Source organism: Aplidium turbinatum, chromosome 2, assembly GCF_918807975.1.
Source record: "Aplidium turbinatum chromosome 2, kaAplTurb1.1, whole genome shotgun sequence".
Lineage (NCBI taxonomy): Eukaryota > Metazoa > Chordata > Ascidiacea > Aplousobranchia > Polyclinidae > Aplidium > Aplidium turbinatum.
Window position 1 is genome coordinate 22,507,611 of NC_137473.1, and position 103,961 is coordinate 22,611,571.

The 103,961-nt window shown below is 37.7% G+C and overlaps 1 protein-coding gene across 1 annotated transcript; it reads right to left on the minus strand.

Annotated features, from left to right (window-relative positions):
• Positions 1-21,963: 21,963 nt before the first annotated feature.
• On the minus strand, positions 21,964-86,621 carry LOC145788431 (voltage-dependent calcium channel subunit alpha-2/delta-4-like). Its single transcript, XM_082600198.1, has 26 exons — positions 86,532-86,621; positions 83,682-83,804; positions 82,158-82,269; positions 81,341-81,457; positions 78,849-79,047; positions 70,519-70,669; positions 69,427-69,501; positions 66,171-66,260; positions 58,665-58,781; positions 56,529-56,657; positions 53,752-53,847; positions 51,890-52,020; positions 51,694-51,816; positions 51,231-51,348; positions 46,603-46,773; positions 44,983-45,187; positions 42,351-42,441; positions 36,748-36,855; positions 34,250-34,410; positions 30,369-30,457; positions 26,728-26,805; positions 24,976-25,137; positions 24,591-24,649; positions 24,194-24,286; positions 23,771-23,860; positions 21,964-23,185 (listed from the first exon to the last, which is right to left on the minus strand). Exons 1-26 carry the CDS (start codon positions 86,619-86,621, stop codon positions 23,005-23,007), a joined length of 3,159 nt encoding a protein of 1,052 aa, XP_082456324.1. The 3' UTR covers positions 21,964-23,004.
• Positions 86,622-103,961: the final 17,340 nt, after the last annotated feature.

Genomic DNA, 103,961 nt, shown 5'->3' on the forward strand with positions numbered 1-103,961 from the left:
CGGCGGGGGGTCTGGGGGGCCTCCCCCAGAAAATTTTTTACAATTACATTTAATTTGGTGCATTTTGAGAGCATTTTCAAAAGAAATTTGGGAGTGGAATAACAGTCAAAAATGCTGCTGTAGAGCTTGAAAAATACTAATATTTCAAATTTTTATATTCAAAATCAGTGCTAAATACAAATCAAACTATGTTCTATGCACTTCGTCGTTTTCTCAATAGTTCGCTCAGTTTGTTGTCTGCAAATATTTATTGTCGATCGCCGGCATCGGACACGATTGTCCACATACGATCCACACAAAAAAATACACAGAAACAAAAGACAAACAGAAGTACATTCACAGGAATGACGCTGAAGTAAGCAATAAATTTATTAATCAATCGTCCATTTCAGATCATGCGATCCATATCACACAAATTAAACATGCGAAACAAAAATCAATATTCAAAATGAAATATCATACTTAATCTGTTCAAACACCCAACTATAAAAAGAAATTTAAACTTTATCAATCGATGAATGTTGATATCACTGCTGTGCCATAGCAGCCATCAAGGCTAGGTAACGGCATAGCCTACATAGTGGTATTATAATGAAGGAGGTAGTTTGAGTTACGATAGCAGTCATACCTTATCAGGGAATCAACAATAGAGTTTGACGATGATTCACATTACCCAACATAAAAAGGTCCTTTTCCGTTGTAATGCATCAAATGTTATATGACATACAATGTTACACAAGACTTGATGTTCACGTAGCCTACGCTATAATGTTTGGGCAAATGGTGAATAATTCTAAATGCATTATTGAATGCAACACGCAAGCGATTAATTCACGTTGGTGATAATTTTCCCATGGTGACATGCATACATTGGGGTACAATATGAACGGAAGAGAACATTTTTAACTTCACTGGAGCTCTTGTAAAATTTTAATTTATTGGTAAAACAGTATAATGATCGTACTTGTCGGTTTATATCCTTGTCATCACACATTGCCGTGTCAAGAAATACACCCAAGTATCTGACGCTATCTACAGATTTGATTTGACTTCCGTTGAGCCGTGAAATTGGATTTAAATTTAACTTTAAGTGATTAGTTAGAAAATACATAGCAAACGACTTTTTGCAGTTAAAAACGATCTCATTACAAAGTACATAATCTTCGCACACACACAGTATATTGCAGTATACATGTAGTATAACCGTAGCTACATCTTTTTTGGAGCACCCTGCATGTATGCACCCACTGCTCCAGAACTAAAAATGCTTGGAAGTTAACATTTTTTATTCTTTCCTACAAAAATTATCTTTTGCCAGCTGAAGCCAGCTAGCAACCCTGCATGTATCACAATACAGAAGGACAAAGACAAAATCTCAATTCTATCACAAGTATAAATGCCCACTGGATGGCAAGTATAATTCAGTTCAATTCAAATTATTTTTCTTTGACAGAATGCAAAAGAAATGATATTGTAAAAAAGAAATACAGTAACAAAACCAACAAAAGGAAAAGGTGGCAAAACCTTAATGGTTTAAGACGTGCATGAAAGGATCTAATATTGCGGTATATGCATCGATAAATATAGTTAAGCACGGCCACCAAACCTGACACTTTAAAACAAGTAGATGAATTAGTTAAGAATCAGTCGCCTCCTCATTCCAGAAACAATTGGAGCGCCAATTCTTAAAGCAATGAGAACACGACTGAACCTAACATTACAAAAACAAACAAATACACACACACATATTGTAATTATAACCATTGATCTCGCTCAAGCCATAGGTGCCACATTTACTCTTTGCTACACATTACTGAGCATCACATAGAAAGGACAGCGGACCTTTATTTATAGATGAATTCCATTCGGCGACTTTTTGCCATGGCAAAATGGTCAATTACCCTCTCGTTGAAATCTTTGGTTTCAGTTATTAAGCGATTTTCTATTGACACCATGGCTAATGCAGAAAGTCTTTCAGTACACATGGTGCTGCGGGAAAAGGTTTTAATCCTTTTCAGTGATGAAAAGCAACGTTCTGGTTCTGCTGTTGACATTGGAGTGGTAAGTAGAATTTTAGCTAGCTTTATTACTTCAGAAAAAGTTGATTGCATTCCTTCCAGGTTTAGCAACGAAAGCAGCTGCACAAGTCCACTCACTGAATGCATGTCATTTCTAGAATAGAGAACAGACAGCTCCGGTTTGAGCTTGTCTTTGATTAACATAGGGTATGCTTCACAACATTTTTCTAAAGCTTTTTCTGGAAACTGTCTTGCATATTGTGAAGCATTTTTCAAATTAAATAAAGTGCTTGCTTCAAGATGATTGGTGAACTTGAACCTTTCTTGACACTGCATTAAGACAACATCACATACTTCTTTAGCATCAATGATTTGGGATTCAGGCATTCTCCGTGTGGGTGAAGGTGACTCATTGTCTGCAGCAATGCCTTCCCTTATTCTTTGTATTGCTGACAGAAAATTATCCAGAGAGCACTGCACTTTGAATGACTCAAGCTCCACAGACTGCAGCTGAGCAAACAGTATGTCAACATGAGGCATGATTTTCGAAAAGAAATCTAACCAAAACACAAATTTTGGATCTATGAGCATTCGTTTTATACCAGCAGCAGCAAAGCCAGTCACCGAAGAGTTGCTTTGTTCCAAAGTTGAGCAGCATTCTATAAGTGCGTCTTTTACCTCCGATACAGCATTCACCGTCCTGCTTTTAAAATTCCATCGTGTTGCTGATGGGCGAGGAATACGCCTTTGAGCAACTTGGTCCAAAGCAGCCATTCTTTGAGGAGATTTGGAGAAAAAACTTGGGATTCCCGAAAGACTGTTAAAAAAGACTCTGACACTGGTATTCTGCGAAGTGGCTTTTTGTATAACCAAGTTTAGCTGGTGTGCATAACAATGGACAAAGTGTGCATTGCTATATACTTGCTTGATTCTTGATTGCACACCATTTCTTGCACCACTCATAGCAGCAGCACCATCATAAGTTTGTGCTACAAGTTTGGATGTATTGCTCCCAAGCAAAACTTTAAGTTCCTGAAATAGGATTGAAGACAGAGCTTCTGCTGTCTGGTTAGCAGGATTAAAAAAACCCCAAAATCTTTCAACAGGCTTCCCATGACTTTCATACCGTAGTACAATCACCATCTGTGTCTTCTCTGAGATGTCAGTAGTTTCATCACACATGATTGCTACAAATTCAGACTGTGATATTTCTTCTTTAATTTTGCTTTTGCAAAGCTCAAGAATCGTTTCCAAAAGCTCATTTTGAATAGTTTTGGATGTACCTTTGAATACCTTTGCAGAATTAAAATGATTTTGGAAGCGTGAGTCAAGATTGGAAGCAAAATCAATTAACCCCATGAACACACCAGGATTTTTTGAGCCTTGACTTTCATCATGTCCCCTTAATGGCAATTCAAATCTGCCACAAAATTTTATACAATCTATAATCTTTGACAATACTGTTCTGTTCTTCGTTACTTCTTCATTATGTTTAGTAATGGAGAGTTGATATCCAGAATCTATAAGTGTAGCAATATTAACTCTGCCAAGCACTGAAAGACTCAAAGTATTGTTCATGTGGAAAGTTGATCTACTATGCTTCTCTGTCTTTCTACTGAGATGTTTCAGGTCTTTCACACCTACTTTGGTCCAGGAATGTTCTTGATCTCCACCAAACAGTAAACAGGGAAAGCAAAAGAAAGCATTTTCACTGTTGCAGCCACACAGCCAGTCATGATCATCATACACATTTCTGTTAAACTTCCTTCCTCTACTGGTGGATGATTGGGAAATGTCAAGGTTTGGAGTGGGTCTTCCTTGTGCTTTGATGCTAAGTTTTTCTTGCAGAGATAACTGGGAAAACCTAATTTTTTTCAATGACATTACAGAATTATCCATTGTATATAAATTGCAAAATGTTCCAATTAAAGTGTAAATTATTATAGCATAAACCTGTTAAGACAAATGAAATCATTGTCAATTTTTTTAAATGAAGGTAGATTCAGAGTCAAAATAAGAGTATCCATATATATATGATATTTTTTTTTTATTTATTTGCATCAGACTCAAGATGAAAGTAGAAACAAAGCAGATACTCAACTCCGAAGAGCTGAGTCGTAATGTACCAAATACAAAGATTGAGTGTAACAGTCTGTTCGCATTAGTTCATATATCCATTGGTTGGAAGACAAGTTACAGCGGGTTACAAACTGATATAATTTTTTACAAATGAAAGCTTGAAAAATGGTGATATTGTTATCAACGAATGCAGAGGTGATGCTGCATCGTCTCTGCAGATTAAACAACATTCTGTAACAATTATTGTATCCAACACGTAAGCGATTACTACTGGATAGAAGATAGTTACACCATAGTTGACAGGCATATAAAGGCATACAATAGGAACGAAACAACACATTTTTAACAGCAATCAAACGTTTGGAAAACCTTGCTTTTAACATGTTTTCAGAACAATACAATGACCGTAATTGTCGTTTCATGTCTTTATCATCAGGTAGAAGCGTTAATTATTACTCCAATATATTTCAAGGGTCTCAAAGCAGATACGATTTTTATTTAAATACCGTATTATATATGATCGGATTATAGCCAAATTTCAACATCTAGGCTTTATATAAAACACCAACAGTTTTGTTGCAATTAAATATAATGTCATGAGAAACTACATACATTTGACAAACATTGATGAGTTTCTGGAGTCCCTTGACACTTGATGCAAAACAACACAAGCCTTCAGCATACATTAAATGATTGAAGACAGGAGTTGCCAATGCAGCAGCCAACAGAAAGACCGTTTAATTCAGAAGATAAATCATTCATGTAGATGCACTTCTGCAGCATACCGGTACTAGACCTAGAGGGCAGACACTAGTGAAGCACCTAACTTAACTATCTATCACTCCTGACGGATCACTGAGTGGAAACAATTATCGTTCCTTGCCCTAGAAAATACTATACCAACCCTCAGCAGCATGGAGTCACATGCAAAGATCAAAACTGGGCAAAGATCAAAACCCTAACCTTATTCCTAACTCTAACCCTTACCTTAATTAACCCTACCTAACTTTAATCCTAACTCTGGCAACACCTGATTGTAACTATGGCAACAAGTGTGTAAAAATAGCCACTTTGTAATAACAATAATAGGATGGATAAAGAAAACCGGACATAAAAGAAACCCATCCTCAGGCAAAAGCAGGTTTCGATGTGGCCCAGGAGAGCAGGTGTTGAGCTCTTTTTATGGTCAGACTGCACATCACAGTCACACAGTAGCCTAAGACGATTGAGGTTCGAGATCCAGTGTAAGTTATTGTTTCTTGTCCTAGCACTATTGTTTCTTGTCCTAGCACTGTTGTTTTCTTGCCCTAGTACCGGTACATCCTATAACCTGTTGAATACCCTAATCCTACAGCTATCACATTTACAGTCATGTCTCATCGCTACTCTGCGAAACAAAACTTAACTTTAAAAAGTCTGTAGAATTATTCGGTTAGGGGGGGGGGGGGCTGTTTTCCATGCAGCCCCAACAGATTCAAAAATTGCTGTTATGTATTCTGTAAAATACCAAAAGAGGTGGAGCTTCAAGGATATTTTTTAGCCAATCAGAGCACTTGAAATCCAAAATCTGGGGCTGCAAAGAATGTTGTCCCAAAGCCATGTTTCCAAACAAATTTTTAAATATTTTAATTTTCAATCCGCAATCCATAAGTGAAAAAAGTAATCGGGTCGGACAAACACAGAGGAAAACATATCTTCCCTTTTTTCTCTTTCTTTCAGGGGGGGCTGCAGCCCTGCAGCCCCATGGCACGAGCCGCCACTGGTATTCATTAAAGTAAATTTGGAAAAAGCCGTCGGGAAAAGAAGCCAGCTGCAAACTTCTCACTGAGCTCGTTTAAAGACGGTGTGACAATAAATTTGAATAGCAGTTTTCTTCAGAAATGTATGCGTCCTAACTTATTATTTCTGGAAGGAGATAACCCTTAATATAAGAATAATATGAATAACAAAAAAAATACTCTTTTGTGCCTGCAACTACTAAAAATCATATGTTAAATAAACGTGCGGCCCGCGGTTTCATCCAGTTATTCATATCTGGCCCTCCTGTAATAAAGGTTGCACACCCCTGGTCTATTAGATGGTTTTTGTAAAGTTTTTTAAATAAGTCAAAAGATTTTTTTTTAATATCTAGTGGGATTGAGTTCCATATTTTTACTTCACTATACTTGATGCTTCGTTGAAGTTTTGTAGTAGGGGAAGATGGGGCAAAGCGGGACGCGGGGCAAAGCGGGACATCGCGATTTCTCACGTTTTGTACTATTTGGTTCCCTCTAACCGGAAGTAGGCCCACTAGTTAGACAACTATAAACTGTATTTGCTGTAGAAAAATGGTGACTGGCAGAGCACAACGCGTGTCGTGAGAAAGTAAAATGTGTTTTGGCATGGTTTGTTATAAGAACGAGATGGAAAAGTAGCTAGGCTACCACATTCGTTAGCATAAGCGAATTTGTTGATAGCTTAGTTTTTATCTTAGACATTGAGACAGTATTTGTTGGTAACAAAAGCAACTTTTACCTTAAACTTTACAGGTTTCAGCAGAGATGTTATTTTCTAAAGGCTATACTTTTGGGCAAAGTGGGACAGCTGTATTTGAGGCAAAGTGGGAAAGTGCATTAGGGCAACATGAGACTCTAGAAGTCTAGATTGTATCCGTGGTTCTTCTGTTAATTGAATTTTTGCTTACGACTCTTTTAGCCGTCAAGATTGTAAAATATTTATCAGCATTTATTTATATTGTACCGGTAGGCCTACACAATTTAATTCTGACAATGGTTCGTCGCTATAAGAGAAAAACTGAAATGGGTAGGCTAAATGGACGGATACCAATATTAAGAATGCAACAGAAGATGTGATAAGCAAGAAGTTGTCTTTGAGAGAAGCGGCTAAACAGTACCAAATACCCAAATCTTGCAAAAAAAAATGTCCCGCTTTGCCCCACGGCTGGGGCAAAGCGGGACATTTAAAAAAAAATCTTCTTTCATTTGTACTACAACAGTAGAAAAATTCCGCTTGATCTTCGAACCAAATATGCAGACCAACTAAGGCTTTCGATTAAAAAAGAAATCAACTAAATCCAACCATCACTGTTGCTGAAATTACGTTTTTACGAAAAGTGTCCCGCTTTGCCCCGTTTTCCCCTAGCATACAGACGAACAAAGTAATTATCAGTTTTGATTGAACATCTAGTTGAGCGATTATGAACGTTTGATGTTTTTTTGAAGTAATTCGAAAAAGTACAAGGTAAAGAATTATGGTTATATTTAAACATTAATTTAGCAATTTCTAGTTTGTAAATGTTTTTTTTATTTTTAGAACTTTTACCTGTTTGAAATATGGTGTAACGTGTTCTGACCACAACCCTCCAGCAACTATTTTTATTGCTTTGTTTTGCAATTTTTGTAGTTTCTCGATATATGCTTTGTATGTAGAGCACCAAATGGCTATTCCATTCATAATATGTGGGTGTATGAGCGAATAATATAACTGCAGTCTAGCATTGAAAGGAAGAAAGTGTTTAAGTTTCAACAAAATACCAACAGATCTAGCAAGTTTAGATCTAAGAGCATCGATGTGAGGTTCGAATGAGAGCTGTTTATCAATTATTATTCCAGGATACTTAGTGTGGTCGACGATTTCTAGCTCAACAGCCCTATAGAAAACATGGAATTCATCAAATTTGTTGTAGCCTTTTATAGGAGAAATTACTAATAGATTGGATTTAGAGGCATTAATGGTCAATTTGTTAGCATTAATCCAACCTTTTACAGCAGCTAATTCAGCATTAAGTTTGGTTTGCAATAACTTTAAGTTATCAGCTTTAACTATGACAGCAACGCTGATGAGCGGTAGGCACTTTAACATTACCCACTGGTCGAAGAGGTACGCAATCATGCGTGACATGTTCATTCGCGATTCAGCTGATTTCAGTCATGTGACTCGTGACGTGATATTCTGATCAAAAATTTTGATACAAAGAAATTTAACTGAATGCTTCACCACAACCACCGTTGCCTAATGGTTAGGGCAGAGGAGTATAGTAATTTCGATTTCGTGGGTTCGATTCCCACCCTCTGCTAATACTATTTTTTCTTCTGCAACTGAACTGAGTGCAAGAAGGATCTTAATGGTAGCCACTTTAACAAGTCGAAATTGTGACTAAAACACAAATATTGATTGAACATGTCACGCATGATTGCGTACCTCTTCGACCAGTGGGTAATGTTAAAGTGCCTACCCTGATGAGCAGTTCAGTTTATGACAGTTGACGGATGATGAGCACGACAAGTGGCCAACTTGTAAAGTCGCAAGCTGTAAAGCAGACGTCTTGAGCAGATAAATGCTGCGGTGATGTTGTTGAAGTAGTGCTTCTTGTGTGAAGATGGCTTGAGTGCGTACAATGCAACTACGCGTGGTGTCGCAGTGTAGCAGAAGTCATGGGGTTGACCATGTTGAAAGATAACAATGCAGTTTCAGTGCATGTCGGCGGCTATGAGGTTAGCCGAGTTGACGTCGTCTCCGTAGAGCTTCTTCAAGTAAAGGCATCTCTGAATTGAGGCATCTCACGTGGAGGTAAGTTGATGATCGAGCCACAGTGTGATGGCGATGGCGTCGTGTCATCCGTCGTAGTGCTGTCAGTCTCTCAAGGTCTTGCGCATCCCATCTAGCAGCAACCATGCGGTGAGGTGGCGCATCTGCAAAAAGCGATACAGAGTAGCATCCGCTAGATACATGTAGTAAGTTAGGTACGCACATGGTAGTATAATACAATAAAAAACATAAGAACTAGGCGGTATGACGTATCATGGTGGCAAATGCAGGCTGATGAGGTTCTAGAAGCTGTTCAAGTGTGAGAACAGGCAGGAAAAATCGGTAGACTGTAAGTATGTACAATGTGATACAATACAGGGGATACAATGTCAGTGAATGAGCGAAAGCGTTGAGAAAGAATAGCTTAGTTAACATAGGCTAGGTGAAATGATGAGCACCCAAAATTGTAATAAAATGCTGTAAAAAACAGGTGATGATGCAATATCAGTGAATGAACAATGTCAATGAGACATGGCTTAGCTTGAAGTAGGCTACGATATGTAAAAGCGGTAAATAATAGCATAGAGCAAATGGGAATACTACGCAACATGACAGTGTCATGGCGTAAGCTAAGCTTACTAGGGTGTATGTAACAGGAAACTGTAATGGTTCAATACAGGGATATCTATAACTACGGGATTGGAAACTCTATCCAGTGCTATACATCAGTAGGGTCATCACATTATTACGATTACAGAAAGATTAACAAAATAAAATACCCACTAAAAGATATACAAAGTTCGATTTTACAATAATAATACAAATTTACACTCACATTAAAACGTAATTGATGTATAAAAGTACATTTACGCTGCTAGAAAAAAAAAAACGATGAATCCAAAATATGAATGAATGCAACGAGTCCAAAAACAGCCTACTGTTGTTCTTTAGCATTTTGCGTACTACAAATCGGATCAAAAGTAAATGAGGAGTGTTTAGCAATCAGTGAAATATGCTATTGTATCATGAACTTGTTCACAGACCAATCCAGTACGAAACCAATCCGTTTACGATGTCATCAGAACTAAAACCAATACTTATTCTGGAAATTTTTTAAGCAGCAAACAAAATACAACATGACTGCACTAATGGAATCTAATGGAATACAAACAAATCAACAAACCAGGTAAACGTAGACCTTACAATTTACAGCAGGGGAATTGATTGTTACACTTTTGATTGTTCGTTTAGCCTACTACTTGCTGCCCTTTGAGGTCAATTTACGTGATTATTTATCACAGCAGCACACAAAGAAAAGTGACCCTACTGGTGTATAAAATGGTTTTCAGTTCCACAAAGTTTCCAATCCCGTAGTTATAGATATCCCTGGTTCAATAGAACATACCGTAGCAAAATTGGTAGGCGTAAAGCTGCTGGTATGTGTTTTAGTGGTTAATCAACGTTTGAACGACGTGTGATAATGATAGGCTACTGTTTTGTCAATCTCAGTACGTGGCAGCGCTTCTGCATTATCAAAAGATAAAATAACTTACATGGCAAATGCCAACCAAGCTTACACACAAAGTTCCATATTTAGGGTAAATAACTGTACATATACTGCAATTCCAAACAAAAGAAACAGCGGCTAAAATGGCTAAAGAAAGTTTCTCAAATCATGTTAGCTCCTAATAATACTAAAAAAATGAGGGGAACGATAACCACCTTTATGGGCTCAGGCGGCTTTGCATGATTTCCCCTATCCTTTGTCCCATGGAGTTACACGAACTGATAGCTTCAGCTGAGAACGTAAGGGTACCAAAGTGGATAACTCCTAGCCGGAGTAAAAAAACGCACAAAAATCATGAACGGTTGCTTGGGAGCGAAACCACAACGCTTTGCAGATCGGTGCCTGCACGTCTGTATAAAATAAGATTGGGACGGGGTGTCCTGCAATCTGTTGCCAACATATGCTAATTGCACGTAGGTTAAGGCAAAATAAAAGAAATATTAAAATGAGCTAAAAATTCAAGTTACATTAGACCTGCGATTTTCAACAAAAAATGATGTGCTGGTTATGTTTCCCTGAAAAGGCAACTTGTTGGTAATTAGTGAATCTACTTATTCGAATGTGAACGTTTAAAAATATTAAAAGTGGCAAATGGCAGTTCGGTACGTAAATAAAATTTTGGACATCGGCGTCTAAAATAAGCAGTCTGCCGCTGAACAATTCGCTTTATTACTTCCCATGAACAAACAACAAAAATCAGTTACGTTTGACAAGCAATAAATTGCCAGCATTGCGCTTAAAAATACAATAGGCTACACATAATTTGTTGGCAAACCAACGTGTGAAATGTTATCAAGTAAGATGTTTTTAAAAGATATTTATGAGTTCGTGCATTTTTAAGTTATAAATGAAAAATTGTAGCATAGCTTACTTACCAGGATTTTCATAGCTACTTTGGAGAAAATCTTTCTAAACTTACTTGTCTTGAGTGTCACCAAAGTGGGGCGCAAATTATAAATTAAACTTTTATTCATTTTCAACCCGACTTACGTTAGGATGTCACCAATGTGGTAACATTTATATTACATGTTTGTTAAAGGTTTTATAAGTTAATTAATTATATTAAGACTGTCTGACTATCTGATAAAATTCTATTTATTTTTGATTACTATAAATCTTCCACACAATTGTTGTTCATATTATTTGTCGAGTTAATCAGAAGTTAATCATTTTTTGTTTGGACGAGCCAAACATGACGTGTAGGGTTTTCCTAATAATTGGCTATTTTTTAGTGTAGACTTTTGGTTGTTGAGATACTCTGAGTTTCTAGCTACAAAACGGGTAATTTAGGCTTCTGTTTAGGGCAGTGTTTCTCAACCTTTTTTGGCCCAACGCCCCCTTCATAAACTGGTAAAATTTTACCGCCCCCCAACAAAAACGATTAATTACGAAAAGCGAATATAAAACAATAAATAGGCTACTATTAATACGGTACTACAAAAAGTGCTCAATGCCAAGCAAAAAGCTAAGAAGAGCGAATTACATCAAATATAGGCAAGTTACCAGTCTTTAAAACCCTTACAGCCTGTTTTACCTTAAAAGAGGGATCATCAGAAGGTCTTTATTCAAATAGAATTCTATTTCTATTAAAATAAGGACCTTTTGATGATTCCCCCTTTTAGGGTGAAACAGGCTGTAAGGGGTTTAGAGACTAGTAGCTATATTTGATGAAAAGCAAATACATATTTGCGAGCATGAAAACAGTAGGCTATAGGGCAAAGTGGGGCGTGTTGTCACAATTTTTACAAATCAGCATATATCTCGTTCTGTGCCAATGGTATCGAGATGCTAGATAGTGCAATTGAAAGAGGTATCATTTGACTTCTTTTAGCTACAGCTAAAGTTTTTCTAGATTATTTCGTTTTTACATAAATGCATGTTTAATGCAAGTAAATGGGCTGTGACAACACGCCCCACCCTGGGGCGTGTTGTCACAAAATTTCTGCACATGGTTTATGATTAAAATATCACAGAAACCAATAAAAAATAGTTTTAAAACAGGCTGAACGAATAAAACAATATGCGAAATGCAAAGAAATTAATTTACAACATATTGGTAAAAAGTTTATGCCCATTGTCAAAAGCAATAAAAATGTCATCTTGAGAATTATGTGTCACTATCGAATATATGTGTGTATCATTTATCTAATATATATATTTTTTTTTTCTAAAAAAGCGTTGTACTTTAACAAATACGCATATTACCTCGTTGTATAAGCAAAAATATTTTTTTATGTTTCTTACATCAAAAATGCACACCATGGGGCGTGTAGTCACAGCTGTGACAACACGCCCCGTGGTATGAAATCACGTGGTTTCAACAACCATGTGTACATCTCTACTTGCATGTCTTATCTGTTTGGTAAGATGAAAAGAGCAGGCTTGAAGCAAACAAATGGTATCTTTCCTGATCAGTTATGATCATACCTTAGTTTTCCAGACCATTTTTTAGTTTAGTTATAAAAACCTGATTTTGCCCAAAATTCAATGGCACTCCTCATAATTTCTGCTGTGGTGACAAATTTATTAATCTTCACTGCTTGTGCGAAAGAGAACTGAAAACTATGCCTTCCATTGAAAACTCGTAGTTATACGCTTGGGTTATCACATGGAAATCGTGCTGTGACAACACGCCCCTGTGACAACACGCCCCACTTTGCCCTACTAGTAGTCAGTGTGAACCTTGGGCTTGGTGAGAAAGTGTCAGTTTCATATCCGGTGTAAAGCCAGTGAAAAACATTCGTAGATCACCTCTTATGGATATGTCAAGTGGGTTTTGCTGTTTGGTATGTAGCAGCACAACACAGCTGAATCCCTTTTCCACCAGGTATGCGGTAGGAAATGCTACCACGAAGATACGAGCTCTTTGACGAAATCGTTACGCTGGGCGGTAGATGGTTTAAACCAGAGTGCTCTCTAATAATCAAAACGCCCCCCTTAAGCCGAAGTAATCATACCGCCCCCTGAAAAATCAAAACGCCCCCCAGGGGGCGGTAGCGCCCCCGTTGAGAACCACTGGTCTATGGGTAGGCTATGATTTCCTACAAAAATTAAACAAGTAAAATAGAAATATTAAATATATTTGTTATAAATAAAAATTACAAGTTCGGGAAATTGAAAAGTACTGATTCTGTCTCTATCCAATTTAGTTCATTGCGACCGGTGTCAGAAGAGCGACATTCTCCATTCGTGACATTAACTTTCTCGTTCTCGTGTTCAGTCCGTTCGCTTTGCAAGTCTGTCACTGAGTGTGTGCATTTTTCAATTCTCGCTTATTTCATAATATAGCCTACCGGTAATACCTTTTTATCAGTAATAACCTATCGTGAGAGTTATGAAAGCAAAACCGGATACATAGTTGTGTCGCTTTAGAAATACAGATGTGTTGAGCTAAATTCCATGTGAGTGACATTGGTTAAACAGGAAGCGTGACCGAATTTCGTGAGAACAGAACTTAGGTTTTGAATTTGCAGCGTTGAAATGCATTTTGCAATTCTGATAAGTTTCGGTTAAATGTTAAAATATAAATTTGTTGCTTAAAAACATGGTACATGTTACAAGGTCACTTTACATAGAATGGAGCCTACTGAAGCCCGTAGGCCTAGGTAAATATTCCCTCGGAAAAAGTTCACTTTAGAAAATAAATCTTTCGAAAAGATCTACTCTGAAATCTATCTATGTGAATATTCCAAAGAAAAAACAAAAAAAAATAGCATCTGACAACGGAAATTGTGAAAACTGCCCAGCAGGCGATCAATCTCAAACACCTTGGCTGATTAGCTAACGGTTTACATGTCGAGAAAATCTCCTTGTTCTTCCCAATAGTTCAGTCGGTTAACTTTGCTCAGCTGGCACGACTTTATGAACGTAGAAGCAGCAAGGTGAAGCGGAGTATAGTTGACTTTCGGGGTGTATGCTTGAGGAACGCATTTCAAGGACAGCTCTCCATTCAGAGGCACTTAGTGGATGATGGATTAATTGGCAGACAACAACACTTCAACAATCAGAAAGGGCTCGGTGACCGGCCCTGCGTCAGTAGTTCATAGTCTTTGCAAGTACCGTAGCCTATGGGAAACTGATAGGTTTAAGCTCTCAGAATCTTTCTCATTTCGAGGATAAAGATTCCTTTAATCAATCGAAATTGGAGCGACAATGTATTATTTCTTCTGTCATGGTTTAGATTGCGTCAACTTCTTGGTGCACCCAATTAATCCTACCATTGTTGGCGTGCTTTACTTCTTCCAGTCAAGGAATCAGAGTCTGATCTGAATTCTCTTACTTAATTCCTAAGCAGTTGGTCACGTCGTTTTCCTGACTCTGCCTGACGTGATTTTATACAGGAAATATTACTTATAGTTTATACTGTAAAACTCATCATACAAAACCGCCTTTCTTGAGCTTGCTCCTAAACAGATGCGATGCTACACAAAATTTTGCTACACCATAGCCTAAGTCCTAGATCAGGGAGCCAGGAATGGTGAATTTTGTTTACTGAACAGGTCACACATGAGACATTGACCAATGCACTGTCTCACCAGAGCAAAAAATGTAAACCGCAAATGATGGTATAAAAATGCTCATTTTCGCGGGAAAACTTCCAATTTGGCAACTCTGGTGATAGCTGCTCCTCAGAGGTGTACAGGATCCAGATTTTACAGTTTTTCATCGGATCTGGATCATGCTTTTTTTTGACAGAAACAGAATCTGAATCCTAAATTTGCATGACTTTTTTAATTTTGAACACAAAAGTGTTTTGAACACCAAACCAAAAGAAAGTTTTGAACTATTGAGTTTGTGGCAACACTGAGATTTTGATCAGGTCAAAGTTGATGTAGGATCATTGTAGTCATCAGCTTTGCTTGTTGCAATGTTGCATGTTCACTGCATGCGTTGAAAATATTTAATGTTACAATGTAGTCTTCAAGGAAACTTCCTAGGCCTACATTAGGATGTTTTAGTGACTGTAATTGCCCTCATCATTGGGTGTGACGTTGCGATTCTACGCCAACAATAGTCTCATTTAACCAACAGACAACAATGCACCAAACTCAACTCGGATCCATCTCATCAAACTTTTCGACTGTCAAATGCGGCATCCCCCAAGGGTCAGTCCTTGGTCCTTTGCTATTTTTATTATATGTGAACGATCTACCTACTGCGTCCTCTCCTATGACCACTCTTTTTGCGGATGACACCTGCCTAAACATGACACACCACAATTTGACTTGCCTAGAACAACAAGTCAATGAAGAAATAAAAAATAATGAATGGGAACCAATAAATTATTGACTACGAAAACTAATTTTATGACCATTTGTAGAAATCCTCCAGTTGCAAAATCGTTCTCTCTCACCTTAAACGGCCAAAACACTGACAAAACTGATCAAGTAAAATATCTTGGAGTAATGATGGACCACGTATTGAACTGGAACGCTCATATCTCTGACCTTTGCACAAAATTGAGTAAAGTAGCTTATGTGGCATTGCTTACAAAACCAGATACATGTCCCATTATCCACATTACGGTTACTATACTTTTCATGATTTCAATCACATAATCAATAATTAATTGGGGTAACGTTACAACGTACCGTAACGTTAACGTTACAACAAAACGTTACTACACAAGGTAGAAGTAATTCAGAACAAATTTATTAGAGCGTGCTTGTTTAGTGACAGGAAAACCTCGACAACCTACTTGTACAGCAAATTGCAAGCATTAAAAGTAAGTGATTTTGAAAGCTGGCATAGGCCCATGCACAGTTCAAGTATGAAAATAATTTTTTGCCAGCATGTTTCCTTGGCTACTTTGTTAAACTAGACGACATAGCCTACATCAATATGGTAGGCTACAAGACATAAGATTTTTTTCTTCCCAGGTTTGAAACAAACTTTGGCAAAAAACTCTTCATTTCTTGTGTGTGCTAGTGTGGAGTGACATTTCAAACACAAAAGATTTACCGTTCCATCGTTTTAAAAAATGTCAAAAACCAACTGTTACAAGGATTATAGAGTCTATAGACTACTTGCGTACCTTAAGTGCTCAAAACAAAGGATAACCTACCTTCACATCATCGTATCGTACTTCTTAATCTTTGTTTTCTACAGTAGTAGGCTATCAAATTGCAATGTTTTTGTATGTTTTACATAATAATTGTTGCAATTCGGTGGTGGTATTCACGTTTCCCCCCGTTATTTCAGGAAATCTTTCGTGAGTGCTGTAGCGGTGTAACCTATTCTAGCACACAATCACTTGTTGGTTAATTCTTGCTTGCTGGTGTGAATCTTCATCCTCGGCTTACTCAGTCTGAGAATAGAGATTCAAACCAACAGCAGTTGTTTCTCAATCTCAGTGGCGAACCCTTTTTATTCATTGAAGTATAATGTGCCTGCCTCTGCACACCTGTGTGCAGTGGTGGGCACTAGTTACTTTTAAAGTAACTGAGTTACAGTTACTTCGCTCAAAAAGTAACTAGTTTCAGTTACAGTTACCGTTTTTTAAAAAGTAACTAGTTACAGTTACTTTTCAAAGAAAATAGATGCATATGAGTAGGCTACTGATCTACAACTACTCTTCTTTCCATGAAGTACAAGTTGAAAAATACATGATAAAGGGCAAGACGATACTTTGTTCGTAGCTGTTGCCTAACTATAAAACAGCGACCACTCTGCTAGCTGTCCACATACTATAATGCTTCTAAGAATCCATAATCTAACTCCAAAACCAAAACGTCCGCCTACCGAATATGAAACAATAAAAAATCGAAAAAACGACATGCACAAGACACTCCGTGATAAGCAGTAGGGCGTATCAATATTTTTATACGGATATCTAAAATGAACGAAGAGTCACAACATCAATTTCCTTTCAGAAACATCAATATTTCAAAATGCTGATCGCTAAGTCCAGCTTGCTTTGGCTCCAAAATATCCTTCCCAAGGGAGAGCAGTCTTTCAACAGCAGCACTGGAGGGAATAGGGGTATTGTATCGCAAGAACAAACGCCTCATGGCGTCATTGGGAAATGCATCAGACATAACCGCCTTTGTTGGGTTACGTTCGAGAAATTCATTTAAAATTTTTGCGGCACTCGCTTCCTTTTTTTTTTGTGCTTTCAAATAACAGAGCAAAAAAAGTCAACATCAGTGTCGCTGTTGCTTGCTGCATCGTCGATGTTGAAATTGCTGTGGTTCTGTTATAGGTTAACAATTTTGGGATGTAGAGCCGTCTTAATTTCTTCACCCTTGTAAAGCCAAGAAAGTCGGAATTGTGGGTGAAAAGCAGCAGCTAACTGGCAGTCACTATCATCAAAAACATGGCCAAATCTGTTTTCCAAAGATTTCAACAATCGGGTAGTAATGGCAGGCAGACAGCCACCTTGTTGCTGTTTCGAAGTTCTTGTAGTCTTTTCCTCGTCATGCCCATATAGCCTATGCCTTCTCTTCTGATTGCAGAATGTCCAGAGATTGGCATATTGGTCGCATTACTAGTAGGGTTTGTTTCAGTCTCAGATACTTTAGACAGAAACTTATCCATTTTGACTTTCGACTACTAACTACCTCGTCTACCTGTGTTCAAAGCTATAAAATTACAATCTACAAAAAAAGAATCGCTTTACAAAAAAGGAGAAGCTGAAATTTCTAAAAACAGACAGCTTAGTGGGGGAACAAACAAAGGATTGTGGCGTCACAGACATCAATCCTTATAGAACACTGCGAAATCCTACCTCGCAGTTTACGCGGCCTCCTTTCTGTCGCTGGTAGGCTACACCGCAAAATCCTATCTCGCAGTTTACACAGCTCCTCTCTGTACACAACCTCGCTTCTTGTCGCCGAATGCCTATAATCTCTCCCAAACAAATAATTTGACCACTACAAAAAACTGCCATTAACTGAAAAACAAACGACCTATTTTTGTTTGGAAAATCAAGTAACTGTAACAGTGTAACTAGTAACTGTTGAAAAACGATAAAATAGTAGCTAGTTACCCCTTATCGTTAATTTTTCAAAAAAGTAACGAAGTTACAGTTACTCAAAAAGTAACTAGTTATGTAACCGTGATATATTGGAATCTTAATTGTTAACGTGGAAACCCTGTTCTAAACGAGACATGCGCAGAATATCGAATCGGCGTTATGTTGAGAGACTCGTGTTGTGAGGACGTATTGTAAACCTGTGTATCCGTCTTGATCAATATAGCCTATTACATGGCGTCGCCGGCAAAGTGACTAATTGAAGTTTAAAAGTCGAAACGTTCCCCCAGCGGCAACTTTGTTCACCTATAGTACATCAGTTGATTAACTATGCCGTCTAAACTTGATTGGTCCCTAAAGCAAGTTTTTGTGAAAGAAGAGTTAGAGTTGACAACACACACTGGAGACAAATTTATTAATTGGAAAAGGCAGTTCACAAATTTTATCAGAGAAGCAGGATTCTCGCAATCTGTTTCATTCTTGTGTATTCATTCATTGAATTTCATTCTTGTTTTGTGTATGCTTCTGTGTATGCTTTTGTGTACGGTATGCTAAATCGGGGGATGTGATATATTGGAATCTTAATTGTTAACGTGGAAACCCTGTTCTAAACGAGACATGCGCAGAACATCGAATCGGCATTATGTTGAGAGACTCGTGTTGTGAGGACGTATTGTAAACCTGTGTATCCGTCTTGATCAATATATTACAGTAACTAGTTACTTTTTTAACTAGTTACTGCCCACCTTTGCCTGTGTGTATGAATGGGTAGTTAAATTTACTGTTATGGCTGACTAGATGACTGTTTATGGTCTTTCGCTACCATCCTGATTGCACCACTATCTAACCAACAGTTGTACAATGCATTGTTTTGACAATTACGTTTACTCTGCTTGTTTGTTAATATATGGCGCTGTTGAAACAAAATAAATTGACTTGACCTAACTGCAATAGTTACTAATTTGTTAGGCCAGCCATCGAATGGTCAAAAGCAACGTTTAGCAATACCAACTACCTTTAACCAGGTTAGGCTACTTAGAGTAATTTTTTTGCAACATCGTTTGAATCTTTATCCTTGGTCTGAGAAAGCTTCTTGCAGAGCTCCTGGCAGTTTCGCATAGCCTACTCGTAGAGGCTTTGAATCACTGACGCAGGCACGATCACCGAGATTAACAGAGTAAAGTTTCCGATCATTGAATTAGGCCTATGTGGTAAAAAGGGGGACACGACGAAAGATATCAGAAATTTCTTAATAAACTGTGCGATATTATAAAGCAAAAATTTCGTCAAAAATAAGGTAGCCTATTGAAATTTTTCTGTGGGTATAAAAAAGATTTTGTGGCTCTAACTTCTACAGAAATCTAGTTCTGAATAAATTTAATCAAAGGGTACAAAGTGTGTGTCTTATATATAAACAAAATATTGAATTACAAAATATGCAAAAAACGACCAAAAACACGATAATAATAATTTTAGTAAAATGACTGCATTGATCTGTTTCCAACTACAAATAAATGTATTTTGAAACAACTGACGCTGCTCAGCAACTTGATAGCCTATTGACTAATTTAGAGTGCTTCGGCAAAGTTGTGAAAAGCGGTATCATGGACTTCTAAATAGTAGCATCTGGACTGGAAACTCAGTGGGCAACAGGAGGCCAAACAGTTGGTACAACAGTGGGCCAACAGGGTTAGTTATTTGGTTGTTGGCCAACTGTTTGGCCTCCTGTTGCCCACTGAGTTTCCAGTCCAGATGCTACTATTTAGAAGTCCATGGCGGTATCAACAAGGTGTCTGTCCGACCACGCGTGTTGCCGGTGTCATGTTAAATTATGACTCCACATGATAAGTACTTCCCACTCCTTATATGATGTTGTATAATTACAAACCCATGCTTATTTAATAGTAGAAATGTAAGCTTATTGAGGAGCACATTTGTGATGAAAAATTGCGACTGCCCCTATAAAAATAAGTAAGCTATTCTATAGTATTGTCAGAGATTTTTTTCATTCAAATTGTTTTTAGCAACATAACTTGTTTGCGTTTTCTTGTCTTCTTCTAAGCTGCATGGAACTGAATGACTAGAAAATGGAAAGATTTTCAAATCGTTGTGTTTTCTGCGTTTTTCACCATCATTGTCTTCTTGCTGCTCATTATCAATTATAATCAACAAATTTGTCTAATCTGACGTTCGTCCATACAAGCAGTCTTGTTCAATGAGCAGATTTGCCAATGCAAAGTCATCACAAGCACATCGCATGGCAGTTCGCCAATGATAAACGCAAAAGCAATAACAGTGTCATGATAACTGTTGAGAAATTGATCGGTCGTCGAAATCCTCCGGCTCCGTTTTTTTCTGCCACGCTGCAAGGGAGATTGGCTGTGAAGTCCTGAAAACAACTTTCTGTTAATGCGAGTTATAATTTTAATCGCACGTCTACTGTCCAAGTTTTACTCATTTTGACATGTTCTGGAAGCTATTTACTGTTAATTCATATTCTTATGGGGGCTACCGAGTAAAGTTGCATGCTGTTGGTTTGATAGCCATCACCAAGGCCTCACCGACGATGAGTTAAAACAATCACGGTTCAATATCATCAGTGGATCTTTCATTGTGAAACTTTTTACTGTGTAAAACATCGTGGATTAATTTTTAGTTTGGAATAGTGATAGCGTGTGAAACCACATTACTACATTCACTTAAGCAACAATTAACTTTAGTCTTTTAAAATACTTTGCTTCGGTTATAGGCAAATTGTTCGTAAGCAATTGTTCGTAAAGCAATTGTTCGTAAGCAATTGTTCGTAAAACACTTGTTCGTAAACTGTTTTTCGTAAAATGAAATTCGTAAAACAATTCTTCCTAAAGCATTTCTTCGTATACATCAAACTTTAACTGCATGCACGAAAAAATGCTTTAGGAAGAATTGTTTTACGAAGAACTAATTTTACGAACAATTGTTTTACGAACAATTGCTTACGAACAATTGCTTTACGAACAAATGCTTACGAACAATTTGTCGGACACCCTTTGCTTCAAAGCTATTTTTACTGGCAAGACCTCTACTGTACACAAACAGATACGATAGAAAGCAGTTGTTTAATTTTTACTGTTTTTTTGCTCTGGTTGTATTAAATACAGAAATATACGGTATAAGCTATTACATGATCAACTATATTCAGGCAAGTTTTAAACCATGCAAGGTTTTGCTACCTTTTCCAGTTTATAGACCAGCTGATATATCGCTTACTGTAGCTGGTAGGCTACTATCTTTTTTTTTCCAGACACGTTAATGATTAAAGTGATATAAAACAATAAATTCTCAATAAAGTAATGAACTCACGTGACGAAAATTTTCGCAGCTCTCTGCTGGTTTCTTTCTTTTCTTAATTTTCCGTAAGTTTTTGCACTTTTCCTCATTACTATGTTACGTGTGTCAAGAATCGTTCGTCATACATTTTTTAAAGCTTTAATTAACTCAAGTGCAATATTTTATAGTTAATGTATAAATTAGTTGAAATCATAAAGTTGTCCGCTGAAACCTAATCCGACGTCGCATGGAAAAGCATTCTCATAGTGACCGAATACAGGTCAGTCATCAGCAGTGGTGTCAAAACTATAGGTTTAAGCCGAATGGTTTAACATCAGATGGTGCCAGTCGCCTATAGTGTGTGGTCTACTCCTGAAAATGAATGTCGTAGCCGTTTAAATAGAATGTAATCTACGGGTAGCCTATCTTTAAAGCATAGATTGTGATCTACGAGAAATACAGAGTAGTTAGCCTACATGTCCCAATGTATATGTAGGTAAAATCTATTTTAATCCAGCAGCTAAAAAGGTTGATTATAATGTCAAAGCCACCTTCTAAAAAGTTGATTTTTTTCGTAAAATTTTAACTGCAAGAAGACTATTTGTCAGAGGTACTTCAGATTTAGTTTTTTGCAGGAACCAGACCAAATAGTTTTACACTGTTATTTGAGATTACGAAGATGCTGTAGCATTTCTGCGACACCCCAATTTGTTGATGAAGCAAATGATAGCCTACCTATTGGTCTATGCAGCAAATGCGGAAGATAAACGGAAATAAATTGGAAGTGAAAACTGTCCTATTTTTGCTGAATAAAAAAGAGATGCCCAACATTTAGGTGTAGGCCACGTCATGACAATATTTTTCCACTGCACGGACTTCAAGTCGAAAATTTATTGTAAATCAACATTATGCAAAGTTCTGGAATTACTTTTCTGTTTTGTAAAGGATCAGTTAATAAATTTAACTAACGTAATAAAACAAACGCCATGACTGTATACAGTTGGTTCACCATGTGCAGGTATGCCTGCTCGTTTATTGTGTCTATCGCTAAAATGGGCCACACCCGAAATATGGCTTGGACTGCATCATGAGTATACTAGAAGTATGGGTCACATACTATACTGGCACCCATCAGACAATACTGCTGTGCACAAGATCATAATTTCGATAAAATATTGGAGAAAATTGTTTTTGTATTTTTAAGTACAATAAATAAATTGATAAAGTGAATGTCTTCTGAGACACCGAGACCTAACCCTGGCACGCCGTCAGCAAGAAGCGGTTGACTTGATCACATCGAAAATTTTGTTTGAGAATTATTAAAATAAAGTTCAACCAGCCTCATGTTTAAAAAGAATATATATTTCGCTACATAATGAGCATCTTCAGTTCTTATTCAAATAGAATTCTATTTGAATAAGAACTGAAGATGCTCATTATGTAGCGAAATATATATTCTTTTTAAACATGAGGCTGGTTGAACTTTATTTTAATAATTCTCAAACAAAATAAATAAATTGCTCGAAGCAAACTTAGTTTAATAACATAAAAAGGATATCTTGTATGACGTCACCATGTGTTAATCGGAAGGATGACGTATTTTTATAGCAAGTGCACTCCGTAAAACCCTCTATGTCATGCAGTGAGGGCGAAAATGTTGGTACCACAACTAGGAAGAGATTACTTTTGGTGATTCCGTAGATGCCAAACTCCCTGACGAAAAAAGGCATGAAAACGTTATTCAAATATCCTAGTACGAAACGCGAATCAGACATGCATCGGTATCTCAACCAGACATTTGTAGATGATCCAATGTTTTTGTGTTTGTGTTGAGTGAGAGGCTTTAACATTTATAAGTATCTGTGTAAGTATCATAGGTTGTTTTGTGTACTATCCTGGTAGAGAGGTTTAATTTAAATAACGTATAATTTTCATTTTTATTTGGAGCTACATGCTCTTGAGAGGTTGCTGGTATTTTGTATTTTTACTTGTGATTTATACATCTTAGTTGGGTTACTATCCTTTGTCGATCCTTCTCAATGCAGTCATCAGACCCGTTGAGAGGATATTTAAGGATCGGTACCAACCTTTGGGCCCCAAATCAAGACATTTAAAAGAAAAACACACTTTACCAAAACAATACGCTGTGGTTTCTTGGTGTTTCAGAGCCCCTTGAAAAGGTTCTGGGCCCCTAAAATTATCCCGGGACGGATCCCAAAGTACCCTCAGGACCTTCCTGTCAACTCTTGTCAAAAGGTGGAAAAGCAGTGTACTTGCCTCAACAGTTAGCCTACTTACCACTGACAAGTGATGCTGCATCTCAAAATGCCTGCAAACGGAATCATGGATCGATTAACGACCACCGCTTCATATCTCTTTTTGCACGGTCTGTTGTGTTTGAAAAAAGTCAGTTAGGGTTTGTTAGGCATTTGTTTAGTTTGCAAAACTTCTTTAAAAAAATGAAAAGTCTCTCAAATGAAGTCAAGCAATGACCAATCAGGTTTAAAGTAAAAGCAGCCTGTCAAGTCCTAAAAATGGAAACACAGTAGGCTTCTTTGGGGCATTATGGCTTCAATAGGCGTCAAAGTCACTATGTTGCGAGCATACTCGTTACTAGAAGTCAACGTGAAAAACGTTGTTATAGGAACAATAGCTTACAATAATCTCAACTGGTTCAACTATTTATTTGTTTTCTTGGTGGTTGTTCCTGTCTTATTTTACCTGAATGCTTTCGAATTTAATCGAGAAGAAAATACCGGTTCAATGGGAAAGAAATGCGCCCACAAGTTTGAGATTGAAAACTTAATGAGAATTCTGAAACAAAATATTCGGATCAGTGTTGATAAACAGTTTTGCCCAGGACAACTAAACTTAAATGTTGAACTTTTACCTTTAAACTTATATGTTAAACCCTGCTCACTTTTACAGTGCAAACAAATTTACTTGACCAAAGTCAATAAACAAATTTATGCCCAAATTATCAATCAGAAAGTTTTCAAATGATTATGATAAAACTCAGTCCTTTGAAAAGGTTTGTTTAGTTATGTTTAAAATACCATATTTGCCAACCATCCGGTTAACAATGAATTTCATTAAAAGGTGAAAGTGCGTAGCCTACCTTGGCAAATCCATAATCCACCAGCGACAGTAAGCCATGAGAGAGAGAAGTGGCTGAAACTGAAAGTTTTAAGTAATAAAAGGTGACATAACTTCGTCGACTTTCTTCTGAAAAGTACGAATAATATAATCGAGGAAGCAATGTACTTGTAAAGATTAAAAAAGTCATAATTTTGAGAACAGTTAATTTTTCTTTTGCATTTCGTTAACAAAATGTTTTCATACATCTCATAAACGGGCTGGTGGCTTGGTACTCATCAAAGGAATGGATTCAGGGTCTGTGCCTCTTGATGCGGCTGCGCTGACACTGTCAGATTGTAAACAGCAATGAATTTCTGCGATAGATACACCGCTAGGCCTACATAGAAACCCACATCACTACTCACAATGACATTTTTGCCTTTGGAAGATTGGAAATCGAAAGAATCGTTGCTGCTGGAAAGCTTACACATGGCTGATGTGTCAATCATTTCTTTACGTATGAAAACACCTTCGGATATGAGCTGACGCATGACGTCACCGTTTATAGATCCAAGTGGTTGACCCAGCTGAAAAACAGTGTTAAATGTTTGAATCATCATCATATAAACCAAGTTTGTGCAGTCGCAGTCTGTAAAAAAGACGATTCCGGTTTGATACAAAACAATGAACAACAATTTTTTTCTTTGCAGTCTTCTTTCAAAATATTGTTTCTTGTTCTCATTCATTGCACTCTAAAACTTTAGCAGAAAATATGAGTGCTTGCCCTTGTTAGGTTTGGCCACCCAAACTCACCGCTTCAGTTTCGATCAAAACTTTCAAAAGCATATTTAAAAATCAAAATACACGTCGGTTATTTAAAATTTAAAAGTACACAAAACTTGGATCATGTTTTAAGATATAACTAAAAACAAATCTTTGTTCATCTTAAAAAAATTTTTAAAAGACGTAAACCGGCTGGACCTGGACAGTGAACACCTTCTCCGACTTTATATTAATTGATTAAATTTTAAACTGCTTGTGCAAACATAAATCATACGTAAAACCAATATTCCATTACTTATAATATCATAATGCAAATCCATTGTGTTTTCCTAAAACTACGATTTATTTTTTAACAAATCACAAGCATCTGGCATTTCTATACTGACAAGTCTACATCTTGATCATCACCTTTCATTAACGTTTTTGCTTTTAATTCATTGTGTTATGATTTCATCACACACTTCCATTTTATTGACTAATAGTTTCGTTTACTTATTATTTTCGTTTACTTTGGGTTTTCCTTCTTTTTATAAAACATTTTCTCGTTAATTAAAAATTCATAATAAATCAGGTTCGTCTTTTGCACAATAGAAAATGGATATTTTTTTCAATATATCCCTCTTTAAATATTAATTGCATTCAGGTTACTGCACATAGACAAAGAAAAAGAAGCATATGGTAGATGTATTTTATTTTTTATGCTCGGTATGTGTTTTGGGGGATACGTTTGATGCTTACTTCGGTATGAAGTCCAAGTAGCTCTTAATCTCTTTATTGCTTTATAACCATTGTTATATAGATTCTTCTTATAGGCAATGCATTTTAAACTTTTGTTTGAACTACTATATAATTCTCTTCAATTGTTTTAGGTTGATTAATAGTTTTGACCATTTATAGTTTTTTTGTTTTTTATGCGCTTTTATTCGATGGCTGCTCGTTTTATCGAAGTCATTTTCAAAATCCAAGCAGTTCAACAAAGCAGATGTTATTTCATAACGTTTTTCATGATTCAAAACATCAGTCAACATGACCTGAGGAAATGGTTCTCAAACTCAATCATCTTGTAATCGTAGACTCCTCTACGAAGATTACCGCATCTGCGAACTTCTACTTCAAAATTATTGTGGCTTAGAAGTCCTTCAAGATGACAAAGAATTAACTTTATGCAACTCTGACATTTCAAAATGTCTTTGCGACTGCTGCATTCTTAATCGAGTCAAGTTGAAAAGTTGGTCATATAAAAACTAATGAACAGATCGAACAAGAAACATAAAAATTCAAGAGAGTCTCTGAAGGCATTCAACTAATCTAAGGTTGAAAATCTTTGATCTAAAAACAAATTTTATCAATCAACGGAACAACCACGAGAAAAATTGAAGAAAATTTATATTTACTTGACTTGTGTTTTCTGATATAAAGACAACCCCACTTTCATCAATGATGTAGCAATTATGCAGCTTGGTGCCAGCAATCTGAAAATCAAAATGAACTAATATTGCAAAAGGACAAATTAAAAATCAAGCAAATAGACTAATAAGAGTAAATGGCTTCTTCTTCTTCCTGTTTTACGTCTCATTTCCTAGAATCAGGGTAGGACGGGTCTGGCAAGGCACATCCTCAGTCTCCATTCATCACGATCTAGAGGGCTGGTGTTGGTCATCTACCACCGCTTCCTGTCATCATTTATGGTATCACTCCATGTCTTTCTGGGACGTCCAGGCTTCTTTGTACTAGCAACTGACACATCTCGGCATTGATTTATACATCCGCTGCTCCTTTCAACATGTCCAAACCAGCGGAGACGGTTGAATCGGAGGTCATCTTCAATCTTTCGCAAGCCCAGCCTGGCGAGTAGTGTTTCCGAGCTGGTTTACTGGTTCTCTTGTGGTCTAATGTTGCAGATTCACCGTATCATTGCGTTGTCATTTCGTTTGATTCTTCTCAGTACCTCTTTTGTCAACATCCCAGCATTCACTCGAAAACAACATCACACTCCTGACACAGCTGTTGTAGACCCTGCCTTTACTGGAAAGGGGGCTATCTTTGTTGGTAAGTATGGGCAGTAGTTGTTTAAATTTAGCCCAGGCTGTCTTCACTCTGGTAGTGGAGCTGAGGACGGTACCTCCCCCTGCACTGAGCAGTGAGCACGTCACCTAAATAACAGAAAGCGTCTACCACTTCTAACTTTCCATCAACTATTTGGATGTCAGTGATAGTTCTACCATCTATGGGTCGGGCTTCTCCTGCACATCTTTTACACTTGAAGGATGGGTTGGTTGGTTTTAAATTTGTTAAAAAAATAGAGAACTAAATTATGGTTGGTTTGTGGAGTCGAAGCGACAGCTGATTGTACTCATAAGTTTTTTTCATTGACGTCATTTAATCAAAACATTTTTTGCGTTGGTGAGAAAAACTTGATACTTCGACAACTCTCTTTATTTTAGCAATAATGAAAAATTAAATTTTCAAGACATGTAGCTCAAGTAGCAAAAATAACAATTTTCATCACTGTTTTCTTTAAGATTAGAAAATGGGTAATCCAGGCATCATAACAACTAGCCTCTGTCTTAGCTTATTTAATGCCCCTTGTAGCATTTTCTGATCATCAAATTAAATATGGATGTAAAGTCAATGTTATTTCACTACATGTGAAGCTATACATGCCTGAAACGTTGCTGATTTTTCTCTTTTTATTTGTTGATATGTTCAAATTTTTAATATAAAAAGGGATGAAACCCAATTATCCTTTTTGTAGCTAGAGACTCAGAGTCTCTCAATAAGCAAAAGAGAAAGTCAACAAAAAAAAAACTACACACTTTCAAACATCTGTCAAAATTTCCCATGAAACAAGAGAAACACCCGCAAAGGATACATACTGGCTTATATAGGTTCAACAAGTAAAAACAAAAAATATGGCAGAAGTTAATTAAAATAAACTCAAACGTTTTCGACACGCACGTGTGTTCTCATCAGGAATTAAATCTGCAATATACATAAATGAAAAATCGTAAGATAAATTTGGCTTTGCACTACAACTGTAACGATACTCTGGACTGAAAAGCACAAACTGAACAAATGATACGAGAATGATTACAAGTAAATTATGCGGTGAGAAATAGATCATATGGGGTGTAAACTACAGGCATTGGACAAACAATTAGAACACACACAAAAGGAACGATGAGCCACAGACGAATAATTGCCGGTTGAGAGATGGATTGTTACGTTTGATTCGTTTGAGTCGAAAACATTTGAGTTTAATTTAATTATGTTGTATTTTTTGTGTATCATAAGTATGTTAAACCCGCTAAGGTTACTCTGTTTTATTTCTCTATGTTTCAACAAATCAAACTCTCTACCAAACCTTTAAAAACAAAAAAATTGACAATCCCTATGACTTTAATATTCTTTTTGATGATTTTAAAAAACAAACTAACAAGACTCTACTAAAATACTAACTGCAAACATAGGCCAACTGTTTCTATCTTATAGATCTCTGTAGTGCAGTGAAAGAAAAGTTGACTTTTGATATCTATCGTTTTAGTTCTTCATTTTTCGGATTGAATTGGCTTAATTTCTCGTTTTTTTTTCTGATTGGACAGTTATGTTGTGACGTAAGTGATCAAATGCGAACTGGGAGGAGTTTAGTTAGGTAACTTTAAGATGGTACAGTCATTGATGATGTCGTTTGCGGTCTGTTTCTCGGCACCACATTCACAGGAAGAAGAAGAGGCCATTCTCCATTGGTGCATGGTTGAGCAGAAAAGTCCGACGCTCGTACGAAGACGGTTGAGGCACACCCACGCTTGGCTTTGAAGTGTCAGGCCGATGAGGAGTGTGTCTGCGTCGGAGATGAGCGAATGGAATCTGGTGGGACGACTTTCCTTCAGAATTTCATTTATGGTTTGTCCGATTAGCAGCAGAGATGTTTTGTCCATCAGCTTCGTTGATCAGAAGTGGAGCGGCTGGGACGAATGGGTGTCTTGATGTTAGTCGACGGGGTGCTCGTTTGAAGGAGCAGAAACCTTGGAATGAAGAAGATGGTTAGGCTCTAATGCCTGTCGACTGAGAGACAGAGTGGCTTTTTCGTGACGAAGCTCAGCAGATTGTAGGCCAGCAATAATGGGGAGATTGTCCAATGGTATGAGATGCAGGCATCCGGTCACTGTGCCCAGGGCGTTGTTTATGGCATTATTGATGTTGTGGCGGTGGGCACTTCGGCACCAAACCAGGTGGGTTGCACCTTTTAGGTTTTCCTACGACTTTGAGGAGTAGAGAATTTCCAGGTCGTTTGCATATGCGTACTTTGCGAAGACCGTGGTTAGCAGGTTGTGGGTGTAGATTTTAAAAAGAAGTGGAGCCAGGACCGACCCCTGTGGGACACCATTTTTCAGGCGTCTCAGTCTGCTTTGACGTGAGTTGCTGGTGTTGAGGGTAAAGCTTCGATACCTGACAAGTTCCATGATCATATAGATTATAGACCATATCAAAGCAATCCTCGATGTCTTGAGTCTAGAGTGTGACCTGATCTACCATGGATTTCTCGCCGCAACCCAGCTTGCTGTTTTGGCAGGAGTGGGTCGATGATTGGGTTGACTAATTCCTTGGGCCCTCTGGTGGCTTGTGAGGCTTGAGGATCGCAAATACTAAAGCTCTTCTTCAAATTTTAGGATTGTGAGGTGGTGCAAGCAGGAACAAAAGAATCTACAAGGACTTGAGGACAAGGCTAGCATGGATCACAAGCTCAGGACAGATTTTATCTGCTCCTGGAGATTTGTGCGGTTTCACTAGGCGGAAGGCGGTGGTGAACTCCTTTGGAGTGAAATCTCCAGAGATTGTTTCTTCTTGTGGTGTTTCCAGTCACCCAGGGCAGATACTTCCTTGGCGACAAGGCAGGATGCCTTGCAGTCCTTTGTCTTGTAGACCTCGTCCTGCACAAGCTGGGAAGCGATGGCCTTTGCAGAAAAAGCACTGGCTAGAAGACTTAGCTGAGCATCACTGAAAGACGCCAACATCAAATGAGTCACATTTTTACCTGTTGGTTGCAGTGGATGTTTAATGATGATTTCACCTCTTCAGTGTAAGTTTTCTTGAAATCATCATGATGCATGAACACTCCTAAAACTATAATAAGAAGAGGTCATGTTAAAATAATCAAAGTCAACGTTGAGTTTATTTTTTTAGAAATTCAGTTGATTGTTTGCTTTCATATCGACATTTTTCTTGAGGGGAAAGGCGGGTGAGTTGATATAGAAGATCAGTTGATACACCCCTCTTTCCGGACAAAATAAAACTTGTCAGCTAGCGGTAATTCAGGTTAAAAAGCCACAGCGAAAACATGATTAAATGAATTTCCCTGAAAGACTATGGTGTAATTTAAAAAACAAGGTTTAGTCAATGAGTAAATTTTTTACTTATTTTTCAATGTCGTCTTTCAAAATCCAGAAAACTTTTCAGATAAAATGGGATAGTGTTTTAACGTAATCAAAATAGAGGTTTTAAGGTAAGATATTTTTTACTTGTTTACCTGCATGAGTAAACTTTAAAAATGGACATTTTTTTTTTTGGTAACGGTCAGTTGATACCCGTGTATAAGCTGACTTGCGCTATGTATTGATAAAGGTAACCAAATACAAATTTTAAGGGATATGTTTTATTATGATGCTTATTCAATAAGTATTCAATAATCTATTGATCCTCAATGCATCAGTCCTATAACCCAGTGTATAATTATTCCTTCATTGCTATATGATGCTTTGTTTCTGTGCAAGCCATATTATAAAGATGCTTGCAACAGTATATTTTAAAAGCTATTTTTAGTACAGTATGCAGTTAGTTATGTATCAACTGCTCTCCATGGTGTATCAAGTGACCTGCGGTGGCAGGAAAGTTGATACACTTGACTTGAGTTCACCTGTTAAGTTGCCGCTATGAGTAAACTGTAGAAAATGCGAATCTGAAAGATTAATCATGAATAGATGAAATAATATCCCACTAGACCTCAAAATTTCAAGCTGTTATCATGTTTACTGTTTGCGCACAGCGAACAAATGTGAAAAGTGTATCAATTGACCAGTGACCAGCCCTTCCCCTACAGAGTTTGCAAGTCTTACAAATTTATTTCATTTCATCTGCGATTACAAATGGTGAAAAGCAGCTGATTGGTTTCTACAGTGGAGGTTTTATGTATACAGGCAGTGCATTTTTGTTTAGTTTTAGTTGGATTATACTATAATTATACTGTTTGTAACCAAGGCTACATTGAAAATTGAATGAGGCTCTTCACCGGGCATTTAGTTAAATAACATGATATAAGTTCTTCTGGTGCAAACTAAGCAGAACTGCAATAAGTTGTATAAGGTGATAATCTGCTTTCATTCCGACGTTTCGTCAATCAAACACTACTGACTTCTTTCCGGGGCTAGATCAGGTAGTGACTACCGGTCTTAGGGTCTAGCATGGCAAATACACAGGACCATACTGCTGTGACCCAACCAAACATGCACATGCAAAATGAAACTCAACCTCCAAACAAAAATTATCATGCACAAATTTTGAAAGTGGAAAAAAGAGTTTAAATGTCATCAGTCAACAAGAAACTTAAATAACAACAGAGCAGGGAAAGAGTGAACCGCATGAGTCATGAAGAATCAAATTGTATATACACCACTGCACAGTTTTGAATCAGCATTACATCAGACAATAACTTTTACAATAAAAACTTTTACAATAGTTTTTTATACTGCGTAGACAGTAAGAAAAGAGATGCCATCATCACGATTCATTACATGGGGCTTTTGATTGATAAACCACTTTTCAGAAAACATTCGTTTTTGACGATCACTTTCAATTTTTAGAATTGCTCCGTGTTATTTTATGATGTGAAGTTATGGCATGCATGCAAGAAGCAGATTGTTCCAGACGTTGATATTTGAAATCTCTTTTGTGTTTTAGTTTTAGTTCATTCATGCAAGATTTATGATCTCGTTTTGCTTGGCCAACATGTAAATTAAACTCCGATCATCACAAGATACTTGGTAGCCAGCATACCTACACTAAACCTGAGATTTCGCTTTGTTTCAAGAAAAGTTTCAAAGCAACTTTTACACCAATTGCATTTAAGATTCTCCGATTTTTTCCCCAAAACTCCCTTTACAAAAATTCCCTTAACATAAGATAAAAAAACAAAAGACTTATGCTGGGTGGATTGCATGGAAGCGCTAAATTTTTAGGTTGTCATTGGCAAGCATACTTTTTGAAGATCCATTGAGGTCAAAATATTATGTAATGTTTTGTTCTGTCGTGAACGTTCCTGTGCCTCTGCGACATGTGCGTCAATGTAGTCATACAAAGGATTAGCTTGATGTTTTGTATGGTGTGAATTGAAATTTAAATATCTATCAGTGTGTGTGTGGGTTTTTGATGATTGTAGTGGTCAGCATGTATGTCGTGTCTGATTGAAAAAACTTTTGAATAAAAGCAGATTATCACATACTTGTGATAGTCCAGCTTAGTTTGCACCACAAGAACGCATATCAAGGTTGTATTGTTTCTACGTTATAATGGCAACGCACTATCGCATGCTTGAATTTACTCATGAAGTTTGATCCTCTAATTAGGAAGAAGATACTGCTGCTTACCAAAATGGGAAGGAGCTCTCGGAAATTCTTCAGGTCCGCATGGAACAATTTCCGAGACCTCTTTCCCTTTTTGGCAAGCTGCAGTATTCCCTTTCTCAGTGGCGTATTCTCTATGCATGCAAGGCATGTACTGCATGCCTTACAATTCTGATGAAATCAGAAATCATTGAGGAACAGCAAATTATGCGTAAAAATTAAAAACGTTAATAGCAGAACCTCCTCACTCTTCAATTTTATATTCGAAACCACTTTTTGTTTTCAAACATTGGCAACCCTGCTGAGGTTCGCAGAGGAGAGATTAGCATGCGTTGATAGTACAATTTGCCCATTCGCCGCTCTTTTGTGACACCATGGCGTAAATGGGACCAAGGCAGGCGGATTTAAAGTTGCATGCAAAACAAAAATCGCTATCTGGGGATATTCCCATTATAAAAGCTGTAAGTTAATAATGATGCTAGCAACGTGTTTGGACATTTAAATTAGAGTAGACAATGACATTTTTAGACTATTCCAGCATGAGGTTGCAGATACAAATTAGATAAAAATGGCATTAAATAAATAAAAATGGTTAAATGTAACGAAGACAACCAGTAACAGAAAAAAAATGCCGTCAGACGCAGCGCGGGTCAAGTGTGTGCTGATTGCTGAAGGGTATAGGCTACACCGCTGAATAGCGCTTCAAGTCCGCTTTCCGGCAATGCGTTTGAGCCATAAATGACAACGCTATCATAAGGTGGACAGAGTGTCAAGTGAAGAATTGGCAAAAAAGCTTGGCATCCACCAAGCAAAAGAGGTCTTACTGTAGAGGAATCTCCGTTAGTATGGCTACGTACAACGAATAGAAGAGGACTCCTGGCCTATGAAGGTCCAGTCGATGGAAGTAAAAGGGCGTAATCCAAGTGGACGACCAAAAAATAGGTGGTGCAATAACATGCTGAGCGACCTCCGAAACCGAAACCTTGTGGCGGTCAATGTTCAAAACAGGAGTACGTGGAAAACTGCCACCAAGCCGTATCGAAATTTACTAACGTCCAACCCTTGCAATACGGTGGAACAAAGGACGTAAAACCGTGGACTAATCAACTAACTAGCTTTACCTTCAGTGTAGGCTTGAAGCAAAGCCTTGAAAAGGATGCAATCAAGGTTCAGGGCGGTGTGTTGGTTTTTTTCCGTATGTAGAATTACAATCAGCAACTTAACACTAAATTCCGATTGAGATAATAACTACAAAACAATGATCATCTCTTAAGATCAAATGGCAAACTGCGTGACAAACCTGACATAGCAGCACCTTCGACCCTCAACGGTTTTGCAGCAAGAATAATTCTGTCACTGTCTTTGCTCACTTGTTGGGTAGAAGCGAATGTAAAGAGCCACCCATCTTCTTGCTCGTTGACTGCTCGAGCGTAAAAGCTTGGAAACCCATTGGACGGAAAGCTGTAACAACAAATTCAATAAAGCTCTATAATCTAACAAAGGCTGAGTAAAAGCTTTCTAATTTGACAAGGTGCAAATAATATTAGGGAGGCTGAGACTCAGACCAAAAGTATTGCTCTAATCCCTTTAAAACTTGTAGACACATGCAAAATCGCTAAAACTACCACTTGTTCAACTGTTTTATTTGCATCAAGAGCGCACACAATAGATGGACACGACGAGAAGAGCCCAATAAACCCAGCCAGTGTGTGTGATTCACGGTTCACCATGCGGTCCACTTAAAAATCGCTTAAAGATTGGTAAAATGAGCACTTTTTATTTGCCCTAGGTTTCATGAAGTTCCACTTGCTAATGTTCTTGCAGATCCATCGATATTATTCTTGTATTCAGTTTACTTCTCAAACATGAACCGGTTAACTTTGATTAGAGCAAGGAAGCTATAAGTTGCAACGTAATTTAAATGACTGCTTTGCAATTGGAAGGATTTCTGCTGAAAAAAATCAGTTGATGTAGTGTAAAGAGGATTACCTACCTCATTTTTTTTAGAATGAATTTAAAAAGTCGACATAATTAGGCGTAGCCTAAGTCTGTTACTAGTTTGCAAAAGGATTGGGCCTATTGCAGGTTATATTTTTAGCTATTCTGCGATATCAATTTCACTTAGGCTTACAGAATGCATACTTAGCGTCTGCATTATTGTTAACAGTTTTGGTACGGTAGCCTATGTTTTATTTTAGGGCAATTGTAAAGGACAGACGAGTTTTATAAGGTTATAGCCAATTACAGCCAAAGTCATAATCAAAAGAGATATTGCAAAAGCTCAAGCAAAAAACTATCACGCACATTAAGCAACAGAGAAACCAAGCTGCCATACAATGTTTCCTCAGTAAACATTTTTCAGTGCGCAATAATTCGTTTTCAGTGTGCATTAGGCCTACTATTTTAAGACTGTGTCTGCAAAGTTGCAAGTAAATTGCAAACCTAATGAATTTTTATAAGCACCGGTAATCTCAAAGTATCAAAAAGACGAAAGAATAACAAACTTATTAATTCAAACAGCACTTTTTTGCTTTCGCGCTTTTTCGTGATCACGCACTTTTCATTTCACTGACTTCTATTAATTATTTCTGACAGAAGACAGATTTGACCAATCTTGAGTTGCGAATGCAGAAACCAAATTGGAGGTACTCATCTAAGTCCAAAAAAATTTTGCAAAAAAGAATGGACGGTATAAAATGTAAAGTATGAAGAAATATGAAAATAACCTGGGATCTGGGGGCTTGCCCAAACTTTTCCCTTATTTTGGTCGTTTGTTTATTCTGATAAATAATGCTTTAAGTATTTAAGTAGCCTACAGTAGGTATAATTCAACAGATCACAGATACGTTTTCTAGAAATTAAACTTAAAAATTTCGTTTTATGTTTGAAACGTTGAAAGTGCCCTGATCAAATCACTCGCTAGCACAAATCACTTGCACAATGAAAATGTGTAAGTTTACTGATCTCCAATGCAGAACAGGTGTTTCCATTCAAACGAATGATATTTGTTTGAACAACATATTATGTTGTTAAATTATATTTTTAGAATTTTACGTTTTGGTTATTTCTTATTCTTTCAGCATGGTTATTCAACACTGGATACGTCGAAATAAGAATATCAAAGCTGCAAACTCCTACTCTTAAAGCCTTGTCGTATAAGTTTCAGCGCTGTGTTTAAGTCATTATTATTTTTGTTCGTGTACCATGCTCGCTCTATGCTTGGGTGTTCATGTGCAGTTCTTTCCATTCACGTCTGTGCTCATCTGCCGAAAAAATGTCTTGATAGAGGCACGAAGATAACTTTTATTTTACGCCGCAGTTTCCATCATCTTTATTTCTATTTATCACGATGTATAATGGTGTGCTTGGCCTCTTTCAAAAACAGTTGAGGGCTGGGTGAAAATATAACTTGGTGGTTCGTTGTTCGGGAGTCACTACTTTTTAAAGCGATGATGAGATTAATTCATTATTATAAGGTTTAAGATTAATGCAGATTGCAGAGTAAAGTGTTGTAAACCCCTTTAACGTCAATACAGCTGTAATGATAATTTAAATTAGATTTTTAAAACATAATTAACAATTCACCGCTGTCACAAGGTATTAAAGCAACGAGTAACTTACACACTATAGCTAGCAAGAGGTCATAGTTGACTTATTTACAACAAACTAAATACCTCAGAGCCACAAAGCGACGATGTTTTACTTTGATACATGGACAGCATAATATGTACATTGTACATTCACATTGCATCTTCCGACAATTGTCTCTATCATTTAGCCTACATTCTTTTTCACTACCTGAGCATTTCTTCACAGGCTGTTTTGTAATTTTCTTCTACGTCATCATGCCAATAAATTCGGGTCATGCCACTACGTGACATAATAAACGTCATCTGGATGCCTTCTCTGTAAAGAGAAAAGATAGTTTAAAAACCAAATAGTCATTTAACATGATTCTTTCCTTCTGTTTATTCATCGAATCCCAACCGTTGCCTCTCTGATAAAGTCATTGATAAAAAACCATGAACAATAATCTTTTTGATTGTATCATGTATCATGGGCCAATCCTATAGATGTTTGCTAGTACAAGCTTTCAGTTTCTTTGAAAAATAAAATTTTTGTTTCCAACGCATTTAAAAACAATATTGTTTCTTGTTTTCCGTATCGCACTTCTAACCTTTATCAGAAAATAGAATTGTTGGTTCTTGTCAGTTTTGTGAGTCGAGGTTTCAATTTTGATTACAAATTTAATAAAATTTATTTTTAACCAAATGAAAAAGGACCAAATTTCAGAAGTTAGCAGCCCTCCGAAATCTGGCAACACTGAAGCCGGAGTCGGCTAGTTATAAACTGAGGAGCCGTGTATTTTTCTCCCGACTCTACAGCCCTGCTTCTAACGAAATAGCAATATCCCAAATCGAGAAAGTGTATTTACTTCATAACTCAAAGGGCTATCAGACACAGTACAAACGGTTAAAGTTTCCAAAACAAAGTCAAAGTTTTTGAGACAAAATCAAAAACATTATCATTTTCCCGGTGTTAGAATGAGAACAGATAACACTTTCCTGAAGAGGCAAGTCCAGACCACAAATTGGACAAATACAAAAATGCATTGCAAGGATTATTGGAGGAGTTTCAAAGCAGATTTTGCAGGAGATGAAACCATGTTTTGATATCCTTGTAAATCTATTCAATGTTAATGTGGTTAGTGATATGACTGTCTAGTTAGCCAACCGTTTATTACAAATACGTCTGCTGTAGAAATGGAACTGATCGAAAAGCAAAAAGACATGACTCTAAAAAAGTCAGTAAATGCCACTCTACAATTGAGTTTTGGAGAAAAGTTCCAAAAAAAAAGAGTGAAAGGCCAGTCGGGGCCGGCATGACACTTCTATATTCAGCAAGACATAGGGTTGTGAATCGTTATTTTCTGAAATGAACTCTGTAAAATCATAACATCATGCAATCCCAACAAATAAACACTTGGGAGAATTAATTGGTTTGATTTTGTTTTCGAACCTTTATCCTTTGACTGACACAGCATCTGATAATTTAATCCTGGCAGTTTTGAATTCTTGTAAAGGCTTTAAACAACTGACGCAGGCCGGGTTACTGAGATTGGCAGGGTGAAGTTTCTGATTGTTGAAGTGTTGTTGTTGGGAAATTATTCCATCCACCAGGTGCTGCTGAAGGGAGAGCTGAAAATGACCTACCTGAAATACAGGACGTTGCTAGAGTATACTGAGCTAACGTGACCCTTTAACAACACGTTATCCAAACTTTCAGAGATTAACAAAATAAAAAAAAATTAATATTGTGTTTGCTGTTTTTATATTTCTTTTAAGTTATTTTATGTAAAGCTTGCATTGTTTACCTATTTCACTGACACTACACATTTTACAGTTAGCGGGTGTTTGCAGTTTTCGGCAAGTGACTCTGTTATGGAACAAGTCTGCCCATCCCTGGACTGGATTATCTTTTTACTACCCCATAGTGCAACAATAAGAAGGTGACATAGATGGATAGAACACACTGTTCCGCGTGGAGCTTTACTAAAAGATGTAATTGAAGGTTATATAGCAGGTAGAAGGCGAAAAGAAAGAAAATATTAGATTTTCTCATAAAAGACAAAATCCACCTCATTAGCTCAATGGTTACGCACCAGAATCAACATCAAGCGACGCTGCTTCGGCTCTCGGAGTGTGCGCTTGAGCAACGCATCTCAGGACTGCTCTCCATTCAGCGGTACCTATTGGATGAAATAGTTCCTCGGCAACAACACTTCAAAAATTATCGGAAACTTCACGCTGTCAATCTCGGTGACCTGGCGTACGTCAGTGGTTGAAAGCCTCTACAAGAATTCGAAACTGCCAGGATTAAACTCTTAAAGATTAAATCAATGAAGATATGAAAAGTGAAATGAAAAGAAAAGCGGTAAGACGTGTAGAAGAGAGAGAAACAGATCTACCAAGAGGCAGAGAATTAACGAAGTATAACAATGCACCAACATTTTTATGTCGCAATGATGATTTATTACACCGGGGATACCGTATTTTTGTAACTTAAAACTAGGCATTCAAATGACTGGGTGAAGATTAGCATTCAGAGATGGGTAAAATTGTTTGATGAAAGAGCCACATGAAGACAACCACAAGTACAAAAGATCTGCAAAATATGTTTGTAGTGCGTTAAAGAAATCCAAAACTGAGATGGAGAGACAAGATTGACAAAAAAATGTAGAACAACAAACTGGTGTACAAAATCGATCAACTATAGATTGGCTAGAAAAGGGAAAGGGCTTCGCTCAGCAATGGGCTACCACAGGCTGAAAATGGTGATGATGATGATGAGCACATTAACACTAAAAAGTGTAACAAAAAGTAATTATAACCACGCCCAGTGTTAAGCTTTTGGGTTGATCTGCCAGTTTAAAAGTCTGAACCATATGTTGATAAACCTGGCAGAATTAAATGTTACAAATCCCACGTGATCATTTGCTACGGTTGCGTGATGCTTTGTCTGTGTCGATTTTATTGCAGAAAATAAAGGTTTACAGCAATATGTTGTACTTCCCTCATAACAGAAATAATTAAGGCACTGGTCTCTTTACCATTTGGAACCATCCTCCAAAATGCTTATTTTTTTTTGAAGGAAGTCTCTTTGAATTTTAATCAGATCTATTACTACAGCAGACATTCTGCTCCCTTCTTTTCAACATCTACACGCACGACCTGCCAAGTAAGGTCTCCGAAAAAAAGGCATATGTGGACGACCTGGCAATTCTCTACTCCACAAAGTCGTGGAAAAACCTAGAAGACACCCTGAGCCAGGACATAAAAACCCTCCTAGATTATCTCCAGAATTGCCGACTGAAACTTAGCAAAACCAAAATTATGGCAGCAGCTTTCCATGTACATAATCGGGAAGCTGGTCGTGAGCTAAATGTTCTTCTGCCACGAAACAAAATATTTTGGGGTGACATTATACAGATTGCTCACATGCCGCTACGATTTGGTGTCACAGGTCACAGCGCAGAAAACTGTCATCGCGTGCTGCGCTACTCAAGCGCCTAGTAGGCTCGAGCTGGGGAGCGAGGGCTGACATTTTGCCCAAAGCAGATTAGCAGCCTTAGCCCTTGTTTACTCTTCACCAAAGTATTGTGCACCTGTTTGGTGCCGAAGTGCTCACTGCTACAACATCGACATTGTCATCAACAGCGCCCTGAGCACAGTGACTAGATGTCTGCGTCTAACACTTGGACAATCTCCCCATTGTTGCTGGCATACAACCTGCTGAGCTTCGTCACGAAAAAGCCACTCTGTCTCTCGGTCGATGGGTATTGGAGCCTAACCATCTTCTTCATTCCAATGTCTCTGCTCCTTCAAACGAGCACCCCGTCGACTGAAATCAAGACACCCATTCGTCCCAGCCGCTCCACTTCTGATCAACGAAGCTGATGGACAAGACATCTCTGCGGCTAATTGGACAAACCATAAATGAAATTCTGAATGGAAGTCAAGTCCCTCCAGACTCCATTCGTTTATCTCCGACGCCGACACACGCTTAATCGGCCTGACACTTCAAAGAGAGGCGTAGGTGCGGTGCTGAGGAACAGTCCCCAGACCACATCATCAACGATTGTGCCACCGCTCAAGTTCGACACCGCTCAAGAGAATGTGGCTGTATTTTTGGCAAGACACTTAAAGGCACGTCGTCAGTTGCGGAGTGCTGGCGCCCTTTCGACAATAGCTCTTTAATTCTCTTTTAATTATGAGCAGCAAGCTGTTCTAGAGAGAAATGCCTACGGCCCTTCCTAAGGCTATGACTGATATCAATATTGCCACCAAGCACACTGCTTGCTAATTATGTTTTCTCTTTTGAAAGCACAGGTTCATGAGAAAATAATTTAGACAAATCTGTTGTATCATTATCTAATGCTACTAATACTAAAGCTTTTAAAACTTTAAAAGATGATTATACTATCGTCATTATTGTCAGTGTTGTACGTTGACGCCGTCAATTTGACGGCGTCATTTGACGGCGTCAACTTTTTGTTGACGCTGAGGCTAGCGCCGTCAATTTATTTTTCAGTTGACGGAAGTGATAGCGCCGTCAACTATTTTGCCGATTTTAAGCGTCAAGCGCTAAGCGTCATTTTTTGTTTTCATGGAAAATCTCGTTTCACAATAAGAGTTTCACAATATATTCTGGCCAGCGCGACTCATCCGAATTACCGGCTTTGGCGTTGCTTGGAATGGCTCCCTGGAATACACGCGGAAGAAGTTCGCCAAATGGTGATCACCCATGTATTGAAAACGAGGGATCAGAGACAGAAAGCGAAAAATCCATGAATGGCATCGCGGACGTTGAATGTACTTTATTTCGAGCTCTATGCCCCTGAAAAGAGCGATGTTGGTGCAGTGGACCTCGTTGAAAGATTTATACATGCTAAACTATCACAGCACGCTTGGAACAGTGATACCTTTCCGACTAAACGTTTTCAACTTGTTTTTGAAATACAACACACCAATACCAACCAGCGCTGCTGTGGAACGCATGTTTTCACTTGGAAAGGACAATATGCGCAGGGGCGCCGGAAGCGGGGGAGGGAGCGGATGCCCCCCTGCCCTCAAATTTCTGTGGATGGGGAGGGAAGAGGGGGCAATGGTGTCCTTTTAAGGTCATGTAAGCTACTGCACACTTTGCAATATAACAATTTATGCTATTCGCTTTTAGCCTACTTATAATGTTCTATTTTTGCCTCAAAATAATATTCACGACACAAAATTATCCATCACAGTAAGTTATATTACATCATTATAAAATAGCATGATGCCCTTCCGTGCCATTGTTGTTTGCATAGCGGACACTTGTATCATTACTCGATAATGAGCTGATAGATGAGCATTATCGCTATATCTTATTTTAATACTTAAAAACAAATTGGCCTTTCAGCAACAAAAGTGCCCTTTTTTCATACTCTTGCCCCTCCAGCCAAAAATCGCTCTGGCGCCCCTGAATATGCGTCCCAAACGCAGCAGATTGTCAGACAAACGTTTTGAAATGCTTGTTTTTCAACAAGGAAATAACTAATAGGCTGAGCAGCTAATTACAATACAGTCTCAAAACATAATATCTGCTCTTTATAGCTATTGTTAGCCTGAACTTGGTTGAAATATTTCCGTTTTATGAGACGCTGGCAAAAAATAGCGCTAGAAATTAGCGCTGACGCTGACGCCGTCAATTTCTTCAAGAGCTTACGCAGTCCTTTACGCCGTAAAGTTTTTAGGCAATTCGCGCTGACGCTGACGCCGTCAAATTATTTCAATGACGCGTACAACACTGATTATTGTAAGCTTTACGTCGGCTGATCGGAAGAGTTGAAGGTATTTGAAACATACCTGGATAGATTTCCGTTTTCCGACCATACCGTATGCAAAGGAGAAGTAAGGTAGATGTCGAAGAGCACGCTGTTGACGAGGTCGTTGTTGCCTAAGAAACATTTAAATTAACAGAAAATGAAATCATCGTTTACATGAGACCCCATTTTGTTTTCAGGTATGGAAAAAGGATATTTAAAGTAATGCTGAAAATAAATAACATAAGTACGTAGGCTATGCGCAGATTATACAGCATTACAGAAAACTGTGACAATACATGTTCCGAAATGATTGTTTTTAAGATGTTTTCATTGACACATGATTTTGCTTTCAGGAGCACAAATTTGTCACAATTTGTCTCCACATTTAATTCGTATTGTTAATGTGATGGTTGCGCCTGCATACTGTGCACAAGTTTTTGAAGTTGGCTTGATTTTGCACAAGCATAACCGCATGTCATGCTCTTCTTCCAATCAATTACAATGTTTCGTTTTTAATGTAAGCTTAATCATTGCCCTGAATCCTGTTTCACAAAGCCATGCTGTTGAAAGCGAGCGGAGCAGATGAAAAACAAAATTTGGCATAGTCAGGTACGTAGTGCATTCAGTCATTCACACTCAAAAGCATACATTAGCTGAGACCTCTGAGTGTTTTAATTAAACTTGAGGCCCAGTTACTAGAATTGGGCCTTTTTTTTAAATCAATGGGAATATTAGGGGGGGGGGGGCCTTTTTCATAGTTAGACTGGAAAAAATTGACCTTTTTTCAGCAATCATTTAGAAGACACCGACAAGAATCGCAAAAACACAAAAAATGAAATTTGAAAAAAATAGAATTAGGCTCTCCGTATTCAATTGTGAAGCCAGAATCTTGCCGGTGTAGCAGTCCAAGAGTTACTGCATGCCAAAAGTTACAAGAGTTGCCAAATATTTCATTTAAATTTTATTTAATTTTGTTTTAAAAAATAATTAAATTTTTAACCTCTCAAAAGGTCAGATTAATAATTATAAGTATTTTGTAATGTTAACTGAAAAGCTTGCATTAGTTTGAGAGCAATGAATTCATTACACTTAGTTAAAACAATTTTCGCTTTTCTATCGATTGTGAAAACGCCTGGCACCGCTGGTAACTTTTGGACTGACAGTAACTTCCAGACTGCAACACCGCAGAAGCAGTCCAAAAGTTACTGCTATTGTAAGTGGGTGTGCATTTTCGAAATTCTTTTGGGAAAACTTGTAAATGGACTGAAACTTCGCTTGGTCAGTAGATTAAACCCTCTGCAAGTGTGCGAAAGATGAATCCCAAGGATAAATCTCAAAGTGTTCAACACTTTCGTAAAAGCTAAAGCCTTCCCGCGTGTGACACTGTGATAGCCTACTCACTGAAGGTTGATGGCGTTTTGACTACCGGTTGGCCTACATGTAGCCTAAGTTACTTTATATTTCTTCAAAACGGTAGTTATGAAAAGCCAGACCAAAAATAGGCTCAGTGCTTCATTCACTAGAAAACTTTGGTTTTAATTTTCATGAAATAGGCCTACATAAAATATAGTCAAAGACTATGTTCGTCTACTACGACTCAAGACCAGCGGCTAACAAGTCAGCCTTCAAATGCAAACTTTGCACGATATATTAAGGCCTGTATAGCTTATTAAATGCCACCGATTCACGTAGGCCTATAGCCACGATTTAAACTTTGAAATGTTTGTAGCGATGATCAATTAAATTATTTGTTTCAACAGAGCCATATAGCCTACAATGAGTCAATAAAACACTCATATTACTACATTGTGAATCGTAGGTTGCATTATAGCACAATCAGGATGACAGCAAAAGACTATAGGCTAAGTGGTCATCTAGTCAATCACCTCCCCATGCAAATTTATTTGCCAACGCACGTAAGGCACGGACACAACTTCAAATGGTAAAATACAAACAAATCAGGTTAAAATGATAGCCTACGTAAATTGTTAGGTTACAACTTCAAATTTCATTCCAATACAGCAAAAATTTCTGGTACAAAACTCATCTTTTAACTTTCATCTTATTTTCGCTTCATTCCCAATTACGTTTCTGCTGTAAATCATGTTGTTAAGATGCAATGGTGGATAAGTCTTCAAGTTCAACATGTTTCCAATGTTGAAATCATTTATACAAATCTGCTGCAAGCGTCAAATCTGAAAACCCTGTTTTAGTAACTTCTGGACTGGCAGTAACTTTCAGACCGCGTATACGCGGTCCAGAAGTTACGGTAACTTTCAGACCGCAGTAACTCCTGGACCGTTACACCGGGATTGATTCAAACAGTTCAGCAAATCAAATATGTCGGCTAAAAGTAAGCCACGTTTGCAATGACGTGCTGCGACGTGCTGTGACGTCATTACACGCAATAATCATTTGCACATGATAAAAAATGAAAGACTTAATATTGACCACAGCAAAAAACTTTCAAGCTAAGGCAACCTAAAAATAAAAAAAATAAAATACTCGAAACGTTAAAACTGGTTCCAGCACAGATAAGTTGTACCAAAACAGCCAGCATACCATAAAAACATGATGAGTTATGGCGACTCCAGAAAAAAGTTTAGGCGATCCCACCTGGGGTCGCGACCCACAAGTTGGAGACAACTGTTACAGAAGAAAAAAATTCTTACAGGCAATTGTTTGGTTGTCCATTTCTGTAAGAAAAGCTCTGAGCATACTCAGCTGGTCCATCGTCTTCATCACATCACGACTTCGTTCATCGGGAAACCAACAATATCGCCATTCTTCAGCCAGTATGATGTCACTAAAAGTTAGCGAACATATGGCAGCCAACCTGCTGATGCTAACCGGTCGTGCGGACATTTGCTTTTGGATCTACAATAAGATACGGCATAATCATCGCTGGTTTGTCTAAACTTCACTTTCACAATTAAACGATACAAGATACAAGTTTCATCTGTGGCATAAGTTTGGCACTTTTGAAATTATCATGCAATACATTTCCGCGCCAAAATTTGTTGAGCTGTACTATAGGTTGGGTTTGCTGAATGCTGAGTTATATGGGCCATTCAATTTTAGCATGGTGCCCTATAAGAAGACATGTTCGAAAATGCGTCGGTTGGCTTTTAACCAAGTAGTTGAACTATCAGAGTTAAAGTTGAATTTGAAGTATTTTGAAGGAACACCTTGATGCAGGTTGAGTACAGGTTTGTATCTTAAGAATTTTAAGTTGTTCACTTTTATTTAACATCGCACTTTGGGGCAAAACGAAATAGTGCTGAAGGGGAAAAGAAGAGTGCCGATCCGCTATACTGCGCTGGAGGTTTCAATATAATTATATAATTAAAGCTAGTTTCATTGAATAGCGCAAACGTAAATCAGTTAAGCAATGTTATGCTAATAGTTCCAATAAAATTGACTATAGATAACTCCATCTATCCACGTTTTAGATTGCGTTACTCTTGGGCATTGTCTTACCAACATATTGTACAATGCTATCAGCATAAAATTACAAATGCCTAGTGGCCAGTAGCCTAAGTGAATTACCATGCTGCTATACAGTACAAGGTATAGACCTATAAAAATACGATAACCAATTTTTGACCAGCAACCGCACCTTATCGCATACCTAGAAATAAATATTCTGTTTTGCCCAAATGGTTGGGCAAAACAGAACCAACGTTTTGTTTTAAAATTGTGCCGTAACGTTAGTCATGTAGAAACACGAAATATGAGATGATGTGTGAAGATACTAGACATGGAGTGCAACGATTGCCACAATAAACAATAGCCGTATCATACATATTATGGAATTTTGAAAATTTGTTCTGCTTTGCCTCACTTTTCCCTATAATTGGCGTTTATTGAACCACAAAAAGTTTCATCGCACAACGCAAAGCAATTCACATCAAGCATGAAATATCAGAAATGATTTCAAAATTTTGCATAACATTGAAGTATGAAGAATGCATAAGCGATTATGAGATGCAACAAAGTAAGAACATTTTCTCACGCTCCATGCATAAAATTTCTTTCCATTCTGTCGCATGCGTCAATTGCGTCATCTACTGCCTACTGATGGAGGTACACACTCTATGAATTTACTAACATTGAGCTATTTAGGTGAAAGTTGATATTTTTCAGGTTACTATTGTTCTTTTAAAATTTCTTGCTGCAAAGTGCAATGAATATTGGCTACTTTCAGCAATTTACTGTTTTAAAGATGTTTTAAAGAGCTTACGAAAACCAATACGTATTGGTAATTTCATGCAATGATCTTAAATACTTACCTCAACACAGTGTTTGTCTTCAAACAACGCGTTATATCGGTGTATCTTTAGGTTGTCAGAGAAATTGACTTGAGTATGACCGTAACCATCGGGAAGAACCAGCGCCATACTGAATGGAGTGTCGCGAATGGGGCGGATATAATAAGTGCTCGTGGTGATCAGCACTCTTTTCTGCGACCCAAAATCAAAGATATAATGATGAAGAAAAATATCAGCGCTCTACGTAAAAAACCTGACCATTTTATATTTCACTTTGTGTCAAAAATGTAATTTTTATAAAAAAAAAAAATGTAACCAGCTTTAGACATAATGTTTTGGTTGAGAAGTAACTTTGTTGAACCATAAACGGATAAAACTAAGCAACGACGCAGCATTTAACATGATACTGACACAGAAATAAACTTAAAATTCCAAACGTTTTCAGCTATACAACATGCAGTAACCGTGAAGCATCTGAGCAACTCAAATACACATAGCCTACTGTGGCCTACACAATATACATAAAATATAAAATGCGCAAAAAGTAACTAAACATAACAAAGGAAGTAAGACGCATCAGATGACTCTTGAACACACAAGAAAAACACGTCACATGACAATTTAAGTACATACGTCGAGCACATACGAGACACATACGGCAACAACTGCCCGTTGAGCCAAGGATGGCAGGATTTATTAAGCATTGCCTCGTGGATTTTAGTATCGAATTTGATAGAACATTTTGGTATAATTTTAGGAGACCGTAATGATATGGTTTATGCTTAAATATGATCGATCTATGCGCTCCCTGACTATCACGCTAAAAAGTGGCGTGGCCACTGGCCATACCACGTCATGGTCATGCGACCAAATACGCGATATTTGAACAGAAATACGTGGGAGTCAAAAATGTCAGCTCAAAATAATAGCCTATTTTAGAAGTTTTTACATAGGCTACGGGAATAAGTTCAATGTTATGCTTCATTTTAATAAGTCTTGACAAACTATTAATAAAAAGTTTAGATTGCTTATCAATAAACTGCAGTTGTGAGAAAGATTTTAAATTCACGTTTTTCGGTTTGCAGACCAATAGAACGTGCATCCAAAACCCATTTAAGCACTATCATGGCCACCTGGAGATGCGGCCTGATTTGTCACATTTTGCAGATTTTGATTACAGCTACTGCTAGTGCTTGACTGACATTTTTTGAGATGTTTTTACTTTTTACGGTTTCCTAATGACATAAAACTTTTTTGTTGCCTTGGGAAAGCAGTAGCAAATGAGAAAAAGTAAGTTGAAAAACGCTAAATCAGACTGTTATTGAAAATTAACAGTCTGACTAACATCTTCGAAATCAAATTTTCTTTGTTTTTCAACATGTGAGAATGTTAAAACCTATTGTGTCATCTGGGGAAAAGAATAAAGAAAGCGTAAAAATCTACTTTTTAGAAAAATTTATTTAAACGTTTGCTCAAAGTTAAAAAAAACCTGGAAATTTCTGCAAAGTGTGACAAATCAGGCCGTATCTTTAGGTGGCCATGGCACAATATTAAAAAAAAGAAAGCGATATGGGATAAATATTAGCATGAAAATGAGAACGTTATCCATTGACTTTGTTGTCATACTAAATGAAAACCTGACTTGGCGATTATACACGTTCTTTGTGTTTAACATGCTTCCATAAAACGAATTTGAATAAAATTTGGCCCCATTGCGGTCTGACCACCATTCCGCGAGCGTTTCGTCAGAGCTTTCAAAACCGGAATGGGCGTGAGCAGCGAAGCGTGCGATTATACAGTCTACGTCACCAGCGACTAGCAATCAGCTGATCGGGCTTCAAATGGCAGATCTTGTTCTTCAAACAGTAAATCAGTCTCTTTTACATAGATTCAACGTATTCAGGCCTTCAATCAATGTAAAATAAAAACGTAAAAAAAAACAAGTTTTTGAAGGCAAACTCCACAAAGGCACGTGAAACAATTTCAGCTAGGCAATTCAGCAGGCGTGGAGTAATCAGCATTTTTTACATGGATGCAACGTGTCTAGGCCTTGAATCAATGTGAAAATTCTTGGAACGAAATACCTTTGAACTTTCCAACCCAACGCGCGAAAAGACTTTTGATAATGCTACTGCTAGTCGCTGGTGACGAAATTGTTTCCACGTTTTGGTTATTTTGCAAAAAACAAAAAAATAAATGAAACATTGGACTTTGGGCCTTGCCAGCGCCATTGAAAACATTTTTTTTTTCAGTAATTTTTTATAAAGTGTATTCTTGAGTGTTCAGTTTACGCATTTTAATGCTTAAATCCCGTTTGAAAATTTCATTTAGTAGGCCTTTAAACTTTCACTGTTCGAGCAAATACTTTGTGCTCGCTTCAGCCTGAACTTAATTAATCTACATTTATAATTTGAAGAACAAACAGCGTTAAAGTTAAGCAGGAGGTTGGCATTATGGTTGGCTTTCACCAAACCCAAGCGTAAACCTTGCTGCTACTAATTTTAATTTCTAAATCGAGAAATGAATTGTCCAAGTGGCTTTTTCTACTGTAAAATTTATATTGCAATGTTGCGAGATAACTACATTGAGAAACTGTTTACTAGAATTATTCTGATCAAATATATAGTTGATTTGTGATGCAGAACTTGGCCATGGCGATGTGAAGGTTTTTCATTGCTCGAAGCTGCACATTTAGGTTTTTATTCTGTCGACAACCTCCTGAAGAGAGACGAAAAGTACGCATGCTTTTGGGTAAACCTTCTTTTCGCTATTATCAAAAACATATAATTTTGAATAAAAACTAATGTGTTTTATGAAAAATGTTATTTTTACAAGTGCTAAAAAAAATGAGCAATTTAGGCCGAGAGGCAAGCCCATTGCCACATTAATCAACTTTTTTACATAATTGTTTTTGTAAAGGAACAAATTTTTTGTGGCTATATGCATCCGTTTTATAAAATGTGTTTTTTAAAGGTAGATGGTTAGGTTAGTCTTGCCAAAAAGTATATTTGATCATAATGACTAGAGTTTTTTTCAAAGAAACGTTGATGAAATATGGCTTATTATCAAAGCTAATCATTAAGTGATTCAGAGCACAATGGAAATTTTTAAGTGTTGCCTGAAAATCTTTGTTGTATTGAGCGATGAGTATGTGCTTATTTGGCATGTAAGGTTTGATAATATCAACGTATAATAATATTATTATATTTAGTTTATTGGAGGTCTCAATGGCTAGCGTGGAAGCTACACCGTTCTGGTTAGCGAAGCGTTACTGCTGCTCGCTGTGCTAGTGAGTAATCAGCCTTGTGCTGATAGCCGGGAAGAACGCCTTTCTTCACATTGACCTACCCCTGGCACCTGCTGGTTTTGTTGGCTCTTTCTTTCCACAAAGATAAGAGTTAAACTGACTGGTAAAGCGGCGGTCGATTACTCAAGTGGCAATTAAATAGTTAACTCTCTTCCTCGTGGTAGACGTCGTGGTAGACTTCCTCGTGGTAGACGTAGACGAAAAAAAAAATCGTGGTAGACCCCAATTTTATCCGCTCTGCCTACTGGCAGACGGGGTATAAGAGTCAAGTACCTGCGCCGAGGTCGCGTGAAGGAGACGTGGGCGCCGTCCGGCGGTCAATTACTGCCGGTTCCAGCGTCCACACGCGACGGGTCGCCCGGCCCGTCGTAGGCCATCTTTCTGGGCAATGCAGAAAGAGCCTGTCTCCCTGGCCCGCTCCGCCATTCTAAATTTGCGGACGGGTCATGTAACGTTTTCGATCCACACTCTCCCTCCACAGGTACCTCGACTCCCCAGCCTGGCCCCCGCGACCTAAGCTGGTGGACTTACCCCTCCGGGTGCATCGTCACCCCTAAATCACGCCGCTCCCTGCCGCCGCGGGGTGTGGCAGGCCGGTTTCTGAAAGTCTTCGACCTGGCTATGTTTGTTTGTGCTCTCTCGCCGTGTCAATTATTTGTACCCGTGCGCTGTTGATGCGAATAAAACAGTTTAACACCTACGGTGCGATACTGATGAGCCCAGCCTCATGGGCGAAACACGTGTCTATCGCTGTCTATTCGATGCTACAATCGGCTGCCAAAAACTTAAATATTATTATAGTTATACGTGTACCAAATTTGAAAAATATGGCTTTTGAAAAATTAAACAGTTAGAAGAGTTATCGGAGTTTTAGCACCACTCTATAGGCTATATGTAACAAGCGCAGGTTTGTAATGATTGTAATAAATTCATCGTTAAATTTAAAAATTCCGTTACTTTACCACTAGACAGTAGACATATTAGTTATCAAAATTGCTGTAATATGATCATAAGTACTTGAAAAATAACTTTCGTTTATCGCAAATTATATTTTAAGGAATAGTCAAAGCAGTTCAAAGTTCCTAGATCAATAATATGAAATGATTTACTTTTTAATATATTCAGATTTACAAATTTAAAGAATTTAAAAAACTGCACAAACATCAAAATGTTTCATCGAATGAATGTTGTAAAATGTAAATGATTGTTTTTGATGACAATTGTTTAGCATCATTTCAACACAAATCACATTCACAACAAAGACACCACATCAAATCATAATGATATTTTGAACTCTAAAGATCACTTGTAGATTGCAATAAAGAACATTTCACCCTCTCACCCATCCGTCAATTGGGGCTGCCGTGCTAGCTCCCGCAAGGACCCCCCTGCGCCTTTCCACCAGCATACTTCTCAGTGACTGTGAGAGGTCACTATTTTCCAACTCATCGATGTCGAAACTACATATGTTTGATGTTTGTGCAAATACACTTGTTCAGATAAGAGTTTGATAAGTTCAAAATGTTTGCATTGTTATTGCTTTATAGTTCTTCTGTGGTAGTAAAACACGTGATAAACAGAAAAATAATTTTAAGGGCGCTAAATCCAAAGGGAGAATAATGTAGAGAATAAAGGGCTCAGGTCTGACGCTAACAACATGCTAAAAGTAATTAAATAAAAGAGCGATGGAGTTGCAATTATAATGTGTTGCTCAAAATCGCAAATCGACCAAAACGGTGATTTTACTTCAGCTAATTGTAATCATATTTACCTCCAAAAAGCTTAACATGGTGTATCGGACAAACCTGTTGTAATTCGGCTTCAGTCTGTCGACGCTGTATTCGTCTTTATATTTCATTTTCAAACGTGGATGCTTTGTGACGTAGCCGTTGTTGGTTGTCATGATAACGTAACCATTCACTCCAATTCTGCAGTTGTGACATCATAATTGTAATGCTCTTTGAATATTACGCCTAATTTCCCAGCATTGTGATGTCATACCTGTTGATCGGCATTGCTTCGAACATTTCTGATAGCGGAACATCAGTGGCCATTACTCCGAGCATAGAAGGAGTTTTTCCGCTGATGTTGAGATGAACTGATGAGGCGACAGTTACCATAAGTTCGAGTGACTAGAAAATTTGTAGCAATAAAAATACAACAAGCTTTAGACTGGTTTTCTAAAAGTTTTCCAGCTATAACATTGCCCACTAAATCTCGCGGCTTCTTTCTCTCAAAAAATTAAAACCAAAAAAATCGTTATTTCTTAAAAAGAATAAAGAGCGCCCTATATCAGTTTCACAACAATGGATAGAATTCACAAGTATGTGATACGAGCTATTGTATCAGCTACAATTTACATGGCAGTCTACAGCTGTCTAGGCCTAATTCTTTTTGTGTAAATGCTGCAGTTTCTTGACGAAGTAATTGATCGGAAAGAATAAAGGCGCAAGGCTTTGGAGTGTAGCAGGATGTGAATGTAACTTGTAGGATTGTAGACCGCGTATACGCGGGTTAAAAGTTACAAAAGATCTGAAGTTAAAGAGCTGCCAAATGCAGAAAGGGAAAACATCTAGAAGTTTGGCATAGACAATTTTATATCTGTTTGAAAGCTTAGGGTTTGAAAAAAACGTTTTTGAGACTGATAGTCAACAGTCTAGTTTTTAGATATTCCAAAAAGACTAGCCTACCTGACAACAATAAGAAATTGAGTAGCAGCTGACGAGAGTTAGGCTAGAGCTGTTCGAAACGAATTTTATTTGAGTAAAATGAAACAAAATTTTAGTCTATGAGTGGTGGTTCAAAGTGGAAAAAAAACTTTTAATGAAAAATAAGAACATAAACGAATTTGCACTGAAAGGAATTTTCCGGTTTGGAGTATTTTTGATTGAAGCTAATGTAACTTAAAAATCAGTAGTTTTTTAAAAAGAACTTAGTGCAACCCACTAGTGCAGTGGTTCCCAACCTCTTTGTTGTCACGGACCCCTTTAGACAAATTATTAATTCTGCGGTCCCCTACCTAAATTTTGCCTGAAACTCAATTAGCATACTAATTGACTATTGTAATAACTATGCTACTCAACTACTGTGCTGGTCATATTGCATTGCCGCTATGACTCCTGCGGCAAATATCAGGTTAAACAGTTGCTCAAATAAGAAAATGAATGAATTGTTCAAGAAATGTCAGCAGTATTTGAATATTAAGGTGACCCAAAGTGCCATGCCGAAACTTTTTCAACGTAAGCAAATTTAATGAGAGGGCTGTTGTTGCAGTTTATTCTCGCGGGCTTGAGCTTGACACATTTGCATTTAAAGAGAGAAATGAAAGTAAAAAGATCGCTTTTCGTTTTTTTTCTCCAAAATTCATCAAGACAATCACGGACCCCCAAGGAGTCCGCTAACCCCAGGTTGGGAACCACCGCGCTAGTGGAAGGATAACATCACAAACAAAGATGTACTATCTAGAATACAAACCAACATTGAAATTCTACAAACAATTACATCAAGAAAATTGAAATATTTTGGCCACATGATTCGCAATAATTCTATTCAAAGACAACTATTAGAAGGAAAAATGAACGGCAAACGAAATAGGGGCAGACCACCAAGAATTTGGACTAATGATATTGACGACTGGTCAGGACTTAATTACAAAACTGCAGTAAAAAAATCTCACAACAGAGAAAACTTGGCGCCTCATTGCCTCCAATCCTTGAAGAGAGGAAGGAACTTAATAATGAATAATGAGTGCAACCCACGTATTCGAGATTTTGGAATTAGGCCTATACCTTTTGGAAATAGGGTTTTTATCGCTAGAAGATAACGCCAAATTGCTAAGGTCATCAATCTTGACGCACACTAACCTCAGTTCCACCAGTGATGTCATAATATGGCTTGGTCCAAATGGGGTGCGGATCGTTTTTGAAAGACAGAGGGCGACTCAACACATTAATGTGGTGCTGCAAATAGAACTTCCGTTAAGTGACGTTTGATTGTGTTGCATGAAGGAAGGGCCCTCGACTTAGGTTGTTACTCACCTGTTACAAATTTGATCGCTTCTGACATGGAAATTCGACGCATCACCCAGATGCAGGTTATATGACCAAAAGATAAAAAACTTAAAGTAAAATCCAATGAACGCCGGCATCTTTTGTTAAGTTGCACGTGTGGAAAGTTGCAATAGTGTTTAGCACACGAGCATTTTGTGCTGGAGAAAAGAATCCGATTCTCGTTTCAAAGAAGCTACCAGTCTGTTTAATCGGCAGTTGAATGAAGAAATTATAATCTTTGTATTATTTAAAAGTAAGCCTGGTGGGTGAAAATCTTACTTTAGAGTGGATGAAAATATTATTTTAGCTGACAACATCCATTAACATACGTAAGCTGAACACCTTCATGTAAGAAAATGGTTCTGTTTAACGTACCATGATGCAATTTATTTTCAACCTTTCATTACCAATGAAAATTTCTGTGAGACTAACCTTCGCCACTGATTTAAAACTATGTTTTTTTCCAAGGTTTATGGCATATAGGCTACATAAGCCAACTGACGAGTGGCATTCTCAGTAGCCTCTTCCATTTTTGTCACTATATTGTACAGTAGCCTACTACAGGAACTGCAACCTAATTTCATTACAATTCATCTTATAAAACCCGTCTGCCGAATTCAATAAAGTCAAGAAACCCTAGCCGAATTTTGCATATGTCTATATTTATGTTTGTTTTGAGTCCTTTTTGTGTTTTGCATATATCTTATTACTCGGGCAAGTTGTTATTGACCTAAAAATTTAAAAAAATGACTTTAAACTTTAAAAAAATTGACTTCATTAACATAACAAAAATTTGACTGAATGAATCATTGTTTCTTGTATTTTATATTTATAATAAGGCTATATCAACAAAAAAACATTTAAATCAACTAAAAAATATTGAAATGTTCAACAAAATATATTAGGCTCATTTGAAAGCTGTTTTAAGTGGGCAACCAACTTCACAACGAACATCACGTTCACCAAGAACACGAGTTGAAATGTGACATAATGTTAAGTTCACCAGGCCATAGTCCTGGTAAGAGTCGTAGGCATTTTTTTCTAGAGCAGTTTACTGTTTATGATCAAGAACGAAATCAAGGGCTATTGTCGAAGGGGAGCCACTGCGCAATCCACGGCACGCATTTCAGTGTCTTGCCAAAGACACAACCACATGCTCTTGTGCGGGATCGAACCGGAGTTTTAATAGCTTTCTAGTTTTTCAATGTTCATTGTCATTGTTTTTAATGTTAAGATGCTAAACTTTAGCTGGAGTCTCCAGCCTTTTTTACATTGTGGCCCCTTTGAAAATTTTGAAAAATCAATGGCCCCCTATTTTTTCAACCTTTTGAAAAAATGAAGAAACGTCATTTTAATTAAAAAAACTTGTTTATACAGTAACCGGTAGTTTTAAAATGATATAAATACAACACACAATGAACATGATAGTGCATTAATTAGTTATTACATATGCAGTTAATGTGATGGTTGAAGTTGTTTTTTCTCTGACAATGTCTTAATTGCTGGTTTGGTGGTGGAAAGAGCAAGCCGCATGTCATATTGAATATCCAAGACACTGCGCTGCTTTGTCTTCAGAAGTAACATTGTCGAAAACCCACACTCACAACGATATGTTGATGGGAAAGGCAACAGCATTGGCATGACAATTTCATTAAGCTTAGGGTACGATTTGCTTAGTTTTGCCCAAAATGTGATCAAACTATCTTTCTCAAAGCTTTTATTTCTTTTGTTATATAGTGTTGGAGTGGACTTAGAGATGATAAATTAAACAAATTATTATTTTTTAAAGTTTTCTATGGCCCTCTTGAAAAAGGCTCATGGCCCACTAGGTTGGGAACCCCTGTGCTAAACGAAGCACAAATTGAGATTGATGAACAAGAATTTGTTAGACTCTTAGAATTAGACTCTAAACAGTTAGAGTAAGCTATCAATTTTTCTCAGTATTTTCTCAAAAATTTGGACTGGAGGTGTCAATTACATTAAATTAACTTGATTGACCTAAAATTGAAAAACTGACCAAACAATAAGAATTTGAATTTTTATTGACTTATCAAATTAAGATTTTGAAACCTACTTGTTGTGTCCAGAACTCTTAGTTAAAACCACACCGTAATAAACTATTTAAAAAAACTTGACTTTATTGATCTTACTTGACCTATTGCTATTGCAAAATTGCATATAGCCCAGTAGGTTATAGTATTATTGCAAATAAGCTAAATTAGAAAAGGGAAAATAGCCAAGGTTTAGGCTATTACAAATGCATTTATTGGATAATGGGTAAAATTTGAAATTTTATACAGCAAAATTGCCTGTGGTTTAATTTTTGTGTCAAGTCAAACATTTGTGGTTCTGGAGTGACCCCCTCCCAATCAAATGAGCCATGCTACGCCAATGAAGTTAAGCCAGTGTTAGAATTATTCAATCAACAAGCCTCCAAATTAGAAAATGGCGTTACGTATAGGCTAGTCTTTGCTCTCGCTATATCCGTGTCATAAAAACAACAATAGCTTTACAGTAATTCAAAGCTTCACGTCACCAAAACTGCTACAATATTAATTGTTGTTGACCATTCGTTGCGTTGACGTTCTTACCAGGACTTGTTCAGTGACACCATTCTTGCTTTCTACTTGAGCAAAATATCCATTGTTTTTGCAAGCCATTTCTTTTAGTGGAGCCATATAAGATGTTTCCTGACCCACCAGATACGTGAACACCCGGATCTACAAATAAGTGATAAAGTATTATAAACACAGCACAGAAACAAAAAGCATCAATTTTCAAACCAAAATGTAGTCGTATCTGCCCAACTCGACTCGAAAGGGATAAGGTAAAACCATTGCGTTAAACACAACGTCGAGTTACCAACCTTGCAATTTTCAATCCACATAGGCTAAAGTAAACCTTGCATATTTTTTGTTAATGAGCAGACAGATGACTATCAAGATAGAACTAGCTTGAAACAAGACGTAATCACGAAAATACGGAGGGATTTCCGAGTTACCCGTTGTCACAACAGCAAGGTAAATCTTAACACCCACAGTTTGTCACTTCTTGCATATTGAAACAAGCGGAAAACGTGGTCACAAATGTGACCATCTTTGTCAATCCAATGCACATTTAACTTAGTATGGCAAGGCCACGGTGTTTGTATATATCAACAGTTTTCCACCGTAGTTTCCATTCACAGACGTTTCAAAAAGGTTAGTGTGATTTAAATCTTTCTCTGGCCATGCTTTACTGCATGGAGTGGATGGAGTGGAAGTGAAGTGGAAGGTCTGCAGGTACTGCATGGAGTGGAAGATCTGCGTGTCATGGATGATGAAACCAAAGACTGGCTGCTCTTTAGTAGCCTTCCAGTGTAGTCGTGGAACATCGTGAATCTGGGGTGGTAAAAAGATAGACCCTCGTCCCAAGAGGCTCACACGACGACGACGACTGCATGCACTAGACCAGTGGTTCTTACCTTTTTTCTTGCACGCCTCCCTTTAACAATGATTACATGTTCTGCGCCCCCTTCCCCCCGGTTTCGAACAATAGTAGCACCAAAGGTATTTTTGTTTTTGTTGATCACGGTCATATTAGTGAGATACCGTACTTGAAACTGATTGTAAGCGACTATTTCAGAAATTGCGCAACGTTGCTTTAATCTTCAACTCTCAGCCTGTTCTTGGTCTTGACAGCAACTACAAGAGAAGAAGGAGCAAAGATATGGATCCGAGAACTGTTAGTCTTTGAATATTTTGAGTTTAGACAAGGGGGCAAATAGGAAGAGAAGCTAAGTTTCAGTTCTTCGACATCAAAGGGCTCATGTAGAAAACTTCTCTTGTTTATCTTCATAAGTTTTTTGATTGTTTTTCATGTTTTCATCTGGATTTGAAAATTATTTTATGCTGTTTGCTTTTAAGGCATTTAGATGAGCTGTTGCTTGATTAGGTCATTGAGTCTCACTGGATTTCCTAGTCATCTAGACTTTTCCAAATGTGTATTTTCGCTATGGAGCTTCTAATTAGCATGTACTTTTTTAGACAACCATCAATCATTCGTGTGAAAAATATACCAGATTATACATTATTTACAATCAGTTTGCATCTCCTTACCCAGGTTGAAAAAAAACAACTGAAAGAGCTCTTGCTTTTTATAAAGCATTCTGCTTTTGCAAAGTTGACTGCCTTGATAAACAAGTTCAGGAAACCCATCATTGCTTTACTGGAGGCAAAGGTTTGGATGTTTAGGCTCTTTGATAAATACCGCAATAAGTGTTAACGCTAAAACGATTTCATTTTTTCGTTTGCACATATAACAAAGCCAGAATGCAGAACAAGAGCAATAACAGCTTCGTCTGCATAACTTAAAGCCTTATTTGTGATTTCCAGTTTTTGAGAAATATAAATGGCAAATAAATAGTTCAAGACGTTAAAACTACCGCAAAAAGATTACATATTGTTGGAAAGCTTGTGCCTAAAAAGTGGTTGAAGCCCCAAGGGAGGCGTCTCCCCCTCCCCCCCCCCCCACGGTTAAGGACTAGTGCTGCACTAGACATTGACGGACATAAGATTATTATTATGAGCACCGTCAAGTTTGGTTCCGCTACAACTAAAATTTAACTGAAACAAGATAGGCTTTTTGCTTCCAGGTAAACAAACAAACTTGGCATAGCTGAAGCTGAGTAGGCTACAATTTATAATTAAGAAAGCTCGTTTATCGATGCCGTCTTACAAGTGTTTTACCTGAGCCGTTGTTCTGTTTCGAGCGTTTTCGAATATATATTGGTAGTTGTCAGGGGCACCGTCTGTGATGAGTACAAGGACGCAGTTGCATTCACTTCCGACTTTTGATTTATGGAACTGTAGTAAAACAGATAATTCGTTCCTGCACTTCAGTAACAAAATGATCAGTGATTAAAACTGGAATTATTCTTTTGTGTCCAAGATAAAAGAAAAAACTTGTTACTGCACATTTCGATATTAAATTCAATCATCTTTAGATGGATGCATAGCCTAACATATAGTCAACCCGCTTAATCGGCTCAAGTTTTAGTAAGTTTTTCATTGCTTGAAGCTGCACTACTTTTCTTCTGACTCTCGTCGTCACAAAAAGTCAACCGAAGTGTGATAAGGTTTTCATGGATAAAAGGAAAAAAGAAAATAGAAAGTAAATTTTCGCCACATACTGTAGAGCAGGGTGGTCCGAACCTTGGTACGCGAGCTGCATGCAGCTTTTGTGCGGCCGTGAACACTTCCGGCATACCGGATTTTCCAGTGCAAAATCCACAGGTGTTAATAGCCTATACACTTAGCTTACGTTTAACATAAATGCATCGCATTAGCCACAGCCTTAAATAAGTCCATCATCAAAGTGGTCAATGGGTAACTTACTGCAGTTGCAAGTTAGCGCGAAGAAAAAAAAAAAAAAGTTAGCTGCTCACTTAGGCTATCTATTTAGTCAAGTGGAAAGATTTATCAATAAAATGAGTGTCAAAAGAAAAGTGTCAGAGGAAAATAGAGAGTTCAGTTTTACTTGGGGTAGAAGATATTTTTTTGCCAATAACAATGGTGAACTACCGTGTCTGGTGTGCTTGCAAGTAATATCAGTTCTGAAGGAGTCTGGTTTAAAAGACTTTACACCGAAGATGTAGGCTACTCCACGTTTGGTAGTACATACGTTTGTGAAAGCACATTCTCAATTATGAAGCAATTGAAAAGCAACAAACTGAACAAAATGACTGATATAACCCTAGATGCCTGCTTATATTTGTGAATCACCGTATTTCAACCTGAGATTGACAGAATAATGAAAACAAGAAACAATAGCCTACTGTACATTGCTTGTTATTTTGTTAATGTGTTGTGTATTGTATCTTCTTTACAAGCTGAAAATCACCGTTTGAGTCGCAAACAGGCTGAAAATCATGTTTTATACGGCCCATAAAGTTTTTCTCAAACCTTAATGTCACTGTGGCCCTCCATACTCGGACTCTTGGACCACCCTGCCATAAAGTAAAGTGGTCCGTATTTCAGATTAACAAAAAAGTTTTAGGACATAGACGATTTTTTTTGGCGATGTAAGTTTGGATAAAGAGTTTTAATGAATGTTGCTTTCAGTGCTACAAGGTAAAACAGAGAAAGGCCTTTGGCAAGAATGCATCTCTATCTATGTATAAATACTACATAGTATTTATGCATAAATATACATACATCTATCTATGAATGCCTCATCTCATTTAGGTTGAATCATATTCTGACGCATATGTAGAATCAATTCTAACCTACGGATGTAAATGCTGGACAATAAGTAAAGACATGAAGAAAAGACTAGAGGCTGTTGAGATGTGGTTTTTCATAAGGATGTTGAGGATATCTTAGACTGAAAAGAAGATTAGTGACGAAGTTATGAAATTGGCAAAAGCAGAAAGGAGATTAATAACAACAGCTAGAAGGGGCGCCAGATGCAATTTTAGGTCATATTCACAGACATGAAGATTTGGAAAAATTAGCACTATTTGGGATGATGCAGGGAAAAAGAATCAGAGGTCGACAAAGATTAACTTATTTAAACAGCTTGAATCAATGGGCCACAAACACAACAGTCAAAACGAACGATTTTATACGAATGGCAAATGACAGAGAAGTTTGGAAGACCATGATCGCCAACGTTTGTATCAGATCAGGCACATAATCATCATCATCATCATATTCTGACGACAAGCACCTGAAGAGAGTCAGACGATAAGTAGGTCTGCTGCAACTTTGAGCAATGAAAAATTTTCTCTTCACTATATTCAAGTTCTGTTCCACAAAAAACTGTTAAATTATTCAAGTGTTCACGCAAATAGAATCATTCAAGGGCGGTGTAGCGCATTTAACTGAATGAACTTAAGTGCAACTATGTTACTCATGAAGTGTGAATCTTGCTGACTTCTCCTTGTCTAACAACCGTGTGGGCAACAGTTGCATTGGTTCATTTCAAATCGAAAATCGAATTACTTTAGTTTAACTATTTTGCGCCCAGCGATTTTGCACGGTTTGACCGCAAAACCCAGGCATTTTTGCTATTTTTTCTCTAACTTTAACCAGTTGACACGCGTGACACCGATTGTGTATTTTGACGTAGAATATCTCTTTGGAAAGATAATTTCAAGTTCAGTATTTTCAAAATATGTACTTTTTTAACTTTTTTTTTGTTAAAAATTTTGTGAAAATGAAGCATCTTACAAAAAAAAATACTCCCACCTTTTCTGTAGAACCTATAAAAAGATTTTTTTTTCAGTGGACTTCCTAATGATATGAAGAGTCAAGGAAAAATCAAACATGCCTTGTTCCTTTGGTAGTACTTTTCTTTTAACTGTTGGCTAAAGTAACCACACTTTGCCAAATTTGAGCAAATTTTTTTTTTTTTGAAAAACACGAGAATATCAATAAAATAAGCATTTTACAAAGGACTAGTAAATTTATAGATATTCTGCTACAAGGACAAAGTTTTATATCACGCATCAAACAGCATCGTTTTAAAATGATGCTGGGCGTTTCGCATTAAACTGCAAATCATTTTAAAATGATGCTGGGCGCGAAAGAGTTAAACAGCATCTACAAACGGAAACTTTTACTAGATTTTTTAGGCTACAATTTTTTTATATCTTGGTACGATATTGATTGGGTTGAAATGATGGAAAAGATCTCATCCCATTAGCCAAATTTACAATTTTTTTCCATCCTTGACATTTTCCATCGTTCATTTCAAAATCTGCCTTCCATTTCATCCGATCCAATACCCTGGTCTTAAACGTTGTTTTGGTTTTGTTTGCAATTTCACTTATTTTCTGGTTTCTTTTTATGTTCTTCTCAGTTTATAGTTACCAGTATAGCGTGCTAGAGGTATGAAAAGTATTTGCAGGGAAAAAAATAAACGAAATTTGATAATCGTTTCCTCTGCTTTATCGTATACCACCCCCTTAATCGGACTTATTTGGCTTGGTACGGATGTGGTCCGATTAAGCGAGGTTGACTATAGTAGGGGAAACTGGGGTTAGTCGGAAAGTTTTTTTTTTAAAGTGGGATTTAAAACAATTGGTGCGTAACCTGGCAACTTGAAGCGGCTTAAATTATCACCTATGGTGTTCTCTATCATAGCCTACAACTAAAAATAAGCATTTAGTCAATTTAACTTTTAATGCAAATTTAAAATAAACAAACATACAATTAATTTTCCAACTAACCCCATGCCTGGGGTTAGTTGAAAAACGTCAGTTTACTGCACACTCATGAACTAGATACTCTTTTTTCAACCAACAAACATTTAGGCTACATGGGGTTGTAAGCAAATATGTTTACTTGCTTTGAAATCAAAATGCAATAAATTCTACACCTAATCACCGTAAAAACGTTTTTTAATAAACTCATTCTTAAAACTTGTGATATCGTATATATTGCACTTTCCAAGTTATTCAAATTAAATTTTACCAGTATGTCTGGTTAAAACAAGTACATTGGAGCTTATACTACGTACTATCATATTATTACTACGTACTATCATACTACGTACTATCATACTACGTACTATCATATACTATCTATTACTATACTAACTATACTATTACTATATCAATTACTATACTACGTACTATCATATGCTATCATACTATCATATTATTATACTACGTACCACGACGATATACTCGTATCATACTATACAATATTAAAACACTTTCCAACTAACCCTACCCACTATTTTCCAACTAGCTCCATTAGCATGTGACAAATTATTTTCCTAAAATATTCAAGCATGGTGCATTTGACTAAAATTTGTTTATTTCTTAGTGTTGTAGAACACCTATAGCTGACACACACCAAAAAACTTCTTCCCATCATTAACGACATCGACGCATAAGATGTTTCTTAAAACGCCAAAAAATTTACTGCGAAGGTAAGAAAATGTAAAATTGTTAACCAAACAGGCTTACCCTTACTCAACAAATCGAAGCTAACATGGATTATGTGTTTTTATAAACTACATCACAAGATGGCAGTAAATATCTTTAAAAGTCATCAATAGCTAAAAAAATGATAACTTTTCAACTAACCCCGCCTTCCCATTAACCCCACTCTCCTCTACTATAATAGAAAAAGTATCATGTTGAATTGAATAATTACGCTTATTATAGAGCTTTTTCTACACATGAGTGGATTCTTCAGTAAACTTTTCTATTCAAATGGAATGACAAACAAATTTTTTACACAACATTAGTTAAAAATTATAAAAATGTCCACGTGACCCACATTGTGGATTGTTCAAAACGTATACAACCTTGTTGTGCATTACATAACAATAATTACTTGTGTTTACTGTGTTTTGTATATTTTTATTTATTCGTCAACAGAACAAAATAAACTGAACTGAACTACACTTTAGAAAACAGAATTTTGTTTCATTTTGACAGAAAATTCTTCAATTAGAAGAGTGGAGTTTCAAAAGTGAAGTCATATTTTGCTAAGTTGAAGTTAGAGTTGGAAAAGTACTTTTGGTAGTTACGCAAATATTGTTACAGAATTTCAGTCAGAAAAAAACGACGAAGTTCATTTTGGGATACCACAAATTTCACGACATGCAAAACTTTTCTCTTCAAAAGAAAGTAAGTACAGTATATCCTGTCTCAAATTCGGAAAGTTAATTGTGGAATTTTGGACTTACGCACTTTGAAACCCTTTCGCCTTTTTTCATTTTGAGATCGCAGCAATTTTGGTATATTTGCCCGCTTCAAAGAAACATGAAATGTTAATATGTGAGAATCTTATAATGCAGAAAGCGTCAGGAAACACAAAAAGCGTGGGCTTGCGTAAAAGTGTTTAGGCCTATTGAAGATATACCGATCACTTTCACTTGAGAGTGTTTCAAACAAGGCATAACGTAGACTATTTCAAAATTTTATTTGTTCCCTACAAGGAGTAGGAGAGACTGGGGATAAGTAAGACAAAATTTTAAGGGTTCAGAAAAACGCAAATTACAATTTTTTCTTCCCGAGATTTTCTGACAAACGCTTGTATTTTGTGGAGTTTCATGCCCTTCATCAATCTTGGATTGCATGAAATCATAGGTTTAAAGAAAAATGAATGGATGAATTGAAAATGAATGGAGAAAAATGAATGAATTTGAAAGCAATGAGTCAAATGGGTATATATGAGACACGTGCAGGAGAACTGGGACACATTGTTAGGAGAAGTGGGACACCTTGGGGTGAAATGGGCAGTACAAAAAATGCACACAAATTTTGCTGTTGAAACTTGTCTTTTGGTTTTATTACAATAATAACAAACTCAAATGTCAAAAATTATGTTGACAATCAGCAGCACACTATAGAAATGCAATGTTTCAAACATGTTTGTGAAAAAATTTCTTCGATCTTTTAGCGAATATCAAGATCTCCAAACTTGACGGCAAATATTATGCTGTCCTTGGTAGCCTACGAAGTGTTGTTTCTTTCGAAGATGACTTGGAAAGAATGGAGAAATATAGTAATATCAAGTGAAGAAATAGGGTGGGGGTCAGGGACTTGCGGATGAACAAATATGTTGTTGAATTTACTAGTTTTCCTTAAAAAGTTAACCATCACCTCTTCATCTTCAGTCGATGTTTCTTCAGCTTGAGCCACATAGAATACAGGATTGGGAGCCTTCTCTATTTTAAATTCTACAAAAACATATCACCCTATTTGCAAGGCAGTTGGATCCACACCTCCTAAATAAATTGGATCTAAAGATTCATCTTCACCTTTCTCAAGTTCGTCATCTTTGCTATCCGCCATGATCGTCACAACGTTGTCATCATCTGAGCTTTCATCACGAGCGACGTGTTTCTTCTTTTGCAAACGTTTAGGCTAAGCGACACTGCAAAGTTAGCCTTTTTCCTATGTCTTTTCTCAAGATCTAACCCTACGATGAGAACTAGCACTATTATTGGGGAGAATTGGGACAGCCTGTCCCAGTTCTCCTGCAAGATGTTTTTACTCCATTTTGTAGTTCTACCATTTGTCTTGCAAAAGCATGACTTCTTTACTACCATCAATGCAAGCTGATACCTGAAGCAACACAGCCCATTCACTAAAACTAATATACCTTTATAATTCGAGCACTATTACAAAATAATGCTAAGCCTAAAAAATAACTTTTTCCACTCAAAAACTACTTACAGCGACTGAAGTTGAATAGCTGATACAACAATGGTCTCAACTGCACACAAGTGAAAGGAAACTGATGTTTACGTGAACACGTGATCGTTAGCATGGCTGGATGTAAAACGCGGGAAATATTGCAAGTGTCCCAGTTGTAACGCGTCCCAATTATCCCCACACTCCCCTACAGTATCTAAAATCCCTTCTGTTACGGGATACAATCTTAACGTAGCCTAACTTACATGAAAAACGTCCTCATACTCCAAGGAAAAGACTGGCCGAATGCCGCGTGCAATATTTATGGACAGTGGATTGCATTTATAACTTACATTGCTCACCCACTTAACAAATTTACAAATATTTAACGATAAAACATAATGCCAGTGAACCTCTTCCGATCACTTTGTAGCCCTCATCATTATCACAATTACAGGCCTACGTTTTGTGACCTGTCATAGGCCTATTTTCGTTTCTGACGTGAAGTAAGTGTAGGTCCCATAGTTTAAAACGATCTCATGTATTTTTTTTTAATTTTCTCCATGAAAATTTGCTGCGTATGCCACTGGTTATGATAAAGTGAATGAATATATGCAAGATGACATTTGATCACAGTTGCGTAGAATCCAAAAGACACGATTTTTTCGGCCAAAGAAAACGTATTCGTGTAGCTACATATGTGTTGCAAGAACTTTAAAATAGTACAGATTTAATCAATATTGCTTGATAATTTCTGCTATTGGTTTCATCTATTTGCTTTGTATTTTGCAAGAACGCCTACGTAAAACAGCAATTTTGTGTTGTACCATCGTTGCTGAACAGGCTGTGTTTACCTGTTTTAGCCCCTTGATAAAGTCAGTCATGCTGACTGACGAAACGTCGGTAATAAAAACTAGGTATCATCTTTAATATCAGGAGGTAACCTAGTAGCCACCAGAAGAACTCAAGTTACTGTAATTATCAAATGCCTGGTAAACAGTTTCACTCTACTTTTAAAACAGCAATATTAGGTAATAATACAACTTCACAATTTGGTGGAAAAAAAACAGTTTTCTTCCTGCTGTTGTTTGCTTACCTTGATTATAAGATCAAGAGCATTCGATATCGCTTTTTCAAAGTTAGCGATACATTTTGCTTTCACGTCACTTAATCGGTCCAAGACAACCTGAAAAGTTACGCAAAATTTAGTAAATTATTATGTATAGGGCCGCGTTAACCACTCTCAGTACCCCCCAGCTAATTAGGGGCCCACTGATTTTAGTCTGTCTAATGTTTTTAACTGTTTTAAAATATATAAAACATATTACAGAAGCTTTATAATCAATAACTAATTAAATCATGCAAGGCCGTGTTTACCACTTTCCAAACCCCCGACTTGGGACCTATCTCTAACTAGGGGCCACTCATATTTAGTTTGTGCAACGTTTTTTGGCTTGCATCGCATGCACGTTTTAAACTTTTGTAGTTTTGCCACCTTTTCCTTTTGTTGGTTTTGTTCCCGTTCACTATTTGTAATTTTTTCATTGCTGTTGTTTCCGACAAAGAAAAATAAATTGAATTGAATTGAATAATTTGATGAATTTGGTTACATACAAAGTGTGCAAAAACTGTGCATCTTGATAAAAAATGTTGCTTCTAAAAATCCCTAAAAAGTGACCAAAACAAGATTATATTTATCAAATTTTTCTGGGGAGCAAGCCTCTGAAAACTCCTTTTCGTTTCATTTATTTGGACATCAAGTTTTGCATTGCATTGTTCATTTATGTTATAAATTTTACTTTGTTAAAACTCTGATCTTTTCCCAACTTTTTTCTATTCATCTCCAACTGAAATTTATCAATTTAATCGTTAATTAGCTAGGCTATTTGAGTAAACAGTGTTTACTTAGCAATATTACATTATTTTGTTAATTTTTTTTTTGTAGGACACAAAAACATTTTGACTTCTTTAATCTACTTCTGAAACTATGCATGCCCAAGGTCGCTTTAGGTGATTAGAATACAGTTGAACGAGCCAAGCGAGCAAGAAAATTTTAAAGAAATAAAAAAATACATAAAAAATGTTGCATATAAAATTACAAACCGAAAAACGCTGCACGAACTAAATATGGGTGGGCCCCTAGACGGAGGTGGGAATCAGTGAATATGGACTTATATGATTTAAGGTATTGACATCTAACGTCTGTATTAGCGTTTATCTTTTTTAAACAGTCAAAAAATATTAAACACACGAAAATGAGTGGGCCCCTAAACAGTCGTGTCCATCCCCACCCCCGAAGGCACGGGGAGTGGTTTACACGGCCCAGTCTTCAAAGCAAGAGAAAGCTTTTCTATCGCTAAGAGTCAGTAAAATATGAAAAATTCTTAAAAAATGTCAGTCCGACAGTAGCCATGGCGGTAGTCAAATGTTTAAAATGTGACAAATCGTGCAGCAACTCCGGGAAGCCTTAATTCTACGTAATATGATTGCAAAATGATATCTTGCCAGAGTGCTCAAACTGCAAGCAGTGAACTATGCGCAATGCAATAGCAAGGTGTCTCCAGCAAGGTGCCAAATGGGCGAAACGTTTTGGCCTTGCAGCCTCATCAGTACAATTGGTACAGTGGGAATGATCACGAATATACCCTTATGGCGATTTTTCATTTGTGGTTCATAATTTCGATCGAGATAAAAAAACAACGTGTTGGAAGCCAGGGTTGATCTCTAAGCGGTTTAAACCTGGTTTTAACCGGTCAAAATTAGGTTTAAACCGGTCAAAACTGGTCAAAACCCAGAAAAATATTTTTATGTAGTGAATGGTCGGCTATACCTGGGCTATTTAGGAAATATAAAAGTAGTTGTGAGTTGTAACCATTTTGATATGTAGGCCTCGAAAGAGCTGGCGGCCATGGCCGCCTGAACTTTCATTAATGGCCGCCAACCGACCTGTCAGGCAAAATTTGATGGCAAATGTTTTTCATAAAAAAAAATTTGTTGGAATAAATTTTTGTACCGGTACTTCAGTTGGCTGTGCTAATTGTTCATCGTTCTACCAAGCATTTTTTGGTTCATTAGAAACTTATTTTTAGAATTTGAATTTTCTCAATAATTAAAATACCCATATTTTACGGACCATAAGGCGCAATTTAAATCCTTTTTTCCCTCATAAATTGATCGTGTGCCTTATAAGCCGGTGCGCCTAATGTATGGATCAAGTAGTGCATTATTGCCTACACTCAAAACCAGTACCGATACTATTATTATATAAATAAACCACCGTCTTACACAATAAACTACGGTAAAAGCAACTAGCAACTGTGATATTCACTAGGCTCATTTTTTCTTTTGCTCATTGTGCTATTGTAACTTGCTCACATTTATCAGGCATTTTTGTTTAATGAGCTTTATACGGTAACCCATACTCCTTAAAATACTTTGCGTTCTATAGCCCGGTGCGCCTTATGTCTGAGCAGACAACTAATCAAAGCAATTTATTGACAGTGCGCCTTATAATCGGATGCGCTTTATGGTCCGCAAAATACGGTAACCAACTGATTGAAATATCAAAAATAAACAGAGAAAAAAAATTTTTTTGTTCCAAATCCAGCATTTAGGTTATTGTTAATCAAAACAAAATATAGTTGAACATCATTACTAAACATGGAGGGTAATATTTTTAATTCAATTGAAAAGCAACTTGATTCATACACTAAAGGGGTTTTGACCAGTTTTGACCAGTAATAGGTGGTCAAAACTGCCCGGTTTAAACCAGGTTTTAACCAGTTTAAACCGATCAACCCTGTTGGAAGCTGTTTGTTTGTCTATGTTATTCAGGTAAAGGTGGGCTGAGGCATAGCCTACTTGTAATGTTTGTGTTAAGGTGACGCATTTTTTAAATATTGCGTTATTCTCGAGTCTAAAGACAGTAAAATCTCAATATGTGACGCTTCCTTCGCCTTTCGGCTTTGCAAAAAAGAAAGTGGCCTAAAACGCATTCAAAGCGTCTATGAAATAAAAATTCAATAATTTCTAGAAGTCAAATGTCTTTAAAAAGGTTTCAAATGATCTAGAAACCCTATCAAAAAGCCAATAAGCGAATAAAGTGCAAAACGTTAAAAGCTTGAGCGACCTACAGCAATGTTTTGGCAGACATTTTACATGTCGTTAAAACACTAAATTGTTGTGCAAATGCCAGCGTTAGATTTATGCAAATTAGCAGCTTATGTCAGGATAAGAACTTTTTTGTAGAGTATGGTATAAAAAGTTTGAAAATTGTAAAATAAAGATCACCGTAATGACTATGATACTGCAACATTATCTCTAACTTAAATGGAGGGAATAAAATATTTAACCTGTTTGTGTTGATAAGTTGCTCGGATCAAAGTTTCGTTGAAACACTTTTCGAGTGGCTCGGTTATATCGTTGAACTGAAATGTATAAAGCTTGAATAGTAAAATACATAATTCAAATTTACATTGTAACAAGCAGTATACTTAGTCGACACACCAGGCTATATTTTATATCCTCAAATTGTTTTTACTTTAGACATGATTTTTGAATACAACAGGACACCGTATTCTAAGACCTCTGGTATAGTTTTGTTGAAATTTTCATCCAAAATCTTTCCCCTACCTTGAAAATGACTTTTTAAAAGAACTATGTTTTCATATTTATTTATTTGCCCCATATTTGTCATTTAAACTTTAATTATTGTATAGCTCAGCCTACTATTAACTAAAACTCGCCAAAATAACGCAAGACATCCGGAAATAGTTTTCTAGTCTACATTTGCAGTAAAACAGCAAGTGCCAGCTGTTTTTGCTGGTTTCCCAGTTTTACATCAACGTAGGCATAGTAAACCCTTTTTATGAATGGAATTTTATTCCGTTTGTCTTTTACCCTCATAAACCGACCACAGATATAATAGAAAACGTCAAGATTATTTACAGTAGGCTACACATGCTCATCAACAGTGCTGCCATATGTTGGAAGCTGCTTGTCACCAAAAAGCATTCAGAATTTCACCAAATTGCGCGCAATTTTACTAGATATTTATGTGATTTTTGAATATAGTAATATCCATAAAATGAATGATTGGTCTCCTTTGGTTTTAATCTTTGCTAAATGGCATAAGCTTTTTTGGGATGTGAACATAAGATAGTCGAAAACTAAAGACCGATACAAACAACGGACATCAGATTCGAAGTCAGTGCACCAAAATTAGCCAAGAGAACCAATTCTCTTTTTTGTTTTAAAAATTGTGTAGACTGGTGATATTCTGCCTATCTTTAATAGCTGTATCTTCAACGAAAACAATTAAAATACCGTGTAGCCTACTGTAGGAAGCTATAAATTTTTTCTCTAACTGAATAGTGACAACTTAATAATCAACTTTAGTGCTTCACGCACTATACACAAGAACAGCATGCATAATTAAATCTTACAGTGAGAATATTGAAGTAGTCATCGTCACCCAGGGTTTCAAGTAGTTTGTCGACCACTCCAACAGCGATAGACATCTTGAATCCTGTCATACTTCCACTGCGGTCAAGTAGAATCAGCATCTCCTTCGGGTATGTGGCTGATTGTGTGTACCTTAAGACAATATTTTAACAAGGTGATCGCATATACACGTAACACCTACTCACGACCAGTGGCTCCGAGAGGGGGGGGAAGTCGGGCCAGTTTCCCCCCTAGCAAAACATTGTAAAGGAAAAACGAGTAGTTTTTTGTTTTTGCGCTTTTGAGGGGGCCCATTTTTAGTACTAAAGTAAAAATGTACCAACTAAATAATCAACAAATTCTTAAATGAAGTGCGTAGTTCCAAGTATTTCTCAATCATTGTAAATGTCACTCTCGAGTCTCGATGCTTCTCATCAAGAACAAATCATTTTCGTGTTAAGGTAGGCGATGTTAAACAGCTTCAAGAAGTAAAATCTGAAGCTGAAATGATTTCTGTATCACTGAACGGTTTCAATTGTATTGATAGTGTCAACTTGAAAACTGGTGCTGTTTTAGCTAAGCGGGACTATTTTTGCTTGACAATTGAACCTTAACTTCAAAATCTGCGTTGGCAAGACGTAGGATGTTGTATGCAACATAAGTTATCTGGGAAAGTTAAAGGTATCAGTCCAAACACGATTAAAGAAAGTAAATCCTGTATATTTTTTTGTTTATGGATCATCATCATCAGTCATCATCTCCGCCTGCAGCAGATTGCGCATCAACATGAGTTATTTGCTTCCAAGAGTGGCGATTTTGAGCCAATTCGCCCAGTGTCGTCAAGTTGAGTCCGGTCCATGATTGAATGTTGTCTTGCCATCGTTTTGGTTGTCTGCCACGTTTTCTTTTTCCTTCTACTTTGCCTTCTGTGCAAACTTTGCTGATTCCGAATTGTGATCTTTTAATATGGCCGAACAGTTTTAAAACTTTTGATTTTATTAACTTATTGCTGCAATTGGATGTAACTTTGTCATAGTTAAAAGATCTTCTGTTTTCGTGTGGTCAAGTATAGCCTTTTGTTGGTCATGCTTCTCATGATGTGATTTTGGAAGGTAGTGAGTTTTTTCTTTATTTGAGTCTTTTGTTTATGGATGTTGTTGCTTAAATCTAGTTGGATTTCATTATGTTGCCTACAGACAGCGTTGTTCAAATGTCTTATCATTTTGAAGTAATTGATTATATCTGTAAGCTAGTGGCATCTTTAAAGTTATAGCCCAGTCAGAGGAAAAATTCTGAAAAATCTAAAGAAGCTGTCCTATCATCTTGCAAAGAAAATTTACTTCGAGAGGGTAATCAAGGCGTGGTGCAGTAAAACCCAATGCTTTACATTACCCTTTTGCGATTGAAGACCAACAAGAGCTTGATCGGAAGCTGAGTCAATGCTAAAGTAGCCTACAACTAGCAGTTTTAAATTTGTGACTGCTTTGCATTATGTGGATTACGGTCCTAAACAAGATTCACTGATGAATTTAATGAAATTGAAAGAAGATGTAATCTAAGTAAGAGAAAGCTGAGAAGAGTAGGCTACTACTCGCAAGCTAAATTTGCAGTGGCAATTATAAATTTAAAAGAAAACGGTTTTAGGACAGAAATTTAAAATTGACAGGAATTGACAGGAAATTTAAAAGGACAGAACGCTTTTATAACTCCACTTAACTAGCTGAATCATTCGAAGGAAATGTATTCTACCGTGCATTGCAAAGCATTCGATGGTTGTTGGAATTGACAAATGTATCAACAAACTCAAACATATCGTCGATGAGTTTGAAGTTCAATGAAAATTTCATCGTATGTCTGTTGTGCAGTTGCGGGCATGTGGGACAAAGTTAAACCATTTGTAAGCTACAACGATGACATTTTTGGATGAGTTGGTACTTTTGACAGAAAGCCACACAGCAAACTTCAGCTGCAAACCATAATCTCTACACAAGAAATCATTGATTGCAACTTTCGAAAGGTTTTTCCAAATAGTTTTGTTATGATTTTTTTTGTGTTCCAGTAGCTACCTCCAACGGTTGCGCTTTGAGAACGTGGTTTTAGCTATTACTGAAATTAGTAAAGAATTGTTTGCGCTCCAGTAGGCCTATGAGTGACTCAAAACCGATGGAAAAGCCTATAACTATACATGTTTGGCATCAATTCAGATGTCGCAAAATTTTATTATTTGATGCTGTGATCCGTAACTTTGCATTGCAAAAAGTCCAGAAAGGGTTGAATTAAATCAGGGATGTCCAAAGTCCGGCCCGCGGGCCAACGATACGTTTTTGTATGGCCCGCGCCTGTTGTTGTACAATGTGTTATTTTTGGCCTGCAGACACACAAAAATCATATAAATTCAACTTGCAGCTTTCAGAAAAATTATTATGGCTGTTGGCCCGCGAACACTTATTATCAAATCTGGCTCGCGTGGGAAAAAGTTTGGACACTCCTGAATTAAATGCTTGGTTGAACTATTTTCGTTGCCTGTAGGCCTATTGTGTGTTTACAAAGCTTTCTAGACAAAATAGTTAGCTCCAATGGCATTTTTGCTGCAAGTGTAATCCAGTGATTAAGTATTGATGATTTATACATTGAACGAAGTTCTTTTCATGTTGAGAAAAGTAGGCTAATTTCAGCTTAACACGAACATGCAACGCAATATTTGCTAAAACATATTATGGGGCCCATTTTTCGTATTGTTTCCCGACCAGTGCTGACTTCTCTCGGAGGCCCTGCTCACGACCAGTGCTGCGTGATCTTAAGCTTTCAACTCAAGATCACGCAGCGCTGGTTCGGTTCTCAGGGTATGCTCTTGAGCAATGCATTTCAGTACTGCACTATATCCAGCGGCACCAAGTGGATGGAATAATTCTTTGGCAGTAGGCCTAACATTTTAACAATCGAAAACTTCACTCTGTCAATCTTGGTAACCGCCCTTGCGTCAAAAGATTTTACCAGTATGCGATACTGCCAGGAATAACCTATCAAGGGTTCGTCAGTCCGAAGATAAATGTTCATAACCAACCAACCAACAACAGTGAAATACTTTTACAGTGTTACTCGTTTTTTTCCAGATCAATTGACGTGCTTGGTTGGAAATTTTTGGCTTGTTTTGAAATACGGTATGCTCAATTATTCATTATTACATTGGCCATCAAACAAACAAAAAAACTTTTAGCAAATACAAAAGACTTTGTGATGGTTTCTAAATAATTTTGGGATGATGAATCAAAAAGATACTCTTTACTTCGAATTGGCTTTAGTTTTTGCAACATCAATACTTGTTTTCATTTTTGACAAAAAAGATGTACGTTATTAGATCTGAAGATGCGCATTGTGGTAGTGCGTAAACACTATACAGGGATTTCTAGAAGTAGGCTACGAAATGCGAAACTATGTTCTCCGAGTAGGAAAGATTATTAAATAATAGTGTCGCCAGATTTTTTTCAAAATAAATGCTACTCTTAATTTGGGCTACTCAAAAGTAAATTAATGCTTGTTTGTTGAATGGATTCCAAAATTTGGATAAAACAAAACTCCAAAAAACTTACAATTTCAGTTTATCAACTCATCATAGCAGTGGTGCTGAGAAACATAAGTTATTCAAAGCAATTAAGCTACAACCTAAAAAATATATAAATTTATTAAATAAGCTACTGTTGTGAAACATCATCAGTTTAGGCTATGTAAGGCATAGGTGTACAAAGTCCGGCATGCGATACGTTTTTGCATGGCCCGCGCCTGTTGTCGTACAATGTGTTATTTTTGGCCCACAGACACACAGAAATCACATCAATTCAACTTGCACTTTTTTTTAAACTAATGAAGACAGCATTTTCTCACAGACAAAAGAAAAGCCAGCGAGAAAGGTTAGAACCATAATAGCAAAATCAACTATTATTATTGTTTTGAAGAGCATGGCAATGGGTGATACTGTAGGGCTACCATTCGTCCTCTTTTAAGAGGATTTGTCCTCTTTTTTCAAGAAAAATGAATTGTCCTCCGAGGACAGTAAAAAATGCTCAAATGTCCTCTTTTTTGACAGTTTGGGTTTTCTTGCTTATATTTTCAACGGGATTATATTGCTTGATAACTTTTCAGCGACGGCTTGTAGGCTATTTGTCTTCAAAACATTTTGTATAGGCTACCAACGTAACATGCTGATTTATAAACTCTACAAGAAATTGGCGCATTTTATGGAACTGTTGTTGAACGTTCATTGCCTGGTTCACTCTAAGATATTAAACGACATTATAAAGGCCATGCTCAGTTTGCTCACACTTTTACAAAAATTATTCTTTTACTTACATAAGCTACGTTTTATAATGATTAATGATACAACGCTTGTAGACGTTGTTGATTGCCAACTCAGTTTGGTTCGTTTGTTACTTGAAACAAATCGAAACGAATGTCTAAAAGTGCAATGTGTATAACACCTAATCTACAGCAAAAGAAGTTGTGGCATGGATAGACCTACAACGTTGCAAAGAAAGGGATAGATTTTTAGTTCACGCCGCTTTTAGCATCTTAACGGTTATGTGCAGCTTACTGTTTTAATCATATTTCTTGCAAATAATTTAACAATTTCGTTAAGGCTGACCATTCCTTGTTGAAAAAATTAAGGCTTGGCTACCTGGAGATCGTGCCTGATTTGTCACAGTTTGCAGAATTGTGCGATCATTGCTGTTTGACTAAAACTGTCAAAAATTAGTTTTTTTTTTCACTTTTAGTTATATAAAACCATTAGTTGTCTTAAGGAAGCACTAATAAGAAAAAAAATAAGTTAAACGTTCAGTCAATTTGTTTCTTGTTTTTTTTTCGGTAACTTTTGCTGCGTAGGCCTATACTGTAATGATCTAAAACGATGTAAATGATTCTTCAAGCTTAAAATTCTACTTGCTGGCGAAACGTGTCCTCTTTTTAGGCGATCAAAATATGGTAGGCCTATGATACTGTGATACAGCCCAGATTCATCCATTTCTTTGTTAGGTAATAAGACCGCTTTCAAGGTTTTGCCGCAACTGCAAAAAACTGATTGCTATTCACTTCTTTCTGCATAAACCCTATGAGGCTCCAGCTCACCTGCAGTTAATCGAGATTCACTGCGTCTCGAGTGCCGAAGCCGACAGCAGCACCTTTCCCTCGTGTCGTTTTACCAGCAGCTACATAAAAACAGATTTCCAGTAATGCGAACGTTTGCAAAAAAAATGTTAATCTTGTTTGGCTCAACAGATTTGTGTGAGCAAACATTTTCGGTTACAAACTTAAACAAGAACCGTTTGAGATCAAAATTGAGCGACTGCCGATTGTGTGATGTTTTACGCCAGAGGTCTCAAACTCAAATTGCTCTAATAGTCTAATCTCTAATGAATGCTTCTGAATTAACCCAAGGCAACAATACACAACGAAAAGTCAATAAACAAAATAAAACAGTAAGAACTTAATCAAAGAAGGAATAAGAACGCATCAACAACGTAAGATCGCCATAAAAGAAATAGAAAAACAGTGAAAGCCAGCGGCGGCTCGTGGGGAGGAGCAGCGATGTTGATAGACCAATAACAGTACCCAAATGTCTATAACTCTTTAAGTAAACACCCACTGTATAAAAAGCTCACAAACCTCAGAAACTACATCACCTCCTAATTAAAATAGTTTAAATAGCCTACACTCTCTACCATATAACTCTACCCTACTGTCAAAACCGTCTAGTTTTTTTTCTAACGCTCAACAAGACATAGCTAGCCTACCTGTTTTTTATTAGCCTAAAAATAAACCGGCAAAATGATACATCCGAATTCAGCCGAGTCCTTTTTAGAGTAGCCTAGGCCACAACCTAGAGCCAGTAAAAAGGATTGCCAGCCCAGTGACTAAGCAAGTTTAACAGAAAGCTATCGAAGTAACTGGGAATTTCCCGTATGTCGTCATAAAAAAGTAATATTCAGAGTTGGACTGCAGGGTAGGTCACGCTGATGTGATATCCAATTCAGCCACGAACCATCAGATGTTACGTTGTTCGTCCAATTGTGACCATTCCAGCATTTAGCCAGAAAGTTGATTTTTACTTTGAACTTTGTTTGATATAGTTGAATGATATAGTTTGTTTGATATAATTACATAAGAAAAAAGAGCAATAGCAGTGCTGGGAAGTTGCTTTATTTCCTTTATTTTGAGAAACGCAACCTTGATGACGTCATGAACAGCGTAACTTCTGATTGGTTGATGGTTCGTGGTTGAATTGGATATCTGCATGCTAAAGTGCCTACCCACCATAGACATCGAAAACAACGTTGTCTATGATGTCTATGTGCCTGGGTAGACTCTTTAACATGGGACAGTTTTCCGTGCGAATCAGCTGATTTCAGTCATGTGACTCAGCACGTAATATTCCGATCTTCTCCGATCTTCTCGATCCGATCTTCTCCAAAGATTTTTGATACAAAGAAAATTAAGTGAATGTATCGCCACAGCAGCGTGGCCTAATGGGTTAGGGTTAGGGCAAGGGAATAGTCATTTCGATTGCGTGGGTTCGATTCCCACCCTCTGCTAATGTTCTTTTTTCTTCTGCAACTGAACTGAGTGCAATAAATCTTAAAGACAGTAATCAATTGAGTTTATAAGGTTACAATCATAATGGCGTGAGTCACATGACTGCAAACAGCTGATTCACGAGGAAACCTGTCGTACGTTAAAGTGCCTACCATGTGCCTGCCGGACTGCATGCTTCGATAGAGTGTTTCCAATAAAAATTCAATAATAAAATAAGGAAAGTGAGTCTAGAAAGGAAACCGGAGCGCAGAAAAGATCAAAAAAGTAGAGATGGCTGTAGTTAATACGACACAGTAGCTAAAATTTAATCTTCTTTTTTAAGTTGGAACAAGTTTTTTCAATTGAAATTTAGGATTTGGAAATAAAAACATGTTGAAAAAAACTTTTTCCTTTACAACACAGGAGGGGCTGCAGCCCCTGCAGCCAGGGCCAGATTAACCATTAGGGTAATAAGGCTATAGCCTTAGGCCCTGGCAAAATTCGGCCCTCAATTTTTTTAAGGTTAAATTTTTGTTAGGCTGATAGTGATACAGATCCAATACAGTAGGCCTACAGTTTTTGCTTAAAAACGAATGACTGAGTTGAGTCAATACATATGAAGAGCCCTTTTCCAAAACCACGTAGGCGCCACTTATCGAAATTGAGTTTAGAGCAGGGCTTTTCAACCTGGGGGTCGCGAGCCGTTATTGGGAGGGTCGCGAGGCGCTTGAAATTCCAGTGTATTGTTTTCAATTCTTTTTTGCCAGAAAAGATTAAAAACTGTGTTTGTTTCGCAATTGCCCATTTCTCTACTTGAGGTTATTATATCGTTTAAGCTTTCAAACGTTGCAAGGCTTTAGCTATAGGAAAGCATTCGATATTTTTCACCAAGTTTGTGTACGTTGCTTTGTGCAGACTAAAGTTAACCAGTAACAACGCTATGGTAAAAAAGCAAAATTATGTAGAATTTTATTCAAAATATAGATTTTACAGTATCGTTTCCAATGGCATTGAAAATATTAGTGTCAGCTATTTTGTTTAAAAGTTTTTTCAGCAACAGGTGCACGCATTGACAAACTTGATAGTTAAAAATATGCAGCACTACCCATCCCACTGAAATCGATTTAAATAAATCTATAAAAGATTGCAATAAATGCAACCGGTGAAAGTGCAAAAACGTAGATTATTCTCATTACTTTTTCTCCTATTAATCTAATCTAGCTAAGCTTGATAGAAAATGGAAATAACAATCGGAGGAAATGTAATAAAAGCCGTAATAACATTGCAAAAAAACGTTTTTCGTTTCGAGAGTTTACGTTGGAACAGCAAAACTAAACATAACTACTGGATGTCGGCATGAATCAAATATGGTTAAATTTTGCATTAAATATGCTTTTGTTGATACTTTTAAGGGAGGTCGCGAGACTACATTGATTGTCTGAAGGGGTCGCGGTGAAAAAAAAGTTGAAAACACTTGGTTTAGAGTGTCATCAGGTAGGTATTACTATAGGTACCTCCTAATCATTTCTTTCTTTCCAAAATATTTTCCATCTGCTTCAAATTTGAAACTAAAATTGTGTTTGTTTCCCAAACCAATTACGCGCTATCTTTAAGTAAGTAATATTTCAATTTTTCATGTATGTATTTTTATTACTTTTTGTAGCTTGGTTTGCAAAATTAGGCCCTTTTTTAATGAACAGCCTTAGACCTACAGTACCCTTAATCCGCCCCTGAAAATGCTTCTATTATAATCATACTGGTTACTTACCACGCTGTAGTTCGGCAGTCGTAGATGTTGGGCTGGCCGTCGCTAGCCCGCATGGGCCACTGGTACCCCGGATACACTCTTGTATATCCCTCCACCGACCCGAAGTACTGGAGCTGAAGAGACGAATCATTTTCTGCGTTTTTCTTAAACTTTTCGTCAAGTATTTTAGACCACCTCACTGAGCGTAGTAAATTGGGGTCTGCGGAAATATTCAAACATAAAAAAATTGTAAAAAAATCAACTTATGGTGATCAAGATTGATAGAATGTCATGTTCGCTGAAGGGAGTTCTTATATTAGGGTTGTTCGAAACAAACTTCTTTTGATCGAAACGATATCAAGACAAACAATTTTAGTTGAAAACGAAAACTTTCGAAGCAAAATTTTTTCTAAATACCGTACCGTACTTTTTTTTTACACAAATTATGTATGTGAACATGTAAAGAAACTCAATCGGGTTAGCTTACAATGTCGTGCCCAGGGTAAGTGCATTGTAAACAGAATAACAACGCCAATGGGAGATTTGAGGGTCACCATATCTCCTATAGGCCTACCTTTAAAGTAAAGTGAGTGGGATGGCGCAGCGGATAAGGCGCTCGCTTTGCAATCCTGGTTCAACTTCTATCGTAAGCTTTTCTTGAAAAACGCAGCTCATGCACCTCTACTCAGGGACCAGGGTGTAATAAATTGAGTAGGCGTAGTTAATGAAGGAAAGGCCTCCGAGAGAATGGAACTGGGCACCCTACGCTCGTTAATGTCGCAAGCTTAATGTAACGAGAACCTTTTCTTCTCATCCCTCGTTGCTTGGATTTAAGTATGGGACTCACCTTTGGTTGGTTGGTTGGTTTTGAATCTTTATCCTCGGACTGACAAAGCTTTGATTGGTTATTCCTGGTAGTTTCGCATACTTGTAGAGGCTTTTGACTTTGACCTTGTCCTTACCATACCTTCTATGAGGGATCTAAGGCGTCACAATATTTATGTTTACTGTAAAAAAGTGTTAAATTCAAAAGCAACTACCATTACGTATGTAATATATTTTTCAAGACACATGTGTGCATGAGAGTTTTTTTTAGTTTTTTGCAATGTTTGACGTCACTGGAATGGGGTTTGAGTCAGTTGTTCTGAATAATTTGAGAAAACTGGGTGGTGATTAAAATTGCCTTTATTATCCCTTTTTCCACAGTAATTCGAGATACATTTAAGTCTTTAACTGTCCACCTGACCAGCTTACACAAAGCTTTTAATACTACTGACTCATAAATACCAGCAGTGACTGGTCTACTAAGTCTAAGACCTGTCAGCAGCTTACGCTTACAAAACATCTTAAATCAAAAGGGTTTTTAAAAAGTGGTTGTGTTATGCTGATGTCTATACAGAGATGCGTTACCCCTACGTAACGTCATTACACTTGTTTTGGTCAACCTTTCTTCAGAGCGCTATGTAATATTTGAACAAACTTTTAGGAAACGCTTGATTTGATTGTGGGATCTTTATCTTCGGACTGAAAAAGCTTCTTTCAGAGCTTATTATGATAGTTTCATATGCTCGTAAAGAGTTTAAACCACAGATGCAGCTCTAGTCACTCAGATTAACACAGTGAAGATTCCACTTGTTGCTGGATTGTCTGTAAATTATTCTATCTACTAGATGTCGCTAAATGGAGAGTAGTCCTTGAAATACGTTGCTCAAGCGCACCCGAGAGTTGAAGCGCCGCTTCATCTGGAAGTTTCGTAAAGTAAGGCGCTTAACTAACTAAGCTATTGGGGAAGAATTTTCATTGGAAATTGTTGAATAGTTTCAATTCTTAAGTGGTAACATTAACGCCAGGTTTCATTTGCTAAACAAGGGACAACTGGATGATGATGAACGTTCCAGCACTCTTGAAGTAGGCTTCATCATTAAATTAATAATAAGTAAAGGATTTGGCAATCCCGATAATTTTTGGAACGCTACAACTCCTGGACAGTTACACCGGATAGGTAGATTTTGTATTCCTTTATTTTGGGATGCTGTATTATTAAATTCTTAGAGAAAAAAGTGCCAGATCAGTTCGAAGTGTAAACATTTTTGTGCTTTCTGCATTATGATATTCTTGCGTACACGTTATCATACTTATTGTTTTTTTTCCATTTTCTAAACTAAGCAATAAAAATTATAATCATGGTCTCTATGAACTTCTCTTCTTTACAAACAAGTCACCTAAGATGACATCACGTAACAATCTTCAAAACCTAAGCTACTTCTTGCACTACCATTACACAGTATTGTGCTGTTTCTGTTAGGTCACTTTCTTGGAATACTGTCACTTGCTCATCAATCGACAAGTTTAAATCTCGATGATTTATAATTAAGTTAATTGCAACTGAACGTTTGAAAGCATTACCTTTTCTTCAAGATTGCATAAGAATTTTTAAACAGCAGGTTGACGATTTCGTTGAACCATTCAAACTTTTTCAAAGTCCCACTGTAACAAAACTTATTGTAGCCTACCTTTACAATAAATGTCGAAAGGAACTTGCACAACGGAAGCGTGTTGATTTACAGCGCGCTTGTATCGCGAGCTCCACTTCATGACCATCACTTTTTCCAGCTTCTCGCACTCACCTGCTAATAAATTATTTTATCATAATAATCTTATACGCTTTATCTCTCTTTTATTGGTATTCTTTTAAATTTTACATTGCTTGAGGGGCATTGCTGGAGTGGTGGAGTTAGAGTATACTGCGGTTCATGTCATTATTATGCCAAGAATTTTCTCCAGATGTTATTAAGTTGTTGGGACTGGTTTCAGAATTCCAAATTTGTGTTTTGTCGCTTCATTCTTTTTGGGAACAGTTTTAAAATTTTGTCTAGTAAAATTCATGTGGAGGTATTGTAGTCTACATGAGGCTCTATCAACAAAGATTGACAAGAGTTGTTGAAATTGCCAAAAGCGGCCAAGCATTCTTTTAAGCAGAATTACGACAATGATGTCTTGACAAGGGCAACATGTGCTGTGTTTTTGACCATTAATCGAAATGTTCGATAAAAAAAAATCAATAACTCAAGCGACCGAAGCTGTGGAAATTAAAGTCGCAATTCTAAAACTAAAATATCATTTAGCCTACTTCTTCTTGCTGAAAATGGACATGGGTTATTGCTGTAGCCTCCCATACTGGTCCATACAAGGCCTATAGCCTAAGAAATGTTTTAAGCTTATAAGCTTAAAACAAAACGAGGAAAATACTTTAATCCTTTTGATTTATTTGTGAGCAAAAGTAAGGTTTATGAAGCATAGGATCACTACTTATGTCAAGTTGATATATACCTTCAAAACCTGTCGGTTTGGCGTTAATGTACTGAATATTATTGTAATCCTCCACCAGTTCGGATGACCAGTTGAACGTACGCGCGGACGACTCTGCTGCTTCAACTAACTTCTGCGCATATTAAATATCATATTATAACAAGGTAGTCATAATTTCAATGTTTATTAAATACATTTGATTGATTCAAAACATTTGCTAACAAGGCTTCAACTGCTGAGAACAGTTGAAATTAAACATTTTGAAATTAACCTATTAAGTGCGCATCACGAGAATTGTCGTTCTAGCCAGTCGCTCTCACTGTGCGCAACATGACAATAATCGATTTTGATACCGCAGCCTTTCGTGGCGTATTTAACTTTGCTTCGTGCTCTTTGCTTATTTACCTTTGTCTGGACGGCGCTACTACAACATGTGAAAAAAACGACGAACATTGTTTCCAATAACAATTGCAGTCCGACAGAAATAATGCAGTGATAATGCGATTATACCAGAAAACAATAGACCAATATTGACTTCTCCAGAATAGTCAAAAGAGAAAATTAAGGAAAAACTACAAAACAAAGTTAATATAAAAGCTTATTGCTCTGTGGACACTGGACACCAGTACTCTACAAAGTAATTATGCGACGAAAAAGACTGAGAGTCGCTAAATTAAATAAGCTACGCACAGTAACGGGAGTTGCGACGTATAGCCTACTTAACGGGTTAAATTCTTTTAGAAATCAATTGCTGTAAACATCACAATCTCTCATATTAACAACTCAAATAGGCGAACCTCCACGACTTGGGTCGACACTCGACACGTTGTAGTCGTGTGGAGGCTTTGAGAAATCTGTCAGGCAAACAAGGTCATGGAACCCCGATACTTAATGTGACTATACAGATGAGCTGCCAGACTAAGATTGACTCAACCCTGCGTCACGCCAAAGCTTATTACCTATAACAGGGTGAAAAGTTGCAACAACAAAAAGGCAACCTGCATTGTCTGCAACCTAATATCGCATGACTTGATCCGCATCAGCAAACTAATAAGTTGGGTAGCCTACTACGGCAAGTTGTATTTTCAATACCCTACCGTCAGTCATAGATTTTAATTTTTAGGTCACTTTTTTGTAAAACTTGCCTTACTTTAGTAATTAGTTAAATGTGAAATAAGACTGCCTTAGAAAGTAATTGGCACAAAGAAAAACTATTTTACAAACCCTAATGACTGCTCAACTAGACTCCATAGCAATCACTATCATATCAAACTGGTACTACTCAAGCAAGCTTAAATATGCCTTTGAATATTGTTAATAAATATGTCAGGACAGGCTCTCATCTCACAGTTAAAGTGCGATCAGTGGTCAGAATTAGATGTAAAGTCTGTTCAAGACAAGGCTATCAGCAAACTATCTTTGATAATTTTTGGTTTGATTGATTCATATTAGAGAAAAGGCCACAACTGAAACTCTTTAAGCCAGTTACATAACAAATGACTGAACTTTTTGAAGCGTTTTTCACAAAAAATAAATTGTTTGAACCTGCACCACATTAAGTTTCTTCTTCAACTTTGCTTCAAGATCAGTGACGAAATCGTCTAGCAGCTTACTTGCATTTAATTTGTAAATACTGAACTCACCGGCTTGTTTTCGCACGACATAAATCTGCAAAAAAATATTGCAAGTTAGTTGTGGTTCATGGCCTCTGGAGTCGACTGCTTGGCGAAATGGCAACAACATCACAGTTGCCAGGTAATCCTGAAGGAATTCGGACAGTTTTAGATTGAAATTCGAACATTTTAGGACAAATAATACAAAATGGTTTACATGTGGTCCAAAACTTCATTGATATCATCAGAAATTAAATGTTTGTACTTAAAAAAACACAGTATATAAAGTTAGACCAATTTATCGCTTTTTGTCCAAATTTAGGCCTCCTGGGAACCGTGATCAACACGATACATAAAAAGGACATTGGTTCAAAAGGACATAGGCCTAGTCTAAAAACACTTAGGCCTAATGGCATGTCAAAGTAATGAGAGAAGCTGACTCACTATGTATAAATATTACGAATGAGGGAGTGACGGGAAATGAAAGTTATCCCTTTATTTTGCAACCCAATGGCGCTGTTCAGTTGCATTTAGAAAAATCGATCATTACAACCACTGCTTATTTTATCCAAACAAGTCAGGTCCCAAGGTGGATACATTAACCGAATTCTACAGTAATAGTCTGTTGAAACAGAAAACACATCTGTCGTGGAGTTACATTAGCGTTTTAGGCCACATAATCCTGCTGAGAACACTTAGCTCAGGTGGAGAGTAAGAGTGTAAAAAACTCTGAAGGACATAACCGAATCCAAACCTGTTCAAAAACGCTCTATAAGTCTATTGACCACACATGCAAACGATATGCTCAGAATATCTTCAGTGCGTCAAGTTTCATAAAAAAAAAAGTCAAACTGTTGACAACTCTGCGGAATTTTGTGAATTGAGTTTCAAACGTATTTTTTCCGATTCGGTGAAAGCATACAAAGCCAAGCTACCCAACTGGATCCAGCATATTTGTTCAATCCAGTTGTGTTGCTTGGCCATGTATGATGCAACAAAGTAAACTACCAAAGCTTCATTGGAAGATATTTCTGTAATGATTGAAATATTTTATGAGCACATACTTTCAGAAAATAGCAAAAAAGGTGATCCTGTGGCAACCCTAGCATTCCACACGACTTTCTTCCAGACAGCGTGCCTATTGCCTTCAGCAACCATGCGTGTTACGGTGCAAGATTCGGCGGCACACAGAAACCACTTCACTCCAGACAGAAGAGACGTCGCGAGCACACCTTATTGGTGACCACAGAATTATTTTCAGTGAAAGCAAAAGCGAATTCAGCAGCCGAAATGCAAAAAAACAAGTTTTTAATTTAAACCCAGTTTTTAAATTGGAAAGCTCAAAATTTAGTTCCACCAGGCAGAAGCACAATCTTCCTTGCGCAACATTAAGCAGATGAGACAACGAATTTTTACACAGTATTAGCATTAGACTAACGCACAGCATAAAGAATCACGGACTTACTGGAAAATCCCCAACAAAAAAACAAATAGGCTACACCGCTACAAGGTTGTCAAAAAACTTATAACATTTTTGACTTATCAAGGAGAGAAAGAGCTGAGAAGCAGCTTGTGAATGTGCCCGACATAGGAGACGGAAAGTCCTCAAAATACGTTATGAAGTGAACATACTCCTTGTTGCTCTTTTTACTCAGATTTTTTCAACACTTGTTTAATGACATCAGCAAGGTAGCCTTAGCAACTCAATCCTCCAACAGCCTTAGGGAGTTAGCCCAAAAAGCAGAAGTCTTGTGGTTGGCTAGCTCAAAGAAATCAAGCGTTTTTAAATTGCAATTTTCTCATCTCCGAAGTGAGCAGAGCATGCAACATACAGGCGGGCGGTGGGCGTATTAAATCTGCAGGTCGCTGCAGGAGATGAGGTTTATTGACCAATCAGAAGGTAGCTACGATTTAACCCAATTGAGAAAAATCTGAGTGGAAAAATTTAAGAGATCAGGTTTCTCATAACTCGCCACGTTATTTGTCAAAATCTAACTTAGGAAAAACCAGAAGTCGAGTTTTGAAAAAAAAAATGGAACAAAAGTTTATTATATATAGGTTTGCGTACAAATTTTAAAATGCTAACTTTTTAGATACATTGTCAGATTTATTAAATTGTGTTGCTGGCATGCTCATAGAATCTTCGACATCATAGGTAAATGATGCAATTTGTGAGAAACCTGGTTTACTAAACTTTTTCCGGCAAAATTTCTTTTAGCCGCATTACATCCTGTCTTTTGATAAGTCAAAACACCCCATCTGCTGCAGCGACCTGCAGACTACAAACACGTTCACTGTACCCAGTAAACCACTTTATCTGGTCCGGATCTCGTAAAGATCAGGTCAGATCCGTACCAGATAAAGTGGTTGTCTGGGGGTGTCCGACGTTTTCTTCGTGAACAGTTCTTCGTAAAGCAATTCTTCGTAAGCAATTTTTCGTAAAACAATTCTTCGTAAAGTTAATTCTTTGTAAAACAATTCTTCCCAAAGCATTTATTCGTGCATGCAATGGAGATTTGATGTATACGAAGAAATGCTTTACGAAAAATTCTTTTACGGATTTCATTTCACCAACAACTGTTTACGAACAATTGTTTTACGAAGAATTGGTTACGAAGAATTGCTTTACGAAGAATTGTTTACGAAAAATTCGCCTATAACCTTGTCTGGGTAGGTTACGTTGCACGCCTCTGATCTAGCACATTCTCTGCTTTGTCCTTTTGTGAGCGACGATTTACAACTAACAACGTGGTTAGAGAATAACATTTGATAACAATCTTACATGCTTCATGACTCGGTAACCAGAATACGTTGTTAACTTCACGTCCAAACTGATTCCCAGCCTTTCTGCGATTTCATAATTCCTGAACATCCATTAGAGAAGTGACAGTTTAGTTATGACCCGGTTTTAACCTTCTGCACAATTAAATTTAAGGAACCAAACTAACAAGATCCAATTAACCCTTTGAAGGTTGAGGGGGGGGGCTGTCAATTCAACTTTTTTGTATCAACAGTTGTATCTGTAAAACCACTGAGGCTGCGACTACGAGATTTCTTGACTTTTCCTAACTTTTATTCACCTCTATTGAGCTAAAATTTTGAGCGAATAAAGGTTATAAATTGAGAGATATAAGGCATTTCTCAGCACATCCTCTGAAATATTTCATATTCTATTTATATCTTATTTTGCATTATTATATGTTATTTTGCATTATTATATTATTTTGCATGAAAAATATAGATTCAAATTGAGATTAGGCCTATTTAAAAAAAATTTAATCACAACATTGCAATGCATATTCTTCATTACTCTACCAAAAAATAATGTGTTAACTCACGCAATCGCAAAATAATCCAAAAGTTATAAGTCACCTCAACATTTCAACGTATATGAGCAGTTCTAAAATTCACATAGTTTTAATTTTCGGATATGCTCTGCGTGAATAATTTTACAAAGTGAGTCCCAAATTTTGAAACCGTGCCATAACAGCGATATCCCTCCTAAAGCATTGGAAGAATCTACAGCCCCCCCCCCCCCCCAAACTGATGAGCAAGACTCCAGGAGCCCAACCTTCTAAGGGTTAAAGTATGACAGTATTAATTATGAACTATACAATTTCCCCAGAAAAATTAAACAGCCACTGCGCAATAACATTCCACTTTGCCGATGTAAGCCTAACTGTTTGTTTGTTAAGCAATTTGGGATCCTCCCAGGACAACGTTGAGAGCGTCTTGAATCGCAATTAACTGCCGATTTCTTGAAGAGGTCCTCCTTGTTGTCCAAACACAACTCGTTCAGCCCACAAGGGAGCGGACTTATCACCCGACACCGAGTGCTCATGGGTTGCGATCGACGTCGGGAAAGACCTGTTTGAAGTATGGTGCCAAAAAGGGATGAATTTTAATACCATTTTTGGTATGACCGATGGAGATCAACTCTACATCCACAGACGCAGAGATATAGGCACTCAAACCACTTGGCCATTGATCCGATTAGATGTTGCTGTTGAGCAATTTCCAGTCGGTTAATTTATTATTGGCTGCCGTTGCAATCATCTCCGCCACCTTTGGTTTGGTTTTGAATCTTTATCCTCGGACTGACAAAGCCTTGATGGGTTATCCCTGGCAATTTCGCATACTTGTAGAAGCTTTTTGACGCAGGGCCAGTCATCGAGATTGACAGAGTGAATTTTCCGATTGTTGAAGTGTTATTGTCGGGGAATTATTCCATCCATTAGGTGCCGCTGAATGGAGAGCAGTCCTGAAATGCGTTGCCCAAGCGCAGACCCTGAGACTCGAACCAGCGCTGCTTGATCTTCAAGCTTCTATGTTGACGAAGTTACACGCTAACCAATTGAGCTATCGGGGCGAACCTTCTTCCACTTTTCCAGACCTTGAGTGCCTATCGTGGTTCATTTACGATCTTCTCCGGAAAAGTAAACTGGCCGCGTGTCGACAAATATAAAACTGGACTCTGCAGCAGGGCATGCTCGACAGTCTCTTCTGGTTATGTTTTCTGATCTTCCAATTTTGTGCTGCCAGTATCGGAGATCCGCATGATGGCAGCTGCGAAGCCTTTCTATCGTGAATTGTTCCTTGCGAGTTAGTTGTCGTTCCTCGATGTAATCGATCTTTTCTGCTCTTTCACCATAGATATCTTGCAAACGTTCGTGATGTATCGAAGGACCTTGTATTTTTCGTTTTATGGCTGCTTTTGCACCATTTTTTCGGTTTCCTCTTTCACTTTCTCGTCCACCATCTCATTTCCTAATATCACACGAAGGCTGGATCACTACTTGAATATTAGATCGCAATTTTGTTGATGGAGAGTGTGTTGTAGTTCTACAACTCCTCGTTCATCTCCATCTCGCCAAGGAAGTGAGAGGTTAATGTTTATTAGCCTTGAGAGCACTGCCTTGTTGTCGGAGACAACAGTTAAGTCAACTCACTTGCGAAAGTAAACTCACTTTCACAGCTCAAACAAGAAGTTGCTGTTTGTTTGTTGAGCAATTTGGGTTCCTTCCCAGGCTATGTAATCAACTGTCGGGTTCTTTGAAGGAGTCTTGTCCAAACGCAATTCGCTCTGCCAGTGGGGTAACGAGCTTATCACCCGACAACGAATGCTCAACAGTTGCTTACGACGTCGGGTTGTACCTGAACACTCTCGTCTGAGTGCCAAGTAGAGATGAACTTTAGTACCATTTTTAAAAGGTCGTTCATACTGTATGACCCGATGGAGAGTCAAACCCACATCTACCGACGCAAAGACGACCATTCAAACCACTGGGCCATTGTGCCGGAGATGTTGATGTTGTAACTTCCTGTATTGTGAAAAGTTTTGACCACATAGTTGCTTGTTTTGAATAATCATGCTTCCCTGCAGTCATATGAAATCGTAGGATAGGCTGCATGGAGATGATTTCACGTTACAAGAGTTCCAGCGCTAAAGATTTGAAGCACTTTATTGTCTAATTCTGGGAGAGATCGATTCAATTCAATTTATTTTTCTTTGTCAGAATGCAAAAGAAATAATATTGTGAAAAAGAAATACAGTAACAAAACCAACAAAAGAAAAAGGTGGCAAAACCTTAATGGTTTAAGACGTGCATGAAAGGATCTAATATTGCGGTATATGCATCAATAAATACAGTTAAGCACGGCCACCAAACCTGATACTTTCAAATAAGTTGATGAATTAGTTAAGAATCAGTCGCCTTCTCGTTCCTGGAACAACTGGAGCGCCAATTCTTTAAAGCAATGAGAACACGATTGAACCCAACAACATCACAAAAACAAACTAATATGCTCAGTTACACACACATATTGAAATTACGTAACGGACTATCAAAACAAGGACCATTTACAGATTTCATACAGAAAAATCTACTGCTCACTTTGTTGGGTATTGCAAAGTGCTTGTACTTACTGGTCAGAACTCAAATATAGGCCTTTCGTAGTCATCAGTATCAACATGTAGAAGAAGTGACATCGATTCAGTAACATGTCGATGCTTGTCACAATGTTTTTATTGTTGAAAAACAGACTGAAACTTTGACGATGTTCCGATGAACCACCCGCGTGTCAGCGTCTCCTCTCTGGTTTGACGCGTGCCGTTAAGCTATAAATCTGTAAAACAAATATCAGCCCATCACACTACTAAATACAAAAAAGAAGCTTGGAATAGCCCATTGTGGTAAAAGGTGGATTTCTTGCCGATATAGATGAGTTGCAGCTCTTAAGATAATCAGATGGTCATTCAAAAAAAATTGCAACAATTAATCGAAATCTGTATTTTTGCAAGCATTACGTTTCAATTTAGCTAAAACCTTCGAGTGTAACCAAAGACTTGTGTGCCAAGATAAAAATGCTACTGAAGAAGGCAATATATGACATCATTAGTTATTTTCATTCGAACTTTCACATCCAAACCGGACCTCTGGAATACATTAACAACGCGGCCTACGAAAACGATAATAAACTAAGTTTCCTTTATTTAAGTTCTAGTTAATGGCGACTATGAATGAATCAGGAAAAAATGTTGTCGCCCACTTTATTGGACATAGGGCGTATAAATATAGGCTATGCAATGCAGATCTTATGCTATATTATGCCGTTTGGGTAGCTGTGGAATGAACGTAATCCTATAAAGTAGCTTGTACGTGTTCAATTGTTGTTTGTAGGATACAATTTTATATCAGGACAGAAATATTTGTAACCACAAGTATAAACATTATTTATAAACTTTGACGCATCTGCCTAAAATAAAAATTGTAAAAAGGTGTAAAAAGTATGTTTTTCCTTTTTCTGACAGTTTTGAAGTTGGTAAATAAAATAAAACGAGAAAAACATGTTTAATTTTTCTTCGTTTTTGCAAATTTTTTCTGCTCGCTTTGCTCGCTCAATCATAATCCATTGATCTAATCAGAGGCATAGAAAAAGCGTGTTTTTGGAAATAGCCAAAAACACAAAATCAAGATTGCTGCGAACTCTCGTATTTCCAATTGCCATTTATGGATGTGAAATTTTGATATGCAAAAAAGTTGACATTAAAAAGTTTTGAAATGTAGTGACACAGAAGACTATTACGCATCAAGTGATGGATGGGGAAAAAAACGAATGAATTTGCTACCCAACAAATAGAAGATAAAGGGACTATGATTAACATCAACCTCAGAAAATTAAGATACTTCGAACACATAGCAAGAAGTAACACATTAGAAAATCTAATATTGACTGGGATGGTGCAAGGTAAACGAGAAAAAAAGGAACAAAAAATAAAATATTTTGACAATAGGCTATCAATCAAATTTACGGGAATGAAAAGCATGCCGGAAGTATCAGTAAAAACAAAAGACAGAACAATGTGAAAGAAGTTCCTATGGGAGATCACAGCTGATCAAACATGATTAATCTGTTGAAGAAGAAGACTTTTGAAATCTTTAAGTAATGGTAAAACAATTACATCCAAGTTAAAACACATCGCTCACTCATCACATACATTGACTTATTTTAGTCTCATTAGATTAATGAGCTGAAATGTGCCTTGCATATTTACGTAGGCCTACTAGGTGAAGGTGGAGGCACATGCAAAAGAATTTTCATTTTTTTTTTTAAAGACTATGTGTGTCAAATAGAAATGTGCGTCTTAAGCAAAGACATAATATTGAAGCACAAAACATTCAAAGAAGCGACCGAAGCAAAGTTATGATTGCCAAGATGTTCTGGAGACTAAGCTATCTGTCAACCTTTTCCCCTTTTTGGGTTCTCAATATTTACATTGTTCATTTCGCCTGGAATTTTATTTTATGTTAAAATTCTACTACTCTCTTCCTCCCAAATTTTTCTTCATCCGCTCCAATCATGTTTGATAATAAACTACAGTATGTCTTAGCCCAACCTGTAAAACCCATTGTTTTTCAGCTCATTCAACGTCTTCAGGCGTTGAATAAATGTAAAAACAACGGGTTTTGATGGCTGGGAGGTTGAACCTGGTACAATTTAATCTCGTTCGTAAGGTCTTATAATGTAATGCTATGTATGTTCAAAGTAAAGTTGTTTTAGTTGCAACAAGAGACTACAAGTATAGCCTACGCCAGGAGTATGCAACCTGCGGCCCGCTGGCCAAAAGTGGATATTTGATCTGCGGCTTGCATTGGTTTCAGGCCAGCGCCAAGCATAATCTGCAATGAAACGTAGTAATCCAGTGAATATGTAAAGATTTTCAATGACACAAAGTAATTCTGTTTTTTTAAACTGCGTACCAAGAGATTCTTCTTTACCGAAATGCGTTAGCTAAGCAAAGACCGCATGCTCAGGCAATTTTGTGATTTGAAAGTAGACTATAAATTATACATTTCTTGAAAATGAAAGAGCAACCAGTTTATAAAATGGAAAACGAAAGCTAGTGGTGTAATCTAGTGTCTAAGTAGATATAGGATAACTACACACCTGATTGATCTGAACACAAAAGCTGCAGCAAAATGGTCAGTACCATATGCAGATTAGGCTACATGTATCCATCTATCAGTAGGCTACTATACAGTAGGGGGGGGGAAGAACAAGCACTTTCTCGTGGTCCCTCCCGTCAGTACCATATCTTTAAGAAAAAGATATGCGAAGCGAAGCTTGTCACACTCGAGCAAAACAGGCCCAGGTTCAGCGCAGGGTGGATAGGGAAACGCCCTTCTCAGGGCGTGGCAGCTCCTCTGTCGAAAAGTACCGACGACCCACAATACTGCAGCTGAACACCGAGGGCATTACGGCCAGCAAGCTCTGCATCATCGAGTATCTGGCCACAAAACATCAGGCCCTCGTTATTCTCCTCCAGGAGACCCACTGCACATCTGTGGATAAGTTGGTACATGGCTACCTAAAAATACGGCCTGATTTGTCACATTTTGCAGAAATTTCCAGATTTTGCCAACTTTGGGCGAATGTTAAAATAAATTTTCTAAAAATTATATTTTTACGCTTTGTTTACTGTTTTCCCCAGATGACACAATAAGTTTTAACATCCTCACATGTTGAAAAACAAAGAAAATTTGATTTCGAAGATTTTAGTCAGACTGTTAATGTTTCAATAACAGTCTGATTAAGCGTTTTTCAAATTGCTTTTTCTCATTTTCTATTGCTTCCCCAAGGCAGCAAAAAGCTTTTATATCATTAGGAGACAACAAAACGTAAAAACATTTCAGAAAATGTCAGTCAAACACTAGCAGTAGCTGAAATCAAAATCTGCAAAATGTGACAAATCAGGCCACATTTCCAGTTGGCCATGGTTGGTATTACCCAACTTCACACTCGCAGGCGCAACCATCAGCAGGAAACACGGCCTTGCCACGTTTGTCCATGAGCAACTGAGCTGGACGCCAATAGACCAGTCCGGTGCCCAATCGGAGATAGAGTGGTTATGCATAGACATATCAGGCTATCACATCATCAATGTCTATAAGCCACCACCCTCACGCTTAACACCAACAGCCATCCCAGTGTTCCCCCAACCCAGCCTCTATGCTGGCGATTTTAATTGCCACCACGTTGACTGGGGATACAACACCACCAACACCGACGGAGAAAGCCTGGCCTCATGGTCAGCCAATAATAACCTCACCTTACTGCACGATCCCAAGGGTGCAGCGAGCTTCTTCTCCGGACGCTGGAACACTGGTACAAACCCCGATCTGGCTTTCGCAAGTGATGACCCCGATAATTGCCAACCGGACAGACGTGTGCTAGAGAAGTTCCCCAGGTCCCAACATCGACCCTCGATTATCACGGCTCCAACGCTCATAATGCCTGTCCCGAGCAAGCCTGTTAAGCGAAGGAACTTCAGAATGGCTAACTGGGAGTACTATAGCCTCCTCACCAATGAAGCCACACAGTATCTCCCATCCCCTCACACCAACAACGTAGAAGAGGCATACCAGGACTTTTGTGATGCAATAACATCAGCGGCAAAACAATCCATCCCCCGCGGCCGACGAAAGACCTACATACCGTGCTGGGATAAGGAGTGCGAAAGCCTCTACTCCGACTTCCTCCACGCCCCTCAGGGCAATGACACCAACAGCTCAGCCACAGCTCTGCTGGCAAGGCTGGACTTAAAGAGGAAGGAGCGCTGGACAGAAGCCGTTGAATCAATCGACTTCACGCACTCCAGCCGCATAGCATTGAGTACACTGAACAACCTAACTGGCAGATCACGTGCCTCTCGTCAACAATGTCCCGTTTCAGCAAATTCCATCGCCTCACAACTTGTGGAGAACGGGAAATACAAATCGAGAGACCGTGAATCAGATAGATCCGTCTTGCAAGAAATGACGGACCTCTGGAGGGTAACAACCCCAGACGGGGACAACATCTCGGGTGAGTTCACCACGGAAGAATTTTCCGCCGCCCTCCAGCACATAAAGCCAGGTAAAGCCCCGGGCCCTGACCACCTATGCCCGGAGTTGATACTCCATGCTTCTGCCTCCTTAAAGTCCTGGTTAAAAGACTTCCTTTCCTGCTGTTTGCGCCACCTGAAAATTCGCAGAATCTGGAGAAGAGCCCTTGTGGTTGCACTTCCTAAGCCAAAGAAGCCCCCAGGGGACCCGAAGAGTTACCGTCCAATCTCACTGCTCTGCATCCCCTTCAAGATCCTCGAGAGACTCATCTACGCCCGTTTCGAACCAATAATAGATCCGCAGCTCCCCAGTGAACAAGCTGGTTTCCGACACGGACGATCAACCGTAGATCAGGTCACACTTATGACCCAAGACATTGAGGACAACTTCTCGGCTAAGAAGAAGGCTGGCGCCGTGTTTGTTGATCTCACGGCTGCCTATGATACCGTATGGCATAGCGGCCTTACCTGCAAGTTACTCCGTCTGCTCCCTGACAGAAACATGGTCCATATGATGATGGAACTTGTGCAAAACCGCAGTTTTACCCTCACAACCGGTAGCGGTCGTCGAAGCAGACTACGCCGGCTTAAAAACGGCGTCCCAAAGGGCTCAGTCTTGGCTCCTCTCCTGTTCAATATCTACACCTATGACTTGCCCCCCACCATCTCCAGGAAATATGCTTACGCAGACGACCTGGCACTCCTGCACTCAGCAGGAAACTGGCAGTCAGTGGAGAGGAACCTCAGCCAAGACATGCAAACACTATCAGCATACCTCCAGAAATGGAAGCTACAGCTCAGCAAGTCAAAGACAGTGTCGGCGGTCTTCCACCTTAACAACCGGGAGGCACAGCGTGAGATAAACATCAAGATTGGTGGGGAACGCCTGCCCTACTGTGCCGAACCTACATACCTCGGCATAACCCTGGACAGGTCACTCACGTAGGCTACCGTCGGCACTTGAAGTCACTGCGCAAAAAACTATCTACACGCGTCGCACTTTTGAGGCGATTGGTGGGTTCCGGCTGGGGAGCTGGTGCTAAAACTCTTCGTACAGCTACCCTAGCCCTTGTTCATTCCACCGCTGAGTACTGCGCGCCGGTCTGGTGCCGTAGTTCTCACACTCACCAGATTGATACCGCCATCAACGACGCACTGCGTACTGTGACTGGATGCCTGCGTCCCACTCCAACGGACTGCCTACCCATCCTAACAGGCATCCAACCCGCTGAGCTACGCCGTAAAGGAGCCACGATTTCTCTCGCTCGCCGCGCTTTGGACCCCGACCATCTCCTCCATGCAACATTCAAGAGACCACCACCTATAAAGCAGCGGCTGAAATCAAGACGCCCCTTTGTGCCTGCCGCACAACAACTACTTAAGAACGCAGAAGAACTTGGTTTAAGTGCGGCACACTGGACGAACCACATGTGGAACACGGAGTGGAAAAATCACACCTCCACGCTCCGTGACTTCATACCCGACGCCGATCCCCGTCCACCAGGGATGTCCCTCGCAAGGCTTGCGTGGGTCAGGCTTAACCGCCTGCGAACTGGCGTCGGCCGCTTTCGTTCGGACATGCACAAGTGGGGCCTGGCTCCTTCATCAGAATGCGAGTGTGGTGCCACGGAACAGACCGCAGACCATGTCATCCACCACTGCCTAACCCACCGGCCTCCACACGGTGCGCATGGTCTGAGGGTCCTGGACGACGAGACTGCTGAGTGGCTGAAGATTTCCTGCCCTCCAATCTAGCCTGGAAAGGTCGTTCATACGCCATCATCATCATCAGTAGGCTACTCACAAATCAACACCTGAAGAATGGACTTCGAATTGCCAGCACAAAAATGTAATATTAGTTTGAAATAAACCAAATTATTGCTTTCTTTTTGTGGTAGAAATAGTCGATGAGAAATGCATGTTCGGCCGGCGGTGTAACGTGACGGGCATAGCCGTACGAGACCAAACCATTTTGGGGGGCAAAACGTAAATTTGCCCAAATCTGCACGCTTTTATAGAAATTGCCCAAATGTAATGTATGCGGTGCATGATAACAGTAAAAAACTAACATAACAAGATCCCCAGCAGTGGCGTAGCCAGGAATTTTGAAATGGGGGAGAGTTTTTTGACGCTTATGGCGACACCCAGCGGCGGGGGGTCAGGGGGCCTCCCCAGAAAATTTTGAAAACTTACTTTGAATTTGGTGCATTCTGAGAGTATTTTCAACAAAAATGTGGGTATGAATATTCCTGTAAAATGGTGCTGTCCGGTGGCATAGCAAAAGAATAAGATCATGTTTTCTTTGGCATTTTTCGGAAATAAAGCTACAAGTCTTGTTGCTAATTTGTTTTCTTGTTGCTAATTCCTAGCTGAGATATTTGAATGTTTGGTAATGGCAAAACTCGCTCTTTTCATGTTTTATTTAAAATTAGGCAAACTTTGTTTTAGAGGCATAGACTGAAAGCATCATTCTCAATTTCGTGACGTCACACGTGTGCCAAAGGGGGGGGTTGCAACCCCCAAAAGCACCCCTTTGGCTACGCCACTGATCACCAGCTAGCTAGAATTTCTTACCAAGTAATCAAGATAGAACAACTGAATTTATCTTTGAAGATACCTTGCTTGTGCATTGCGATGCTTCTGCACTTTGGCATGGTAGGTAGGTAGGAGTAACAAATATTGTTTTACACACCACAAATAAAAAACAACCCCACTTAAATATTCAGTTGTGATGTCATAAAAGACTCAGAAAAATAAACATTGCAGGAAACCGGCTCAGGGTGACCATGCGGATTCAGAAAAAGTACATAACAATAGAGAAATTATAATTAAATGTAATAAAACACAGACATACTACTTCTGTTCAAATAAACTTTGTTCAATCAACTAAAGTAGTTTTGATGATACAATTTTTAGTGCAAAAAATAAAAAGGTCTGGCAGCACTACTTCTAAAAATATAGTTAGGCTAGGTAATTTGATGACAAAAATAACTAATATATTCTAAGTTTGCATACAGACAGACGGTGACATAGGATTCAAAGAACCCAATTAGCCTAACAGTTTGTATTTACATTGATTCAATGTCTGAATATTGAATAATGGGAGCTGGTTTACAAGCTCCCCCTTTGGTTAAAAAGGCGATGACGTCACGGAGGAGGTATCCACCAAAAAATAGTAGAAAAGTGGGGTGAAATCAGTCAACCATGACGATAAAAGCATGCAAGTGTCCGCCTTTAGTAAATTAGTTGTGATTTGCTTGTTTCTGCTTCAATTTTTACAATTGCCCCAGCCCTGCAAAGCAGAAGATCTCACCTATGCAAAGCAATGTAACACAGGCCCGAAAAACACCACATATCTCCTTAGAAAAGAGTTTAACTTGAACCATTGCTGGAAAGCACAAGCTATCGTCTACCCAAATAAAGCTAAGCCAGATCCTAGAAGTTAAAAATATATCCTAGGTAAAGAGTTGAACTTGACCGAGTTTAATCATTTATACGAAGAACACCTTCAAAGATACCAGCACTTAATAAACGAAGAACACCTTCAAAGATACCAGCATTTAATAAACGCTAATTTAAAGGTCTGGCTTACTTTTAGGGTCTGGCTTAGCTTTATTTGGGTAGACGATAGCTTGTGCTTTCCAGCAATGGTTCAATTGTAAAAATCGAAGCAGAAACAAGCAACTTACAACTAATTTAATAAAGCCATATAATGATCGAAGACCGAGGGAGACTTGTATACTTGCTTCGATTCGGAAATGCAACGAGTAATCGGGCGCTATTTGCTTGTGTTTGAAGCCCGGTGTAGCAGTCCAAGAGTTACTGCATGCCAAAAGTTACAAGAGTTGCCAAATATTTCATTTAAATTTTATTTAATTTTGTTTTAAAAAATAATTAAATTTTTAACCTCTCAAAAGGTCAGATTAATAATTATAAGTATTTTGTAATGTTAACTGAAAAGCTTGCATTAGTTTGAGAGCAATGAATTCATTACACTTAGTTAAAACAATTTTCGCTTTTCTATCGATTGTGAAAACGCCTGGCACCGCTGGTAACTTTTGGACTGACAGTAACTTCCAGACTGCAACACCGCAGAAGCAGTCCAAAAGTTACTGCTATTGTAAGTGGGTGTGCATTTTCGAAATTCTTTTGGGAAAACTTGTAAATGGACTGAAACTTCGCTTGGTCAGTAGATTAAACCCTCTGCAAGTGTGCGAAAGATGAATCCCAAGGATAAATATTCTCACCACGAAACCATAATCCTAGACTTTTAAGTTTCGTGCCACCGTGTTTTCGATGGGAGTCCAACGGAAATTCATTGGAATCTCAAAGTGTTCAACACTTTCGTAAAAGCTAAAGCCTTCCCGCGTGTGACACTGTGATAGCCTACTCACTGAAGGTTGATGGCGTTTTGACTACCGGTTGGCCTACATGTAGCCTAAGTTACTTTATATTTCTTCAAAACGGTAGTTATGAAAAGCCAGACCAAAAATAGGCTCAGTGCTTCATTCACTAGAAAACTTTGGTTTTAATTTTCATGAAATAGGCCTACATAAAATATAGTCAAAGACTATGTTCGTCTACTACGACTCAAGACCAGCGGCTAACAAGTCAGCCTTCAAATGCAAACTTTGCACGATATATTAAGGCCTGTATAGCTTATTAAATGCCACCGATTCACGTAGGCCTATAGCCACGATTTAAACTTTGAAATGTTTGTAACGATGATCAATTAAATTATTTGTTTCAACAGAGCCATATAGCCTACAATGAGTCAATAAAACACTCATATTACTACATTGTGAATCGTAGGTTGCATTATAGCACAATCAGGATGACAGCAAAAGACTATAGGCTAAGTCAGTGGTTCCCAACCGGGGTGCCGCGGCACCCTGGGGTGCCAATTGCAATGCTCAAGGGTGCCGCGAGATATTGCAATACTGCGGCCCATTCTTTATTTTAACTTTAACCCGTTAAATGTGGAATTTATTTATTTATTTTAACTCTAATCCGCGGTAAGCCTTTGTTTTCTCACCCAGGAAAAACAGCGTGAAAGAGATTTTGACTCGTTGCTGTTCTTTCCATAAAAACGTTTGAAACGCATCATTATTGCCAGGTTTCATGATTTTATTTTGCGTTTCACGGCGCACAAAGTCAAATTGCAGTGATAGATTATCGGATTGTGTGACCCAGCACGATTATTAAATTGTACGATTGTTTGCGAACCATTATAAAATAGGAAACTTTTGCATGGGTGATACAAGCACGATACATAGCTAATCGAGAAAAGGCTAAGTTATAATTAATTTGTTCTTTATACTTATGAATATATTTTGTAAATTGCTTTGCGATTACAATTGGGTCTCCAAATTAGTGTAGGTTATTTAGTAGATATCGACCATTAAATAACGTAAATGCCAAAATGCAGTGCAAAAACGAAACTCTGTTAACTTCAACCGATAAAATGAAAGCACTGAGAGAAAAACTGCAAATGTGGTCCTGCAAAGTGGAGAACGGAAACTTTGACATGCTTTCACACTTCTCTGAAATGAAGAACAAAGAAGTTGTCTCACTAATAAGTAACTCGGCAACTAAAATTATTGGAAGAAAAAATCGAAAAGTATTTTCTCAGCTTGTCCACGGAAAATTACGCATGGGTGAGAAATCCATTTTTACTGGACTCTCATATTGTTTTGAATCTTAAGAAGAAGAAGAAGAATTAGTTGACATTCGTAACGATGGAAATTTTAAGCTTATGCACAAGCAGATGCCTCTCGACGAGTTCTGGATAAAAATTCAAAATGAATATCCTTGCGTTGGAAAGAAAGCTACCGTATTGTTCTCTTGCTGCAGTTTTCCACTTCATACCTATGTGAGAGTGGATTTGCCGTATTAACGAACATAAAAACTAAAAAACGAGAACGACTGCTCATAGTCGAGGAAGAAATGCGGGTGGCTTTATCGAATGTGCCTCCAGATATTAAGGGACTTTGTGCCAGAAGTCAAGCCCAAATTTCACACTAACTTTTGAATAAATACATTTATTTACGCGCGCTATACTGTACAACTCATTCTGTGTTATTTCATACAGTTATTTGAAATACAGAAATCTCATAAAATTGACCCAGTTTTTCCAGGGTGCCGCAAACTATTTATTTCTTTGATAGGGTGCCGCAAGGTCAAAAAGGTTGGGAACCACTGGGCTAAGTGGTCATCTAGTCAATCACCTCCCCATGCAAATTTATTTGCCAACGCACGTAAGGCACGGACACAACTTCAAATGGTATAATACAAACAAATCAGATTAAAATGATAGCCTACGTAAATTGTTAGGTTACAAATTCAAATTTCATTCCAATACAGCAAAAATTTCTGGTACAAAACTCATCTTTTAACTTTCATCTTATTTTCGCTTCATTCCCAATTACGTTTCTGCTGTAAATTATGTTGTTAAGATGCAATGGTGGATAAGTCTTCAAGTTCAACATGTTTCCAATGTTGAAATCATTTATACAAATCTGCTGCAAGCGTCAAATCTGAAAACCCTGTTTTAGTAACTTCTGGACTGGCAGTAACTTTCAGACCGCGTATACGCGGTCCAGAAGTTACGGTAACTTTCAGACCGCAGTAACTCCTGGACCGTTACACCGGTTGCTCGCTTTGTGAAAAAGCTATCAACCTCAACTTTTGCTTGTAAATAGACATAGATATGCTCTTTAGATTAGCGTTTATTAAATGCTGGTATCTTTAAAAATATTTGTGGGATAAATGGTTAAACTTGGTCAAGTTCAGCTTTATACCTAAGAAATATTTTTACATTTTAGAGTCTGGCTCACCTTCATTTGGATAGACGATAGCTTGTGCTTTCCAGCAATGGTTCAATTGTAAAAATCGAAGCAGAACCAAGCAACTTACAACTAATTTAATAAAGCCATATAATGATCGAAGACCGAGGGAGACTTGTATACCGTACTTGCTTCGATTCGGAAATGCAACGAGTCATCGGGCGCTATTTGCTTGTGTGCTTTGTGAAAAAGCTATCAACCTCAACTTTTGCTTGTAAATAGACAAAGATATGTTCTTTAAATTAGCGTTTATTAAATGCTGGTATCTTTGAAGGTATTTTTCAAATAAATGGTTAAACTCGGTCAAGTTCAACTCTTTACCTAGGAAATATTTTTAACTTTTAGGGTCTGGCTCAGCTTCACTTGGGTAGACGATAGCTTGTGCTTTCCAGCAATGGTTCAATTGTAAAAATCGAAGCAGAAACAGGCAACTTACAACTAATTTAATAAAGCCATATAGCCTAATGATCGAAGACCGAAGGAGACTTGTAGGCTATACTTGCTTCGATTCGGAAATGCAACGAGTCATCGGGTGCTATTCGCTTATGTTTGAAGCCCGGTTGCTCGCTTTGTGAAAAAGCTATCAACCTCAACTTTTGCTTGTAAATAGACAGAGATATGCTCTTTAGATTAGCGTTTATTAAATGCTGGTATCTTTAAAAATATTTGCGGGATAAATGGTTAAACTCGGTCAAGTTCAATTCTTTACCTAAGAAATATTTTTAATTTTTAGGATCTGGCTTAGCTTCATTTGGGTAGACGATAGCTTGTGCTTTCCAGCAATGGTTCAATTGTAAAAATCGAATTAGAAACAAGCAACTTACAACTAATTTAATAAAGACATAAAATGATTGCAGACCGAGGGAGACTTGTATACTTGCTTCGATTCGGAAATGCAACGAGTCATCGGGTGCTATTTGCTTGTGTTTGAAGCCCGGTTGCTCGCTTTGTGAAAATGCCATCAACCTCAACTTTTGCTTGTAAATAGACAGAGATATGCTCTTTAAATTAGCGTTTATTAAATGCTGGTATCTTTGAAGGTATTTTTTGTATAAATGGTTAAAGTTGGTCAAGTTCAACTCTTTACCTAGGAAATATTTTTAACTTTTAGGATCTGGCTTAGCTTTATTTGGGTAGACGATAGCTTGTGCTTTCCAGCAATGGTTCAATTGTAAAAATCGAAGCAGAAACGACAGAGATATGTTCTTGATTAAATGCTGGTATCTTTAAAAGTATTCTTCGGATAAATAGTTAAACTTGGTCAAGTTTAACTCTTTTCTAAGGAGATATGTGGTGTTTTTCGGGCCTGTGTTACAATGCTTTGCATAGGTGAGATCTTCTGCTTTGCAGGGCTAGTTCAATTGTAAAAATTGAAGCAGAAACAAGCAAATCACAACTAATTTAATAAAGGCGCACACTTGCATGCTTTTTATCGTCATGGTTGACTGATTTCACCCCACTTTTCTATTATTTTTTTGGTGGATACCTCCTCCGTGACGTCATTGCCTTTTTGACTAAAGGGGGAGCTTGTAAACCAGCTCCGAATAATGTTGAATCGTCGGATTTGCAGAAGGCGTCGTTGGATTTTCAAAAAATCGCCGAATAGGGAGCTTGCCGAAAAAGGCTCTCGCCGAATAGTAGCAGAACCTTTTATAAAAGTAACCAAACAAAGCTAAGCAACACCTTAACATTACTTTTAACAGGTATAACATTTTTTGTTAAATGTTGTGGTGTTGCTTAGCTATGTCTGTTTATGGTTGAAAAAGTACTGTAACCTCTCCACCCGAATTGTTTTATAAAAGTACGTACCGGTATTCACCAGATTTATATAAATTCATATTTTGTAGTTGCCCAAATCGAGGTGATGCATTTATGGACATCATGAAAAAAATTGAAGACTTTGTAAATTTTGATGCCGAGGCAACTGCATCATGCCAATTTGGGCAGTTTTATAAATAGACTATGATCAGATAATTTCATATTTTTTGTTGCCCAAATCTAAACGATACAGTTGTGTAAATGGGAAAAATTAATGAATTTGTTCATTTTGGGGAAACTGCCTCACGCTAATTTGGGCAGTTGCATAAACAGACTAGCCTAATCAGTTTCATCAGATAATTTCATGTTTTCAGCAGCCCAAATCAACACGATGCATTTGTGAAAATTAATAAAATTAGCTATATAGCAAATTTTGTGTTTTGATTTGGGCAGTTTCACAAAAGTATTAGAGACATATTTTGGTGGCTGCCCAAATTGGCATGATGCAGTTGGTTAAATGCATTTCGTACTACAGTTTGATCACCATGCAATACAATACATCAATACGGATGTGCCAAATGAAAATTTTGCGGCACATTTCTTGTGCAAATAAGAGGCTGTACTTAGTTTGATAGATAAAAGATATTAATTTATAGTTTTTCTTAATTCATGCAATTTTGTCGCTTTTCATATAGCAATTTTTGCCCTAATAATTGCAAGATTTTGCCCGAATTTTCGACGTTTTGAAACAACAGGGGGGGCGGCTGCCCCCCTGGCTCGTACGGCTATGGTGACGGGTGTACCCGGACACGCATATTTGTCCCGGAAATATGAAAGGTTACACACCCCTAGTCTACGCGATATAAAAGTTAGCAACAAGGTTGCAAATTTAAAACTAGACAAGTATCGCTTTCAGTATCTTCAAAGCTTTAAAAATGGGAAGCTGTAATTTCTGGTTATTAACCTTCTATTGTATTTCTGGTTGTGATCCACAACAACTGCAGTGACAACGAATCGTTAACAATCAAATGTAGCAAATCTAGCAGGTGGCCTAACAAGTGTATTTACATCACAATCACTTACTTGCTTTTCAAATATTTTCTTATTAGCCTCAATTTGAAGAAGAATGTTCACTTGCTTTAGCATAAATTTCGAAATCTTTCTATGGTTGACTAACACTGTCTACGAAGGAAGTAGCTGGAAACGCTGCTTCGATCTCCGCGTC

What these genes read in the sequence shown, in the direction of transcription:
- LOC145788431 (XM_082600198.1), bottom strand. Translation starts at nt 86,621, where the DNA reads ATGTTCAGGAATTATGAAATCGCAGAAAGGCTGGGAATCAGTTTGGAC. An exon ending in GTTACCGAGTCATGAAGCAT is followed by an intron (nt 83,805 to 86,531) that starts GTAAGATTGTTA and finishes ATTTTTTTGCAG; the next exon opens with ATTTATGTCGTGCGAAAACA. An exon ending in GCCTGTGAAGAAATGCTCAG is followed by an intron (nt 34,411 to 36,747) that starts GTAGTGAAAAAG and finishes TTGTTGTTACAG; the next exon opens with CTTTCCGTCCAATGGGTTTC.